This window comes from Oncorhynchus gorbuscha, linkage group LG02, assembly GCF_021184085.1.
Source record: "Oncorhynchus gorbuscha isolate QuinsamMale2020 ecotype Even-year linkage group LG02, OgorEven_v1.0, whole genome shotgun sequence".
In the NCBI taxonomy this organism is placed as follows: Eukaryota; Metazoa; Chordata; class Actinopteri; order Salmoniformes; family Salmonidae; genus Oncorhynchus; species Oncorhynchus gorbuscha.
This window is the reverse complement of record NC_060174.1, coordinates 44,678,068-44,792,220: the sequence shown is the minus strand read 5'-3', so window position 1 is coordinate 44,792,220 and position 114,153 is coordinate 44,678,068. Positions and strand designations below refer to the sequence as shown.

At 42.8% G+C, this 114,153-nt stretch overlaps 2 protein-coding genes across 14 annotated transcripts in view; both read right to left on the bottom strand.

Annotated features, from left to right (window-relative positions):
* Positions 1 to 12,752: 12,752 nt before the first annotated feature.
* Positions 12,753 to 87,338, bottom strand: LOC124002822 (UPF0606 protein KIAA1549-like). 4 transcript variants are annotated; one of them, XM_046310578.1, is made up of 21 exons: positions 87,158 to 87,338; positions 85,447 to 85,733; positions 52,176 to 54,476; positions 51,809 to 51,897; positions 49,409 to 49,568; positions 49,147 to 49,277; positions 43,347 to 43,527; positions 43,077 to 43,136; positions 42,587 to 42,732; positions 40,091 to 40,268; positions 37,354 to 37,577; positions 28,527 to 28,753; positions 25,815 to 25,957; positions 24,172 to 24,392; positions 23,582 to 23,817; positions 22,703 to 22,847; positions 22,005 to 22,325; positions 20,291 to 20,343; positions 17,897 to 18,042; positions 14,962 to 15,110; positions 12,753 to 14,447 (listed from the first exon to the last, which is right to left on the bottom strand). In XM_046310578.1, exons 2-21 carry the CDS (start codon positions 85,577 to 85,579, stop codon positions 14,205 to 14,207), a joined length of 5,487 nt encoding a protein of 1,828 aa, XP_046166534.1. In that variant the 5' UTR covers positions 85,580 to 85,733; positions 87,158 to 87,338; the 3' UTR covers positions 12,753 to 14,204. The 4 variants fall into 4 exon arrangements, with proteins under 4 accessions (XP_046166534.1, XP_046166542.1, XP_046166535.1 ...); XM_046310586.1 differs by having other exon boundaries at positions 12,753 to 14,402; XM_046310579.1 differs by having other exon boundaries at positions 23,582 to 23,811.
* A 7,548-nt stretch (positions 87,339 to 94,886) lies between these two features.
* LOC124002775 (homeodomain-interacting protein kinase 2-like) overlaps positions 94,887 to 114,153 on the bottom strand; it is a 98,665-nt gene continuing 79,398 nt past the window's right edge. For 2 of the 10 annotated variants that reach the window (XM_046310505.1, XM_046310521.1), the window contains exons 6-15: positions 111,577 to 111,755; positions 111,248 to 111,410; positions 107,927 to 108,149; positions 106,840 to 106,961; positions 103,317 to 103,447; positions 101,699 to 101,890; positions 100,023 to 100,361; positions 99,244 to 99,515; positions 98,762 to 98,937; positions 94,887 to 98,650 (exon numbers count right to left, since the gene is read on the bottom strand). In XM_046310505.1, the coding sequence (XP_046166461.1) occupies positions 98,147 to 98,650; positions 98,762 to 98,937; positions 99,244 to 99,515; positions 100,023 to 100,361; positions 101,699 to 101,890; positions 103,317 to 103,447; positions 106,840 to 106,961; positions 107,927 to 108,149; positions 111,248 to 111,410; positions 111,577 to 111,755 (2,301 nt within the window). In that variant the 3' untranslated portion in view covers positions 94,887 to 98,146. The remainder of the gene's footprint in view (positions 98,651 to 98,761; positions 98,938 to 99,243; positions 99,516 to 100,022; positions 100,362 to 101,698; positions 101,891 to 103,316; positions 103,448 to 106,839; positions 106,962 to 107,926; positions 108,150 to 111,247; positions 111,411 to 111,576; positions 111,756 to 114,153) is intronic. The other 8 variants (XM_046310544.1, XM_046310551.1, XM_046310560.1 and 5 more) reach the window with 6 other exon arrangements.

The window sequence follows — 114,153 nt, the reverse complement described above, 5'->3', positions numbered from 1 at the left end:
CCGTTCCAAACTGAGCAATCGGGGGAGAAGGGCCTTGTTCAGGGAGGTCACTCTGACAGAGCTCCAGGGTTCCTCATTGGAGATGGGAGAACCTTCCAGAATGACATTTATCTCTTCATCACTCCATCAACCAGGCCTTTATGGTAGAGCAGCCAGATAGAAGCTACTCCTCAGTAAAAGGCACATGACAGCCCGCTTGGAGTTTGCCAAAAGGAACCTGAAGGACTCTCGGACCATGAAAACAAGATTCTCTTGTCTGATGAAACCAAGGTTGAACTCTTTGATCTGAATGGCAAGCATCACATCTGGAGGAAACCTGGCACCATCCCTCAACATCATGCTGTGGGGATGTTTTTCAGCGGCAGAGACTGGGAAACTAGTTAGGATCGAGGGAAAGATGAATGGAGCAAAGTACAGAGAGAATATTTCAGGACTTGAACCCGATCGAACATCTCAGGAGAGACCTGAAAATAGCTGTGCAGCAATGCTCCCCATCAAACCTGGCAGAGCTTGAGAGGATCTGCAGAGAAGAATGGGAGAAACTTCCCAAATACAGGTGTGCCAAGCTTGTAGCGTCATACCCAAGAAGACTCAAGGCTGTAATCGCTGCCAAATGTGTTTCAACAGAGTACTGAGTAAAGGGTCTGAATACTTATGTTCATGTAATATTTCCATATTTTATTTCTAATAAATTTGTAAAAAATTCAAAATACATATTTTTGCTTTGTCATTATACATTTTAGAATGAGCCTGTCACGTAATTAAATGTGGAAAAAGTCAAGGGGTCTGTATATGCTACAGCATATTACTTACGACAAAAAACAGCTGTGTGCTCTCTTGGGTAAATACTGTAAATGAAACAAGCTCCAGTATGCTAATCTTTTTCTGTATGAACTATTTTACTGTACTGGGCTTAAACCCTACAAACCCAACCCGAGCGCTCTGTTCTGCCACCTCAGGTCTCTTGGCCCTCCTGCTCCGCCCAGTCCAGTCCAATCTCTTCTCTGTCCTGAAGCTAGGACAGCAGAATCCCTGCCCATCTTCTGAAAACATCTGAAACCCTACCTCTTCAAAGAGTATCTTAAATAATCATCCTCAAATCAAAATCAAAAATGCCTGTGATATGTGGTTGTCCCACCTAGCTATCTTTTATTATATATATATATATATACCATTTTTCTCCCCAGTTTCGTGGTATCCAATTGGTAGTTATAGTCCTGTCCCATCGCTGCAACTCCCATACGGACTCGGGAGAGGCGAAGGTCGAGAGCCGTGCGTCCTCCGAAACACAACCCAACCAAGCTGCACTGCTTCTTCACACAATGCTCGCTTAAGCCAGCCGCAACAATATGTTGGAGAAAACACTGTACACCTGGCGGCAGTGTCAGCGTGCACTGCGTCGCTAGTGCGCAATGGGACAAGAACATCCCTACCGGCCAAACCCTCCCCTAACTCAGACGACGCTTGGCCAATTGTGTGCCACCTCATAGGTCTCCCGGTCGCGGCAGGCTGCTACAGAGCCTGGACTCGAACCAGGCTCTCTAGTGGCACAGCTAGCACTGCGATGCAGTGCCTTAGACCACTGTGTCACTCGGGAGGCCTGTTACACACGCCTCTGTGAAGAGGGAACGCAACACCCTGCTACAACTCAACTCCCTGTGAAGTGAAAGAGGGACTGTAGGTGCGAGTAAGGAGGACAAAGGCAGAGAGAGTGGTACCGTTAACAAGGAATTTATTCCGTCACACAGTAATATGGGAAAAAGGGGCTGGATGGAACTAAAGCAAACCAAGTAAATTTCAAAGCCCCCCCCCCCTCTCCTACCTTACCTGCCTACCCACTACTTGCCTCATTTAACACCACCTGGTGCCCTGACCAAAATACAGGGGGGGGTCCGCCCAGGTCTTACCTAGTGTGCCTAGACAGTGAATATACTACGGGTATATGTATGCCTGTGGGCCTCTTGCCTAAGCACTCCCTAGGTGCCTTCCCCTTCCCCCCCGGGAACAAATGAAACACAATAATACAACCTACTTCACAACAAAACCGGAGAAAAAACTAACTCAGGACGTTACAGAAGCTCTATATCTGACTGCGCAACAAACTAACACAGAACATACCAAAGCTGCTCCCAGCAACAACTAACAGAGTACATACCAAATCTCTTAGCAAAAACCAACATGATATAACCCCCAGCCATCAACCTCCTCTCTCAGCAACCTCTTCTCTCAGCAACCTCCTCTCTCATCAACCTCCTCTCTCATCAACCTCCTCTCTCATCAACCTCCTCTCTCATCAACCTCCTCTCTCAGCAACCTCCTCTCTCAGCAACCTCCTCTCTCAGCAATGATCTCTCAGCAATGATCTCTCATCAACCTCCTCTCTCAGCAACCTCCTCTCTCAGCAACCTCCTCTCTCAGCAATGATCTCTCAGCAATGATCTCTCATCAACCTCCTCTCTCAGCAATGATCTCTCAGCAATGATCTCTCAGCAATGATCTCTCAGCAATTACCCCACAATCAATCTCTCCTCTGAGCAACAGAACACTGGCTTATATAGCTTCAGAAGGAATCTAATTAAAGACAGCAGGGTCCTGACGAGGGGGCGGGGTCAGCTCTCCAATCATCAATTCGGGGCTGACCAATCAGCTGCTTGGGGAGAATTTCAGGAAGCCATTTCCTGAAACACACACTCAAATACACAAACGACAACACAGAAACTGGGGAATGTAACAAGGCCACACCAAGCCATCTTAAGATGAATGCACTATCCAGAGCGTCTGCTAATTGACTCAAATTTAAATGTATTAAACTGTATGGACTGGAATTACGCAGCTCATTCAAACCATAGTAAAGCTGGGAGAGAACATACGATTCTGGTGCAGTGCATGCTAATTGATTGTACATTTTGAACTATAATTCACCTATTATAATTCACCTATTTATATCATTCGTAGGCTGATATATATATATATATATCTTTCATTATATTTCCCACAATGTTATTAGCCTACCTCCTCTTTCTCTCTCTATTGTTGCTTCATTCCTTTGTCACTTTCAACAGTTAAATGAAATAAGTTTTGTTGTCCTTATCATCAACATTCTAATGACATTGTCACGGATCCCTCTAGAACTTTCATTGCGCACACCTGGCCCCTATTCCCACTGATTGTGTTTGTATATATGTGCCCTTTGTTCACCATGGCGCTGTCCATTATTGTTACAATGTCCGTTGATGCGTGTGTTTTGGGCTTTCGTGCCCTTGTGGATTGCGCAGAGGATTACGGGTCTCGTCCCATGTGTTAATCATTGTGCGCTTGTGTTGTTTATTCAAGGTACACCTCGCTCTTTTGTTTGGGTTTCATCCCTGTGTTTTGTTACGTGTTTGTTTGGTCTTCGTCCCCGGATCCCTCTGGAATTTTCATGACCCAATGTTCAATCTTGGGAGCATGTCATGGCTTTAGAAGCTTCTGATAGGCCAACTGACATCATTTGAGTCAATTGGAGGTGTACCTGTGGATCTATTTCAAGTCTTACCTTCAAACTCAGTGCCTCTTTGCTTGACATCATGGGAAAATCAAAAGAAATCAGCCAAGACCTCCACAAGTCTGGTTCATCCTTGGGAGCAATTTCCAAATGCCTGAAGGTACCACGTTCATCTGTACAAACAATAGTACACAAGTATAAACACCATGGGACCACGCAGCCGTCATACCGCTCAGGAAAGAGACGCGTTCCGTCTCCTAGAGATGAACGCACTTTGGTGCGAAAAATGAAAATCAATCCCAGAACAACACCAAAGGAGCTTGGGAAGATGCTGGAGGAAACCGGTACAAAGGATCTATATCCACAGTAAAACAAGTCTTATATCGACATAACCTGAAAGGCCACTCAGCAAGGAAGAAGCCACTGCTCCAAAACCACCATAAAAAAGCCAGACTACGGTTTGCAACTGCACAAGGGGACAAAGATCATACTTTTTGGAGAAATGTCCTCTGGTCTGATGAAACAAAAATAGAACTGTTTGGCCATAATGACTATCGTTATGTTTGAAGGAAAAAGGGGGAGGCTTACAAGCCGAAGAACACCATCCCAACCGTGAAGCACTGGGCTGGCAGCATCATGTTGTGGGGGTGTTTTGCTGCAGGAGGGACTGGTGCACTTCACAAAATAGATGGGAAAATGATGTAGATATATTGAAGCAACATCTCAAGACATCAGTCAGGAAGTGAAAGCCTGGTCACAAGTGGGTCTTCCAAATGCACAATGACCCCAAGCATACTTCCTAAGTTGTGGCAAAATGTCTTAAGGACAACAAAGTCAAGGTATTGGAGTGGCCATCACAAAGCCCTGACCTCAATCTGATAGACATCTGTGGGCAGAACTGAAAAAGCGTGTGAGCAAAGAGGACAACAAACCTGACTCAGTTACACCAGCTCTGTCAGGAGGAATGGGCCAACATTCACCCAACTTATTGTGGGAAGCTTGTGGAAGGCTACCTGAAACGTTTGACCTAAGATAAACAATTTAAAGGCAATGCTACCTAATACTAATTGAGTGTATGTAAACTTCTGACCCACTGGCAATGTGATAAAATAAATACAAGCTGAAATAAATAATTATCTCTATTATTATTCTGATATTTCACATTCTTAAAATAAAGTGGTCATCCTAAATGACCTAATACAGGGAATTTTTATTCGGATTAAATGTCAGGAATTGTGAATAACTGAGTATTGTGAATAACTGTTTAAATGTATTTGGCTAAGGTATTTGGCTAAGGTGTATGCAATTTCTGAGGCTGGTAACCCTAAGGACCTTATCCTCTGCAGCAGAGTTAAATGGGTCTTCGTTTCCTGTAACGGTCCTCATGAGAGACATTTTTATCATAGCGCTTGATGGTTTTTGCAACTGCACTTGAAGAAACTTTCAAAGTTGAAATGTTCTGCATTGACTGATCTTCTTGTCTAAAGATGGACTGTTGTTTCTATTTGCTTATTTGAGCTGTTCTTTCCATAATATGGACTTGGTCTTTTACCAAATAGGGCTATCTTCCGTATACCTCCCTACCTTGTCACAACACAACTGATTGTCTCAAACACATTAAGATGGAAAGAAATTCCACAAATTAACTTTTAAGGCACACCTGTTAATTGAAATGCATTCCAGGTGGCTACCTCATGAAGCTGGTTGAAAGAATGCCAAGAGTGTGCAAAACTCTAATCAAGGCAACGGGTGGCTATTTGAAGAATCTCAAATATAAAATATATTTTGATTTGTTGAACACTTTTTTGGTTACTAATCAAATCAAATCACATTTTATTGGTCACATACACATGGCTAGCAGATGTTATTCCGAGTGTAGCGAAATGCTTGTGCTTCTAGATCTGACAGTGCAGCTATATCAACAAGTAATCTAACAATTCCACAACAACCTAATACACACAAATCTAAGTATAACGGGATGGAATAAGAATAAGTACAAAGAATTATATGGATGAGCAATGACAGAGCGACATAGGCAAGGTGCAATAGATGGTATAAAATACAGTATATACATATGGGATGAGTAATGCAAGATATGTAAACATCATTATTAAAGTGGCAATTATAAAGTGACTAGTGATCCATTTGTTAGAGTGGCCAATGATTGTCTCTATTTAGGCAGGAGCCTCTCTATGTTAGTGATGGCATTATTTCTAGATGGTTCCTTGTGTGTTATTTCATAGTTTTGATGACTTCACTATTATTCTACAATGTAGAAAAGAGTACAAATAAAGAAAATCCCTTGAAGGAATAGCTGTGTTCAAACTTTTCAAAAGTTTGGAGTCACTTAGAAATGTCCTTGTTTTTGAAAGAAAAGCTCATTTTTCGTCCATTAAAATAACATCAAATTGTTCAGAAATACAGTGAAGACATTGTTAATGTTGTAAATGATTATTGTAGTTGGAAACGTCAGATTTCTATTGGAATATCTACATAGGTGTACAGAGGCCCATTATCAGCAACCATCACTCCTGTGTTCCAATGGCACGTTGTGTTCGCTAATCCAAGTTTATCATTTTAAAAGGCTAACTGATCATTAGAAAACCCTTTTGGAATTATGTTACCAGAGCTAAAAACTGTTGTTCTGATTAAAGAAGCTATAAAACTGTCCTTCTTTAGACTAGTTGAGTTGAGTATCTGGGGCATCAGCATTTGTGGGTTCGATTACAGGCTCAAAATGGCCAGAAACAAATAACTTTCTTCTGAAACTCATCAGTCTATTCTTGTTCTGAGAAATGAAGGCTTTTCCATGTGAGAAATTGGCAAGAAACTGAAGATCTTGTACAACGCTGTGTACTACTCCCTTCACAGAACAGCGCAAACTGGCCCTAACAAGAATAGAAAGAGGAGTGGGAGGCCCGGTGCACAACTGAGCAAGAGGACAACTACATTAGAGTGTCTAGTTTGAGAAACAGACGCCTCACAAGTCCTCAACTGGCAGCTTCATTGAATAGTACCCGCAAAACACCAGTCTCAAAGTAAACAGTAAAGAGGCGAGTCTGGGATGCTGGCCTTCTAGGCAGAGTTCCTCAGTCCAGTGTCTCTGTTCTTTTGCCCACCTTAATCTTTTATTTTTGTTGGCCAGTCTGAGATATGGCTTTTTCTTTGCAACTCTGCCTAGAAGGCCAGCATCCCAGAGTCGCCTCTTCACTGTTGACGTTGAGACTGGTGTTTTGCCCGAAAGAGAGATGGAGATGTGTACATTTAGACGTGCATTCGGTCCTTATGTTACTGTATCATTGGCTATGCTGCATCAAATGTAGGCCTACCTGTCACAAGAAAATAACTTACTATCATGAGATGATATGTCTACATGCATTGTGAACTGCACTCCATACTGAGATGGGATGTCTGTCCCCACCCTGAGCATTGATGACTGATCACACAGAGAGCAGAGAGAAGGCCCTAGAGAAGCCAGATTTAGGCATCATATATCATTTAACAGTTCCATTTCACGTGATGGTGTTCATATAAATCATTTATTATAATTTGCCTGTTTCTTGCAGTTATTTACCAGGAAAGGTGAGCGGTTTTGGGCGGTAAATCTCGGTAACCGGGTTCCCCGCCATTCAACTGTAATGCAGACAGACAGCTGGGATCCAGTAATACAACCTTCTCCTGTCTGAGCAGCAGAAATGGTTTCTGGCCTGCTACCTCCAGGAGGCGCATCGCTAAGTTCTACAAGAGACTCAGAGAGGCTGAGGGGGAGGACACTGATGAAGAGTAGGAGGATGAAGAAGATGTGGAGCCTCTAGGGTGTCCAATCAAAGCGCAGAGTCTTTATTTTTGATAAATAAAGGCCTACATACATTTTTCAACCTTTTCCATCTTAAAAATGAGGCATAAGTAAAGATTTGATATCTGGATAAACAGATGGAAAAGGGGTCTTAGAAAACATTGACCAGAAAAGTCTTAAAAGGTATTAAAAATACATCAAAACATAATACTTTTGAAGTAAAGACCCCTGCCAACTAATATCAACATTTATACTTATTATTTGCCTTCTGCTTTTTTATTTGTATGAATCATTAAGCGATAAAACAAATCAGTAACTGAATTACCACAAATAAATCAGTAATGGAATTCCTACAATTGAATTGGCTACAATTGGACATCATAGTAGTCACGAACCACAGTTATGTCACCAGTCCTTCCAATGGTATACTGTTATGTTCAGCTCATAACTGTTTTCTTTCCCTTTCTGTCTGGTGGTCAACGCACGGGTCACTCTCTACCTCTCTCTTCAGTTAATGCTACCTCTCCTGGCTCTTACCATAGTTCTGTTACAAGGTGGAAATCCACTTCACTTCACTCAGCAAGTGAAGCAGATTCACACCCAGGAAAGGTAGCATTAGTTCAATAACCAAAATCGAATCTTCTAATCTTAATTAGTAGCAGATATTTAATCATTTTTTTTTGCATTAGTTAGTCACACAGATGGTTGTTCATATGTCTCTGAGGTTACATTTTTTAAAAGTATATTTGTAGCGGGGGAAAAAAGATAAACTAGCAAGTTCTATCTGCCTAAACCCATTTGAACTGCAATACAATCACAAGCCTGAACAAATACAGACTGACCAATCAAAACACGTCCCACTGGGCACACTGCTTGAATCAACGTTGTTTCCGCATTATTTCAATGAAATTACATTGAGCCAACGTGGAATAGACGTTGAATTGATGTCTGTGCCCAGTGATTCGTTGCTGTCCCATCGTTGTTCAGTAATGACAATTATTCGTTTTATGATAATACATTTCTTAATGTATTTGATGATCTGTTTTGACCGTTTCTTGGTAAAATAGTGTTATTTATAATTGATGTATTCAAATAGCTACAGTTTTCTTCAAAACTGAACATGTCTAATTCAGAAGTGTCAGATAGAACCTATCTGCAATTACACCCCCCCTAAAAAACAGATTAACAAATGTCTCAGGATTTTGATACTCTTTAGGTACCTTCAAGGTCAGGACCTTAATGATTCATGAAATAACAATTCACTAGAGAACAGTTCTGAGATCTGGGATGTGAAAACCTTGATGCTCAATATCTCAGCTATGATTTGCGCAGATAGAACCTTATAGCCCCAAATTCATGCTGTGTAGATTATTCACAGCAGTCTTAGTGTATGGTTTGGTATACTTTGAAATCAATGGTTTTTGTTTGGAATACATTTTAAAGTGAAACATCTTAGTCTCAGCTAATTACATTAATTCACGACTGAAGTAAAAATGTCACTGTTATTCTACACCTGTTGTTTATGAAGCAGGGGGAATTGCCCTACAGTAAACCAACTTCTGGTAGGCTTGGGTTGACTTAGCGGTGAGTGGAAAGGATTTACATTGGTAACAATGCATACAGTCTTACATTTTAAACAGTCATCAATTGACACCGTTGCTTGTTCCACAAGTCTCTTATGACAATTCTATTCATTGCAACACAACCACCATTTTGTTTATAATTCAACTCAGCACTTTTCCACCTACATTGTTTATCACTACGGTTGTAAATGACATTATGATGCCTGGAGGTTACAGTTCCTTATGCTCTTTCAACCATTCATACATAACCCATTCTCATCACTTCCTCATTGTTGCCATTGTCTAAAATATTTAATGGTCTACTCATCCTCTATTGTTCCGGTAAGCAAGGGTGGAGGCCGATGACATCACTAATTCCCATCAGACCAACTCCTTGAATGCCCTAGTCCTTGAAGTTTGCAGTGTGTACTTTGCTGTATTTAAACAGGGGGATATTGCTTTTCAACAGTGAAACTTCAAAAACTGCAGGATGAGAACATTGTATACATTCTCAAGTTTCGGTGGTAAATGATGCCACACAGTCACCTGTCTCGCAAGAGCGATGACATCATCTGCAACAGAGGAGCATTCTCTTTGATTAGAACTGAACAAAGCTCACCACATGGTCTTTTGTTATAAGATGGCACCACCCTGTGGTTGAATCGGGTACTTCTCATCTTCAGACTATTGCAGTAGCCTATGAAAAACACAATTTGATGGACCTCCCCTAGGAGGAAACAGCACCGCTAAGAAAATGGTAATAACAAATCAACTGCATACACAGAGAAATGGTGTGCTCGGCAAAATAAATCATGATAATTTTACAAAACTACTTCAAGAGGACAAAAAATGTCAACAATAAGCAGATATGTGAGGATGCAATATGTTTGGCTCCCTAATCATTGTTGCATGCAAGACGCATGGCGTTAGAATACAGTATGAAATAACTTAGGACACTTGCAACTTAGGTTTCATCGGTTTTTAAAAGCTATCATTTTTTCTTCGGAACAGCGTGGGCAACACAAATGGAAAACAAACCACACACAGCCTTACATGAATGACACATGCAACTCTACAAATAAACACGTAAAACATAGTTGGGCCAGCCAACATAAAGTATGACCGTCACAATACAACAAGACACAACAGCCAAACATAAAGGGGGGAAAAAACACATGAACGACATGAGGTGCAGTGGGGTTACAATACCAGCAGGTGGAGGCATAGAGTACAGGACAGTACAGTATAGTACAGTGCTGTGATCGAAGCTAATCACACCAACCAGAGGTGAAATCACTTCAGGTAATTCCGTTTACAATCCATCTGCATGGGAGTAGATCTTCGACTACATCCAGAAATACTGTTTAAATAAGCACTGGGCTTAATTAACGACGACATACTGTAGCATCACCTGCTAAGACCAATAGAACCATTGTTGAGAAAAAATCCTTTTAACAGCCTTCCAACTACAGTAGACGCAAAATGCCATACATTACTGTGCTACAATCCCATACAGCCAGTGCTTGTTGGAGTGAACAGAGCCTGGTTAAGACTCAATCTGACAGGCAGACAGGCAGTGTGAGACGGGATGGTAGACATTAGTGGGAGACCATCAAAGGGAGGGCGGATCCATAAGGCACATGTTGGAAACGTTCATTCAACATCTATTCCATGTTGGTTCAACCTAATTTCATTGTAATGACGTGGAAACCATGTTGATTCAACCAGTATGTGCTCCGTGGGATAGTAAGTAGTGTGTGTCTGCTGTACATGACAGTAGCTGGTGCAGTTTGGTTCCATATTTTCTCCGTTTGTTTTTGTGTTATGGCGGTAACCTTTGGGTCAATGTTCAACACTGGTATATTATTACTTTGTCCAAGTCAGTGAATAAATGTCATTTTTTTCCTCAACCCTGCAACCAAAATCAATACTTTCTCTTTTATTTCATTTAAATAAAATATCGCTTCAATCCCCACAGCAAAATTAAATTAAAAAAATATTGAACAAAGACACATCGAGGAGGAACAAAAAAACACGAGGCAAGGTCATCCAATAATTAAAAAAACAAACATGAAAACACACAACACATCTGATGCTGACAGGTTAACTGTGAACAGTAAACGTTGAATAATTACAATACAGTACATGAGTTCCAGATTCCTTTCAAACTCTGAAAACGCGGTGGGAAAAGAACAGCGGTAAACATTTCAATACTGCATTGAAAAAGGAGGAAATGAAAGAAGAATAACCCTATACTGACAGTGTGTGACCACTGGCCCTGTTTCTCAGCAGGGAAAAGACAGCATTTCCTTGAGCAATACAATGCTTCATTGACCTGACCTTATGAATCTTTCATTGAATGACCTATGAATCTTTCAACTACATTTGAGTTGGTGTGGCCTGCAGGATATTCACTGGGAAAAGCCAAGGTGCACCCAGTAATCTGTATACAGTGCATTGAGTGGATAAGAATGCGTGGTCAAATCTATCCACTTCATAAAATAGAGAAGACACTGCAATTCCCTAGTACAGTCCTGTCAATCATTTTGATTTAGGCCTGCCGGTCAGAAAACATTATAAAATGCTACAAATGAATTCATAAATGAATGATTATACATATTTGGTCCTGTGCGCTCAATAAATGACCTTAGTATAATATATAGAGAAAAACTATAATACTGTGGTCCTACTGTCTATACTGAACAAAAATATAAACGCAACATGTAAAGTGTTGGTCCCATGTTTCATGAGCTGAAATGAAATATTTCCATACACACAAAAAGCTAATTTCTCTAAAATGTTGTGCACAAATTAATTTACATCCCTGTTCGTGAGCATTTCTCCTTTGCCAAGATAATCCATCCACCTGACAGGTGTGGCATATCAAGAAGCTGATTACACCGCACCTTGTGCTGAGGACAGTAAAAGGCCACTCTAAAATGTGCAGTTTTGTCACACAACAAAATGCCACAGGTGTCTGAAGTTTTGAGGAAGTGTGTAATTGGCATGCTGACTGCAGGAATGTCCACCAGAGCTGTTGTCAGAGAATTGAATGTTCATTGCTCTAACATAAGCTGCCTCCACTGTTGTTTAAGAGAATTTGGCATCTCAATCATCTGTGACCAGCCACCCGGACAGCTGATGAAACTTTGGGTTTGCAAAACCGAAGAATTTACACACAAACTGTCAAACGTCTCAGGGAAGCTCAACAGCCTGCTTGTCGTCCTCACCAGGGTCTTGACCTGACTGCAGGTCGGGGTCGTTACCGACTTCAGTGAGCAAATGCTCACCTTCGATGACCACTGGCACGCTGGAGAAGTGTGCGCTTTTTGTGGCTGAATCACGCTTTCAACTGTACCAGGCAGATGGCAGACAGCGTGTATGGCATCAAGTGTTAGTGGTTTGTTGAGTGCCCCATGGTGCTGGTGGGGTTATGGTATGGGCAGGCATAAACTACGGACAACGAACACAATTACATTGTATCGATGGCTATTTGAATGCATAGAGATCCTGAGGCCCATTGTCGTGCCATTCATCCGCCGTCATCGCCTCGTTTCAGCACGATAATGCATGGCCCCATGTCGTAAGGATCTGTATATAATTCATGGAAGCTGAAAATGTCCCAGTTCTTCCATGGCCTGCATACTCACCAGACATGTCACCCATTGAGCATGTTTGGGATGCTCTGGATTGATGTGTACAACAGCGTGTTCCAGTTCCCACCAATATCCAGCAACTTCGCACAGCCATTGAAGAGGAGTGGGACAACATTCCACAATCAACAGCCTGATCAACTCTATGTGAAGGAGATGTGGTGGCAAATGATGGTCACACCAGATACTGACTGGTTTCTGATCCACGCCCCTACCTTTTTATTAAGGTATCTGTGACCAACAGATGCATATCTGTATTCCCAGTCATGTGAAATCCATAGATGAGGGCCTAATGAATTTATTTCAATTGACTGTTTTCCTTATATGAACTGTAACTCAGTAAAATCTTTGAAATTGTTGCATGTTGCGTTCATATTTTTGTTTAGCGTAGTTTACCATACATGGGTATTTAAAGAGTCTTAATATTAATATGGTAGCATCATCAGTAACCTGGATATATAAGTACAAACGTGGACATTGTGCTGAAGCAACACAAAATCTAAACAAGGCTCACGTAGAGTGGGGCGAGTGACAAACTAAACCTAGCAGTGCTCAGTCATTAAATATCTCTGGTTCCACGACTGCATCGGTAAAGTTCTGCATGGGAGTTGCTGCAGTCTGTTTATTGCAGGTCTCTGTCTGTCTGTATCCAGTGTTGTCTGCTCTGAACTCTGATTTGAGCTGTACAGTAGATGGAGACTGTTGAACTCCCTCAAGCTGTCATAACACAAGGCATTGTGTGGCTCGTGGCGGAAAACAATGTAATCCTGCACCGGGGGCGTGTTTTGACAGAGTTGCGCATATCAATATCATGACGGAAAACACAAAGCGTAGAAAGAAGCACCAAAGGAAGATGGAGGAGAAGTAAGAAGCTCTTCAAAAAACTAAAATATACCTCATGGTAATGGTAAGATGCCTCATTGTTAAAGGTAACATAGGTATCAATGTTTGAGCCGAAATGACAGATGTCCTACTGGTAGAGAAATTCCACTGTAGGGTAAAATGTTGTTAGGATGTCAAGGCAGGATGAGAGAATCAAACCACATTGCTTATTATCGTCACACAGAGAGTCTAGAATGCGGTTTCAAAAGAAAGCAACAACACCTAGGATCAGCGGTCATGGCCAGGCTTTGGCAGAGATACCTTGGCCAACGCTGGAGAGCAAAGGGACCATCCACCTTCTCCTTCTAACCACTAGGGTCATTTGGTCCAGTGTACTGTATGCCATAGGACAGTCTGGGTTAAGAAAGCCAGAGGCTAAGATCCAGAGCCTAGAGAACAGTTCATTCATATAATGATATTAGCCATGCTTACGCTACCAGCTGGCATATGAAACAACCTCCTCATTCGACCCAGCCCAGCAGATAGGTGCAATAAAATGTGTTGTTTTCCAGGGTCAGCCATTTTAGTATGGCGCCCTTGGAGCAAATGAGGGTCAAATACCTTGCTCAAGGGCACATCGGCAGATTTTTTTACCTTGTTGGCTCGGGTATTCGAACCAGCAACCTTTCGGTTACTGGTCCAATGCTCTAGCCGCTAGGCTACCTGCCGCCCCAAGACAGTACGGTCTTGTCTTTCTCCTCCTGTACAACGGAACTTCCATGGGAAGCATTGCTAGGTTGGAGCAGGCAGGCAGGGGCAGTGGTATGACTGGTGGATGTAGACTTAGAGGTTAAGGTTCAGTGAGGACCAGAGGAGGCCATCTGTGATCAGCTGTGGTAGCTGGGCACGGCTTGCTGTTTCTGGGAGAGGCGCAGCAGCTCCTCCCTGATGGCCTTGATGAGGGAAGCAGAGGAGTGATTGGGGGGAGAGCAGGACTCCTCTGGAGGGTAGCCGAATCCAGTTGTGTGTGTGTCCAGGTGAGCCAGGGGTGATGAGGGCTCCCTTAGTGCACTTCTACTAGGCATCTGGAACATAGAGGAGGAGGAGTAGTCAGGGTAGCCCAGAAGAACCTGACGCAAACAGGGAAGGAGGGACAGAAGAAGAGGGAAAAGAGAAGAGAAAGAAGTTTTAGGAGAAAAGAGGAAAGTGTGTGTTTTTACATTGCTTATTTCACTACAGTTCTCAATAGATCATGGGAACGTACATCTCTACAGATTGACAGCTAGGAGGCTGCGACAGAGCTTGGACTCGAACCCAGAATCTCTGGTGGCACAGCTAGCCACCCGGGAGGACCCAGAAGCCTTTTTAAACCTCAAATACATCACACGTTTTCCATTTCCTGGGTTCCAGGCAAGTTCTCTTGCAACAGGGTGATCAAATTAAGAACCTACATCTGTACAGTGAACCAACATCCATAACTACAGAACTCAAATTGATATGCAGCAACATAGAGTCCAGAAGAACAAGAGCATGCCATTGTACAGTATATTTGGAGATCTAGAGAGGCTAGCTGGACGAGGAAAGGATTAAAAACGGAGGTATAGTAAGTCTCATAAGGAGGTGTGAAGTCAGATCAGGACTCACAGGGTCTCTGGTGGGTCTGAAGTCATCGTCAGTGTACGGCCCCCACCCTGAACCTCCAGTCTGACCTGGAGGGGCCCTGCTCCCCGCCGGGTACCCCCCGTTGATCCGGCTCCCAAGACCCATCTGGGTCAGGTGATGGAGCTGGGCACCTACAAACAGATGCACGCACAAATCAATTCACATTTTATTTGTCACATACACATGGTTAGCAGATGTTAGTGCGAGTGTAGCGAAATGCTTGTGCTTGTAGTTCCGACAATGAGGTAAAAACTAACAAGTAATCTAACCTAACAATTTCACAACAACTACCTTATACAGACAAGTGTAAAGGAATGAAGAATATGTACATACAAATATATGAATGAGTGATGGTACAGAACGGCATAGGCAACATGCAGTAGATGGATTCGAGTACAGTATATACATATGAGATGAGTAATGTAGGGTATGTAAACATTATATGAAGTGGCATTGTTTATGTAGCTAGTGAATAGTGGCTAGTGATACATTTATTACATCAATTTTTACATTGTTAAAGTGGCTGGAGTTGAGTCAGTATGTTGGCAGCAGCCACTCAATGTTAGTGATGGCTGTGTAACAGTCTGATGGCCTTGAGATAGAAGCTGTTTTTCCAGTCTCTCGGTCCCTGCTTTGATGCACCTGTACTGACCACACCTTCTGGATGATAGCGGGGTGAACAGGCATTGGCTCGGGTGGTTGATGTCCTTGATGATCTTTATGGCCTTCCTGTGACATCGGGTGGTGTAGGTGTCCTGGAGGGCAGGTAGTTTGCCCCCGGTGATGCGTTGTGCAGACCTCACTACCCTCTGGAGAGCCTTGCGGTTGTGGGCGGAGTAGTTGCCGTACTAGGCGGTGATACAGCCCGACAGGATGCTCTCGATTGTGCATCTGTAAAAGTTTGAGTGCTTTTGGTGACAATTTCTTCAGCCTCCTGAGGTTGAAGAGGCGCTGCTGCACCTTCTTCGCCACGCTGTCTGTGTGGGTGTACCAATTCAGTTGTCCGTGATGTGTACACCGAGGAACTTAAAACTTACTACCCTCTCCACTACTGTCCCGTCGATGTGGATAGGGGGGTGCTCTGCTGTTTCCTGAAGTCCACGATCATCTCCTTTGTTTTGTTGACGTTGAGTGTGAGGTTATTTTCCTGACACCAAACTCCGAGGGCCCTCACCTCCTCCGTGTAGGCCGTCTAGTCGTTGTTGGCAATCAAGCCTACCACTGTAGTGTCGTCTGCAAACTTGATGATTGAGTTGGAGGCGTGTATGGCCACGCAGTCGTGGGTGAACAGGGAGTACAGGAGAGGGCTCAGAACGCACCCATGTTGTGCCCCAGTGTTGAGGATCAGCGGAGTGGAGATGTTACCTACCCTCACCACCTGGGGGCGGCCCCGTCAGGAAGTCCAGTACCCAGTTGCACAGGGCGGGGTCGAGACCCGGGGTCGATGACGAGTTTGGTGACGAGTTTGGAGGGTACTATGGTGTTAAATGCTGAGCTGTAGTCGGTGAACAGCATTCTCACATAGGTATTCCTCTTGTCCAGATGGGTTAGGGTAGTGTGCAGTGTGGTTGCGATTGCGTCGTCTGTGGACCTATAGGGGCGGTAAGCAAATTGGAGTGGGTCTAGGGTGTCAGGTAGGGTGGAGGTGACATGGTCCTTGACTAGTCTCTCAAAGCACTTCATGATGACTGAAGTCATTTAGCTCAGTTACCTTAGCTTTCTTGAGAACAGGAACAATGGTGGCACTCTTGAAGCATGTGGGAACAGCAGACTGGGATAAGGATTGATTGAATATGTCCGTAAACACACCAGCCAGCTGGTCTGCGCATGCTCTGAGGACGAGGCTGGGGATGCCGTCTGGGCCTGCAGCCTTGCGAGGGTTAACATGTTTAAATGTTTTACTCACGGTGGCTGCAGTGAAGGAGAGTCTGCAGGTTTTGGTAGCGGGCCGTGTCAGTGGCAATGTATTGTCCTCAAAGCGGGCAAAGAAGTTGTTTAGTCTGTCTTGGAGCAAGATATCCTGGTCCGCGACGGGGCTGGTTTTCTTTTTGTAATCCGTGATTGACTGTAGACCCTGCCACATACCTCTTGTGTCTGAGCCGTTGAATTGCGACTCTACTCTGTCTCTATACTGACGCTTATCTTGTTTGATTGCCTTGCGGAGGGAATAGCTACACTGTTTGTATTTGGTCATGTTACCGGTCACTTTGCCCTGATTAAAAGCAGTGGTTCACACTTTCAGTTTCGCGCGAATGCTGCCATCAGTCCACAGTTTCTGTTTTGGGAATGTTTCAATAGTTGCTGTGGGTACGACATCGCCGATGCACTTGCTAATAAACTCGCTCACCGAATCAGCGTATTCGTCAATGTTGTTGTTTGACGCAATGCGGAACATATCCCAGTCCACGTGATCGAAGTAATCTTGAAACGTGGAATCAGATTGGGCGCGGGAGCTTCCTGTTTTAGTTTCTGTCTATAGGCTGGAAGCAACAAAATGCAGTCGTGGTCAGCTTTTCTGACAAACACGCGCACACACAAAAACATACATATCAACCCTCAGGCATATCTGATATTTAATCCTCACTGGCCTGTAATACACTTTGAGGCAGTTCCTTCAATTAACATGCACTCTCTGTGCAGCAGCAGCACTTCACAAGGCAGAGTCCATTTATATTAGTGTATCTCTCACAGCACACCAAGACCCAGACTATTTAATAATTCAATAGAGACTCGGCTGTTTGAGGCTGACAGGCTCATGGGAGAGAGGTGAGTGGTCTGGGTTAGACACACATACATCCATTGACTGTTGAGCTGTGTGTGTGTGTGTGTGTGTGTGTGTGTGTGTGTGTGTGTGTGTGTGTGTGTGTGTGTGTGTGTGTGTGTGTGTGTGTGTGTGTGTGTGTGTGTGTGTGCGTACCTGTGGTGCCCCCTACTGGTCGTGGCCTGGCTGAGAAGGGGAGGTCTTCAGTGTACAGGCCCCTGGTGGAATAGTGGCTGTCTGGGGGGAGCTGGTCAACATGTCCTGGGTCACCTGGTGGCAGGTAGCTGGAGCCCTGGCCCTGTCTGAAGTACAGTACAAATGTCAAATAGAGGTCCTATTGTATAACATCATAGCTTCTATGATGTGCATCAGCTGCAGACGTCGGTCATTGTTTCAGTGTGTGTGTGTGTGTGTGTGTGTAAATCAAAAGAAGATCAACCAAAGCAAATCGCCACCATCTCTGTCTTTTATTAGGCAGTTAGGAGACTGGATCAATTAAACCAGTGGTTCCCAACAGTACATATCTTTGTTGTGGCCCTGGACAAGCACAGCTGATTCTACTTGTCAACTAATCATCAAGCCCTTGACAAGTTGAATCAGGTGTTTTTGTCCAAGGCTACAAAACAAATGTGTTCTGTTGGGGTTACTCGAGGACTGGAGTTGGGACACACTGCATTAAACTACTAAAATAAAGATGAAAAAAATCATGTATGAGGACAAGTCCCTGCCCTCCGCATGGACACACGCAAAGGAAAACATCCCCACACGAAAGACCATAGATTGAATGTATGGCTCAATGTAGCCTACAGTATGTATGGCTCAAAGTAGCCTACAGTTGTGGGGGTAAACGTAAGAAAAATTCAAATGCTCTTCCTATCCTCTCAGAGTTAGTTAGCTACACATACTATTACATTATATAACAAACAGTTGAAGTCGGAAGTTTACATACACTTAGGTTGGAGTCATTAAAACTTAATGTTCAACCACTCCACAAAATCCTTGTTAACAAACTATAGTTTTGGCAAGTTTGTTAGGACATCTATGTGCATGACAAGTCATTTTTCTAAAATTGTTTACAGACAGATTATTTCACTTATAATTCACTGTATCACAACTCCAGTGGGTCAGAAGTTTACATACACTAAGTTGACTGTGCCAGAAAATGATGTCATGGCTTTAGAAGCTTCTGATAGGCTGATTGACATCATTTGAGTCAATTGGAGGTGTACCTGTGGATGTATTTCAAGGCCTACCTTCAAACTCAGTGCCTCTTTGCTTGACATCATGCGAAAATCAAAATAAATCAGCCAAGACCTCAGATTTTTTTTTAGACCTGCACAAGTGTGGTTCATCCTTGGGAGCAATTTCCAAACGCCTGAAGGTACAACGTTCATCTGTACAAACAATAGTACGCAAGTATAAACACCATGGAACCACGCAGCTGTCATACCACTCAGGATAGAGATGCGTTCTGTCTCCTAGAGATGAACGCACTTTGGTGTGAAAAGTGCAAATCAATCCCAGAACAACAAAGGACATTGTGAAGATGCTGGAGGAAACAGGTACAAAAGTATCTATATCCACAGTAAAAAGAATCCTATATCGACATAACCTGAAAGGCCACTCAGCAAGGAAGAAGCCACTGCTCCAAAACAGCCATAAAAAAGCCAGACTACAGTTTGCAACTGCACATGGGGACAAAGATCATACTTTTTGGAGAAATGTCCTCTGGTCTGATGAAACAAAAATAGAACTGTTTGGCCATAATGACCGTTGTTATGTTTGGAGGAAAAAGGTGGGCTTGCAAGCCAAAGAACTCTATCCCAACCGTGAAGCATGGGAGTGGCAGCATCATGTTGTGGGGGTGCTTTGCTGCAGGAGGGAATGGTGCAATTCACAAAATAGATGGCATCATGAGGAAAATGATGTGGATATATTGCAGCAACATCTCAAGACATCAGTCAGGAAGTTAAAGCTTGGTCACAAATGGGTCTTCCAAATGGACAACGACCCCAAGCATACTTCCAAAGTTGTGGCAAAATGGCTAAAGGACAACAAAGTCAAGGCATTGGAGTGGCCATCACAAAGCCCCAACCTCATGCTGTAGAAAATTTGTGGGCAGAACTGAAAAAGCGTGTGCGAGCAAGGATGCCTACAAACCTGACTCAGTTACACCAGCTCTGTCAGGAGGAATGGGCCAAAATTCACCCAACTTATTGTGGGAAGCTTGTGGAAGGCTACCTAAAACGTTTGACCCAAGATAAACAATTTAAAGTCAATGCTACCAAATACTAATTGAGTGTATGTAAACTTCTGACCCACTGGGAATGTGATGAAAGAAATAAAAGCTGAAATAAATCCTTCTCTCTACTATTATTCTGACATATCACATTCTTTCTTAAAATAAAGTGGTGATCCAAACTGACCTAATTTTTACTTGGATTAAACTTCAGGAATTGTGAAAAACTGAGTTTAAATGTATTTGGTTAAAGTGTATGTAAACTTCCAACTTCAGATATAGGTATTATACCTCTATGGTAAGCTACTCACCGCTGTAGTAAGCCTTGGACTGAAGGAGGGGACATTCCTAACTCAGCATATCTCTGAGGAGAGAGACATTTTATCAGGACAAAGACACACAGACACTGGGATGGACAAGTAAAGATTACAGGGACCTCACTGAAGCGTGCAGATCATGTACACTCAAAACCGATATCACCCACTAACACAGTATAAATCCAGATAAAGCACTTTACACACAAAAGGCTGGAGCATAATATTGCTATTTATGTTGATTGAATTGTACATTACGCCATGATAGATTTTGGCTGAGAGTCTAACATCGTACAGCACACTAAGCGTTGGTGTTTTGCTGGGAGACATGGAGAAATAGCCTATGGGATTCTCTTGTTTCAGCTGGATGTTGTTTTCCTGCTCTAAAAGTGACCTTTCAGAGCACATTAATGCACTGAACCAGAACAAGCACTGAGAATGGCTTTTATGAGAGCACAGATGAATTTAGAGCTCTCTCTACACCTGAGGTAGCCAACTGTCTTTATCGGGCTGGTTTTAGACAACAGAGCTATTACTCTGCTAAGACGTCTGTATGAATTTAAAATGACTGGGAGTGAACTTTATAAAACTAAATAGGAAAGGTCAAAGAAAATGTTCATAAAGAAAGCTGAAGAGACTAACCTTTATTTGCTCTTATCAAATGTATTAAGGTCTGCTCTTGCCTCACATGCCCTAAAATCAACTTTGAACAGCAGAAGGATATATATTTAGGAAAGGAATGCAGTGTACATTTAAAGCACTGGCATATCCACTACTATTGTATTATACATATAGTGCTGGTATTTGTTTGAAGAGGTTGAATCTGGACTGGAAACTCCCTAATATATATAATTCATCATAAACAGCCCCTTTCTCACATTTGAATGTATATTATATTGTAAATCTTCCTAATATGATCAGTGTAATCGGGAACACACGCTATAGCAGTAATCTCATATAACCACACGTAACACAATGCAGTATCTTATCATTTAATTCATTAGCATGGTACCGCCTTGAGGGCAATTACGAACTGGTCATTTTCTTTTTTCAAGCACAGTCAACGGGTTGTTGCATTGCACGTTAAACAGAGGACTGTGCTGTAGTGTTTTGTTGCGCCTTATGGTAAATAACCATACCAAACCTCCAGCAGCCTTACGTCTCATATGGTTGGGCTGTGCAGCTCACATGTCCTAAGATTTAGGAGTTTGTTAGGAACATATGTACAGTATTACTGTAGACTTAAGGCTCGCGCAATGTACTGTAGTAGTGTGCAGCTGCATGAAGGTGTGCTGTAGTAATGTAGAGTTGAGTGGGGTCAGGGTGGGCGAGACAGATGGAGACTTCCTTCACTGATTAGTAACTAAGAAGATCGAATTCAACCGGAACATGTTGTAAATGCAGTGTGTCTGTGCGGAGAGTCAAACTGACAGTGAAAACCTGAGAGTGGTGAGGTAAAGGAGGGAGAATAGTCAATCGTGACGTATGTAACAGTTATCCATATTACATTAGGAAAACGCTGCACTGCTGCACCTCATGCTTACGAAAGCCCGTGAAATCCCCCCCAAAAACCTCGAACTTATGAGACACCCTTCGGTGTCAATTGCACTCGTCTGTAGCAGGACAAGGACCAAGCAGTAGAGCTGTCAGTAGTCCCCAGAGGTGTTAGTGAATCAATAGAGCTGTGGAGGGGGAGGCCATACAGACTCACCGAGGAGAAGGGGCTGAGTGCTGGGTAAGACGAGCCCCAGGGGCGGGTTCCACCGCGAGGTGGGGGGCTAGAGCTGGGGAGGTTGGAGTTGACACCAGTTTGGGTGAGGCCGGCCGTGCTGCCCTGGGAGTTGGGGGAGACCAGGGCAAAGGCATCGTCCAGCAGAGAGTGCATCTGCTGCCGGGCCTCCTCGATGGAGGGCTGGGGGGGCATGTAGGGGGGCGGAGGAGGGGCATGCCCCGGAGGGGGCGAGTTGGGGCCCAGGAAGACGTCATCGTTGGGGGAGGGGGTCCCGGACTCTGGGGCCTGGTCAGGGTCCGACTGGGAACAATAAGAGACTAGATTTGACTAATGTATTACTAATGTAAAGAAGGGAGGAGAAAGATGGTCATTAGCCAAAGCCATTATACACATCATGACTCTAATATTCATTCAGATCAGTTTGGAAAAAATATATATACATAAAATGAAAAATTATTATTGTTAATTTAACTTTTTTTAAATCACAAAAATGTGATTCTGTTATATTTTTGGAACAACGCCAAAAGTAACAGAAATGTTTTATGTACGTTACATCTGAACCCGACCAAGAAGACATTCCTCTCCGTTGACAACATAAAAGCACCTTTTACTCTCCGACTGAGATTTCTGTGTGTGTGTGTGTGTGTATATACAATATGCTCCACAGGAAAACCCACCACATAGGCCACGTTGTTGACCCCAGGGTATTTCCTGTAGGTGCCGTCGCTGTCGTTGGAGATGAGGCGGTCCTTGTCTGCGTCCGTCAGGCTGCCGTTCAGCTGGTGCTTCTTCTTCTGCTTGGGAGAACGCCTCCCCCTGCCACTGAGAGAGAGAGAGATGTCAACACAGAGTAGCAGCACATACAGTATTATGAAAGGACAACCAAACACCCGCAAACACACTGAAATGGCACCCTATTCCCTACAGTTTACTCTTTTTGACCAGTTGGTCTAAAAATGGCACTAATCTTTATATAGTGCACTACTGTTAAGCTGCACTCAAAAGTAGTGCACTATATAGGAAATAGGGAGCCATTCCCGACGCAGGGACAGAATCAAAGGGTTTAGGCCTGGACTCTTATCTACTGGTCGTTTGGAATGGAATGGAGGCCCGGCAATCGGGTAGACATCAAACGTGAGGGTTTTTTATTCAATGGGAGACATCTTTATCTTTCTCCCTAAAATGTTAGCAAACTGAAGGTGCATTTTTAAAAACTCCCTTCTACTTTTCCACTGTCTCAACTACTCTCCTACGGGTAGGAGACTTCTCCTCATTGTGACTGCAAAAAACACCGGAAGTTTCTCCCAAGTTGAAAGTGATCAAAGCAAATTAGTCTAGATGTTTCTGGGGGTCGTACAGCTCCAAAAATGTATTTTCTCTGTCAGTCATCAGTGAAGAACAGCTGGATGACATTCTCTTGAGAAAAAGTTCAGAATCATGGTATCTTTTATAATGAGAAACATACAGCAGCTCCCTCAGGTACATTTACTGCACAACCACGCATGCACACCCCTCACTGTGTGCACCCTACCCCTCCCAAACCCCAAATAACTGACCTCTTTTTAGGCTCCATGAACTGCGAGGCCATGTGGATGTCGGGGTCCAGGATCTTGTCGATCTGCATCTGGGCCTTGTGGTAGATGCGGTCCTGGTCCTTGGGGTCAGTGGTCAGACCGTTGTCCACCAGGTCGTCCATGGCAGGGAAGTCATAGTGACCCTTCCTCTTGGCCCGCAGGCGGATCTTGTTCCGGTGGTGCTCGATCTCAGACTTGTGCCTCAATGCCACCTGGGTCTTAATAACAACAGCCAGACATGACTGCAGTGACTCACTTGGCCAGATGCAGCTTTACTATACGTACTGCACACTTCATTTGACCTTGATTTATACAGGTGAGTCTGACTGAGGATGACATCTCCTTTGTCTGTACACTCTTCAGAGAAAAAGGTGCTATCTGGAAGCTTAAAGGGTTCTTCGGCTGTCCCCGTAAGACACGGGGACAGCCGAAGAACCCTTGTGGATGTCCAGACAGTGGGGAGACTAGAGAGGATCAAGAAACTCATATTAGAATCTACTGTTCATTACTGTAACCTGCCTTTATGTGTCTGAGGAAGAGTGTTAGTGGTTCCTAGAGGTTCAGCGTCTCACCTCCTTGTTGAAGATGTTGTGTGTTTCTTGCCCACTACCATTGATACCGTTGACAGTGGCACCGTGGTGCCGGGCTGGGAAGGCCATGGGCTGCATGGCGATCAGCTGGATCTTATTGGACAAGCGGCGGCTGTCGTCGGCCGAGCGGGACATGCGGTCCACATGCTCGAAGATGGAGGCCGACGACAGCTGCTCATCATGGCCGTTCATGGGTGGAGGACCTGAGGGGGACCAGGGAGGAAGACTAAGGTCAACAGCCAGGCAAGTTTGTGATAGAACTTACAGGTGTCATGCAACTATTTTCACCACCAGGGGGCAGATCCTTTGAAATAGATTCACTGAACAGTGTACTTACTACACAGGCATGAAACTGCATTCAATCGGATAACTACTTTTAACATGATCAAGATATGTTTATATATGTATTCCAATGTAAGCTAATGTTTTTTTTTTGGGGGGGGGGGGGGGGGGCTACAACAAGAGAAAGGCAAGTTCATGGCAAAGCTAACGTTAAAACTACTGTTGTTCAAGAACATTAATTGCTCCCCATCTCTGGGACGACACATCTGACTTCTGAATAGTGGTGATTGATGAGAAGCACGACACAAAGCAACCACGACACAACGGACGCACAGACAGCAGCTACAGGTCCCAAAAGCCTCATGTCTACTTCAATACAGAGAGAAGTTGAACTGACAGAAAGCAAAACTCTTACCAATTCTATTCTTCCCTGAAAGCCAAAACAGACAAGACAGAAAGTGAAGTCACGGGAAAACAACGGACAGAAAGAGTCAAGTTAAACAGATGACAAGGTAATTCTGTTTAAAACATATCCATATAGGCTAAAGTTTCTCCCTACCATTTCTACGGGACTAAGTCAGCGGCAGACCCAGAGCAAATACTGGAGGAGTCGGACATCGCTCTGCACTACATCATCACTGGTGTGTATACACTACACTGAGTGCTATGTCAGGTCTTTGACCATCCACAGCAGAGGGTCATTTAGAAAGAAATTCCAGTGCTGATAACGTCCTGTCTCATGGCCTCAGCCAAGCCTATTTAGACTGTGGAGAGAAACGAAGGAGCCTCTGTTTAGCATGTTGAGTAGCAGCCCTGAGAGGTAGTGTGTGTGTGTGTGTGTGTGTGTGTGTGTGTGTGTGTGTGTGTGTGTGTGTGTGTGTGTGTGTGTGTGTGTGTGTGTGTGTGTGTGTGTGTGTGTGTGTGTGTGTGTGTGTGTGTGTGTGTGTGTGTGTGTGTGTAAGTACTGTAGCGTGCAAGAGGAAGGGCTTTGAGGTCTTACTGCTGGAGCCATTCCTCTGTGGTGAGTCAGGTTCAGTCTGTGCCTGGCTGGCGTTGTCTCGGTCTCTGTCTGCACAGTGTACACACCCAACAACCAGGCCAGAGTGGTACTACACAGATCTTTCAACAGACTGTCAGACATACTACCTGCTTCGCTTTCACGCTAACTCAGTCTCTCCCCCTTCTCTTGCTCTCTGTCCCTCTCTGTTCCTCCTTCACTCCGGGTCTGTCTATCAGTTGCTTGTTTCTCTTCCTCCAAGTCTCTATTTCCCTTGTTTTTCCTCTCTCCCTCACTGCTCCCCTGCCCCGCCTCCTCTTCTCTCTATGTTGCCATGGACACTTGCCATTTAAAACATTGATTGGGATCTTGCGGGCCTGTTTGCTGTCGTTTGGCGTGGCGATAGCTCTCAGGTTCTCCTCGGCTGACTCCCTCTCACGATCACTGGACCCAGCACTCACCATGGAGTCCCCGTCCGATGGAGAGATCCTGTCCCCGGAAAGACACACACAAACTTGTCATGTTCGTACAAACACGCACACACACAAACATGCTTACACACGTATACACAATTCCAAAGCTCTATATACTATATAGAATGAAAACAACAGTGCTTTTCAACAGTGCTTATCGTTTGTAATGGCTTTTTCTCAAAAGAAAAAAGCTTTTTGTCATAATCTATCACTAGGATTATTCCCATTTACAGCATAATTAAGCTCCTAACTTGGTAGAGCAGCTCTCCAGAGTCAAGGACATGTCAATATCAATCTTCTCTTTCAATCATTACCACTCTAATCCCCTACATTAGTGACAATGTGACAGCAAACTATCACACACATCACTGGATTCAGAATGCTGACTGCCACTCCTGCATTCAAGCCTAAATGACCTGCTATTAGCTGAAGCAATTAGCGAGGAGAAATGATCTTTCAGTCAGAGCGTCTCCCGTCTCACGAAAATAGACCATCACGTATTGACACCATTGATTTAGCTGTTTGGCAGTGGGGAGGCCAGCGATAGGCTACTCTACACAAACTGCTAACCCTGCTGTGTGGGTCATGGGACAGAACATGAACTGAGCTGTCCACAGTAGGTCAGAAAGGAAGTACAGTGGGGAGAACAAGTATTTGATAACCTGCAAAATCGGCAGTGTTTCCTACTTACAAAGCATGTAGAGGTCTGGAATTTTTTATCATTGGTACATTTCAACTGTGAGAGACGGAATCTAAAACAAAAATCCAGAAAATCACATTGTATGATTTTTAAGTAATTAATTTGTATTTTATTTCATGACATAAGTATTTGATACATCAGAAAAGCAGAACTTAATATTTGGTAATGAAACCCTTGTTTCAGACTCCAACCTCTCCACAATGGCCAAGACCAGACAGCTGTGTAAGGACATCAGGGTGAAATTGTAGACCTGCGCAAAGCTGGGATGGGCTACAGGACAATAGGCAAGCAGCTTGGTGCGAAGGCAACAACTGTTGGCGCAATTATTAGAAGATGGAAGAAGTTCAAGATGACGGTCAATCACCCTCGGTCTGGGGCTCCATGCAAGATCTCACCTCGTGGGGCATCAATGATCATGAGGAAGGTGAGGGATCAGCCCAGAACTACACGGCAGGACCTGGTCAATGACCTGAAGAGAGCTGGGACCACAGTCTCAAAGAAAACCATTAGTAACACACTACGCCGTCATGGATTAAAATCCTGCAGCGCACGCAAGATCCCCCTGCTCAAGCCAGCGCATGTCCAGGCCCATCTGAAGTTTGCCAATGACCATCTGGATGATCCAGAAGAGGAATGGGAGAAGTTCATGTGGTCTGATGAGACAAAAATAGAGCTTTTTGGTCTCAACTCCACCCGAAGCATGTAGGTGGAAACATCATTCTTTGGGGATGCTTTTCTGCAAAGGGGACAGGACGACTGCACCGTATTGAGGGGAGGATGGATGGGGCCATGTATCGCGAGATCTTGGCCAACAACATCCTTCCCTCAGTAAGAGTATTGAAGATGGGTCGTGGCTGGGTCTTCCAGCATGACAACAACCCGAAACACACAGCCAGGGAAACTAAGGAGTGGCTCCGTAAGAAGCATCTCAATGTCCTGGAGTGGCCGAGCCAGTCTCCAGACCTGAACCCAATAGGAAATCTTTGGAGGGAGCTTAAAGTCTGTATTTTCCAGCGACAGCCCCGAAACCTGAAGGATCTGGAGAAGGTCTGTATGGAGGATTGGGCCAAAATCCCTGCTGCAGTGTGTGCAAACCTGGTCAAGAATTACAGGAAATGTATGATCTCTGTAATTGCAAACAAAGGTTTCTACCAAATATTAAGTTCTGCTTTTCTGATGTATCAAATACTTATGTCATGCAATAAAATGCAAATGAATTACTTAAAAATCATACAATGTGATTTTCTGGATTCTTGTTTTAGATTCCTTCCGTCTCTCACAGTTGAAGTGTACCTATGATAAAACAATTACAGACCTCTACATGCTTTGTAAGTGGGGAAACCTGCAGAATCGGCAGTGTATCAAATACTTCTTCTCCCCACTGTATATGTCACTGCTTTTACATTTTCTACCAGGATTATGTATCATAATATTTCATTTGTAAAGCGCATTTCCCACGCTCAATGTGCACAAGGTAGAAACCAAAACACAAAACAAAGCTCAGCAACAATACATCAAAACAATTACCTACTAAAATATAGACTATATGGCATTTCTATAGAAGGCAACCCCTTTAACAAAATACATCAAATGTCTAGTGTACTGCATTAATAATTGATTAAGATGGGCTTTTGTGAATGGAACATCTTTCAAAACCTGTCTACTGGAATCTCCCTGCTGAGGTGAATGAGGCAGAGCTGCACAGCCAGCCAGCGACACACACACACACACACACACACACACACACACACACACACACACACACACACACACACACACACACACACACACACACACACACACACACACACACACACACACACACACACACACACACACACACACACACACACACACACACACACACACAGGGGGGGCTACTGACCTTCCTCGTCTGCGTGCGCTGCGGGAGGCCTTGGTGGAGGAGACGGAGGTCCCCTTTGACTTAGGGGTCGGGACCTCGCCATACTCCGATGCGGCTTCCTTGGAGCTGAGGTTGGGCAGGGGAGGGCCGGGGGCGCCGGCCTCCTGGATTACCATGATGTCATCCTTACTGTGCTGGCCCAGGTGCAGCTTGGCAAAGTCAAAGCCCTTCACACTGGGAGCCTGGAGCTGGCAAAGAGGAGGATAGAGGACACACAGAGGAGGAATGGCGAGACAGAGGAAGGAGGGAGATAGAGATAGAGAAACAGAGGGCGGAGGGAGAGAGGAGGGGTATAAGAGAGAGAAGAGAGGAACAGGAGCAGGAGGATATATAACAAGGAAAATGGAGAGATTGAGAGGGAGAATAAAAACAATCAGTCATCGATTTGCCAGCAGCTTTCAGAGTCGAAGGACGATGTCATCAGACAGATATACGACCGCAGCGGGAGGGAGGACAGACAGACAGAAGTAGGCCAGGCAGGCTGCCTTTCCCCCCAGGAGAGAGAGAAGTGAGCGAGCGAAGCGACAGAGAGATGGAGGGGTAGTGAATTGTGAGTGACTGGGGCTGACTGAGTGATGGGGAGAGCGCAGGGAGAGTACAACAGGCATGAATGAATTAAAAGCAGAGGGATAGTAAAGTGGGGTAAACACAGGACTGTCTCTCTGTCTGCTATCAAGGGGGTTCGTGCACTGGAGTCTAAAGCCTCACGGGCTGTCTCACAACACAGGAGTAGACAGAGAGAGCTGAGCTGTGTTAAGTTAGTGCAGTAAGTGGGTTTCTGGTGCCTACGGAGCTGTGAGGGGAACGGCACCTCAGTACCTCCAGGCTCTGATCAGGCCCTACACCCAAACAAGGGCACTGCGTTCATCCACCTCTGGCCTGCTCGCCTCCCTACCACTGAGGAAGTACAGCTCCCGCTCAGCCCAGTCAAAACTGTTCGCTGCCCTGGCCCCCCAATGGTGGAACAAACTCCCTCACGACGCCAGGACAGCGGAGTCAATCACCACCTTCCGGAGACACCTGAAACCCCACCTCTTTAAGGAATACCTAGGATAGGTTAAGTAATCCCTCTCACCCCACCCCCCCTAAGTTTTAGATGCACTATTGTTAAGTGACTGTCCCACTGGATGTCATAAGGTGAATGCACCAATTTGTAAGTCGCTCTGGATAAGAGCGTCTGCTAAATGACTTAAATGTAATGTAAATGTAAATCAGTCAAGTCACAGGGATTCCTTATAGAATATTGAATGAAAAAGAGGAGACTGGTTGACACTGCCACTGTCCCACACTATAACCCTCGACAGCATACATTAAATCAACATATGGGAATTGATTCTTCTGGTAGATCACACCACTTTCACTAAAATGTCCTGCTCTGATGGAGTGAAACATGGATGGTTTCATGAGAGGCTTGCTCGATGTGCTTTTACCACTGGGTCCACTGGGAAGCTGTGTGCTGCTCTGCCTCTCTCCTTCCTATCACTCTCTATTCTGCATGTTAATTGCTAATATCCCCTCAACATCGGACACGTTCTAATTTCAGACACTCTCTAGTTGTTGGAGAATGCGTGTGTGTATATATATAAATATATATATATATATACAGTTGAAGTCGGAAGTTTACATACACTTAGGTTGGAGTCATTAAAATGTCACAAATTTCTTGTTAAAAAACTATAGTTTTGGCAAGTCGGTTAGGACATCTACTTTGTGCATGACACATGTAATTTTTCCAACAATTGTTTACAGACAGATTATTTCACTTATAATTCACAGTATCACAATTCCAGTGGGTCAGAAGTTTACATACACTAAGTTGACTGTACCTTAAAACAGCTTGGAAAATTCCAGAAAATTATGTCATGGCTTTATAAGCTTCTGATAGGCTAATTGACATAATTTGAGTCAATTGGAGGTGTACATGTGGATGTATTTCAAGCCTTTACCTTCAAACTCAGTGCCTCTTTGCTTGACATCATGGGAAAATCAAAAGAAATCAGCCAAGACCTCAGAAAAAAAATTGTAGACATCCACAAGTCTGGTTCATCCTTGGGAGCAATTTCCAAATGCCTGAAGGTACCACGTTCGTCTGTACAAACAATAGTATGCAAGCATAAACACCATGGGACCACGCAGCCGTCATACAGCTCAGGAAGGAGACGCGTTCTGTCTCCTAGAGATGAACGCACTTTGGTGTGAAAAGAGCAAATCAATCCCAGAACAGCAAAGGAAAGGACATTGTGAAGATGCTGGAGGAAACAGGTACAAAAGTATCTATATTCACAGTAAAACGAGTCCTATATCGACATAACCTGAAAGGCTGCTCAGCAAGGAAGAAGCCACTGCCCCAAAACTGCCATGAAAAAGCCAGACTACGGTTTGCGACTGCACATGGGGACAAAGATAGTACTTTTTGGAGAAATGTCCTCTGGTCTGATGAAACAAAAATAGAACTGTTTGGTCATAATGTCCATCGTTATGTTTGGAGGAAAAAGGGGGAGGCTTGCAAGCCGAAGAACGGCAGCAGGTAGCCTAGTGGTTAGAGCGTTGGACTAGTAACCGAAAGGTTACGTGATCGAATCCCCAAGCTGACGGTAAAAATCTGTCGTTCTTCCCCTGAACAAGGCAGTTAACTCACTGTTCCTAGGCTGTCATTGAAAATAAGAATTTGTTCTTAACTAACTTGCCTAGTTAAATAAAGGTACACCATCATGTTGTCGTGGTGTTTTGCTGCAGGAGGGACTGGTGCACTTCACAAAATAGATGGCATCATGAGGAAAATGATGTGGATATATTGCAGCAACATCTCAAGACATCAGTCAGGAAGTTAAAGCTTGGTCACAAATGGGTCTTCCAAATGGACAATGACCCCAAGCATAATTCCAAAGTTGTGGCAAAATGGCTAAAGGACAACAAAGTCAGGGTATTGGAGTGGCCATCACAAAGCCCTGACCTCAATCCTATAGAAATTTTGTGGGCAGAACTGAAAAAGTGTGTGCAAGCAAGGAGGCCTAAAAACCTGACTCAGTTACACCAGCTCTGTCAGGAGGAATGAGCCAAAATTCACCCAACTTATTGTGGGAAGCTTGTGGAAGGCTACCTGAAACGTTTGACCCAAGTTAAACAATTTAAAGGCAATGCTACCAAATACTAATTGAGTGTATGTAAACTTCTGATCCGCTGGGAATGTGATGAAAGAAATACAAGCTGAAATATATCCTTCTCGCTACTATTATTCTGACATTTCACATTCTTAAAATAAAGTGGTGATCCTAACTGACCTAAGACAGGGAATGTTTACTAGGATTAAATGTCAGGAATTGTGAAAAACTGAGTGTAAATGTATTTGGCTAAGGTGTATGTAAACTTCCGAATTCAACTGTATATATGTATATATATATACATATATACATATATATACACATATACATATATATATACATATATATATACATATATATATACATATATATATATATATATATATATATACATATACATACATATATATATATATATATATATATATATATATACATATATATATACATACATACATACATACATACATACACACACACATTGTGGGACACGCTGTATATTGTACAATTCGAATGTGCAGCAGACCACACCATTTAATATACAACTTTTTTTAAACCTAAATGATTAATACTAATTCATATGTTAGTATTAAACTGCTATCTACTTTCTCAAAACATAAGATTCATCTGTAAAACAAATAATGAGACATTATTTGGTTACAACACTAAAGAAGGTGTGGGTGAAGAACCATTTGTAAGAGTCTACAGGAGGGCGCAGCGGGCTGCGCAATGAAAAGTTGACAGGCAAGTCTTTTTTTACTGGAAGGTTAGCTTAGGATCTAGTTAAACACTTCGGATACGAGGTTGGTGTCTCTTTTTTGAACACAATGAAATGGATATATCTTGTAATAGAACAAAATAGTAAGGTGGCCAATAACTGGGGACTGTATGCCAATAATACGGGGCCGTATTTTGCTAAACCTCTTATCAAAAAACTGATAGTAGTAGTACTTCAACTGAAATGTCAAACATGCTAATTGCTAACACGTTAGCGAACATTTTTTGCGACACGAATATAATCACTAGACATTGATGGCTTGATCAACAGATAACCCTGCTGAAGGTTATATATTTCTTAAACGCTGTTGAATATGCATATAATACAGGGTGCTACGCTAAGCTTTTGTCTTTGAGAGGGAAATCTCTCCAGTATGATAAACCGGGAATGCTAAGCAGTCTTAGTCACCAACTGAATATCTTGGTAAAAACATCACTACCCCACCCAGATCTAGGCTATGCTACTGATTCTACTCGCACACTATTCACTAAGAAGGGAGATAACAAAAGAGAGAAAAAAAATATTGAAACCTTGGCCTAGTCTAATGGGAACTACAGTACTTACTAAAGACTGATACAGTACATTATAGTATGGTATCCATCCAATATATGGCCTGAGACTACAAAAACTATGATAAGCATCAAAAACATTGAAGCCAAGTATTCAAAAAATACTTTGTTTTATTATATGTAAACATGAGTACTGCGCCAAACTAGCTACCATCTCTGTGTGTCTGACCAAACGCTCTCTAAGGCCTGGAAACAGGCCAACACGTCTAATAAGGAGAGGACTACTTCCTTTATACAGTACATTGTACCTTCTGCTTTGCCTTCTTCCCTTTCAACACGGTTTTCACTTTCTCCTTTTTCTCTTCCTCCTCATAGCTCTCACTTTTCTGCGTGGGCTTTGGTTTTGGCTTGGGAGGAGGAAGCTTTGGCCCCTGAGCAGATGGAGATCGATACATGTGATGAGTTGACAAGGTCTCTGGGTGTTCACTACCATGGGACTTCATTGCCCCTTCAATACAGGGACAATATGCTACCATCCTCTGCTCACAACAACCAATGGATCCAAGTCCACTACACACTACACAACCCATTTTCTTCAGGGTCTTCTACAAACTACTTGCTACTTTGTACCTTCCCCTTTTTCTCATCTTCCTCCTCCTCCTCCTCCTCCTCCTCCTCTTCTTCTTCCTCCTCTTCTTCTTCCTCATCCTCTTCCTCCTCACTCTCACTAAAGGTTATTTGCCTCTTGATTGAAAGAGGAGACCTTGATTCCCTGAATGGTGATTCCCTTAACGATGAGCCCCTGAACGGTGATTGAGTGGACTGAACAGAAACAGGAAAGAGAAATAGAAGTGGAAAGAGGGGATGTGTTATGTGATGATGGATGATAGAGGTGTTGGGCAGAGGTAGGGAACGATAGATGTGTCTGATCATCAATGTGTGTGTGTGTGTGTGTGTGTGTGTGTGTGTGTGTGTGTGTGTGTGTGTGTGTGTGTGTGTGTGTGTGTGTGTGTGTGTGTGTGTGTGTGTGTGTGTGTGTGTGTGTGTGTGTGTGTGTAGAGATTAGACAGCCCCCAGCAGCAGCAGCAATAGGCAGAGCAGATCCTAACTGTCTGGATAGCAATGAGTGTGTATTATGCAGGGTGTCTGTGTGAGCGCATGCATGCGTATATGTGAGTGTGCGCATGTGTGTGTGTGTTACTGTCAGCCAGGGGGATCTTGTAGAGCTCCAGTACAGCAGGGGCAGCCATGGGCAAGAACACAGCCGCTGTGCCTTACAGCAGTGAGAGCCAATTACTGTTGGGCTTGCCTGCCACATAGGGAGCTTGTGATCCTCTCTAATGCATGGGATGCTGCCACATAGGGAGCCTGTGATCCTTTCCATGAATACACTGGATCACTGGACAACAGGGGAGGGAGATGGGCTAAACTATATTGGAGTATAGAGTAGTAGTACTATCAGCACAAGGGCAAAACTCCCACTTAAGTCACATTTTCATTTAGTCTCCAATTGACACCAAAACAATTCTACTTAAGTTGTAGGATTCACCCCAGAGACCCAGCCTGAGACTACCACAACCACCCTATATGGCGAGGACTACAGCCTTCCAATCATAACAGAGGAGTGTCTCATACAGACATGGAGAAACAGAAGTGGTTTAGAGGAGTGCACTGCCAGGGAGATAGAGACCTAGATATGGATATGTCCTTTAGAGGGGCGATAACCGTATAACACAAGCAGTGGAGACAGAGGAGTCGACTGGCTGATAACACATCACTCTATGCTGTGTGTGAAGGTGGAGGAGGAAAAATAGCTGTCAGTATCAGAGATAATTAAAAGTACAATGTACTACGCACAGAGATGCTGCAGATGGATATATATACAGTGGGGAGAAGAAGTATTTGATAACCTGCAAAATCGGCAGTGTTTCCTACTTACAAAGCATGTAGAGGTCTGGAATTTCTATCATAGGTACACTTCAACTGTGAGAGACGGAATCTAAAACAAAAATCCAGAAAATCACATTGTATGATTTTTAAGTAATTAATTTGTATTTTATTTCATGACATAAGTATTTGATACATCAGAAAAGCAGAACTTAATATTTGGTACAGAAACCCTTGTTTGCAATTACAGAGATCATACGTTTCCTGTAGTTCTTGACCAGGTTTGCACACACTGCAGCAGGGATTTTGGCCCACTCCTCCATACAGACCTTCTCCAGATCCTTCAGGTTTCGGGGCTGTCGCTGTGCAATACGGACTTTCAGCTCCCTCCAAAGATTTTCTATTGGGTTCAGGTCTGGAGACTGGCTCGGCCACTCCAGGACCTTGAGATGCTTCTTACGGAGCCACTCCTTAGTTGCCCTGGCTGTGTGTTTCGGGTTGTTGTCATGCTGGAAGACCCAGCCACGACCCATCTTCAATGCTCTTACTGAGGGAAGGAGGTTGTTGGCCAAGATCTTGCGATATATGGCCCCATCCATCCTCCCCTCAATATGGTGCAGTCGTCCTGTCCCCTTTGCAGAAAAGCATCCCCAAAGAACGATGTTTCCACCTCCATGCTTCACGGTTGGGATGGTGTTCTTGAGGTTGTACTCATCCTTCTTCTTCCTCCAAACAAGTTTAGAACAAAAAGCTCTATTTTTGTCTCATCAGACCACATGACCTTCTTCCATTCCTCCTCTGGATCATCCAGATGGTCATTGGCAAACTTCAGACGGGCCTGGACATGTGCTGGCTTGAGCAGGGGGACATTGCGTGCGCTGCAGGATTTCAATCCATGACGGCGTAGTGTGTTACTAATGGTTTTCTTTGAGACTGTGGTCCCAGCTCTCTTCAGAGCTTTGAGACTGTGGTCCCAGCTCTCTTCATTAACCAGGTCCTGCCGTGTAGTTTTGGGCTGATCCCTCACCTTCCTCATGATCATTGATGCCCCACGATCTTGCATGGAGCCCCAGACCGAGGGTGATTGACCGTCATCTTGAACTTCTTCCATTTTCTAATAATTGCGCCAACAGTTGCCTTCTCACCAAGCTACTTGCCTATTGTCCTGTAGCCCATCCCAGCCTTATGCAGGTCTACAATTTGATCCCTGATGTCCTTAAACAGCTGTCTGGTCTTGGCCATTGTGCAGAGGTTGGGGTCTGTTTGATTGAGTGTGTGGACAGGTGTCTTTTATACAGGTAACGAGTTCGAACAGGTGCAGTTAATATAGGTAATGAGTGGAGAACAGGAGGGCTTCTTAAAGAAAAACTAACAGGTCTGTGAGAGCCGGAATACTTACTGCTTGGTAGGTGATCAAATACTTATGTCATGCAATAAAATGCTAATTAATTACTTAAAAGTCATACAATGTGATTTTCTCGATTTTTGTTTTAGATTCCGTCTCTCACAGTTGAAGTGTACCTATAATACAAAATTCCAGGCCTTTACATGCTCTGTAAGTAGGAAAACCTGCAAAATCGGCAGTGTATCAAATACTTGTTCTCCCCACTGTATATGACATTTAGTCTGCTAAATGACTTAAATGTAAATATATCCATCCCCACTGTATATATCCATCTGCAGAATCTCTGTGCGTAGTAAATTGTACTTTTAGTTATCTCTGATACCGACAGCTTTTTGTCCCCCTCTACCTTCACACACAGCATAGAGTGATGTGTTATCAGCCAGTCGACTCCTTTGTGTCTCCACTGCTTGTGTTATACTGCTTGTGTTATACTGCTTGTGTTATACTGCTTGTGTTATATCTAAAAGACATATCTCTGTTCATATATCTAATAACTACACAGACAGACCAGACAGACTGATACATCAGAGAGACAGGATAACCCCTAATAACTACACAGACAGACCAGACAGACTGATGCATCAGAGAGACAGGATAACCCCTAATAACTACACAGACAGACCAGACAGACTGATGCATCAGAGAGACAGGATAACCCCTAATAACTACACAGACAGACCAGACAGACTGATCCATCAGAGAGACAGGATAACCCCTAATAACTACACAGACAGACCAGACAGACTGATCCATCAGAGAGACAGGATAACCCCTAATAACTACACAGACAGACCAGACAGACTGATCCATCAGAGAGACAGGATAACCCCTAATAACTACACAGACAGACCAGACAGACTGATCCATCAGAGAGACAGGATAACCCCTAATAACTACACAGACAGACCAGACAGACTCATCCATCAGAGACAGGATAGCCGTGTAGAGTAGGGCCATTTAAGACCGTGGTTATGGACAAAGAGACAGGCAACATAAACATGTAGGACCCAACACACCCAGACATGACAGCAGGTTAAAAGAGGTGAATAAACTCTAGGATCATGCTCCTTGGCACATCGTCCCTCCTCCTCCCCTCCTCCCCCCTCACCTTCAGTCTCTTTATTTCTATCAGGTTTTTGATCACCTTCTGTCTCTGCTGGACAGTGGTCATGGCGTCGGGCTGGAACTCCAGCTTGTCGGTGCGACACAGCTTCCAGTACAGGATGGAGATGATGACGACGGCCACACCTAGCGGCACCACCACTCCTACAATGATCCACACGCTGGTGTTCTCCGTGTCCGTGGGAGGGTAGCCCGTCACCTTCTCCACAGCTACAGGGACATAGAGACATACTTAACACGTAACATGATATAGAATATTATAGAGTGTGTGTACATCATGTATGTGCAATTATATGCATATGCATATGTCTGTCTGCCTGCCTGTCTGCCTGCCTGCCTGCCTGCCTGCCTGCCTGCCTGCGTGCGTGCGTGCATCTGTCTGTGTTTATATATCCCCATCAGAAATCCAAACTAGCACTCCAAGTTAATTTCTAAACAGCTAGAGTAGATGCACTGCATGGTACACACTGTGTTCCACGCACAACATCTTTAGGCTGTCGGTTCCCCTGCTGTAACCAAGGGACTTCATTAGGATTAATTAAGGCTTGTCGTACCCCTTGGGAGAACCCTTGCCTGCCGTGAGTCTTACAGCAGGGACAGAAGTCCCCTGAGGTGCTCTGACCGTGTGTTAGGCTTTCATCCCGAACATGGGTATATAATGAGGTTGATAGACATTTGACACAGTCTATAGGATAAAGTAATTAGTTGAGACGCTGCTATAAATACATGTCAACATATACTGAGAAAGCAATTCATTAGTATTCTCTTTTTAACTGTGCAGATTCACTTTACTATGATCAGGATCTCCAAAAGCTTAATGAACACGTTCTGTGTCAATGAATGCACTGGTGCATTGATATATGCCTGAATAAAGACAGGATGGATAAAATAGATAAAATAGATAGGATAGATAAAATAGATAGATAGGATAGATAAAATAGATAGATAGGATAGATAAAATAGATAAAATAGATAGATAGGATAGATAAAATAGATAGGATAGATAAAATAGATAGATAGGATAGATAAAATAGATAGATAGGATAGATAAAATAGATAAAATAGATAAAATAGATAGATAGGATAGATAGATAAAATAGATAAAATAGATAGGATAGATAAAATAGATAGATAGGATAGATAAAATAGATAAAATAGATAGGATAGATAAAAAGATAGATAAAATAGATAGATAGGATAGATAAAATAGATAAAATAGATAGATAGGATAGATAAAATAGATAAAATAGATAAAATAGATAGGATAGATAAAATAGATAGGATAGATAAAATAGATAGATAGGATAGATAAAATAGATAGGATAGATAAAATAGATAAAATAGATAGATAGGATAGATAAAATAGATAGGATAGATAGATACAATAGATATGATAGATCAAATAGATAGGATATATAAAATAGATAGATCAAATAGATAGGATAGATAAAATAGATAAGGTAGATAGATAAAATAGATAGGATAGATAAAATAGGATAGGATAGATAAAATAGATAAAATAGATAGATAGATAAAAAATAGATAGGATAGATAAAATAGATAGATAGGATAGATAAAATAGATAAAATAGATAGATAGATAGATAAAATAGATAGATAAAATAGGATAGATAAAATAGATAGGATAGATAAAATAGATAAAATAGATAAAATAGATAAAATAGGATAGATAAAATAGATAGGATAGATAAAATAGATAGATAGGATAGATAAAATAGATAGGATAGATAAAATAGATAGATAGGATAGATAAAATAGATAGGATAGATAAAATAGATAAAATAGATAGATAGGATAGATAAAATAGATAGGATAGATAGATACAATAGATAAAAAATAGATAGATAGATAAAATAGATAGATAAAGGATAGATAAAATAGATAGATAGATAGATAAAATAGATAAAATAGATAGGATAGATAGATAAAGGATAGATAGATAGGATAGATAAAATAGATAGATAGGATAGATAAAATAGATAGGATAGATAGATACAATAGATATGATAGATCAAATAGATAGGATATATAAAATAGATAGATCAAATAGATAGGATAGATAAAATAGATAAGGTATATAAGGTAGATAGATAAAATAGATAGGATAGATAAAATAGATAGGATAGATAAAATAGATAAAATAGATAGGATAGATAAAATAGATAGATAGGATAGATAAAATAGATAGGATAGATAAAATAGATAAAATAGATAAAATAGATAAAATAGATAGATAGGATAGATAGGATAGATAAAATAGATAAAATAGATAGGATAGATAAAATAGATAGATAGGATAGATAAAATATAGGATAGATAAAATAGATAGATAAAATAGATAAAAAAATAGATAAAATAGATAAAATAGATAGATAAAGGATAGATAAAATAGATAAAATAGATTAGATAGATAGATAGGATAGATAAAATAGATTAGATAGATAAAATAGATAGATTAGATGAAATAGATAAAATAGATAAATAGATAGATATATAGGATAGATTAGATAGATAGATAAGATATATAGATAGATTAGATAGATGAAAGAGATAGATAAAATAGATAGATTAGATCAAATAGATTAGATTAGATATATTAGATAGATAGATTAGATTAGATAGATACTCTATAGTCAAGACCATAGGAGTTGGCAAGACAGCATAAAGCGATCTGGGACCAGGCTGTGGCAGATCGGAACTTACGTGTAGCCAGGATGCCCTCCACTCTGTATCCCAGTATGATGGCTGCCCTCTGCACGTCAAGACGGTTCAGCAGGTTGGCTGTAGTGATTGCAGGCTGCCGCTCCCCGCTGGGACCCTCCACAAAGTACACCATCTCCAGGGGGTGTTCCGCTCCCACCAGTCTGGTCGTACTCACAATCTGAAGGGAGGAAGATGTGTGATTTTTGAATGACTAAACCCATACATGTAACATCTGTATGGTCCCTCCGTCAACTATTGAATTTTAAAGACAGATTCAAATAACAAAAGATCAGTGAGCTTTTCGAAAGCCTCATAAGAAAAGGGCAGTGATTGGTAGATGGGTTACAATAACAAATCAGACAATGAATACATCTTTAAGCATGGTGAAGTTATTCATTCTGCTGTGGATGATGCAATAAACCATCCAGAGGCATCAAAGATACAGTCATCCTTGAACTGAGCTGCAGGACAGGAATGAGACTGCGTCAGGGATGTCACCATGAGGCCATCGGTGATGATAAAACAGTTACAGAGTTCAATGGCTGTGATGGGAGAAAACTGGGGACGGATCAACATTGTAGTGACTCCGCAATAATGAAAAGAAGAACACAAATACAGAATGAAAATATTCCAAAACATGCAGATTTGTATGCAACAAGCACTAAAGTAATACTGCAATAAAAACACAGCAAAGGAATACACTTTTTGGCCTGAATGCAAAGCCTTGTGTTTGGCTGACCTTTTTTCCCCAGAAGAATAATGGGCAAATATGGCACAATCCAGGTGTGCACAGCTCTTATAGACTTCCCCATGAAGACCACAGCTGTAACCGATGCCAAAAGGTGTTTCTAAAATGTATTGACTCAGGGAGCTGAATACTTTTTCTAAACTACTATATTTGCATTTTTCTTCCTCTTCGACATTATAGAGTATTGTTTGTAAATTGTCAACCAAAAAAGTACAATTAAATACATTTTAATCCCACTTAGTAACACAATAAATTGTAACGTAATAAAACATGTAGTTCTGCAGCGACAATGCCTGGTACTAGCTTCCAGTGGTTTAAATGTGCTTTCTATTCTGCCTCTACTTTTCTTTCCCCATTACCCAATAATAACATAACAATACTCTGTAGAAGGGTGGTTGCAAAAAGAGTGGACTATACGGTGTTAGTCACATCAACTGGTAAAAGCTTCCTTCCTACTAATTCAGTGGATATTATTCCTTGTGGTGAGCTCTCTATGAATCGGAACAGTGAGACTCATTATCAAGGGCTTGTAGTCTTTTCTACCCAGAGCACCACTGCTTTACTAATCAAGCTCGGCCTTTTGTGGAGCTCCACAGCACCTGCTCTACTCTACTCCCCTCTCTCTTAACAACATTCAGGGGACAGGATAGGCCAGAGTATCCATGGCAACTCCACCTACAGTATTCATCACAGCGCCAGCCACTCAAAGACCAACCACCAAGTCAAATTGTCTTTCTTTCAAGACCCGTTACTCGACTGCTGTGTGCACCAGTCGCTAATAGCAGATCAATTATTAATTCTCTCTCTGCCTGGCAGCTGGAGTTATTATAAACCCAGGAGGTGCGTGTGTGTGTGTGTGTGTGTGTGTGTGTGTGTGTGTGTGTGTGTGTGTGTGTGTGTGTGTGTGTGTGTGTGTGTGTGTGTGTGTGTGTGTGTGTGTGTGTGTGTGTGTGTGTGTGTGTGTGTTTTGGAAGGGGGTGGTTCAGGTGGGGCCACACACTGTTCATCATTCCACTCTAATAAACTTGGGGACTGGATGTGGATTAGAGCTTGGCTGAGGGAACACAGGTTGTTTTTCTGTGTCAGATCACACACGACCCAGACTTACTCTCTTCAGTAACACAGTACCTAGGGCAGCCTAGACTAGGGGCTATTACCACAGGGGGAGAGCTGTACTTGCTGTACTTAGAGTTATGGTAAAGCACAACACGAGATAACTGTAATTTGAGTTCTCAAATGTAATGCATCGTGTGTGTGGTGTGTGTGTGTGTTCATGACTTATTCTGTATAAATGTCTCTGAGTAGCAGTACACTTTTAGAAAAAAAGGTGTTACCTAAAACCTAAAAGGGTTCTTCGGCTGTCCCCATAGGAGAACCCTTTCCGATTCCATGTAGAACCCTTTCCACAGGGGGTTCTAACTGAAACCAAAAAGGGTTCTACCTGAAACCAAAAACGGTTATCCTATGGGAACAGCTGAAGAACCCTTTTTTCTAAGAGTGTAGTACACACTCAGTCACCCTTACCTCAGATAAACTGTACACACACATCTACCTGTGTATAGTATAGTGCAGGGGTATTCAAAACTTACCCTATGAGGTCCGGAGTACTGCTGGTTATCTGTTCTACCTGATAATGAATTGCACTTACCTGGTGTCCCAGGTGTAAAGGGAACATTGAAAAAAGCAGTGGAACTGTCTTCAAGGTCCAAATTAGAATTTGGTGGGTATAGTCGCTCCGATGCGGTTACCTGAACACTGTGGTTAGCCACGCTGGTGGCCCTCTTGGTGCGCCTGGCCGCCCCCAGCACTTCTCCTAGCAGCAGGGCCACACGACGTTCCATCTTGGCCTGGAAGGTCCGCTCGTCCACCCCCTGATCCAGCACACCCAGCAACACTGGGACAGGAACCAGAGAGTTATGATATCACTCACAGGACAGAAAATACAGAACCAACAAATAGCCTCATCACACAGCCAGAACATAGGCCCTACATGTGTATGTCTTTCAATCCATCCTCCTGCTGCAGTTGAGATTTAGATTGGATGGAATGTTTAAAGGAGCGTTTCCCAAAGTCAGTCCTTGGGACCACAAGAGGTGCACGTTTTGGTTTTTGCCCACAGCAGATTCAAATAATGAACAAATAATTCCAACAACCAAAACATGCACCCCTTGAGGTCCCCAGGACTGAGTTTGGGAAACGCTGACCTAATGTCAGAGTTGTTGACAAGGGGAAGCATACCTGTTCTAACCCAAGACGAGCGAAGCAACTGGGTGGTGTTCAACTCCGGGTAGTGGAAAGCTATTGGGAAAGAACAGAGGGAAACCAGACAAGTACAGACAACCTGAAAATACTCTCTATTGAGGTTAAAATAGGTGTATAGAAGGTGAAGCAGATTGGCTAATAGAATACATTTGATTAGAATATATTTATTTTTCCCCAAGTGTACTTCCCTCAGGAGTGGCGTTTGGCATAAAATCCCAATCCATTAGACAATGATAATAGACTCACGCTCGGCGATCTGCAGCACGGGGAAGCCCAGGTAGTAGCTGAATTCCACCATGTTGAGCAGCCTCAGGTGGTTGCTGACCTCTGACCCCTTCAGGTAGCCTATGGCCCCACGCACCGCAAAGGTCACGTCCACCGGCTCCCTTTGCTGACTACTTGGCTGGTTCATGGTGATGTTCAGAATCTAGGAAAATATGACATATCCATCCTTAGCTCAAAGATGTGTGGATATCAAAGGTTCAGTAAATGGTAAAAAGAGACTCTGTCACCAATAAACCATGTGAGCATACACTGCAGTGTGATGTTCGCAATTTGCCACACATTTACTTATTTATTTACACTGGGCAAAGATGTAAATTTAACATTGGTTTAATGATTTTTAAAAAAAACAAAAAACAGATGTTTTAAGCTTAGTTATAGTGAAACACGTCAAAACACGTCAACAGTTCGTTGCAAAAGTGATATATGTTGGTCTTTTAGTAGTAAATCTAGCTCTTTTTCCCACTAGCGGTTCAACTCTACCATTTCAATTGTGATGTAGAGGCACCTTGAGAAAGTGCCTCTACATCATCTTAAGGGAGGGTACTTCTAGATGTGCTGGGAGGTACAGTACCACATCAAGGCTTACTATAAAAGCAGGTGACAGCGTGCCTTATTTGGCATTGGTCTTGGTAAGGGGATAGTGACAATATATATTGCATGATGCTTCCTTGACTGACGTTACACAAAATGCAAGGTTTTTGCTTATGGTTTCAAACACATCTACAGTGCATTTGGAAAGTATTCAGACCCCTTGACTTTTTCCACATTTTGTTACATAACAACCTTTTTTATCTCATCAATCTACACACAATACCCCATAATGACAAAGTGAAATGCTTAATTTATTAAAAATAAAAAACAGAAATACCTTATTTACATACAGTCAGGTTCATAAGTATCTGGACAGTGAGGCAATTTGCATAATTTTGTCTCTGTACGCCACCACAATGGACTTGAAAGGAATCAAGATGTGCTTTAAGTGTAGACGTTCATCTTTAATTTAAAGGTTTTGTCAAAATGATTGTATGAACAGTGTAGGAATTACAACCATTTTTATACATAGCCCCCCAAATTTCAGGGGCTCATTAGTAATTGGACAAACTAATATAATTATAAATTAAAGGACCAAAAGTAATTGGACAATTGGCTGCACAACTGTTCCATGGTCAGGTTTGTGTTATTTCCTCATTAGTGAATTTACAAGTAAGCAGATAAAAGGTCAAGAGTTGATTTCAAGTGACATTTGTAATTGGAATCTGTTGCTGTTAACCCTCAATATGAATTCCCAAGAGCTGTCACCGCCAGTGAAGAAAGCCATCATTAGGCTGACAAATCAAAACAAACCCATCAGAGAGATAGCAAAAACATTAGGTGTGGCCAAATCAACTATTTCATACATTCTTAAAAAGAAAAGTGGTGAGCTCAGGAACACCAAAAGGCCTGGAAGACCACGGATAACAACTGTGGTGGATGACAGAAGAATTATTTCCTTGGTGAAGAAAAACCCCCTTCACAACAGTTGGACAGATCAAGAACACCCTCCAGGAGGCAGGCGTATCTGTGTCATAGTCAACAGTAAAGAGAAGACTTCACCAGAGTAAATACTGATGGTTTACCACAAGATGTAAACCGTCGGTAAGCATCAAAAACAGGAAGAGCAGATTCGAGTTAGCCAAACAACATCTAGAAAAGCCTGTACAGTTCTGGAACAACAGCCTATGGACAGATGAGACAAAGATCAACTTGTACCAGAATGACAGGAAGAGAAGAGTATGGAGAAGAACTGCTCATGATCAGAGCATACCACCTCATCTGTGAAGCATGGGGAGGTAGTGTTATGGCATGGGCATGTATGGCTGCCAATGGAGCTGATTCCCTTGTATATATTGATGATGGGACTGCTGACAAAAGCAGCATGATGAATTTTGAAGTGTTTAGGGTTATACTATCAGTGCAAATTGAGCCAAATGCTTAAAAACTCATTGGACGGTGCTTCAAAGTGCAGATGGACAACGACCCGAAGCATATTGCGAAAGCAACCCAACACTTTTTTAAAGGCAAATAAGTATAATGTTCTGCAATGGCCAAGTCAATCACTTGACCTGAATCCAATTGAGCATGCATTTCACTTGCTGAAGGCAAAACTGAAAGCAAAACACCACAAGAGCAAGTAGGAACAGAAGACAGCTGCAGTAAAGCCCTGGCATCTTTTACCAGATCTAATGTGTTATATTCTCCAACATTCATTTCACATTTCCACAAACGTCAAAGTGTTTCCATACAAATGGCATCAATAATATGCATATCCTTGCTTCAGGTCCTGTGCTACAGGCAGTTACATTTGGGTATGTCATTTTAGGCGAAATTAAAGCTGAAAGTCTACACTTTATTGAATTAATTCAACTCTAATATGCTGTGGTAGACATCTAAAATAAGAATAACTTGGTCAATGTCCAAATATTTATGGAACTGACTAAGTATTCAGAGCCTTTGCTATGAGACTGAAATTAGAGACTTGATTGGATTCCACCTGTGGTAAATTCAATTGATTGGACATGATTTGGAAAGGCACACACCTGTCTATATAAGGCCCCACAGTTGACAGTGCATGTCAGAGCAAAAACCAAGCCATGAGGTCGAGGGAACTGTCTGCAGAGCTCAGAGACAGGATTGTGTCGAGGCACAGCTCTGGGGAAGGGTAGCAAAACATTTCTACAGCATTGAAGGTCCCCAAGAACACAGTGGCCTCCATCAGTCTTAAGTGGAAGAAGGTTGGAACCACCAAGACCTGGCCGCCCGGCCAAACTGAGCAATTGGGGGAACAGGGCCTTGGTCAGGGAGGTGACCAAGAACCCGATGGTCACTCTGACAGAGCTCCAGCGTTCATCTGTGGAGCTGGAAGAACCTTCCAGAAAGACAACCATCCTTGAAGCACTCCACCAATCAGGCCTTTATGGTAGACTGGTCTGACGGAAGCCACTCATCAGTAAAATGCACATGACAGTCCTCTTGGAGTTTGCCATAAGGCACCTAAAGGACTCTACAGATGGGCAATTCCCCCCACCCACAACTTCTCATTTGGCATTTGAAGAGGTTGGACAAAGGCTGAAATTGGGGTTGAGAGTTACCCTTTAACGTAATTTCAGTGAAATGATGTGGAAACAACGTAGATTCAACCAGTGTGAATATACAGCAGAAGAGCTTGGGTCAGATTGATCTCATTTCATTTGCGGAATTGAAATTGAAAGGGAATTGAAAATTAAAAAACCAGGCATAATTAAAATGGTGTTCTCCAGATATGAATTTATTATCCAGTCTAATCCGTTAATTTACTGAGTATGAAACCTACAGTTGAAGTCGGAAGTTTACATACACTTCGGTTGGAGTCATTAAAACTCATTTTTCAACCACTCCACAAATTTCTTGTTCACAAACTATAGTTTTGAAGTCAGTTAGGACATCTACTTTGTGCATGACACAAGTAATTTTTTTCCAACAATTGTTTACAGACAGATTATTTCACTTATAATTCACTGTATCACAATTCCAGTGGGTCAGAAATGAATATACACTAAGTTGACTGTGCCATTAAACAGCTTGGAAAATTCCAGAAAATTCTGTCATGGCTTTAGAAGCTTCTGAGGCCACTCAGCAAGGAAGAAGCCACTGCTCCAAAACAGCCATAAAAAAGCCAGACTACGGTTTGCAACTGCACATGGGGACAAATATCATACTTTTTGGAGAAATGTCCTCTGGTCTGATGAAACAAAAATAGAACTGTTTGGCCATAATGACCATCAATTATGTTTGGAGGGAAAAGGGGGAGGCTTGCAAGCTGAAGAACACCATCCCAACCGTGAAACACAGGGGTGGGCAGCATCTTGCTGCAGGAGGGACTGGTGCACTTCACAAAATAGATGGCATCATGAGGCAGGAAACTTATGTGGGTATATTGAAGCAACATCTCAAGACATCTTGGTCACAAATGGGTCACAAATGGGTCTTCCAAATTAACAATAACCCCAAGCACACTTCCAAAGTTGTGGAAAATGGCATAAGGACAGCAAAGTCAAGGTATTGGAGTAGCAATCACAAAGCCCTGACCTCAATCCTATAGAAAATATGTGGGCAGAACTGAAAAAGTGTGTGCAAGCAAGGAGGCCTAAAAACCTGACTCAGTTACACCAGTTCTGTCAGGAGGAATGGGCCAAATTTCACCCAACTTATTGTGGGAAGCTTGTGGAAGGCTACCTGAAACGTTTGACCCAAGTTAAACAATTTAAAGGCAATGCTGCCAAATACTTATTGAGTGTATGTAAACTTCTGACCCACTGGGAATGTGATGAAAGAAATAAAAGCTGAAATAAATAATAATAATAATATAATAATATAATAATAATAATAAATAATAATAATATAATAATAATATAATAATAATAATAATAAATAATAATAATAAATGCCATTTAGCGGACGCTTTTATCCAAAGCGACTTACAGTCATGTGTGCATACATTCTACGTATGGGTGGTCCCGGGAATCGAACCCACTACCCTGGCGTTACAAGCGCCATGCTCTACCAACTGAGCTACAGAAGGACCAAATCATTCTCTCTACTATTATTCTGACATTTCACATTCTTAAAATAAAGTGGCGATCCTAACTGACCTAACACAGAGCATTTTTACGAGGATTAAATGTCAGGAATTGTGAAAAACTGAGTTTAAATGTAGTTGGCTAAGGTGTATGTAAACTTCCGACTTCAACTGTATGTGTCTGAAAACTAATACCCTTATGGTTTGCTACATTCAAGAACAGCAAACCCGAACAGCGAAATAAGCACTTCTCAAGCATCTGAATACTTTTAATAGTGGAATCAAACCTGATTCAATAAACCAAAGCTGGTCATTTTGGTCTTGAATGAGTGACCACTGATCTAAAGACTTGTGTGCTGGCTGAGATGGAGACCAACACTTAGGTTGTATTATTGCAGCACACACAGTCACGCAACCATACATTTCAACCATTATTCCCTGTCGCTCCACAAGCTTTAACAATTGTAATATAAAAGTCGAGCAGCTCCTGCCTCTCTTTCTCTCTCCAATCCGAAGCAAGCCCCTGCAGCTGCAATCGGAGTACTGCTGGTGCAATCGTTAGAGGCAGTCCCAGTCTATGTTTGTCGAAGTCAGCAAACAAGCACCACCAATTAAGACTGCAGTCTAGGCCAGGGGTATTCAACTCTTACCCTACATGGTACAGAGCCAGCTGGTTTTCTAAATCAGTCCTTGATTAGAGGAGAAAAATTAAAACAAGCAGCGGAACTGGCTTCAGGGTCCAGAGTTGAGTTTGCAGGGCCTAGGTACTGCATTTGCACACAGTAACCCAATTAGTTTCTAACTTTCTAATTTCTTGGCCTCAGCCAACTGACTCTCTTGGAAAATCAGAGCTTTTCTCTCTTTTCCTTTCCACTTCCAGACTTATTTCAGCAGACGCTGCTCTTATCGAGCTCTCGCAGTAAGAGCATAGCTAAAGTACACGGCCAGTGGTCTTTAGAAATAACAAATGTGTGAGCTAAGGGTTCCTGACAGAAAAAGGTTGCGATTAGGGGTGATTCCAGACAATCAGTACCAAGGCGTTGGACTCGAGGGTTGAAAACCTTGGAAGGAGTAAATGACTGCTAATGATAACAGAACATTAGAAGAAGCTCTACTCTGTTCTCGTTGACTGGAGAGCTAAACTGTATTCAGTCAGTCTCCACTTACATCCACAGTGAAGTTTGTGGACTCCTGCGAGCGCCGGCGCACTTCGGCATACGCCATGGTCAGGCCTTTCTCAATGCGCTCGCTGAAGTTGCAGAAGCGCACGTCAATGTGCCTGGGCACAAACTGCAGCACTGGATGGGAAACAGAAGTGGAGAGTTACGTTCAGACACACACTAACAACATAGTACGTACTGGGAATGCACTATTCAAATCTCCATTTCAAAAGGAGTTTGTATAGTTCGATACCAAACAGTGCTCTTACCTGAGTGGACCTGGTACTGGTGGTCTGGTACCTTCCAGTAGTGTGAGATGGACAGGAAGCCTCGACTTGATTGGCGCAGGGCGTTGATGACTGATATGGCCGTGTACACCACAGGACCCGACACTGCCCGGAACACAAAGTCTGGAGGATTCTTAGCAACCTTTATCAAGACACAGAAAAAAAAACACAATTATAATTTCTCTTCCTAGCAAGAGTTATTTTAATGTTTAGATTGTTTCAATTCAACTCGGTCTTTCTTTTTGTCTTACTTTCAACTCCTATCGTCCTCCAAGTGCAGCTGAATATCTCTTATTCAGTTCTGGCACCATGAACTACGAGGTACTGTATGTGTATGCACACTACCGTCTCCTTTTGCACTGTACAGCATATAAACCATTAAAAGGTAGGCAGTTTCTTGAGGTCACTGCCTCTCTGCTGGGCCATGAAGTGTTGGGTGTGCAGTTAGTCATTAGTGTGGTTTGTTTATCAAAGAGCCTGGAGATTAAGAGTCCACAGGAAGTGGGCTGTCCTTCCTGGTGCGTCCCATCCCTATACCCCCACACACATGGCCTGGGCCATTACACAACAGCCTTATACCCACTGCTGCAGCTCCCTATCGCTTGATTAAACTCAGATCATGTTGCAGCTGTTAGGCGGTTTCTTAGGGAGCCTGCGTTTTCTAATGTAAAGCTAACAACAGTGCCAGCACTGAGGTTAGCCCTAGTTGTCATGTCAGACCACGATTATGGACTCATTTATATACAGTGCCTTCGGAAAGAATTAAGACCCCTTGACATTTTCCACATTTTGTTACATTACAGCCTTATTCTAAAATGGATTGATTAAATACAACTATTTCCTCAGCAAACTACACATAATACCCCATAACGACAAAGTGAAAACAGGTTTTTTAACATTTTTACAAATGTATTAAAAATGAAAAAACAGATACCTTATTTACATAAGTATTCAGACCCTTTGCTATGAGACTCAAAATTGAGCTCAGGTGACCTGTTTCCATTGAGCATCCTTGAGATGTTTCTACAACTTGATTGGAGACCACCTTTGGTAAATTCAATTGATTGGACATGATTTGGAAAGGCACACACCTGTCTATATAATGTCCCACAGTTGACAGTGCATGTCAGTGCAAAAACCAAGCTATGAGGTTGAAGGAACTGTCCGTAGAGTTCCGAGACACAGATCTGGGGAAGGGTACCAAAAAAATAATGCAGCATTGAAAGTTCCTCAAAACAAAGTGGCCTCCATCATTCTTAAATGAAAAAAGTTTGGCCACCTGGTCAGGGAGGTGACCAAGAACCCGATGGTCACTCTGACAGAGCTCCAGAGTTCCTTCGTGGAGATGGGAGAACCTTCCAGAAGGACAACCATCTCTGCTGCACTCCACCATTTAGGCTTTTATGGTAGAGTGGCCAGACGGAAGCCACTCCTCAGTAAAAGGCACATGACAGCCTGCTTGGAGTTTGCCAAAAGGGACCTAAAGACTCTCAGACCATGGGAAACAGGATTCTCTGGTCTGATGAAACCAATTCAATCCTCTTTGGATTGAATGCCAAGCGGTGAAGCATGGTGGTGGCAGCATCATGCTGTGGGGAGGTTTTTGAGTGACAGGGACTAGTCAGGATCGAGGCAAAGATGAACGGAGAAAAGTACAGAGAGAACTTTGACGAAAACATGCTCCAGGGCGCTCAGGACCTCAGACTGGGGCAAAGGGTCACCTCCCAACAGGACAAAGACCCTAAGCACACAGCCAAGACAAGGCAGGAGTGGCTTCGGGACACGTCTCTGAATGTCCTTGAGTGGCCCAGACAGATCCCGAACTTGAACCCGATCGAACATCTCTGGAGAGACCTGAAAATAGCTGTGCAGCAACGCTCCCCATCGAACCTGGCAGAGCTTGAGAAGATCTGCAGAGAGGAATGGGAGAAACTCCCCAAATACAGGTGTGCCAAGCTTGTAGAGTCATACCCAAGAAGACTTGATGCTGTAATCGCTGCCAAAGGTGCTTTAACAAAGCAATGAGGTAATGGGCTGAATTCCTATTACAAATGTGATATTTCAGTAGTTTTTTTTGTAATACATTTGCAAAAATGTTAAATGTAACTTTTTGCTTTGTCATTATGGGGTATTGTGTGTAGATTGATGAGGAAAAAAAAACATTTACATCAATTTTAGAATAAGGCTGTAACGTAACAAAATGTGGAAAAAGTCAAGGGGCCTGAATACTTTCCAGATGCACTGCATAACATAACTCTATCTATGTAAAGACTGAAGAAAAAGTCTGCTTTTTCAGCTCACTCTTATTTCGACCCATTTCATGAGGTATTGAAGTGAAGAATAAACCCCAATAAAAATGCCCCATGCTGCATAATAATGTACCTGCAGTTCAACTGACTTATTGAATTCAGTCTTCAGGACATCTCGGACTTGTGATTTGGCATATCCAACAGTGGCCCCAGCCGGAAAACCTGCATAGGAAGATGGAAGCACACATAGGTAGTAAATCTCATTATCAGATCATTATCTCATCTCACATTAGCTCATCTCTCATTGATAAATGATGTTATAGATTCATTTAGTGGACAATATTATCAAAACATTACATCACAAACCATGACTTTCATACTAAAATGGATAAGACATAGTTTTTGATTATATCTTAGTAACATTGATTAGGATGACATTCCACATAATGTTGCTGCATTAAAAAAGTATATTAATACGACAAAGAGGTAATACAACTTACCGACTTCAACAAAGTACACAGGCTTGGTGACGTTACAGAGGTACTGGCGGCCTATGGTTGTAGGTGGGCTCTTAGTAGTAGTTAGGAGGGTAGTGGTGGTGGCCAGAGTGGTGGTTGTAGAGGCCTCAGTAGTGATGCTGGTAGTAGTAGTGGTGGTGGTGGTGGCAGGATCAGTTGTGGAAATGTCTACACCGCTAACTGTAGTCTGGCTGTCGTTGGTCACTGCTGTGACAGGACTATCAGTAACAACGCCTTGGTCAGCCATGACTGACACCAGGGGGATGGTGGTGGCATTGGTGGCTGGTTCTGTCGGGCCTGAGGTGACATTGGGGGGTAATTCTGTCTGGCCGGGAAATGGGGAGAAGGCGATAGAGGTGGTCACCACAGGAGTTACGAGAGAGGTGCTGAGGAGGGCCGTCTCTGTGGCGGAGGGAGAGACGTACCACAGGATGTCTGTCTCCGAGGCAGTAGCACTAGGCTGCACTGACACTAAGACAGAGCTGTTGTCCAGTCCGACACTGGAGGTGGCCACGGGGCTCGTCCATTCACCGGATACCTGACCAGTGACACCCCACAGGGAGGACGAGAGGTCCATGGAGGGAGTTGGCACTACTGAAGCCTCCAAGAATGGCACTGAGACATTCAGCGGAGTCATCTCCATTGTGTTTGCTGTGGTCGTATTCAGAGGCTCGGAACTGGAGATATCAGTGGAGGACTCTTCGATCCAGGAAGTGTTGTCAGAAGGCTGGACCTCCACTCCATCTACTCCATAGAAGGCTGTAAGCATGTGGCTGAGGTCCACAGTGAAGGTGCTGGTGGCCACGATGTGCGTGGTGCTGATGGACATCAGGGAGAAATGCCTGGAGGTGGTGGTCACGTTAGTGCCCCTATGTTCTTCTGAGTCATCCTTGGTCAGCTGGATGGTGTAGTACTCCAGGCTATTCATGTCTGGTAAGAGGAGGTCTGTTGGTTCAACCATAAAGGTATCTGTCCAGTCAACATCTGAAACTCCTGGTAAATCCCCTTGAGGTGTTGGTATTTGTGTTGAGGCTAGCGTGGGGTGACTGGGAGAGGGATGGATGGGGAGAGGAACGGACGTGGGGGCCACACTTCCGACGCTAGAGCTGTAAGCCGCTGTTGTGAGACTAGGTGAAGACGTCATGTGACGCATCGAGGAGAAGGACACGCCGACCCTGGAGGGGAAGGAGGTGTCGTAGCTTTCCGCATTGGAGTCCTCCAGGTCGTACATGTCCGTGGGCAGATTGGTGACCAGGGAGAAGTCGTCCCTTTCCAAGCCCATGTAGGATGCAGTCTCTGGGTAGTCTCCGGAGCCCCAATCCACCACCATGGTGTTGGTGGGGAAGAAGTCCTCAGGAGGGACCATGGTGGGCTCGGACGAGAAGGACGTGGTGTGAGGGTTCAGAAAAGGCACGTAGCTGGGAGCCAGCTGCATCTCAGGTGATGGTTTCGGGAGCATGTGGATATCCTGAGCAGCATCGCCCTTCTGCATGAGCTCACTGCTGGGATGAAGGTGATCCAGATAGATTAACCTACTTGAGGGATCAAGGGGCAGTTTGGGAACCAGCAAGAGATCACCTAAACTCTGGGACATGTCTGGATTAGGTTTAGACTTTGGTCTGGCTTGGTCTGACTGGGCTTCTACATCTACCAGATCGTCAACAGGCAGTCCAACAGGAAGTGATGTCATAAATGCAGGGGTTGTCTGTTTTGATGCGTCTTGCTGGTTGCTGGGGGATAATAATGGAGGTTCATCTGGAGCTCTCTCATTAGAGTTTGGGACAATGAACTGTACCAATGTAGTCCAACTGGTGGCTGTAGAGAAGTTCAAGGGTGTTGTGGATTTGTTGGACTGTGGTCCGAGAGGTTTCTGGTGTGGTACTGTAACAAGGGTTGGAGAGAAAATTGCCATGGTTGAGTCAGGACGATAGAGCTTCAGCTCCCTTGAGAGTCTGGTAGGGCCTTTAGGTTGTTGCTGAAGGCCAACCACAGGCTCTGAGGAGCTTAAAGTGGGAGTGGTGAGAGGGTCTGGACCAATGGGGAGGGGATCTCTAGAAGTCAATGATTTGGAGTTTTGAGAAGCTGAAATACCCCATTGAGTAAGTGTTAGTGTAGATTCAGGTGGTAGGTGACCAGGTGAAGGGAGAGCTGTAGTTGTAGTGTCATCTGGGTGCTCAGAGGCCTCAGTGTGTGAAACAAATAAGGCTGAGGGTGATTCAGTCCAGCTTGATGCTTCTTCCCGAAACTCATCCAACACGGTGGGATCCAACGAAGAACAGTCTACTGAAAAATAAACAACATCAAACATGAACATGAATGGCAAATTATAGATCAGATAAGTTATCTGTGAGTAGCCTAACTAAGACTGCACTGAAATAAAGTACTGTGGAAAATAGCGTGCTCTTCAAATAGACTAAGAGATCAATATGATCTCATTCGAATTGAAGACTTGTTGTTGATATACAGTGAAGCTGTTTCATTTCATTTTCTTGCTCAGTGAGTTTTGGCAACAACAACCTTTGGAAATGACCAGGAAGGAAGCCGTCCATCACTCTTCAGAGAACAAAGTAGGCTATAAATGTTCAACAAAATTGCAGGATCAAATCAAACACTGGATAAAGTCAACCGATTTAGCCTAGTGACTCAAAGGGGAAAAGCTGTGGGGGTATTTCCACACAGGCATATAATTATAGACATTTCCTACATCACATCAATAGGACTCAAATATGTTCTGCCAGGCTCTTTAGCCTTAATTAGTAGGCTACTTTTCTCCATAGAATAAACATTGATCTGTGACTGTCAATAAATAACATACAAATTAATGAGAAGAATCATGAATGGTCCCAAGGACATAATATAGGATTACCATTTATCATCGGAGGGCTCCATATGGGCCTAATCTGATCCTCACCTCTGGAGCAAAGGTTATGGGATGATTATTGGATGCTAAAGGTACAAAATTGAGGCCTATTCTTCATCTGTCGTGGTCAGGGATGGGGAGTAGGCCTACTCAATTACATATAATCTGATTACAAAAAAACGGTGACTGTAATCAGTTACTTTACCAGCAAAAATATTGTAATCAGATTACAGATACTTAAAAAAAAAAGAAATGATTACTTCTTGGATTACTTTTAAATTCAGAAAGGATGTGTGCTGAGAAAAAAATACATTATGACACCTTTCTGTTTTCTCAATGACATTCAATTCAGCAACAGAAAAAAGGTGGAAGTTTAAGTTTGTTCCACCTGAACGAGTCTGACCACAAGCCAGAGACCACTATGATGACATACCAAATGTGTTTGATGGATCCTTTTTGTCTTCTTCTAATGCCCCTTAAGGGGAAAGTAATCCAAAAGTAATCAGATTATGTTACTGAGTTTTAGTAATCGAAAAGTTACATTACTGATTAGGACTATGCTACAATTTTAGACAGGTAACTAACTAGCAACTGCAACGTAATAAAAGTAATGAAATCCACACTAAAACGTCAACTTAAGTCTGATAGCCTAATTTGAGTAGGCCAGTTTATGTGCAAAAAGACTCCAACCAACAACGTTACATAAAATGTACAATACCACTTATAGGCTGCGACATTGTGTTTGTGCTCTTCTACAAAATCACTACAGTGCCTTAGGCATCAGGCTAATCACTAGTCTAACTAATGCAGTACCATTTGCCAAAGTGGCTGTAAAATGGAAAAATCTATTCAGAACCACAAAACACTGTTACAGCCCAGTGTGACAGGATGCACACAACAATGACAGATAAAGTTATCCACAGAACCCTCATGGAACAGCTTTAGCGTGATCGACAGCAGTAAATAAACAGGTCAGGCTATCTCACAGTGCACATTTTGTGACGGTGTACTATCATTTAATTTGTGTGTATGATAATACATGTTGTTTGTATAGCCTAATTAATGTTATGTGTGGATGAGGATATATGGAGACCATATGTTCCAGGCTGAAAACCTCAGGTCATTCTAGTTTAAGGGTCCAAAGTGAGCTACGTACCAAAGCACACAAGTAGGAACAACTAGCTTGTTACCATAACATTTTCTGGTGCTTGACCTTCGTATGTCCCTATTCTCCCTCATCACAAGTAATTGTATATTATATTCAAAAGCAATCACAAACCTAACAGGACTAATTCTAGTCATTTTGCAGAGTGGGGTTTTGTTGGAGACTGAAGTGCTGTAATGGACCATACGTCTTCGATGATGCAGTGAGTATGTTTCTGACTAACTTGCCAGACTAGAGAGTGCTAGAGAGTGCCAACGGCCTTTATTCAGTAATTTGCTTCTTGCGTAACTTAAGCATCATGCATGATTTAATTGGGAACTGCCATGATTACACAAGTCACAGTCTAATACACGTGTGTGTGTGTGACCTGTGTTTTGTGTGTATATGTGCGTGGGTGCGTGTGCTTGTGTTTCTGGGGCAGGGTCTGTGTGTGAGCTGCCGTGAAGCCATGGGTGCCACGCTACAACACTTTGAATAATTCATAGTAGTGGGCCTTCAAATCGGGTTCCAAAGAGCTGTATCAGTTTGCCTAGTTTATATTCTAAACCGTGTTCTATAAATGTTCCATTAGAATCGCGCTTAAAGTCCAAACAGAGGCTTGTGATGTTGAATCAGGGAACTTTGAGAACCAGAAAGCTGTATTACCCTGCCATCAGACGAGAGGTGTACTGTATGTCATCCCAGTTAGATTACTAGGCAGATCAGACAGCTGTATTACCCTGCCATCAGACGAGAGGTGTACTGTATGTCATCCCAGTTAGATTACTAGGCAGATCAGACAGCTGTATTACCCTGCCATCAGACGAGAGGTGTACTGTATGTCATCCCAGTTAGATTACTAGGCAGATCAGACAGCTGTATTACCCTGCCATCAGACGAGAGGTGTACTGTATGTCATCCCAGTTAGATTACTAGGCAGATCAGACAGCTGTATTACCCTGCCATCAGACGAGAGGTGTACTGTATGTCATCCCAGTTAGATTACTAGGCAGATCAGACAGCTGAGTTGAGGTGGTCTCCTAATGGTAACTGAGATGGTATCTGGAAGAAAGTAGATTGTTAACATGAACCTTCTGGAGGAATACTGTGAGTGTGTGAGTATCAGGTTTTGTTTACACTGAGGTGAACTCATGGCAGGTAACCAACAGGAAGCTGCTGAGGGGAGAACGGCTCATAATAATATCCGTAACGGAGCGGAATGGAACGGCATCAAACACCTGGAAACCTTGCCCTTTCAGAAAGTGTAGCCATAGCTTATTCGCAAGAGATCTTATTGATTTTATGGGCGAGATAGAGAAACGTTGAGTTGTCCACAGTTTCATTTGAGAGGACGCAATAGAGAAAGCAAAATACGTTAGAAAAGGGGTCCGACTTTCTGTAATTCTTCTGTAACGTAGGCGTATCTAATGTAAACTTAACAGGGATCTTCATCTATTCTGTTGGGTGTTAAAGCAGTGAAGTGAGCTTGATCGGGCTATGGGCTTCAGTATGCCATGCTACTGTAAATGTTTTAGACTGTCTGTGTGACTCATGCTTGAGAGAACATTAGAGGGACTTCAGAGTTCAGACCCTGACTAGGCATCACTAGCAGCACAAGCCACAAACAGACTCATCATATGGAGTGACTCAGCAACTGCCTGCCATGTCTCTGCTCTCTGTACGAGCTCTCTACACATCAAAACAACCACAGTACCAGATGACATCTATTTATACAAAAGAAAGATAGAGGAAAACTCTTAAAACACACACATCATCATCATACAACCCAAACTACCAAGAACCAGTGAGAGATCCAGCCAAATAACCACAGCTGCTCAGACATCTAGACTGGCTATGATGCATCTGAACTTTGTTTGTGGAGATGAACTTGAACTCAATCAAGGTGCTCTTTTCGATCTTTGGTTTCCTTCATTGCTCACATTCAGTCAATAGGTTAGATCTAGACAGTGGCTGGCTCCCCTAAGAGGAAAACATGCTAAATGCTATCCTATGGTTCTGTAACATGTACGCTGGGAGATGTACGCTGGAAAGATAATCAGGCAGGTGATTGAGTCCAGGTGAGTCTGATGAGGTGCTGATGCACGTGACGACCACCAAGACCAGGGAGGTATTACAATGCCTCACAAAGAAGGGCACCTATTGGTAGATCTTTTTTTTTCCATTCTAAAGCAGACGTTGAATATCCCTTTGAGCGTGGTGAAGTTCTTAATTACACTTTAAATGGTGAATCAATACAACCAGTCGCTACAAAGACACAGGAGTCGTTCCTAACTAAGTTACCGGATTTCACCATGGTGACTTTAAAACAGTCACATAGTTTAACGGCTGTGATAGGAGAAAACTGAGGATGGATCAACAACATTGTAGTTACTCCACAATACTAACCTAAATGACAGAGTGAAAAGAAGGATGCCTGTACAGAATACAAATATTCCAAAACATGCATCCTATTTGTAATAAAACACAAAAAAATGTGTCAAAGAAAATTACTTTATGTTTGTTATAAAAATAAATGGAATACAGCTAAGCACAAGAAACATCTTTGAGGAAAACCTGGTTCAGTCTGCTTTCCAACAGACACAGGGAGACAAATTCACCTTTCAGAAGGACATAAACCTAAAACAAGGCCAAATATACACTGGAGTTGTTTACCGATAAGACATTGAATGTTCCCGAGTGTCCGAGTTACAGTTTTGACTTAAATCTGCTTGAATATCTAAAATCTTTCGAGCAATGTTCAACAACCAACTTCACAGAGCTTGAAGAATTAAAAAAAGCATAATCTGATAATATTGTACAATCCAGGTGTGCAAAACTCTTCGAGATTTACCCAGACAAACTCACAGCTGTAATCACTGCCAAAGGTGATTCTAACATTGACTTATGTAATCAAAATGAGTATATATATTTTTTTATTGAAAAAAAATATTTTTTACAAATTTTAGACTTGACTAAAAGACAACACTCTAGTATTTTGTCTAGCTTGTTGACAGAAAAAGACAATTAAATTGATTTTAATCCCACCTTGTAACAATTGTGGGGGGGGGTTTAAGTCAAAAGGGTGAATACTTTCTGAAGGCACTGCACATGTTTTTCTATAGTTTCATTTCCCATCTTCAAATAGACTACAGGGTAGTAAGAGTATAGAAACTAACAGAAAAAGACTAAATCAATAACCGAAATAGCCTAGCAAACAACTGAATTATGATGCCCAATTTTTCTGTTAATAATTAACAGGTAAGGTTTTACCCACTGAGCAAAAACTGGTTGAATCAATGTTGTTTCCATGTCATTTAAACCCCCAAAAATCTATGTGATGACGTTGAATCAACTACGAAAAGTAATTGTATTTGCAGAAATGTACCAACGTAAAATTAATCAACATTGAGTATTTTCTTCACCCAACTTTTAACCCAAATCCAATCACATGGCGATGTTTTGGTTGTTGAATTCACATTAGTTGACAACTCAACCAAATGTAAATCAAAACTAGACGTTGAACTGACATCTGTGCCCAGTGTGTAATTTGACCGAGGACAACGCAACAGCCAGCAGACGGACAGGTGACTTGGGTTGATATTACAGTAGGCACGGCTGGACAAAGGGTTACAGGACAGAGTACCGCTGCCACCTGCTTGCTGAAACACGAGCGTTTTGCGCACCACTGGGTTTCATCAATTTAACAGGCATGGAACGCAGGCATGGAGACACCTTCAAATATCCCATCATTGTAGCACAAATGTCAAGTGCGTGAACTGGCAAGAGAAGTGTGCCATAGGACAGGCTTGATGAAGTACACCTCTTTTGTGAAATAGGCCTAGTCATGCTCTCAAAAGTAACATTTGATATAGAAATGTCCTGTTTTTATCAAAATATGACAAATTATGCCAATGTTTCTTTGTGTAACTTGAGGTTAAATTAGCATAACATTCAAACGGAAGGTCAACAAGGAATGTGGACTATTATACTGTACAATTTTATGGTTACTGTTTGGCTAAATTATATTTTTTATTCCTTCATTAAAACAAAATAACACTGAAATAAGCCCTGGTTTCATTAAAGGCTGACAGCATTCTCGAATTAATGTGGTGGGAGGTTAATTCATTCCTTACATGAATAATCCCCTAATAATGAGATTCCAGCTGCACGTGATGGGGCCTTGAGGTGTCTCATTGCATCAACACACCACATCTACATACTGACACAAATTGTCTTCATAACAAATATTGGTCTGCCTCCTCACTCCTTCTAAAGACTTTGTGGATGAAAGAGTAGCTGAGATGATCATAACGTCTACTAGCAACACAGGCCCATTCATATGACATAATTATTATTCATATGACATAATTATTGTCATATCAGTTTGAGCATCGGAGTAGCTGGCAGGTGGCCTGCACAACAGGAGGATTATCAGTGCTGCCAATGGCTGATCCTACTATTTCTTGTCATCCTAATAACATAACAAGAGATACACATAGCCAGAGAGAGAGAGAGTGAGAGCGAAAGAAAAGTGGGACACAAAATGGGACAAACACCCAATTGAGAATGCATGCAGAATTCAGCTAAAATATACTTTATTTACAACGCAAAACCCCAAACGATGCTTTAGAACTATACCCGCTAGTTATCAGCATCGAAAAAAGGGCTGTTCAATTCTACAACCACCTAAAAGGAAGTGATGCCCACACATTCCACCACAAAGCCCTCACCCTGCACAGAGATGAACCTTTCTGCCGCAGGACAGAAACACATTTAGACGCAACCCAATTATGAGAAATCAAAAAGATAACTAATTGACACACTGGAAAGAATCAACCAAAAAACAGAGCACATTGGAATGTTCTCTGGCCCTAAACAGAGAGTATACAATATCAGAATACATGACCACTGTGACTGACCCTAAATGTATAAAGTCATTGACTATGTACAGACTAGAGTCGACTGAGTACTCATCATGGGCGATTAATTAGGGCCGATTTCAAGTTCATAACAAACGGTAATTGGCTTTTTTGGACGCCGATTATGGCCGATTATATTGCAATCAATGAGGAGACTGCGTGTTACACGAGTGCAGCGTCAAAAAGAGCCAAGGTAAGTTGCTAGCTTGGATTAAACTTATCTTATAAAATACAATCAATCTTCACATAATCACTAGTTAACTACACATGGTTTATGATATTGCTAGGTTAACTAGCTTGTCCTGCATTGCAAATAATCAATGTGGTGCCTGTTCATTTATCGTCGAATCACAGCCTACTTCGCCAAACGGGTGATGATTTAACAAAAGCGCATTTGCAAAACATCAATGCCTTTCTTAAAATCAATACACAGAAGTATATATTTTTTAAACCTGCATATTTAGTTCAAATAAATGCATGTTAGCAGGTAATATTAACTAGGGAAATTGTGTCACTTCTCTTGCGTTCAGTGCAAGCAGAGTCAGGGTATAAGCAACAGTTTGGGCCGCCAGGCTCGTAGCCAACTGTTTCTTCCTAACAAAGACCGGAATTCATTTGCCAGAATTTTACATCATTATGACATAACATTGAAGGTTGTGCAATGTAACAGCAATATTTAGACTTAGGGTGGCCACCGTTTGATAAAATACGGAATGGTTCCGTATTTCACTGAAATAATAAACGTTTTGTTTTCGAAAAGATAGTTTCCGGATTTGACCATTATTAATTTCTACGATTGGTATTTATGTGTGTTTATTATAATGAAGTCTATGATTTGATATTTGACAGAGCAGTCTGACTGACCGGTGGTAGGCAGCAGCAGGCTCTTAAGTTTGCCAGTAGCTCTTAGCAATGCTTGATGCACTGCGCTGCTTATGACTTCAAGCCTATCAACTCCCGAGATTAGGCTGGCAATACTGAAATAAAAGTGCCTATAAGAACATCCAATAGTCAAAGGTATATGAAATACAAATGGTATAGAGAGAAATAGTCGACGCGTCATAATTCCTATAACTACAACCTAAAGCTTCTTAATTGGGAATATTGAAGAACTGGGAATATTGAACCACCAGCTTTTTTTTTTTTCAGTTCTTTTTTACATGACACATATTGCACTTTTACTTTCTTCTCCAACACTTTGTTTTTGCATTATTTAAACCAAACATGTTTCATTATTTATTTGAGACTAAATAGATTTTATTTCTGTATTATATTAAGTTAAAATAAAAGGGTTGATTGTTCATTCAGTATTGTTGTAATTTTCATTATTACAAAAAATATATATATATAAATAAATAGATAAATAATCGGCCAATTAAACTGGTATCAGCTTTTTTTTGGTCTTCCAATAATCAGTATCGGTATTGAAAAATCATAATCGGTCAAGCTCTACTACAGACTCAGTGAGCATAGCCTTTCTATTGAGAGAGGCCGCCATTGGCAGACCTGGCTCTCGAGAGATGACAGGCAATGTGCCCACTGCCCTCAAAAAGGTGGAAACTGAGCTACACTTCCTAACCTCCTGCCAAATGTATGACCACATTAGAGACACATAATTCCCACAGATCACACAGACCCACAAAGAATTTGAAAACAAATCAGACATTGATAAACCCATATCTGTTAGGCTAAATACCGCAGTGTGCCATCACAGCAGCAAGATTTGTGGCCTGTTGTCAAGAGAAAGGGGCAACCAGTGGAGCACAAACTGCATTGTAAATACAACCTACATTTATCTGTTTATTTACTTTACCTTTTATACTTAATTTAACATCTGAAATGTCTATATTCTTTGAAAACTTTTGCGAGTGTAATGTTTACTAATGTTTCCCCTTTTGTTTATTGTCTATTCCATTTGCTTTGGCAAGGTAAACATATTTTTCCAATGCCAATAAAGTCCTTTGAATCAAAAGAGAGAGTGAGAGAGATAAATAAAGAAAGGGAGAGAGAAATAGAGAGAGAAACAGGGAGAGAGGAGAGAGAGATGGGTGCATCATCGAAAGATCTGAGGTGAGCCTTGTACACACATTTCACTTGCACATTTTGTGTTAAAAAAAAAAAACATTCTGTGGAAAAACTCTATGGATCCTGGCCTGATACGTAAGGATCCTAATCTAGACCCATTGCAGAGGTATGCTACCACCAGAGTTCTACAGGAAATGGAGTCATAAGCTCTGTAGTTTCCCTCATCCTGACCTAAATGACTGGCGATAAAGACTAAAAGCTACATTATCTTCCTAATGCCAGGGCGCTGTGGCTATAGTAGACTGCATAGTGATTAGACGATGGAAACAAAGATCAACTTTGTGTAGACATTTCCAGATTTAGGAAATGTATTTTAAAAGGGGAAATTTAAAATCTAGTTTTAGGCTAGGCTACAGACAACAATGTATCACACAAAATTTCACATGACATGATTGGACACAAATTGCTTGATTCAACATTGTTTCAATGTAATTTGTCAATGTATTCTGACATGGAATGTGGATTTGAAAGAGTCATCAAAGTAAACTGTTGCTTTAAGGATGTAATTTCAACCACAGGATTATGGTAACCACATTTCAACATGGACAAATCTTGTAAGATGTTGAATTACTTACTTTTAAAACAGGGGATGTCAAACTCATTCATATGTCATATTGAAAAAACACAAGGAATTTGCAGGCCAGACATAACCTAATATGTTTGTTTTAACACCAGATGAGCTGACAGCCGTTATGCACTGTTTCGCTATGGCTTTAGTCATCAATCTAGCAAGAGGACAATATTTTATTCATGTAGTAGTGTCAGCGGGAAAGCAATAAAATAGGCCAATGTAAACATACACATATTTTAAGTAATTCTAGCTCCCGATGTCGGGGACTATCAATTAAAAATAAATAAAAAATGTGCATAGGCCTACAACTTTCGACCCAAACTGGCCATTGTTTAATCCAGAAAAATATAGCTCTTTATAATGTCCACTCATCTACAGTTGAAGTCAGAAGTTTACACCTTAGCCAAATACATTTAAACTCAGTTTTTCACAATTCCTGACATTTAATCCTAGTAAAAATTCCCTGCCTTAGGTCAGTTAGGATCACCAATTTATTTTAAGAATGTGAAATGTCAGAATAATATTAGAGAGAATGATTTATTTCAGCTTTTATTTCTTTCATCACATTCCCAGTGGGTCAAAAGTTTACATACACTCAATTAGTATTTGGTAGCATTGCCTTTAAATTGTTTGGGTCAAACATTTTGGGTAGCCTTCCACAAGCTTCCCACAATAAGTTGGGTGAATTTTAGCCCATTCCTCTTGACAGAGATGGTGTAACGGAGTCAGGTTCTCTTTAGGTTTGAGGTTAGGGCTTTGTGATGGCCACTCCAATACCTCGACTTTGTTGTCCTTAAGCCATTTTGCCACAACTTTGGAAGTATGCTTGGGGTCATTGTCCATTTGGAAGACCCATTTGCGACCAAGCTTCAACTTCCTGACTAATGTCTTGAGATGTTGCATCAATTTATCTACATAATTTTCCTCCCTCATGTTGCCATCTATTTTTTGAAGTGCACCAGTCCCTCCTGCAGCAATGCACCCTCACAACATGATGCTGCCACCCCCGTGCTTCATGGTTGGGATGGTGTTCTTCTGCTTGTAAGCCTCCCCCTTTTTCCTCCAAACATAATGATGGTCATTATGGCCAAACAGTTCTATTTTTGTTTCACCAGACCAGAGGACATTTCTCCAAAAAGCATGATCTGTGTCCCCATGTGCAGTTGCAAACCGTAGTCTGGCTTTTTTTAATGGTGGTTTTAGAACAGTGGCTTCTTCCTTGCTGAGTGGCCTTTCAGGTTATGTCGATATAGGATTTGTTTTACTGTGGATATAGATACTTTTATACCTGTTTCCTCCAGCATCTTTACATGGTCCTTTGCTGTTGTTCTGGGATTGATTTGCACTTTTCGCACCAAAGTACGTTCATCTCTAGGAAACAGAACGCGTCTCCTTCCTGAGCGGTATGACGGCTGCGTGGTCCCATGGTGTTTATACTTGCGTACTATTGTTTGTACAGATGAACGTGGTACCTTCAGGCATTTGGAAATTGGTCCCAAGGATGAACCAGACTTGTGGAGGTCTACAATGTTTTTTTCTGAGGTCTTGGCCGATTTATTTTGATTTCCCCATGATGTGAAGCAAATAGGCACTGAGTTTGAAGGTAGGCCTTGAAATACATCCACAGATACACCTCCAAATGACTCAAATTATGTCAATTAGCCTATCAGAAGCTTCAAAAGCCATTACATAATTTTCTGGAATTTTCCAAGCTGTTTAAAGGCACAGTCATCTTAGTGTATGTAAACTTCTGATCCACTGGAATTGTGATATAGTGAATTATTAGTGAAATAATCTGTCTGTAAACAATTGTTGGAAAAATGACTTGTTCAATGCACAGAGTAGATATCCTAACCGACTTACCAAAACTATAGTTTGTGAACAAGAAATTTGTGGAGTGGTTTAAAAACGAGTTTTAATGACTCCAACCTAAGTGTACGTAAACTTCCGACTTCAACTGTACATAGAATGCTGTATATAGCATTTTAACATATTAAAACAAAAGAAGAGTATTATAGTATTTGTCCAGCCTTTGCTGCAGTGCTTGCAGATGTGCATAATATGCTGTGACCCTAATCAAAAAGTGTTTAATAACTCCAAACAACAACAACGCAACTTGTAACATTTAAACTTAGAACATGTCATGGTGGGGATGAAGGCAGCATTGCTGTATGGTGCAATGTCTCGTAGTTGAGTAGCCAGCCGAGGCTACTGCTCAAATGTTGCTGTAATAAGCCTACATGTATTCATTGTCACGCTTTAACAAACCAAAGCTCCTCTGCGCTGTAAACAGGACACATGAAAGCAGCGCTATTTGTCTTTGAATTCACCGATGCGAGCACATCAGGCTACACTTTCAGAAAGTAAATGACTCAACTGTTGACTCATTTATACTCGCTTGTGTGTCCTATTGTCCTTTGGTAGTAATTTATACCCGCATGTGAATCTTTTATAGGGCTGTCCACGAATAAAACAAATATTGGTCGACCACACAATATACAGACATACCCTATGTGTTTTAATAAAATTAACTATATATCCATTGAGTTTGTCTGATGCTATAAGCTCACTGTTTGATGAAATATGACACACATTACTCAAGTGGGAGCCAGAGATCAAGATAACCTCCAGAAAAAAACTTTACCTGTCCCGACCATCCTCCTCCCGCTCCTACTCGACCATCCTCCTCCCGCTCCTACTGGCATTCGCAGATTCTGCCGTTACTCTCCTGAAGTAGCCAGTAATAGGCTACACGAGGAATGTGCAAACTTTCTCATGTGGAATGACCATTTATCTTCCCATTTCTACCGATCTGTGTTGCGTGCCAGTTATGGTTTTCACATGCACATTTTCGTGGAACATTTTCATTTCATTTATAATAAACGTCTTCGTATCTCGAAATCATTATCATGTGGTTAATCAAAACTCTATCCAAATCTACACTGACCAAAAATATAAACAGAACATGTAAAAAAAGCTTATTTCTTATAGATTTCATTCACAAATTTGTGTATGCAAATGTTAGTGAGTACTTCTCATTTGCCAAGATAATCCATCTACCTGACAGGTGTGGCATATCATGAAGCTGATTCAACAGCATGATCATTACACAGGTGCACCTTGTGCTGGGAACAATAAAAGGCCACTCTAAAATGTGCAGTTTTGTCACAACACAATGCCACAGACATCTCAAGTTTTGAGGGAGCGTGCATGCTGACTGCAGGACTGTCCACCAGAGCTGTTGCCAGATAATTGAATGTTATTTCTCTACCATAAGCCATCTCCAATGTCGTTTAAAATAATTTAGCAGTACATCCAACAGGCCTTACAACCGCAGGCCATGTGTAACCATGCCAGCCCAGGACCTCCACATCCGGCTTCTTCGCGGTTTGCGCGAAGGTCGTCGTTGTGAACAAAGTGCTCCATGGTGGCGGTGAGGTTATGGTACGGGCAGGCATAAACTACGGACAACGAACACAATTGCATTTTATCAATGGCAATTTGAATGCAGAGATGTTGTGCCATTCATCCGCCATCATCACCTCATGTATCCGCATGATAACGCAAGGCCCCATGTCGCAAGGATCTGTACATAATTCCTGGAAGTTGAAAATGTCCCAGTTCTTCCATGGCCTGCATACTCACCAGCGACATTGATCACGTTTGGGATGCTCTGGATCAACGTGTACGACAGCGTGTTCCAGTTCCCGCCAATGTCCAGCAACTTTGCACAGCCATTGAAGAGGTTTGGGACAACATTCCACAGGCCAAAATCAACAGACTGATCAACTCTATGCGAAGGAGACGTGTGACGATGAATGGTAGTGTCACCAAATACTGACTGGTTCTCTGATCCATGCCCCTTTCTTATTTTAAAATGATCTGAGACCAACAAATGCATATCTGTATTAATGTGAAATCCATAGATTAGGGCCTCATTTATTTATTTCAATTGACTGATTTCCTTATATGAACTGGAACTCAGTAACATCTTAGAAATGGTTGCATGTTGCGTTTATAATTTTGTTCAGTGTATTTTAGTATATAGCATTTGTAAAGTCATCAACAGCAGTTGTTTTAATTCATCCCAGAATTAAACTAAAAATAGACAATTCAATAGGCCTAGGGTTTTAAGCTCTGGTTGTTATCAAATGTTATGATATTTAGTGATATTGACTTGTCAACACAACCAAATACAAACATTTTAATGAGATAGAACTATCTATGCCACTAATTATTCTGGCTTTAATTCCAGTATTTACTCAAATGAATAATTGATATGTTGAATTCATGTCTCCATCTCAACCTAAAATCAAAGTTAAAGAATAGGATCAAATCAAACTTTATTTAAAGTTAATTTAAAGTTGGATTTTTCATTGAGATGAAAATGTGAATCCAGCATATCAATGATTCATTTGTAGACAAACTGGAATTAAAGCCAGAATAAGTCAGTGGCAGAGACGGAACTATCCAAGCAGAAGATAAATCTTGTTCAAATGTTGCTATTTGGTTGCGTTGACAACCAAACACAATTCAATATCACTTTTGACAAAGAATAAATAGCATATTAACTTGTTTAGAAGTTAACAAATTATATGTTGGAGTCATGTCTCCAACTCAACCAAAAATAAAAGTTAAAGAATGGGATTTAGCTACTGGCTCAGATGGAACTATCCAAGCAGTAAACACATCTCCTTTAAAATGTTGATATTTGGTTGCGTTATCAACTAAACACAATTCAAAATGACTTTTGTAACACAGTAAACAGCCTTACAAACTAATGTAACGTTCAAACTTGGCCACATTTTGAGGTTGCTGTAACTATACATTTCTTCTGACGTAATCATATAAAGTGTGGAGATCTTCACAATTGCTGTAATAATCTGTGCAGAATCTCGAACAGCATTGATCACTTTCCCCATGTACTTTTATACTCAACTGCAATCCAGGACACTTGGTTCTGCTATTAGATGAAGCACGGTGATATCACAATAACATGTTGTATAAATAAACAAAAGATCTTATATGATGTAGTGTGCCCAGTGGGCGGGCTATACTTTTCACACGGATGGATTCTCATACAGTGCTCCCATTTACTAGTTTCTGTCTTGGGCACAAACCGAGATGCTGTGTTGAGCTCAAATCAATATGAATCATTCGAGCGAAACAAAATGTAATTTACCCCTCCAACTGATCCCAGCTCCGAAATATAACTAACCTGATAAGGCCTGTCTGCAGAATCTCTTGATGTCTGTGACGTTCAGTGATTCAATCACAACCCATCCTGTTCTCTCTACACATCCATACCCACCGCTGTAGGTTTGATTGAAAAAGCAACAGTATTGTCAGCTATGCAGAGTTTTTCTGTTCTGCCATTTGCAGGACAATATAAAAAAAAGTTTTAAAAAACACATCTCAATATTTGTGAAACGCAAAGGAAGATAAATGGTACCTTTTAGATCAAGGCCCATTTTCCTGAAAAATATAACTGCATTCATGACTCTAAATAGGTCTTCGTCGGGCTTCCCTATGCTGAGAACATTTAGCAGAGATTGTGTTGGTGTCTGCGAAAGCTGGTATGTTATAGCTACAGTCTGAGTGGAAACATATGTATTTAGATGAGACTAATAATCTATTTTCACAAAATCTGTGAAGCATTCACAACTCTGAATTGTCTTCATCGGGCTTCCCTGATGAGAACATGATGTAGCTCGGAGAGAAATACTGGTACTGCGGAGCCAAAGGCAACCCGTGTGAGTCTGGGTTTGAGGCAATGACAAAACTCACTAACTAAACACACACACACACACACACACACACACACACACACACACACACACACACACACACACACACACACACACACACACACACACACACACACACACACACACACACACACACACACACACACACACACACACACACACAGCTCCGAGCAGAATACCACTGAACCATCCAGTACACTCATATGGGTCATTTTACGAGAACCCACCCCACCTTTCATGATCAGAGTCACATTACAAATTATGTTTTAGCCAAGCAGCTATGAAACACACACAGACATAGACAGGGCCCTAGCTTATATGAGCTGCTGAGAAAGCTGAGATACGAATTACAGCCCCCCCCCCAATGATATCATATCCTTTGTTTGACAGGCTCCTTAGAGAAAAATAATACGTAATTTAATGGGTTGTGCAATTTGAAAAAAGGAAAGGGTGGGAGAAGAAAGAAGTATTTTGGTATTAACGCTAACTACAAACCCACACATGGTTCTGTTTTGAGCAGAGCCCCTCGCGTGACTGGCTCTTCTGAGTCTGGCAGTCGGCTGTGAACCCAGAGTGCAATAGAACAATCAAGACATGTCTGTGTTCACGTTTGCTTTATCTGAGGAGCTTTTGAGGTGGGAAAGATTCCATTGTTTTTATTAGTTGACTTTCATTAGATCTAGCTAGATCCCAGGGAGAAACAGCCGAGCTCTGAGCAGACCCCACTAAAAGTCAATAGTTTCGTGTTATAGGATTAGCGTTATCGTTGATCAATTGCTTTCCCACATGCTCACTCACCGCTCACATTTGCTTAGCTTATGGATGTAACGATAAAATCAAGATCGTATGGTGATTCAAGTCCTCATGACAAGGGAGAAATTAGAATAGAGAACCGTTTGAAGTCTTTCCCTAAGGAGCTAAGAGAGTGAACAAGTGAGATAAAATAGTACTGCTGGTTATTCTACTTTAAGAAAATAACATGAACAAAATGTGGGTCCATGTTGTAAAAAAACATCACTTAAAGACATCCCTTTTTAGAAGCAACAAAAGAGTAGTAGAAATAAGTGATGTCCTTCACAGACAAAAAGGACATTTCTATCCTTACAGAACCTCTGGCAGTAGAACGTCTATAATCAAACACTATCAATGACAATTAGCTTGGCACTATCAACAGTTTAACAGGCCCTGGTGAATTACATCACCGAAAATGACAGCTAGCTAGGGTCCGTGACAGATGACCACATACTGTAGCTTAGCAGTTACAGAGTGGTTTTAGTACAACCTAGGGTTGCAAAGCTACCAGTAATTTACCAAAGTTAACGGAATCTTCAGTCATTGTGGTAATTAACAGAAAATCTTGGTAATTTATACTTGAATAACTTTGATAAAATGTATTCATATATAGTATTCTTTTTTACATCTGTGACCATATTGTCCATGATGTTTGGTGGATAGGCCAGATGGTACAAGAGAAAATAGCATCTAATCAACAATGGCATTATTTTCAATTACCTTTGTGAAGTCTTATCACACGAATATACAATATGAAATAATGACATAAGATGATAATAAAAAAATAGGACAAAGTTGTAAAACATTATTCTAAATATAAACCATTAACTTAGTGAAAAACATTGGTGTTTCGGCATGAAATATCCTGTGTATTGTATTTATTTGACTGTGTCAGTATGTACTTGTTGTCAATGTTGTTGCATCAAACTGGTGGCAGTTGTGAAATAAGCCTGTTTCACCACTTACATAATTATTTCATATTGTGCATGTATGTGATAAGGCCTCACAGTGGACCAGAGATAGTTACAGACACTTGTGATAATCTGACGTACCCAACAGGGCTACTAGATGTCTTGTGATAGATTACATCAAATCCTTGAAAGATACCACAATTCTGGTAGTTTACTGGTAAACTTCAAAAGTTTGCCCTTTGCAACCCTAGTCTAGCCAAGTGCTCTCCTCTGGGCTGCCCAGCCAGATGGAGCATGAGTGTAGACCTGACTGAGGTCATGCCTGCATTTCATCAAATATTCATGGAGCCCTTGTGTTTAATCCTCTGGGAATCCATTTTAAGATAAGACATAGAGAGGAAGAGGGGGAGGGGGAGGGGAGTCTGTGTGAGAGGGAGACCAGGAGAGAGGAAGAGAGATACAGACAGAGAGAGAGAGTTAGTTTAGTTAGCAACCACATTATTTTCCAGTGGTTTTCTCCAGAGAAGCAGACTTTTCCATTGCTGGAATATCGTGTAATTCATTGGAGAAGACTGAACTTCCCCATGCGTCTTCTCCCACTCCCCACCCTCCTCCACTCCCCACCCCCTCCACTCCCCACCCTCCTCCACTCCCCACCCCCTCCACTCCCCACCCCCTCCACTCCACTCCCCACCCCACCCCCTCCACTCCCCACTCAACCCGGCCCAGATTTTCTTCGAAAGACAGGAAAGCAAAGGGAGGCTTGTAACTAGAGAAGCCCTGAGGACTGTGTCATTGGGACCATGGGTGCAAATGAGCTTTTGGCTAACCCCGGCACATTTACATGGACGTGGCATTATTGTAATATTGATGTTGATTTATGTGCATTGTCACCTAAATCGTTTATTTGTATTTATTTAAAAAAGAATTGCACTCCTCTAATCTGCCTCAGTCTGGCCCTGGATACAACTGGGGATTCTCAGGCCTGCTCCTAAGAAAGCAAACACTGTTACTGGGACAGAAAAACACATGACCTCATAAAGGAAATCATTCTTAATCAATGAAGTCGGCTATATAAGCCTGAGAGGGTGGTTTATTGCTATGTTGGGTGGCTGGGTGAGTCTGGCTACTTAAGGGTGCAGGCCAGGGTGGATGAGGAACCAAAACAACAATCCACAATTTACCCCACAGTACCTCAAAAGAGGCCGGACCGAGCGGTACCATCTGCTGAGAGAAACATATAAATAATTTGTGGCCGTTCGTTGAAGTGTAGAGTGATTTGCACCCAGAGCAATATGGCCTTAGTGTTGCCTTCTGCCAAATTTGGAACTTTGCCTCCGACAAAGTTCACAACAGTGATGTTTTTCTTTTCACACCCCATTGAATGCACCCACATTTATTTGGAGTATTTCTCCATGCCTGTGTGATAACAGGAGCGTAAAACTAGGATTGTGGTAATGGAAAACTAAAGACCCTCTATTCATTTCTATTCAAGTCTAAGTTCAACTGATTTGAAAGGCTCAAGTTAGAGTCCCCAAATGCTGTTCTTTACCCTACTGACACTAATGACATCACAATCTCTCTGTTATCCAACTGACACAGCCAGGCTTCCATTTGGAGTAGTCAGTTTGTTATCAGGTTTGATTACAAACTGAGACATAATGGTCTTACCTGCAGAGAGAGAGAGAAAGAGCTATTGAGAAAGGCCGCCGTCGGCAGACCTGGCTCTCAAGAGAAGAAAGGCTATATGCACACTGCCCACAAAATGAGGTGGAAACTGAGCTGCAATTCCTAACCTCCTGACAAATGTATGACCATATTAGAGACACATACTTCCCTCAGATGACACAGATCGAAAGAATTTGAAAACAAATCCAATTTTGATGAACTCCCACATCTACTGGGTGAAATACAACGGCAAGATGTGTGACCTGTGACCACAAGAAAAGGGCACCCAGTGAAGAACAAACAGTAAGTATACAGTAGGTCTACTGATATTACCCACCAACGTCTATAGAAACAAGTCCCCCAGATAAACATCCCTCTCGTTTGTTACATGACATTTAAAACATTGTAACCTACTACACGCCCACGCCCAGCCAAAGACCACCCACATGGGACTCCTTGATTGCCCTGGATCACTGTCAACCATCGTAAGTACAATAAACAAAATTTAGAGGTGAACATTTTGTGGGACTGAAAAACTGCAGAGGAAGACAGCCTTGTTACAAAAAGAGCCAAATGGTGCTCACCTTCACACACCAGCTTCATACGGTGACCTATGCTATATTACTGGTAGTTATATTGCAGCTAATATGGCTGAAAATGTCCTGGTAATAAGCAGCCAGGAGAAGAACAATATTTAATGCTCTTACTGTAGCTTGCAGGGCAGTGTTATTACCGTCCATAACACAACTAAAAGGCACCCGCATACTAGGTTCGGTTTGCTCCTAGCAGAACTGGGCTAGGCGAGGCGAACGTCTGTACCTCACACTCCCTTAAAACGCCTTCGCTTGAAAAGGAGACAAAAGTGGCAATATTTCTGTTGAGATGCTGTAGAAACAACATAGCCAGTTCCTCAAAATACAAATCTGCAATTAATTTAGACGCTTTTGCAGAGGAGGTTTTAGTCACACAATTTTACATCTAATTAAGACGTTAGGTGCAGTACTTCACAAGTGAAAAAATATGCATGAAAACTAGTCGTCTCCCGTTGAATGACAAACACTTTATTGAAGAATCCTGTCCACTCCTACTAAGAGTAGTACTGTTGACCAATCACCGATGAATGGGTGTAGACGTCGGCCAACAAACTTTGACTTGCCTCAAGAACATTTTTTGTGTGCGCGAACAGCTGAAAAAAACCCTTGCTGGACACCAAAACTAATAAAAAACGTCACAAAATGTCATAAAATAAGACGGACTGTTTCAACTAGGAAGCTAGGAAACAGAAATTTCCAAAGATGCCTACCTACTTACAGTATTCACATTCATATTCATAACAAATACATGCCATTTGTTTATAGATGATTGTAATATGATCTTGTAAATCGTAGCATACTTCTAAACCCCATTCCATTGCATTGACCTGTCCTTGACCAAACAAAAGCAGACTACCGCTCTCCTCAAAAGCGATCCCTAAGCCAAAGAATGCAGCTTCAAAGGGCAGAAAAAGATAGCAATACTGGGGTTGTGGTTCAATAAAACTGTTTGGTTGTGCTACGGGGCCTGGCGACAGCATCAGCACCCCAGTGTTTGGCTTTTGATGGCTGCTGCCCATTGATCTGTCTCTGGCTCCCTGCTCTAATGAATAATGAATGGCTCCATTGTCATCCGGCATGCATCACATTACACATGGCAATGGACGCTACTCATAATTAGCCAGAGCTTAGGCTAGTTTGGACTTAGAGCGTTGCCTAGAGTCCATTTTTTATTTTTCCGCCTGGGTAGCCTATAGTGCGATGCTGCTGGAAAACGCACCAGCCCCGATTTCATTCACAGCGACAGGGAAAGAAGCAGAACTAGGACCTATAAGGAAGTCAAGTAGAACAATTACTCTGCTGTGTCTGGGGGAACAATTATGCCAGAGTCATCATGGTCAATTTGACCTAGAAACTTTTTCTCTGAGCCAGAAGGAGGAAAAGCTGATAGCTGACTGCAGAAACAAAGCATGGAACTGTTGTCATCACTTTTCACTGTGCTGACGTGAACTGTATGGTGATAAGTAAGGATTATGTGCAGCTCTCCACACAAAGGGAGGCCAGACCCACAGATAGCTGAAATAGATCACTGTAGCCAATATTCCTCCCTTTACTGATACTGGTCTTGGGATGGCTAAAGTAAAGAAATTGAAAATACTGATTCAGAGATAGCCTAAAGATTGTCCAGTTCAAGGTCAGTTCACTGTCACTTTAACTGTCTGTTTGGGGGGGAGGGGGAGACAATGTTTCCAGTGGGCAGAAAACTGATATGAAGAAGTCTGAGGGAGCTGACCTACACTGTGTGGCTGTAAAATGATAACACCAGAGGGAAAATGAATCTGGAGTAGACTACTCAGTATGGTGATTTCATCATCAAAGCCACTTCATTAATGCCTAATTGAAAGAGGCACTGCTGCTGCTGAATCTACGGAGTCTTTCAGCGGCGACGGTACACAATGAGTCCGCTGAATACGATGGCGATCTGAATACGATGGCGATCTGAATGCGATGGCGATCTGAATGCGATGGCGATCTGAATGCGATGGCGATCTGAATGCGATGGCGATCTGAATACGATGGCGATCTGAATACGATGGCGATCTGAATACGATGGCGATCTGATTACGATGGCGATCTGAATACGATGGCGATCTGAATACGATGGCGATCTGAATGCGATGGCGATCTGAATACGGTGTCGATCTGAATACGGTGTCGATCTGAATACGGTGTCGATCTGAATACGGTGTCGATCTGAATACGGTGTCGATCTGAATACGATGTCGATATGAATACGGTGTCGATCTGAATACGATGTCGATATGAATACGCTGGTGATCTGATTACGATGACGATGTGAATATAATGGTGATCTGAATACAATGGTGATGTACATCTGTGGTCCCCATCAGCCGCTGGGGAGAAGGCAGAAGATTCCAGGGGCTCCTTCGCTCACTACTGCTTCTACTTCCAAGTGCCAGACTCTTGGACGATATGATTCAAGTTGTCACTGTTACCACTGCTTCTCAATTAAGGTCCCACCTACAGCCAAGCAGGAGCCAGTCAAGTGGAAAGCAAAGCAGCGGGCATGATAAGAAAGACTTATTTATAGGAGTGCTGCTCTGCCAATCCCAGAGGGCCTAGCCCCTGACGGAAGAAGAGTTTAAATATTCTTCCTCCCTACCAAGAACACAGATTACAGTAACGTCAAATATGTCAGAGGCACGGTAAACTGAAACAACTAGCCTAGCTAAGTACTGGCTGAGGCAAGCTCGTTTAGGAGTTAGGGTAATAGCAATGCTGCATGTTGCTGTCTTGAAGGATCATTCAACCATGTCTTTACTTTATGATAATAGTGATGGGTGAGTAAATAGCCTATGCATATGATATTACTGTGGGCCACCATAAAGCTAATAGTTCTACCATTGTGGATATAGCCCTCTTAGGGCCCTATAGAATCTGCATCGCGGAATCCAGATATTAAAACTGAATTCAACTATGTTAACAAATGTATTGAACTTAGTAGGAAAGCAACTACATGTGTTGAACTTAGAAATCCCTTCATTTAATATATACTTTTTTTAATCATTAATTTGCACAAGATTATCAAATCAAATACATTTTTATTGGTCACATACACATATGTAGCAGATTTAGCTCCAACACTACAAAAAAATGATTCACGACAATACACATAAATCTAAAAGTAAAAGAATGGAATTAAGAAACATATAAATATTAGGACGAGCAATGTCGGAGTGACATTGACTAAAACACAGTAGAATAGAATACAGTATATAATATGAAATGAGTAAAGCTGTATGTAAACATAAAACATAAACAAAATGATTCGTATTGTCCTTCAGCTTTCTGACGAGGTAACGGCACAGGAATGGTCCTGTCTGTGTATGCACGTTTGTTTACCACTTTGTGTAGCCGTTAGCGATGATGCTAATGTAAAGACTGGTAAATGGAAAGGCTTCCCCAAAAACAATCTCAATTCAATTCTACCTACAAAGTAATCTATGCCTACCCGGAAGAATGATATCACGAATATATGCATCAATCCAGTGGCCATATGTTTTTGCAAACTACACGAGCGCTAAAGAAACATTGCTAACCAAACAATGGTCTCTGGCTGGTGAACAGTTGACTTAAAGGGAAACGACACCCAAAATATTTAATGTATTTGATGTGTAGTCCTGATGTGGTTAAAGCATTGTTGTGGACTTACAACATCCAATTTAGTTGTTTTTCTATGGAAAAACTGAATTTGGGAGAAAACTAAACGGAACAGATTTGATAGGGCCCTACCTTCTACATCAGACTCAAAGACCAAGGCCCCCTCTTACAATGTTCATTTTCAGAAGGCCACGCAAAGAGAGTTCCATTCAGAACACAGGCAAAGAAACGCAGACCAGAGCTTTCCTTTGTCTGAAGGCAGTCCAAGCCATTGGTGATAAATATGCACATGCAGTGGTTCTCTGGTCTCCCTGCCAAGGGGAATCATCCCAGCCCTAGCGAAGCCTTGCTCCAGCCAAGCCTTGCAGATCCTAAGTGTAAAGTGGTGGGCTTGCTGAAATCATCAAACGAACGAGGATAGACACACATATTCATTTCCCTCCACGGGCCTAGATTATAAAACCAGCCTCTCTCATCCTACAACTCACTTCCAGCAGGAGAGGAAGCCACTTTGATGAATCTCTCTCTGCACAGCACAATCCCTTCTTCCGCCGATGTAATTTCAACCCCTCGTGGGAATAAGCCTGGGCCTGCATCATCTGCAGAGATCCAGAGGGCCAGAGTCAGTTATCAGAGTTATCAGCTAGAGTCGGGGTCCTCTTATCTGCAGGCAGGAACTAGCTATATATGGGCTATATCTGGGCTATGGGACACGTCTACAGACACTGAGGCACATCTGGATTCTAAAGACCTCCCATCTCTTCACACCTCTGATAACCTCTTTAGAGCAGCTGGGAATGTTTCTGAGGGCCTCGTGGACGTCAAGCAGGCGAGACAAACACTGTAGCATTGCCTCTACTGTAGTTCTAACACAGCTTGGTCGGCACCTACATACTTTGGTAGCGTGGAACAATTTCATGCCTACAAAGCAATCAAAACGAGGCACGGGTGAACGCTTGTCGATTGTTAGGGAGGTATTATAAAAGGATTGTCTTTTGGTAATCTGATTGAGCTGCTTGCAAAATGTTTGGCGATGTAACAACCATTCCGGTTTCCCAGACGTGTGCACAGCAGTGCACGTAGGCTACTGTGGATGCGGCTCATCTCTACAGGGGGGCATGAGCTGCCCCTGCCATGCCTGCTTGCTGCCTACTGACTGTACTGAACTTTTCACAGCCATTCAAATGCCTGATTGTGCAGAACAAGAGTAGGCAGCACTAATAGGAGATCATAACCAGCACTGGGCAAAGCTCACGTGAACATGGGCCCTACTGACTAGGCTATGTTGGGAATCTTTTGGATTCATCCAATTCTTAGCCCTTTCCCCAACAGCTCTTTCTCTTTGTCCCGGGATAACTTTTTTCGGCTAAAAATTGTCGTCGGACCATCCTCAACACTCTCACTACAGTCTCTCTCTCATCCCAGTCCAACACTACTACAATGGGAGGCAGGGGGAATAGGACACCCCTCTGTCTGCCAGTGAACAGTTATGTTTAACAGGTGTTTAATGGTTCAAAGTGCTATTAGTTAAACAGTTGAAAAATAAGTTAGTTGTTGTGACTGGCCAATGGCCGGGGAAGTGTGGCCATGATTAGAGCTCAATGAAAAGGAATACAATTTTATAATTCCTGATTTCCTGGGGAGGCTTCCCTCAGGCATTCCAAATTAAATCCTATTACCATAGTTTCATTAGTTTTTGACAGCTCTTTAAAAAGCCTTTTTCATGGCACATGATAGATGGAGAGGAGGGGAGCTCAGGACATGATCTATAAAGTAGCCCAGAGTAAACAGCCATTTAAATGGAAGGATTGGGTCCTTTCTCTCTTTGTCCTCACGACAGGAAATTGGTTTAAAAGTCAAGCTTTTACTAAGGGACCATGCCAACCCTCGTCTCTGAATCCTCTCTTTATTAGGAGTACCAGCATCAAACAAACCCTCTGTCCACACTATGTAAATCACACCACCATGCAGGCGGTGCCCCTGGATCCACTAAATCCACTGTGGTGGAGTCACATCACTCATCAGAAGACAATGGTTTGCCAAAGGTTTGTCATTCAGTGAAATACAGAGGAACTGTGTTCAAATCTGCTAAATTAATTTCCTAAATAGGCAGGTAGGCCTACTCAGCAAAGACCGTCTGAGCCCCAACATTGATCAAGGACTGACAAGTTACAAAAATAGTAGCCTATCTATTCTTGGTTCGGTCTTCATGTTGCTGCTGATATTGTGAGCGCACAAGCAAAATAGGACAAAATAACGATGATTCTGTTCTTTTCGGTAAGTGACCCCAATCCAACCCTCTGAGTTATGCCACGGGCCAACTTTAACAAACCCACGTAACTACGAATGAGAAGCTCCAGCAACTCCAGGGTAGTGGTTCTCAATTAGCTTTTTGTTAGCACGAAAAGCTGTGCAAACACTCAACAAAAAAAGACTTGTCATACAGTCCACTAAATAAAGTAAAAGACTATTCGCATCATAGCATCAAGGCAAGACCAAGAACAAGCTACTAAGAGTAGGTCTAAATGGAATATCAATAATGCATTGTAGACATTTCATGGCACAGTAGGTATAATAATAGAACCATTCAACAAAGCCAGAGCAACCCTAAAATAGGATCAGAGAATTCAGAAGAGCTGTCATTGTTGAAGCCTGGGGGGAAAACTAATCCATTACGATTTTGATCTTGAAATGACATCGATTTAACATCAAATAAACTGCAAGTTAGCATGAATGATGCCAAATCAAGTCATTGTGGATAGGATAACCTCATTGCTTTGAAATCAGAAGTTATGAGCAGTGATATGACAACCATATAAGCTACCGAAATCAGTCTTCTTAAAGCGCACTTCTGATTCTTGTGTGCTAGCTGCAGTCTTCTCCATCATTGCGTCTTCAAAACCCCTCGTTCCTGCTAGGCTATAGCCTAACTCATGTAGGCTATTAGTCTAGCCTGGGGCTGTTGCGGTGACCGTATTACCGCCACACCTGCGGTCATGAAGGCAGTCAAATTCAACCTGACCATTTAGTCCCGGTAATTATGCTTCTCCTAGCGCTGATGCGCGGATGATGCGCGGATGGTCATTGGTAGCCTACCAAACTTGCTAACTGCCTGGTACTCAGCACTCTATTGTCCATTTAATCACTCAGATATCGATGCAAATGAAATTGGCTATGCAATTGCGCGGGAAAACAAGAGTGATGGCTTTCTTAATAAGAGGAGGATCCCATCAGCTTTCTATGTTTACTATATTTATTTCTCAACCTTCCTAATATTAAGCCCATTGCTTCTCTTTACAACAGGAGTATAGTCTAGTTGGGAAAAGCGTCCTCCATTCTCTATTTAAGTGCATAGATGACATGTCATTTTTTCCCCGTGCCCCTGTTCCCGACAGGTGCATGATAACGGTCCATTCTAAATCAAAACTCATTTCACACATATATTATTTAGTATATGTAAAGACAAGATTAAATCAAGAATAGTCTTATGGGTGACAATTAGCCTATCACTTGTGAATGATATATTATCACTTGTGAATGATGCCCAGAGTAAGGCAAGAAACAATGCCTTTTCCCCTGCTTTAAAAAAAACATAGTCCCACACACATCATGTAGCCTATCCGTTCTGATAAGGTTTGTATTACAACTAAAGTGGCCACATAACTTCTTAAAATGAAGCACATGAATCCGCTTTACAAGGGGTGTAGAGCCTAACTGCTATACATACATAAAAGCATTACATGCATAATCACATTTGTGGTCACTTTTGATAATGGTGTTTTCCACTAATGCAACATTCACGCTTATAGCCTACTGCTGCGTGTGCATTGCTGCGCTTATAATATGAAGACATTTTAAGCTAAACGTTCTCATCTGTTGCGTCAGCCACATTGCGTAAAACAGGTTTTTTTTATGCTGGTGGTTGTATTCATTTGGGATCTATCGCATCCCACAACTGTCCCAGACTATAGAATAGGTCAACTTTTACACTATGGGGGATGTAGATTGCCATAGGCTAGTGCTTTCGCTGTTTGTTAGGCCTACTCATCTAGTTGGCTGACGAAAAGTGGACAGTTCTTCCAATATCTTCAATATGCACCATGCAGTTGCGTCCCTGAGAGCTGCTTCCATGCACGCAGCACTCAGGTAGAAGGGCACAACGCAGCACTCAGGGCCAAGGGCACAATGGCCACTGGGTGCAAAAGACATGTATTTTAGGGTGCATTACGGCCACACAAAGGGGATGCCACCAGGAGATTAGAGGCATTATCAAGTGCTTGTCAAATTGTGAATGAGAGACTGATGAAGTGTGTACAGACTGCGCAAAAAACAAAGCAGAGGTCATGCCTTTCAAGCAACTTTTTTCAAAGCATCATTAGAGTCGCAAAATGCAGCCTTACAATGTATTAAAAAATATAAGCATATAGCCCAATATTGGTACAATGACTAAAGTTACATTAATAACTCTAAATGAAGCATATAGGAATACCTATTTATTTGTTAATTAACCGCTCAACACAGAAAAGCCGCATGTGTGCACTCCCTCAAATTGTTTGGGGAAAATATCCTTTCTATTTTATTTTGTGTTCAATTGTTTTCTTCATACTATAAAATAATGTAAAATAATGCAACAGAATTCTAAGCAAATCTTGTCTGCTAAATGAACTAGTGTAGCCCACAGCCATATGGCATAGCCAGATCAGGACCTAACATAAGGACAACTCAGAGGATGTTCTCCTGAAATAGACTACATTCTCTTCATATCATGTTTCTTTAGACCTGTCTAAAATAAATAATGGATTTATTGTGAAGATGTGGGCTATATTACATAGATTTATTAGACTTTTAAAAATGTAGATGTTCCAAAGGTCTGCATCAGTGGCTTGTAGGCTGTGTGTGGAAGCCAGGATATGCTAAATCTGTTTGTTAATTAATGGTCAATTACAATGAGACCAACAGTTATTTGCTTGACATTCACCAGATGACAAAATTTTGTGAGCGCCACAGCCCTAGTCTAGCCTAGGCTACACTCTTAGAAAAAAGGGTTCCCTCGGCTGTCCCCATAGGATAACCTTTTTTGGTTCCGGGTGGAACCTTTTTTGGACCATTTTTTGGAAAGGGTTCTACATGGAACCCAAAAAGGTTCTACTAGAACCAAAAGGGTTCTACCTGGAACCAAAAAGGGTTCTCCTATGGGGACAGCCAAAGAACCCTTATAGGTTCTAGATAGACCCTTTTATTCTAAGAGTGTACACAAAGAGAAGGCAGCCTAAGCAACAACTGTAGGCATCATTACCATCAGAGCATAAGATGTAATACATTAGTGTTAATAACCTAGCAATCAACATCCAACAAGCCACAACAAGGTGCAGATAAGGATAAGCTTAGGGTAGCCTAGTGGTTAGAGCGTTGGACTAGTAAGGTTGCAAGTTCAAATCCCCGAGCTGACAAGGTACGAACCCACTGTTCCTAGGCCGTCATTGAAAATAAGAATTTGTTCTTAACTGACTTGCCTAGTTAAATAAAGGTAAAATAAAAAATAAAACTTACCCATTCACATCCAGGCTACGTAGCATATTGTCTTGAGTGTCTTCTTCAAAACTATAGCAGCAAAACTAATAGCACACATGGCTGTAAAACCCTGTGTGGGTATTGAGTACAGTGGTGGGGAATAGCAACACCTAGTCGATTTCATATTCGTCTAATTCCCTATTAGTGGTTACAAAAACTGCCACTCATACAAAAGGCAAGCCTGCCATTAGTCACCTGAGTAAAAGCTAGCGTGATATGCCGTAGACTACAGTACATTGTGCATAAATCCAGTTAACCGAAGTGCAGATTAAAATATGAGAAATCTTTCAGGAGGAGTTGGCTGGACTTCATTTGAGTGCTATAGATATTCCTGATTTATGGACTGACACTTTCAACAGAACAAATAGAACAAAGTCCTGAGCGTAAGCCTTTAAAGCTCAGTTACGAGCCAATAGCTTAGACCTACTCCCTATTTTTCACATTAGGGATGCAATTATTCTTCATTTCAAAGAAAATGCTAGGAATTCTGTTATATTTACATCTGACAGAATTAGCCAAGAATAACAGCTACTTGCCTAGGTCCATTAGATAAACACAAAGACAGGCATTTCAATGTGCACCTTCAGCCGACAGACAAATAATTCCCCATGGCCCAATTTCTGTTTGCACCAATTCAGGTTTAAGGATGCACTATGAAGAAATGTCTTCGCCATTTCCTGGTTGCTAGAATTCTAAAAGTTTGCTTAATTTTCAGCTGGTGTACAAAATCGAAAGTAAAAGACACAAAAATGTAACTTAGGAACGAGAAGCATAGAAATGGCGTACATAGAACATATCTACCCCTTCTTAGACTTGCTTTCAATGAGAATGACAGATCTATAACACACATTTTTATGTGCATTTGGTTGGGCCGCCCAAAAAGTTATATTGCAGCTTTAAGATCAGGCAATAGGCTACTTTGCCAAGGACATTATTCAATGTTCTCATACCTGTATAGTAATACTGTAATTACAAATAGTGACAATATTGTATTAGACTACATATAGATAAATTATGAAAAAGGGGCAATATAGAAGAGTGAGTCAAGCCAAACAGGCCAGTAAAATGCCTGTCACTCTTTTTGTTAGGCATTGACAATAGCGCCATTAAAATATGAGTGTGCACTATCTATCTCTGAATGACTCTTGTGTGTGACACCCACTTAAGAATGCAACTGCCTGATTCAGACCATAATGTGACTCCAAACAGAAGTGGCCGTGTCCTACTCCTCTTGTTACTCAGCACAATCAGAACAATGTCCCCATGTTCACAATTGCTTTTCTGTTTCAGTGCTTTCAGAAAGTATTCAGACCCATTTACTTTTTCCACATTTTGTTACGTTACAGCCTTATTCTAAAATGGATGACATTATTTTTGTCCCTCATGAATCTACTGTGTGTAGCCCATGGCAATTAAAAAATATATATAATTCCTATTTATACAAGTATTTACTATGAAATTGAGCTCAGGTGCATCCTGTTTCCATTGATCATCCTTGATGTTTCTACAACTTGATTGGAGTCCACCTGTGGTAAATTAAATTGATTGGACATGATTTGGAAAGACACATACCTGTCTATATATGGTCCCACAGTTGACAAGAGCATGTCATAACAAAAACCAAACAATGAGGTTGAAGGAATTGTCCGTAGAGCTCTGAGACAGGATTGTGCCGAGGCACAGATCTGCGGAAGGGTACCGAAACAATTATGCAGCATTGAAAGTCCCCAAAAACACAGTGGCCGCCATCATTCTTAAATGGAAGAAGTTTGGAACTACCAAGACTCTTCCTAGAGCTGGCTGCCTAGACAAACTGGGCAATTGGGGGAGAAGGGCCTTGGTCGGGGAGGTGACCAACAGGACAATGACCCTAAGCACACAGCCAAGACAACGCAGTAGCTTCTGGACAAGTCTCTCAATGTTCTCGAGTGAACCAGCGAGATCCCAGACTTGAACCCAATCGAACATTTCTGGAGGGACCTGAAAAGAGCTGTGCAGCGACACTCCCCAATCAACCTCACAGAGCTTGAGAGGACCTGCAGAGAAGAATACAGGTGTGCCATGCTTGTAGCGCCATACCCAAGAAGACACGAGGCTGTAATCGCTGCTAAAGGTGCCTCCACAAAGTATTGAGTAAAGGGTCCGTGTTTATTTGTAATAAATTTGCAAATATTTCTAAAAACCTATTTTTTGCTTTGTCATTTTTGCTTTGGTATTGTGTGTAGATTGATAAGGGGAAAAAAATGATTTAATACATTTTAGAATAAGGCTGTAACGTAACAACATTTTGAAAAAGTCAAGGGGTCTGAATAATTTCTGAATGCAATGTAATGTGATATTTCACCAACTGTGAATAGGCTATTATCAATATGGCAAATACAATTAAAGGTTATTCAACTAAGGGTTAATACACTGACATTTTCACTTAGGATTCCGTAGCATTTCCCGCCTGTTGATTTGCCATCTGTCTGTTACCAGGCATAGGCTACTTGCCCATACTATGTGAAGTTATCAAACATGAATATAACTTTGCATACTAATGGAAAGTAACATGCTATGTGTGTAATAACACACAGTAGATGGCTCCCTATAGTTAAGATTGACTTGCCATCCTCATATGACCTTCAAAACCCATTGAAATGTCTTATTGGTCCATGGTTGTTACATCATGACTGTATAGGTTTGTTACATGACATCAACGCAGTACAAATTGGTGGTAAATGCTGTCTGTGAGAGGTGTGCCTGCTTACCTGCTGCAGGTGAAGCTGCTGTGGTCATCGTAACCAACACGATCAGCCCAAGGACCGCTGCACCAAAGCCTTGAATGCGCAGCAAGGTCTTGGGAATCACCACTGAACCCATAGAGAAGCTTAAACCCTCCATTGCATGGAAGTCAGGGCATTTTATCCAGTTATGAAGAGAATAATCATCCCAGTATATACAGCAAACTTGAGAATGCAGGTCTTGCTTGTGTGAGCTCCCTCAATGTGCCCCTTCTTCCATATTATCTGCTTTTGGTAACAGAAGGGTGATTAAGCTGTGTGCAAAAAGACACGACTATGTCAGAGAAATGCAGTACGTTATGTGAGCATAACAAAGCAAAGAATATAGGCAATAAATATGCAGGCCAAAAAATATGAACACACACAATACGGAAAGACAACACACATTGGGCTAAAACGTTCTGTTTATCTAAAAATCACTCAATCTTAATGACCCTGACCTGACGGTGTGCTAGGCTGGACGCAGGCATGCTAGGGGGGGGGTTCAGCTGCCTGGTTATGTCCTTTGTTCTCTCCTGGGTTAAGTTTTTATATTGGGGACTTGCACTTGCAACTTATTAAGAAGACACTCATCTGCAATAACAGGCCAGGCACTTGGCAAAGATGATGTAAATGCAAAATAGGGATTAGCTACAGTAAATTGCAAAGTGCTGGGAATTTACCTGCAAGTGCCAAAACCAGTTACAATGTAACATAACAATCGTGAATATGTGTGTCTGACTGGCAGCACTAGGAAATACTAATATTCTTCTTATTTACTATTTCAGTTGCTTGGATTCAACAGCTGGAATTGTAATTGGGCTAAAACGTTCTGTTTATCTAAAAATCACTCAATCTTAATGACCCTGACCTGACGGTGTGCTAGGCTGACGCAGGCATGCTAGGGGGGTTCAGCTGCCTGGAGTTGTTGCCCTTGTCCCTTTCTCTGCTATTGTCATTCTAATGGAATACAGAAAGAACAAAACCCTGTCCATCAAAATGTGCAAATTTATGGGCAAAGACACAAAACATCCACATCGAATGAAATATTTTTCTTGACCAAATAACATGGAAAACCACTTTTGTTTTGTGCAGTACTAATTCACCATTCTTACAAACCACTTAATGTCAATGTACTTTTGTGTACATAGGCTGGTCATCTAGGGTACCTGTTGACTTTCCATTACCATGAAGAAAAATGTCACAAAAGTAGTGCACTGGGCCTTTACTAGTCCTGTATTAGCAGACTGATATAGACTACATGATTTTTCCCCTCCTGCTCTCCCAGTCAAAAATCGCTGCACCCCCACCCACAAACTACTTCCCTCGGCTATGCCTAACGGGTCTCAATGGGATATTATTCTCGTTCACTACTAACGTTAGCTAGCTAGCCTGCTGCCTGGCTGGCTGTCTCGTCATGAGGTTGTCTCCTTATCCTCCGTCATATCCAGACCCGTTTCCTAAATACCACTTGAAATATCTTATGATTAAATAAAACAAGTTATACTTAGTTTTTATCATTAACAATCGTGAGTCAATATTCAACAACTGAAACAAACAATGGACATGTTTTAAACAGTTTAGCTAGCTAGCTTGGTAGGGCTCGGTGTTAAAATAGATAACCGGAATCCTGTGCCCATCTATCCCATGCATTTACTACGTCCCAATCACTGACATAGCAGAGCACACAACCTCTTACCAAAACGGAGCTTCACGTTCTGTTTCTCTTTGTCTGGACGTTTTCATACCCATAAAAACAATAACATGAAACCGGAATAGCTATCTAAATACCACTTGAAATAGCTAGCAAGTTAGTTAAAGATCAAGGACAAATATAATTTCCCTTCCCGTTTTCTTCAGACAACTCTAGCTCTCACAGTGACCACTCGTCATGGGGATTTCAATAACTCCTCCCCCTGAACCCATATTCAATGTCTATTTTGTCAAGTCCCACGGCCATTGGCTGCAGGGGCAGTCCTTCAAATAGGTCATTCGGTTGTCCAATTCAGTGGTCCTGTTGGGTTGTCCATCTCTGTCGGCGTCTGTGGTTTCACAGCAACGTCGCGACGCACCCAAGCCCTTGAGCGATCTGCATGGGATCAAATGAAATGGGTAGACAGACAGACTGAAGGATTCAATTCTGAACTACATCATACAGAAAATGTTGACCTTTTATTTTCCTTAAAGCATTGTCAGGGAAGGTAAGGGCGTCTGCTAAATTGCTCAAATGTAAATGTATACAATACATTATTTTCCCTACCTCGAATATTTGTTAGCAAAATCAATAGACAGACCACTTATAGGCTGGGATATTGTGATTTTATAAGAAACAGCGCATGTCAACAAATATAGACAAGACTATTAAACACTTTGAGTTAAATATGCAAATAGAGGAAAAAACTGATTTGACCATAATGAAGTAGCACAACAATAAAATATGGTTAATCGTTGCCATCTAGTGGCATAAAATGTTCAGTAGAACATTTACATCAAGGGTTGATTTGCAACTGAGCTCAGTCCGGTTGACTGTACCTGATACTGAATCAATCTACAGAGCTAGTTAAATATTTTCTAGGGCTATAGAGTTTATAGGGTAAAGTTGATTGTACCCACAACAAAAAAATACAAGAGTAATTTGGCATAAAACAGATCAACAGATGAAATGAGTGATTCATTCATGTATTTGACTCCAAGTGCAGTGAAACATCAACCATCAACTAACTGAACTTCACCTTCAGTGTGGCGTCTTTCAGGTTTCTTCAGGTGCACATCCTTTTGTCTGTCAAAACCATCCATCAATTTGCCACGTTGATAAACTGTATTTCTATCTGCTATTGCATTACATTTGATCACAACCCCCCCCCCCCCCCCCCCCCCCCCCCCACACACACACACACCAGATTAAAAAAGAATGATACTGCTATGACACAGGAGACTGGTGCCGTGACTTAACAGTTTAATGTAAATCCAAGACAAAGTGTGATTACATTTCTACACATATACAATATGCATATGTGAGCATACAAATTCTCATGAATAACTCGATTCACCTCGGAGACCGAAGAAATGATCAAAAGTGACAGTGAATAACAAGCTAGAACATAGTTCACCACAACGCCAGCCCCTTTTCACCCTACAGTTAGTAAAGAGGACAATTTAAATCACTTTTTTTTTTTCTATGACAAAGTTGTCGGTTAAAATCCTCCTGTAAATGTACAATGCTATCATTAGTTTTTCGAAGCCTATTATAAATTCACTCAATTTTTCTACAACGAAAATGATTAAGAGAAGCACACAACATCTTAAATGGTAACACAAGCGCTTAGTAGCCAATTACTCAACTTGTTAGGAGTTTAATGAATCATTCTTCTTATTCTCATTATTATATTTAAACATTCTATAAAGCCAGTAAAATATCCATTCTCATAACATACTCAGTAATATTAGTCTAAGGAACAGGGTAGATAGAACGATACATGAACAGATTGAAACAAGGAGTCAACAAACACTTCTCAAAAAATCCCTGATAAACGTAAATGAGAGACAATTAACAAAAGAAGTATACTAGGAAATACTGCAGCACACAATAGCCTGAACGACAACTTATGAGATTTGAACATCATTAACAAACCATATAGCAATGGACACACAACGGGGGTCAGGGTTTGATGCTTTTTAGGTCTTGAGACTTTGTAGAAAAATGTCGATTTTTACCCATTTCATTGGGAATGCTGTTGTGCAAGTACAAAATCGAAATCATGATCAAGATGACTGCAAAATGGCTACAGTATGACAGTTACAGCGCTTTACTGCTACGTCTCATCTCTTGTACCGCTGTCAACTGTGGAGAAATAAGGTTTGTGTTGGGCTTTATCTATGGGAATTCATTAGGCAAGAACCCATCCTCTGAAGGACTTGTTTATTACAATCTACAATGTTTATTTACAATTTGAGCTGGAAAGAACTAGCTAAAGAATAAACGTTCTAAACCAAATTGTTTCAAACTGTTAGTCCATAATCAAAAAAGAGACCTCTAACATGTCTTTAGCAAGAGTTGAGAAAAAAAAATCATAAAATACATTTTGGTCCTCAAGTACATGTGTACAAAAACTGGCCAAATGATAACACTTGATCTATTCCATTACAGACAGCATCAAACCCTTAACCAATTCAGCCTGAATCACCAAAGAAAAAAACAATGAAGAAGGTGATTCCCTTGACAAACACACAAACACACACAGACCAACTCTCATACAGAAAGGCTTTAAGAATGTGTTGTTACTGGTTTATGGAGTTTCTATCATGTATATAACCTAAATCATCCTAAAATAAGTACTTCTCCCACCTCCCTGCTTCTTTGGGAGAATGTGCTATGCAAAGCTCCAATGAAATGATTGCAAAACGTTTCAAAGGAGTGTAGTGGGTGTAAGATTATTATTCTTGTCTAGTAAGGTGTTAAAATGATTCCAGTCACTTCAGATGGGTTTGGCCTGAGAGGACTAACTGGAAATGTGTGCCATGTCTTCAGGAATGTTTCGCACTAACTTCAAACAAAACTCCAGGAAGAGTACTCGCAAACACACTGTGGGAAAAGTTGGAAGCTGAGCGCTTCTTGTGTAGCGAGAGTATTTCAAGAACAAAGCTGTACAAATACCAGGCTTCACAAAGAGGCCGCTTTACACAGCTCTCTTTCATTGAAACCACATCTTAAAGCTCTGATGATATCGTTCAGTTATTTGGAAGGCAGTATTCTAACATTGAAATGGCTACAGTAGCAGGGGAGAGACAATGTTTCAAAGTAAAGCAACTTCATTACCACAATAATTTCTTGACACTCTAAAGAAGCACATTTTGGTAATTGTAAGGTCACTGGATCTATGTTGATGCTCGCATTTCTGATTAATATTTTCATTAATAAAAACACATAACGCATGTTAAACAAAGTAGTACGATACTAACATATTTTACACATTTAAATACATGTTCTCATTCAAAATATAGCAAGTACGTTGAAAGAAAATTGAGCGTAAGATTCAAAGGGCTTCTCGTAATTTGCTAAATTTAGATTATACATGGAGAAAAAAAAATAGAATGAAATCGAATATATCATATTTGAAAACCCCATATCGGAATAAAAATGTTGACTTTTTCAAATGAATTTATGCTAACTCAAGTTGTTTTTGCTGGAATCACAGACTTATTGCATCTTGCATGGCAACAAATAATGTAGAAATCAAATCTTTACTTTAACTAATGGTCACTCAAGCAGAAATATTTAAAGCATTTCATTTACATTTACATTTACATTTAAGTCATTTAGCAGACGCTCTTATCCAGAGCGACTTACAAATTGGTGCATTCACCTTATGACATCCAGTGGGACAGTCACTTAACAATAGTGCATCTAAAACTTAGGGGGGGTGGGGTGAGAGGGATTACTTAACCTATCCTAGGTATTCCTTAAAGAGGTGGGGTTTCAGGTGTCTCCGGAAGGTGGTGATTGACTCCGCTGTCCTGGCGTCGTGAGGGAGTTTGTTCCACCATTGGGGGGCCAGGGCAGCGAACAGTTTTGACTGGGCTGAGCGGGAGCTGTACTTCCTCAGTGGTAGGGAGGCGAGCAGGCCAGAGGTGGATGAACGCAGTGCCCTTGTTTGGGTGTAGGGCCTGATCAGAGCCTGGAGGTACTGAGGTGCCGTTCCCCTCACAGCTCCGTAGGCAAGCACCATGGTCTTGTAGCGGATGCGAGCTTCAACTGGAAGCCAGTGGAGAGAACGGAGGAGCGGGGTGACGTGAGAGAACTTGGGAAGGTTGAACACCAGACGGGCTGCGGCGTTCTGGATGAGTTGAAGGGGTTTAATGGCACAGGCAGGGAGCCCAGCCAACAGCGAGTTGCAGTAATCCAGACGGGAGATGACAAGTGCCTGGATTAGGACCTGCGCCGCTTCCTGTGTGAGGCAGGGTCGTACTCTGCGGATGTTGTAGAGCATGAACCTACAGGAACGGGCCACCGCCTTGATGTTAGTTGAGAACGACAGGGTGTTGTCCAGGATCACGCCAAGGTTCTTGGCGCTCTGGGAGGAGGACACAATGGAGTTGTCGACCGTGATGGCGAGATCATGGAACGGGCAGTCCTTCCCCGGGAGGAAGAGCAGCTCCGTCTTGCCGAGGTTCAGCTTGAGGTGGTGATCCGTCATCCACACTGATATGTCTGCCAGACATGCAGAGATGCGATTCGCCACCTGGTCATCAGAAGGGGGAAAGGAGAAGATTAATTGTGTGTCGTCTGCATAGCAATGATAAGAGAGACCATGTGAGGTTATGACAGAGCCAAGTGACTTGGTGTATAGCGAGAATAGGAGAGGGCCAAGAACAGAGCCCTGGGGGACACCAGTGGTGAGAGCGCGTGGTGAGGAGACAGATTCTCGCCACGCCACCTGGTAGGAGCGACCTGTCAGGTAGGACGCAATCCAAGCGTGGGCCGCGCCGGAGATGCCCAACTCGGAGAGGGTGGAGAGGAGGATCTGATGGTTCACAGTATCGAAGGCAGCCGATAGATCTAGAAGGATGAGAGCAGAGGAGAGAGAGTTAGCTTTAGCAGTGCGGAGCGCCTCCGTGATACAGAGGAGAGCAGTCTCAGTTGAATGACTAGTCTTGAAACCTGACTGATTTGGATCAAGAAGGTCATTCAGAGAGAGATAGCGGGAGAGCTGGCCAAGGACGGCACGTTCAAGAGTTTTGGAGAGAAAAGAAAGAAGGGATACTGGTCTGTAATTGTTGACATCGGAGGGATCGAGTGTAGGTTTTTTCAGAAGGGGTGCAACTCTCGCTCTCTTGAAGACGGAAGGGACGTAGCCAACGGTCAGGGATGAGTTGATGAGCGAGGTGAGGTAAGGGAGAAGGTCTCCGGAAATGGTCTGGAGAAGAGAGGAGGGGATAGGGTCAAGCGGGCAGGTTGTTGGGCGGCCGGCCGTCACAAGACGCGAGATTTCATCTGGAGAGAGAGGGGAGAAAGAGGTCAGAGCACAGGGTAGGGCAGTGTGAGCAGAACCAGCGGTGTCGTTTGACTTAGCAAACGAGGATCGGATGTCGTCGACCTTCTTTTCAAAATGGTTGACGAAGTCATCTGCAGAGAGGGAGGAGGGGGGGCGGAGGATTCAGGAGGGAGGAGAAGGTGGCAAAGAGCTTCCTAGGGTTAGAGGCAGATGCTTGGAATTTAGCGTGGTAGAAAGTGGCTTTAGCAGCAGAGACAGAGGAGGAAAATGTAGAGAGGAGGGAGTGAAAGGATGCCAGGTCCGCAGGGAGGCGAGTTTTCCTCCATTTCCGCTCGGCTGCCCGGAGCCCTGTTCTGTGAGCTCGCAATGAGTCATCGAGCCACGGAGCGGGAGGGGAGGACCGAGCCGGCCTGGAGGATAGGGGACATAGAGAGTCAAGGGATGCAGAGAGGGAGGAGAGGAGGGTTGAGGAGGCAGAATCAGGAGATAGGTGGGAGAAGGTTTGAGCGGAGGGAAGAGATGATAGGATGGAAGAGGAGAGAGTAGCGGGGGAGAGAGAGCGAAGGTTGGGACGGCGCGATACCATCCGAGTAGGGGCAGTGTGGGAGGTGTTGGATGAGAGCGAGAGGGAAAAGGATACAAGGCAGTGGTCGGAGACTTGGAGGGGAGTTGCAGTGAGGTTAGTGGAAGAACAGCATCTAGTAAAGATGAGGTCGAGCGTATTGCCTGCCTTGTGAGTAGGGGGGAAGGTGAGAGGGTGAGGTCAAAAGAGGAGAGGAGTGGAAAGAAGGAGGCAGAGAGGAAAGAGTCAAAGGTAGACGTGGGGAGGTTAAAGTCGCCCAGAACTGTGAGAGGTGAGCCGTCCTCAGGAAAGGAGCTTATCAAGGCATCAAGCTCATTGATGAACTCTCCGAGGGAACCTGGAGGGCGATAAATGATAAGGATGTTAAGCTTGAAAGGGCTAGTAACTGTGACAGCATGGAATTCAAAGGAGGCGATAGACAGATGGGTAAGGGGAGAAAGAGAGAATGACCACTTGGGAGAGATGAGGATCCCGGTGCCACCACCCCGCTGACCAGATGCTCTCGGGGTGTGCGAGAACACGTGGGCGGACGAAGAGAGAGCAGTAGGAGTAGCAGTGTTGTCTGTGGTGATCCATGTTTCCGTCAGTGCCAAGAAGTCGAGGGACTGGAGGGAGGCATAGGCTGAGATGAACTCTGCCTTGTTGACCGCAGATTGGCAGTTCCAGAGGCTACCGGAGACCTGGAACTCCACGTGGGTCGTGCGCGCTGGGACCACCAGAGTAGGGTGGCCGCGGCCACGCGGTGAGGAGCGTTTGTATGGTCTGTGCAGAGAGGAGAGAACAGGGATAAACAGACACATAGTTGACAGGCTACAGAAGAGGCTACGCTAATGCAAAGGAGATTGGAATGACAAGTGGACTACACGTCTCGAATGTTCAGAAAGTTAAGCTACGTAGCAAGAATCTTATTGACTAAAATGATTAAAATGATACAGTACTGCTGAAGTAGGCCAGCTGGCAGTGGGTGCGTTGTTGACACTACACTAATCAAGTCATTCCGTTGAGTGTAATAGTTTCTGCAGTGTTGCTATTCGGGGGCTAGCAGGCTAGCTAGCAGTGTTGTTTACGTTACGTTGCGTTAAAAGAACGACAATAGATGGCTAGCGAACCTAGAAAATCGCTCTAGACTACACAATTATCTTTGATACAAAGACGGCTATGTAGCTAGCTAATTTCAGCTTCATTTCAGATGAAGCAGGTCACATATTACATTCATGTTGTGCTCGTGACCATTATTTTAAAGGTATTATTGATATATATTTTTTTATTCATTTCACTCTATAGGTCATTCCATGGCACACTAACTTATAACATGTTTTTGTTTAAAAAAAAATTCATTTGCTTACAACATTAATAAAGCTAAAATACAACTTTAACAACGTAAAAAAAACACTTATATAAAACAATTCGAAGAATTCCATTTTTACATTTAGGGGGAAACAAGTGACAGATATCAAATAATACATATTTCAAATCATAGATGTTTGAGAATGGTGGACTGCAATTGACAGTAAACTAATTCAAAATAGCTCAACCAAAAGCAGATATTGTGGCAACTCTAATCACTCATATGTGTGTGTTGTGCACATACTGTATGTATTTCTACAGTACTATATGTGCGCACATCTCACTTGTCATTTGTGGACTTTTGTTTTTCCCACCAAAGAAATTTGACACGTTGATGATGTACAGCACAAACACAAACAATCCCCAATGTGGTCTGGCAATAACTTCTGGTCTAAACATGTACCTTTAATGCAGACGCTATTGCCAGACCACATTGGGCATTGTTTGTGTTTGTACTGTACATCATCAACGTGTCGAATTTCTTTGGTGGGAAAAAAAGAAACGTCCCCAAATGACAAGTGAACAGAGAGCTATAGGGGCTGTTGGGTGTGCAGTATGGATGCCGGATTCTCTCTGCAGTGGAATGTTTCAGTAGTCTACCCCTTTATGGAGGCGCCAAACTCTCGCGTGGAAAAGCATCTCTCTTATGTGTGTGCTTAGGCCCACAGGCCTTATGGAACGGAACAAAAATGTACAAACAAAGGTACGACACAGAACAGAAAGAAAATGATGCAACCAGCAATGTATACCTACGGCACGGTATCTCTACACGGTATCTCTACACGGTATCTCTACACGGTATCTCTACACGGTATCTCTACACGGTATCTCTACACCACATCTTTGACTGCCAGGACCCCAAGGCTTGCATGGTGGAGCCGGTTGGAGGGAGCGCGGTGGCATATTGGTGAAGTACCAAGATGCTGTTGTTTTAGGTTTGGTTTGAGGAGCAAACCTGGGTCTGACCCACTCAAGCCTAAATGACCTACAGTACCTATAAGGGCCCCAATGGATCATCATCAACTTCACAACCTTATTATTGTCAACGGTGCCTGAACACGTTACACAGGTACACACACCCTCCTAGGAATACTTAACATCAACGTACAGCAACTCCCAGTTACAAATCAAAGTAGAAATGAGCCTAATAACAAATCATCAAAACACTCGATTGCAACTATCTGTAAAATAACACAATATATACTGTACCTACAGCCATTTCAAAAGTTCAATGGTAACATAAAAATAAAACAATCACTTCAAATGCAAGTACTATGGCATGATATGAAGGGATAAGGGGGAAGGCTCTTCCTAAAACCACAAGCAGTTCTGATGTGCCCACTTAATGAGGACAGTATAACATATAACAGAGAGATTATTCATATATCATTGGCTAAGACAAAATGAAACGGATGTTAAATTGAGTAGCAAACACATAGAAGCAATAGGCCAATCAGTTCTCTTACTACATATCTGGTATCCCTTTCTGGTGGTGAGGTGTCTGTGAACACATTCCAAAGACAAAACAGAGATAGTGTTAACAAATGAAGCCCATTTCATAGGAAGACCTTCCAGGTGTACACTGTAGCATTTCTGTTCCGTTCCAGGCTCTCGCTCTCTGCTGAGAGGTGCTACACAACCCTCAGAGCAGAAAAGACTAAATCACTTCCATTTATCTTTGCAAGACAACAACAACACAACAACTTGTATCATAGTTAGGTGTGCATCCATGTAGCCAATGTAACTCCTACCCACTGTTCCTACCAACCTGCTCAGTGCCAACATGCTAATTCTTTTAGTCCAATTAACATGAGGAATGCCACACTACCACTCTGCCATCCTCAGTTCCTACCCATACCAACCCAAATCTTTCTAGTAGCCCTTCACTTACTCAGATCTGGGTTTAAATACTATTAGAAATCATTTCAAACACTTTAGCTGGGCTTGCCTGAGTTTGCCTGGCGCAATGGAAGTAATACTTGCTAAACTGCAAACATAGCCCATCTGGCAATCCAGGCAGGCTAAAACAAATGTTCAAAGTATTTGTAAGATTTGAAATATTATTTGAGTCCAGGTCTGACTCCTACCCAGCAACCCCTCTCACCAGCCCTCAATACTCTGCTTCCCCAATGCAACCAACCAGACTCTCTCTCACTGGCCTTCTCGGGATCTCAGCCATAGCAACCACAACTTCCCATCGGGCCTTTGCTATTCTGTTGTCGAACCCTGGACTCTGTCACCCTCGCCCTGTGTTGAACTCATCACATACATGTTTTTGACATTCACATTCTTGTATTTCTGCATTTTCCATTGCCCCAAAATGGATCCTTGTGCTAATACTTCTCTGTTCTATCATTCCTCTGAACCAATTCCTCGTGTGATGTAAAAACAAAGTAAGACATCTCAAACCTAAGCCATCGTATGTATGGATATCACGGTGAGAAAGGCTAGTACTGTACACATATTAACATTAATACCCAGCACACAACGTGACGAGGATTGATCTAACAACTTTGGTTCAGTACCCTAAGCAAGTTAAACTCATGCACACTTAACAAAAAAGCCAAAGGTCAGGCAAATATGAACTCTGACCTCTGACCTCTGTAGTATACTGTCATAAGGATAGGAAACAGAGCTAGGGGCTAAGCCTACACCTGGAAGAGAAATCAAAAACTGCCCCGACAATAACATGTCAAACCAAGGAACCAGTTCCAGCTAGTCTGTTGGTTCTCAAGGTTCCAGCGACATAAACTGTGTCGTTATATCTGTAAGGCACTACAAGGGAACAATGGTCAAACCTAAGACTGCGGAGGATTCAGAGAATTATAGCACAAAGGTGCAAGAGGAGGTGGACTACACACACATGGCTGACAGTAGCACACGCACACACAGATAATCACGTTGTACATGCCTATGTTATTATAACCACTTTGTGCAATCACATTGGAAAAAAGAGAAACAAATAAATTCTATTGGTATCAGAAAAAGCTCTTGATAAAAGAATCTGGGTGCAGACTGCTACATTCTAAAAACAGGGCCCGGCTAAGACTCCTATACCTATAACATAAGTCTCCTCAAAAAGGTGAGAACGAAAAATCGAAGGGAAAATAGCTATAAATACATTTAATGTTTTTTTTGTCTTTCGTTGGTTATATTTCCAGAAGATTCCTGACTCCGGTTGTCTGTTGGAGAAGGAGGTTGCTTCGTTCTCTCTCCCACACCTTGAATGATTTGGAAATGTTTAAGACAGTTCAAGGCCATCGTTATTTTTTAAAATTCTTTGAAGAGCAGCAGGTTTCCGTATTTCACCTTCATTCCCAAATCCTCATGGGAATTCTCACAGTGGGAATTCCAACATCCAGAGAGGGACCCCCAATTCAAGAGGAGAAGACAAAACAAAAAGCCGTGTTAGAAGAACAGAAACCCTCCATCTCTCTCAAACGCCTGTCACGAAGACCTTGCTTTAAAAGAATGAGAAAAATAAAATAAAACCAAGAGAGAAAACAAAGCAAAACTGGCCCTTTTGGAGAAAAAAATGCACACCTCCTTACCCTTAGAGGGGCTGTGTATTTCCCTTTTCCTCTCTGTCGTTATATCTTCAAGTTAAACGTGACAGTTTCATAAAGAATGCATGTCTCTCTATCTCTCTGTCCGTGGAGTAGGGATAGGGAGGAAGGAAATGGGGTGAGCAGCATCAGTAGTGCTGGGGTTGGGGTTGGGGTTGGGGTTGGGGGGGGTTCTGGGTCTCCAGTGTGTTGGCTTGGCTCTAGAGGTAAGGGTACTGGTTCACCTTGGTGGGGCTCAGTGGGTATCCAGTGTAGACAGTGGAGGCAGGCGAGGCGCTGATGTACGTCTGGTGGGTAAACTGGGCCTGGTACTGGCTGTGGTGGAGGGTGGGCGAGGGCAGCACACCGTGCCCCATGCTGACAGGCACCTGGTGGACGATGCCCGGTGTGTGGTATGTGGCGTGTTGGACCGTGTGGCGGGCCGAGCCCTGAGTTGCCACCAGGTGGGCCACGGTGCCCGTGGAGCCCAGGGCGACGGGTGCGGCGGTGTAGGTGTAGAGGTGAGGCTGGCCGGGCAGGTGGGTGGCAGACAGGTGGGTGGCAGACAGGTGGGTGGCAGCCAGGTGGGTGTGCACGTTGGCAGTGTGAGAGGGGCTGTTGTGGTGCTGGAAGGAGTAGGGGGCCTGGGCTGCGATGGTCGGGGTGATGTAAGCCTGCTGGCGCCGGTGGCCTCCGTTCCTCTCAGCTACCATGTGCTGCTGGGCCTTGAGAGGGAGAGACACAAGGATGGAGTCAGTGCAATCCAAATTCTAGTCTGTCAGAGACAAACTTTCCTTCACGGTAAATGATACAAGGTCATTTGGATGGGTTCTTACTTGGCTCTCTCTCCATACCTGGCTGAGATTGAGAGGCTGCTGCTGCTGGAAGGGGTGTGGCCCCGAGCGCTGCTGTCGGTAAGCCATACCCCCCGAAAGGTGGTTGTTGCCAGACATCATGCCCACGCCGTTGGAGGTTTTGAACTTATACGCCGAATTCTGATGATTCATTGCATCTGAAGTGTGTAAATGGGACAAGGTAAAGAGGTCAATCCAGGTCAAGAAAATAATACAAGTACAGTATACAAACACAAAACACCCAATTGTTGACCAAGGTAGCAACAGTAACCAATGGGGCGGGACTTAGTGAATGGGTAAACTGGAGTACCGACAATGATAATAATGACCATATTCAACTCAAATAAAAAAATAAAATCTCTACAGTATATAGTATATAGTACAGTATATAGTATTTCCTATACTCTAGATGAGTATCGACCATCCCTCCTTGTCTACATGGGTGTGCGGATCTGTGTAGGTACCTGTGTAGATATCTGTGTAGATACCTGGCATCAGGCGCTCACACTCGCTCAGCACCTCGCTGGACTGGCTCTTCAGAGGGGGGATGATGATGGTGCGGGGGTTGTTGCCGTTGCTGTAGTTGTCCAGCAAGGTGGTCTTGGAGTCATGGTAGCCGTTGTTGTTGGCCAGCCTGGACTCTACGGCATAGGGACTGTTGTTACTGGACAGGTCCGAGTCGGGGGAGTCGTGTACCGTCACACAGCTGATGACGTTCTTCCTATGCTTGGACAAGCTGCAAGGAGGAGGATGCACTCTATTTAATGCTACATATAGTACTCATCAGCCTACTAACCTACTGACCAATGTTTGTGTCGATACCATAATAACTTGTGAATTCAGATCAATTCACTGATAAATGCCCTTATGCCAATCACGTCCAATCTTATTACAGAATTCAATCAATCAAACATATTTATAAAGCCCTTTTTACATCAGCAGATGTCACAAAGTGCTAAAACAGAATCCACAAATAGCGAGAAACGCAGATGTAGAAGCACGGTGGCTTGGAAAAACTCTCTAGAAAGACCAGAACCTAGGAAGAAACCTAGAGAGGAACCAGGCTCTGATGGGTGGCCAGTCAACTTCTGGCTGTGCCGGGTGGAATTGTCTGGAACTGAAACGAAATCAAACCCAACTCTGTCAGTAATGACACTAAACATGGCCTCCTGTTTTGTATTAAACCCTGGCTCCCAGATCTCTGCACATGTGTAATGTCTGACCCAAAATAGCTGACTTGTACCTGGTATGGTTGGTGTTGCTCTGCTTGTGATCATCCTCCTCGTCTGTGTCACTGCTGATGGTGATTATACTGACAGCGGGGCTGGGTGTATCAGGGATGATGATGGTCTGACGCGGCCTGTTGTGGTGCTGGTGGTGGTCCTGGGTGGTGCTGGAAGCCTGCTCTGCTTCACCCACTCCCCACCCTCCGCAACCCTGTGGGGGTCCACAGCCAGAACTGGAGGAGGGGGCGTGGTTCTGGAGCACAGCACAGCGTGGAGGGGTGTTTTCCTTCACCCGTTTGGAGCGCTGTGGGGACAGTACCGCCTGGGAGGAGGACACCTCGTATGCAGACACGTTCCTGCCAGGAGAGAGAGGAGAGAAGGATGAACCATTATTAGGTTAACAACTACTACATACTACATACTTCTTACACATGTAAAAGGTCCTGTGTATGGACATAATAACAATACTTGAGACACTGGCCAGGTAAGGGTCAGCAGAATATTATAATTTCTTAAGTTTCAGTTTCGTCTTCGCGTGGGGAAAGCGTCCTTGTGTTCTGATTGGTTGATGGTTGAAAGTCAGCAGCACCGGTCAACTGCGGGTGATGGCCAGTCACTGACTGTTTTGTGTTCAGACCTAAAGAGACCCTAGTTGAGAAAACGAGTTGTGTAGGAGATCCTAGTTGTGTTAGAGATCCTAGTTGTGTAGAAGATCCTAGTTGTGTAGGAGGTCCTAGTTGAGAAAACGAGTTGTGTAGGAGATCCTAGTTGTGTTGGAGATCCTAGTTGTGTAAGAGATCCTAGATGTGTAGGAGATCCTAGTTGTGTAGGAGGTCCTAGTTGTGTAGGAGATCCTAGTTGAGAAAACGAGTTGTGTAGGAGATCCTAGTTGTGTAGGCGGTCCTAGTTGTGTAGGAGATCCTAGTTGTGTAAGAGATCCTAGTTGTGTAAGAGATCCTAGTTGTGTAGGAGATACTAGTTGTGTAGGAGATCCTAGTTGAGAAAACGAGTTGTGTAGGAGATCCTAGTTGTGTAGGAGATCCTAGTTGTGTAGGAGGTCCTAGTTGTGTAGGAGGTCCTAGTTGTGTTGGAGGTCCTAGTTGTGTTGGAGGTCCTAGTTGTGTTGGAGGTCCTAGTTGTGTTGGAGGTCCTAGTTGTGTTGGAGGTCCTAGTTGTGTAGGAGATCCTAGTTGTGTAGGAGGTCCTAGTTGTGTAGGAGATCCTAGTTGAGAAAACGAGTTGTGTAGAGATCCTAGTTGTGTAGGAGATCCTAGTTGTGTTGGAGATCCTAGTTGTGTTGGAGGTCCTAGTTGTGTTGGAGGTCCTAGTTGTGTTGGAGGTCCTAGTTGTGTTGGAGGTCCTAGTTGTGTAGGAGATCCTAGTTGTGTAGGAGGTCCTAGTTGTGTAGGAGATCCTAGTTGAGAAAACGAGTTGTGTAGGAGATCCTAGTTGTGTAGGAGATCCTAGTTGTGTTGGAGATCCTAGTTGTGTTGGAGGTCCTAGTTGTGTTGGAGGTCCTAGTTGTGTTGGAGGTCCTAGTTGTGTTGGAGGTCCTAGTTGTGTTGGAGGTCCTAGTTGTGTTGGAGGTCCTAGTTGTGTAGGAGATCCTAGTTGTGTAGGAGATCCTAGTTGTGTAGGAGATCCTAGTTGTGTAGGAGGTCCTAGTTGTGTAGGAGGTCCTAGTTGTTCTTACCTGGCAGTCATCTGATGCTGCTTGGTCTTTTTGGAAGAAGAGTTGTTGTTATTGGTCAACGGTTGCCTCATCACATGGGCCACGCCCACATTGAGAGGCTGGTTCTGGTTGGATGGTAGGGTGACGTGGCCAGTCAGCAGCGCCGGCTGTTGCATGATGGGATTGTAATGGCCACTGTGCTGGTGAGAATTCCTGAAACACAACATATGTCTCATCACTACTCTGAACCTGTGTTTTATGTGTATGTGTTTAAGTTTAAACACTGTCATGGAGAACTTGCCGATTTTAATCTCTAAGCACATATCTATAACAGCACATACGCACATACTGCTTCATTTGAGGGACTAGAGTTTAAACAAAGCATGTGTATTTCCCAGAGGAGCCTGTGGGTGGCAGCAGTCACCGCATGAGACAGAGGGGAGAAAAGAGAGCGGAAGAGGGGAGAGCATGCGGAGCTGACACCAGAAGCTATAGAGGGATAGCGCTACAGAGACGTGTGACACTTTCACAATCATCTTTGTGAGGATAATGGAGCTGTGGGTGGCGAGAGAGAGAGAGAGAGAGAGAGAGAGAGAGAGAGAGAGAGAGAGAGAGAGAGAGAGAGAGAGAGAGAGAGAGAGAGAGAGAGGAAGAGAGAAAGAGAGAGAGAGGAGAGAGAAAGTGAGAGAGGGGGAAAGGGAGAGAGAGGGGGGAGAGAGAGCGAGAGTGAGGGAAAGGGAGAGGGAGAGGGGGAGAGAGAGAGGGGGAGAGAGAGGGGGTGAGAGGGTGGGAAAGGGAGAGATTGGGGAGAGAGGGAGAGAGAGAGAGGGGGAGAGAGGGATAGAGAGAGGGGGAGAGAGAAAGAGAGAAAGAGAGAGAAAGAGAGAATATATATTAGAGAAAGAGAGAGGGGGGGGGGTAGAGAGGGGGGGGGGGTAGAGAGAGACGTGTCTGGCCAACACCCTGTCCTTAGATGGCACTGCTAAATTACACACACACACAAACACACTCATATACCTGCATCCTGCTTATCTTCCTGCAGGCACCATCCATCTAACATGTGATCCATGTGACATGCCATGCCTGGGATGATGTCCTTTTATGTGCATACATCTCATCTCCCTGAGGTAAATGTGCTCTTATAAAAGCCTCGCTGTTCACTTATAGACTGTGATTCATAGCAGCCCTCTGAGTGCCTGTCACAAGGCCATGCTCCTCTGTCAATCAGGACACTGCTGTGCTGATCCTCTCTGCACTTTGTAAACATCCGAACTGTCGCTGTTGACCAGGCTTTAATACACAGTTGGTCAATGAAACTAGCCTGGAATCCAAAGCGATACGCTCTGTCTCATAATGGTGAAATGGAGGATATAAAATTGGATTGCAGGCTACAATGAAACTGCTCTACCTTTGTCATTTGGCCTCACTTACAGATATGCCAGGCTTATACTGTTGGTATGTGAGACCAAGTCTAATGTTTCATGACTATTCTGGTCTTATAGGTTTTGATCAATTGATTTGTTATGGTAGTGTCTTGCATCTTTTCAGATGCCCAGCCCACATGTGCTTATAAGACACTGGATTGACAAAAAGTATACCACTTACAGTGTGCAACATAAAGAGGAGGCATGTTCTTTACCTCCAGTTAGCCAGGGGCTGTGAGGCCATCATGGAGTCTGGGATGACGGTGGCGTGCTGGACCGAGGTGTGGGTAAGCTGCTGCCAGGCCGGGGGTAGGAGTATCTGCTGGGTGCCACTGGGCCAGGCCTGCTAGGGGGAGAGATGGGGAAGACAGGGGAGATAGGAAGTGTCAAGCCCTGGTCAAAGTATTTTGTGTTTATCTTCATGTTTGGGTCAGGCCAGGGTGTGGCATGGGGTTTTTGTATTGTGGTGTGTTTTGTCTTGGGGTTTTGGTGTGTATATATTGGGATTGTAGCTAGTGGGGTGATCTAGCAAAGTCTATGGCTGTCTGGAGTGGTTCTCAATCAGTGGCAGGTGTTTATCGTTGTCTCTGATTGGGAACCATATTTAGGCAGCCATATTCTTTGAGTTTGTCGTGGGTGATTGTCCTTAGTGTCCTTGTAACTGTCTAGTGTTAGTTTGCACCAGTTTAGGCTGTTTCGGTTTTCATTACATTTCTTTTTTTGTATTGATTCGTGTTTACTTCGTTGTTTATTAAACATGGATTGCAATCTACACGCTGCAGTTTGGTCCGACTCTCCTTCACCACACCTAGAAAACCGTTACAGGAAGGAAGAGAACAAGAAGAATTCTGGACAGCCTCAGAATGAAATAGAACACTATTTCCATTCTATATTGTATTCTATCATATCTCTAATTAACCCTGCGCTTCAACCATGTGAGGTATACTTAAGCAATAAGGCCAGAGGGGGTGTGGTATATGGCCAATATACCATGGCTAAAGGCTGTTTTTATGCACACCGCAACGTGGAGTGCCTGGACACAGCCCTTAGCTGTGGTATATTGGCCATATATCACAAACCCCGAGGTGCCTTATTGCTATTATAAACTGGTTACCAACGTAATTAGAGCAGTTTTGTCCACCAAGTTTAAACACTCAGTTTATAATCAGTCTTAGGTAGGATGAACACATCCTAAACAAATGTGTTGTTATATCTCCCATTGTTTTAATTCCAGAGATTAAAGCAACAGGGAAAACAAGAGAAAATAATTGAATGCGCTAAAGTGTAACAAAAGATAAGGACTCCCTGTAAAAACACAAAACAGCCAATAGGTTTGCAGATACAAGCAGAACAACTGGCCAGCGTCAGGCTGTTTAAACAAAACCAGTTGAATTCTCTGGCCTTGCAGACAGCACACATCAACAGAGCATAGATAGGACTTTGGATGTTTGATAAAGATGTGTTGCCTCTCCCCTCCTGGTTCCTGTGTGTGTGCTGAAGTGTTTGGCATTATCCAAATCAGTTCCGCTTTTAATTAAATCCACATTGTTGCTGTGAAAGGACCTGCTTTTGTATTACGCAGAGAGTTTCCAGGCATAATATGCCACGAGTCGAGTATGTGTGTGTGTGTGTGTCTGCAGCCCTAATAGTTTAATGCAGCTCTATTGATTAGCACTTTAATGTGGGGTTCTAATGAATTGTTCCTTTATTAGCATTTGCACATTCTATTTACCTTGGCAGCATCGGTACGTGTTGCAGCACACAGCACAGCACAGAGGACAAAGCACTCAATACTTCAGCCTACATCTGGGCCGGGCTCATACGGAGTGCCAAGCATATACATCTCCAGGTCTGTTCTTTGAGTGGCGTCCGCATTTCTTGGCACAATGTAACTGTTCAACTCTACTGTTAAAAAATGATTGTGAGGTTGAACAGCGTACGACCGCTAGCTTGTGGGAGTGGAATTGTTTTGTCTGAGGTACGTTGGGAGAGATGATTAACTTCAAACAAAAACAGTCCATGGGTGAAGGGGGAGAGAGGCATCTTTAGGTCAATAAAACATGACCGGGCTGTGGTTGGATAAAGGACACAGGCACAGCCAATGGAGACAACCTAAGCCACTTGCAGACCCCCTTTACATATCCCATGGTTAAATTCACATCTCAAGTCCTTTTATCAACATGCCAGAACCCATTAAGAGCCACTAATACTTCCATCGCCTTCTCTCCACCCCTCTATCTCTTCATCCATCCTGCTCACTCCATTCCTGGCAGTATGCATTCCTCTCTTGCCGGGCGTCTGTGTTGTGTAATCGGCCTGTCTGCCCCTAACCCGGTTAAGAGGCCCTTTTCTTTTCTTCCCAGGCCCATCGCCCCAGTAGCAGCGGTGCTAGCTAGTTCCCCGCCTCCCAACAACAACCTCTTCTCCCCGAGGAAAAAACCCTTTGTCACCTCAGGGCCCTGAAAGCCCTGGCTCTCACTCCCCAATTGTTTCCAAATTTTCTGCATTCCTGATCCAGATAAAGGTCCTGCCTGGCTGCCTGCGTGGGGGCCCTCCTTCACAGCTCCACCACCTAGCCTCAGCTCTGCTCTACAGACACCCAGAGAGATTGAGCCCGACCTGGGCCGAGGGTGGGCTGTGGCTGCAGAAAGGCCTGAAGGCTAAACCCACCCACACCCACTAGAGACCTCCCAGAGCAAAGGCAATGAGGGATTTAGATCCAGTACTTCCACGTATTGGATGTGCTACTTATCTGTACAAACGGAATGCTTTGTACTGTAGAATTGAATATACTGTAGAAATATTGTATGAAAGCTTCTTTTGAGGCAGTCTTTCTGAATGAATGCTATAAATGAAGTTAATGCTATAGGGTATAGGGTGACCTTTGAAGCCTTTTGGAGTTGAGCGAACCCCTCAAAACCCTCAAGCGTTTCCTAATCTGTCCCTCTCTTCTGAGGCCTATAATTCCAGAGTGCCTGACATGGAAGCAGCCCTAAAGCTAATCATCATTTGGAATCTGACAGATTAGTCTTCTACACAGCACAGAGAGCCTCGCTAGTTGGCTACTGCATGATTAACAAGAGATAAGGGAACCCTTCTTACTCCTAGGACTTTAAAGCGCTTATGGAAATTTCCAGAAACCAGAGTGGGAGGTGGCCTACTGCTCCACTTTACGACTTTATAGTCTATTGTAGGAATAATGCATGGGTATGTATGTTCTTTCAAATGACTGTACATTAGCTGGTAAACCTACTACAGCTCCACAAGGATTTTAGTGAGAACTTTGAACGCGAATAAACAAATTCTCCCTCTTGTTCATCAAACCATGGCAGCCTCTTCCTCCAGGAGAAAGGGTGGGTGGGAGGACACTAGAAACAGGGTTTAACTCACTCAGGCAAAGCAGCTACCAGCAGGGGCAGAAGGATCACAAGAACACACAGACTTACTCCCTGCCTTGATCAAAGGCTAGCCTGTTACACTGATGTAGGTAAAGGACACAGAGGTACAGCCTGACATTTCCAAAGTAGCTTTCATCAACAAAAGCATACAAAAGACCCTTTTAGCCATATGTGTGTTTAGGGAGACATTCATGTCTCCCAGTAAATAGAATAGGTTCAGTGTATTGTGCACCGCAGGGGAACAAAGATGAGCTATCATTATGAGTTCCTGAGATGCAATTAAGGGACTATATGTGGGCCCCCTGATCACCACGACGACGGCCACGTCACTACTCCCTACCTGTGTCAACAGGCCTGTCTGGATCTGCAGCGGCTGAGCGCCGGGGGCCTGCGTCACTATAGGAACGGCATTCTCCATCCGCACAGAGTAGCCTGTGTGCTTGGACGGGGAAGCCTGCAGCCCTGAGGACACACAACAACATAGATGAGGTCAACAACAACAACAATGATGGCAAAATTGTTCAAGAAAAAATATTCATTTCAAAACAGTTTTTTAGTGATACTGTACTCAATTACGGATTCATCTTGAAAACATTAAGTGAGTAATGACAACATAAATGATATCTATATAACCCTTGGTTGAGTGGAGCAAACAGGAAATGGAAATTCTTATCCGCCGTTCCACAGGAACCCCTCCCCCCAAAAAAAGAATGTTTCTTTCAGTATTAACCTCATAAACAGAAGTTAGACCAGAGCGGTGGTTCAAAAGCATCAATCATAGATAAATGCATTTTTAAATGACTAATTAGCTCATAAATGTATCACAGCATATCTCTTCAACATGAAGACTGCCGTGGCCTTGGGGGGGTCAGTGGAAGTTACAGAACAAAAAATCTACACAGCCAGTGGTGTGCAGTGCCTGCTCACAGCTTGATAAGCCCTTCTCTCTTCAGGAGAAAAACAAAACTCCCCGGTGCTGATCTAGTCTACTGAAACTGACTGAGCCTTTGACAGGCAGTGTTTGAAATAGGTGCCGTTACTCATTTTGGGTGCCGGTACTGTTTATATTTCCTTTTGAGCTAATATTCTATAAGACGAATAGGAGCTCAAGCAGTAGAAGCCGGTACTCAGCACCAGTGAGCTCCTTCCCAAGTCCAGCACTGTTTGCTATATAAAGGCTTATAGATGCTATTTTAATTCACTCATTCAGCATTTATGTATACAGGTAATCTTGTTGCGATCTTTTATCTTTCTGATGCTTTTTCAAAGTAAACCTGTTCCAAGATGGCGGCAAACAATCCATCGTTACATACACCTAACCACTGATATGGGACCAATGCTTAAGGTTAAGCTCAGGGATAGAGGAAGCTGATCCTAGACCTGTGGCCTTTTTACACAGCATACACTGTGTTGGTTTAATCTCTTACCTTGGAAGCCTGGTGGACAGACGATGAGGGCCTGCTGGAAGGGGTCAGGCCGGGCAGGACAGAGTTGAGGGGCCCCGGGCTGCAGGGGCATGCTCCTTTGGGCCACGGCAGCCATGGAGGCTGCGGACGGCTGGTAGAGTGCAGATGGGTAGTTTAGTATGGAGACTTCGGGGTTGGCAAGGGAAAGGGTGGCACTGGTGGTGGAGGGAGCCAGGTTGGTGGCCTAAAGTAAGAATGGGATGGGAAACAAAAAGCCATGAGGAAATGCTGGGTGGTGGTGGTAAGCTCAAAAGGTTCTGAAGGTTGGTGGGTTGCTGGGGGGGGATACTATCATAACTCATCGCGACATAAAATATCATTGTCATTTATTTATTATGCGTTAGATGTCTTAATGGTACATTAGTGATACATTCAAACAGAGGGCAAAATTAGGGCATTGTAATATCTCTCTGAATATTATAAATATCAGTGTGATATTTCTCAGCCTGTGTCCATCAGCTTTAATGTACTGTACATGTTGCATTTCAGTGAAAAGAGTGAAAGAACCTAGAGAAAGAGAGAAATAGAGTATGTGATGGAAAGAGACAATCAATGTGACAAATCACTTCCATCACCAACCTAGTATCTGATAGTGCTATAATTACTGTACATAAACAATACATTGAGCCACAGAGGATTATTTGTCCATACTGTACATGTACATACACACATACTGTTAGAGCTGCCACAAGTATGCACGTCAATGGAGAATCTCTCAATGTATTGTGTACACAACTAAATATCCACATACATGTACACACTCAGAGGCTTCAATGAACCAAACAGAAACACTGATCTGGGTTATATTCATAAGGCACCAAACAGATGAAACTGGATTGAAACAAAGAGGGACTACCTGAGCTGGTCCAATAAGAAGCACTTGTTTTTGTTTTCCGTTGCAAAACGTTTTGCTACATTTTGCTACAGTGAGCCTAATGAATAAAACCCAGGTTAGTGGAGACTGTGATATAGAGACGAGACAAAAAGACAAATCCTTTCTCCTCCCAGTGTCTTTGTCCTCCCTCTGGCTACACAACAATATGTCTCAACGGACCCAAATAATCCTGGACCCAGTACTCAAGACACGCAATTATCTCTGTGAAGGGTCAACATTGAAAGAGCCAACTGGATTCCTGAGTGACAGAATCGAGTCTTATGCAATGCTCTTAAAATGCAAATGTTGCCAAAGTCTAATAATGAGCAGAGTAGTTGCTGGGCAAACTGACATTTTGTCTCTCGGCTTCACTATCTTGACTCCACATCTTTATCCTTGAGCAGACATATTTCAAAAGATGTCAGGCACTTGCTAATTGCGTGAACTGCTGTAAACCTGGGTCGTATTCATTAGGGCATACCGTAACAAAACGGTTTGCGACGGACAACAAAAAAAGCGGATTCTTAATAGACAAGTTCAGGTAGTCCCTCCCTGTTTTAAGTCTGTTTTCTTCTGTTTGGTGCCTAATCAATACGACCTTGGACATGGGGAGATCATCGATGAAGCCTAAGTAAGGCTTAAAGATAGCTTTGATAGGAACAAATGTTTTTAAAGACACCCAGTGCGCTCAGATCTTAACTCAAATACTATTTGTTCGACAACACCCGGATTAATTAGCGTCTTTTCATTAAGCCTGAGTGGTTGAAAATTCAGAGACGGCACATTCATTTTTCATTTGGCACATTTTAGCTCGATGAGCACCGGGGGAGAGGAGTTAATCAATATGCAAGTGTGGCATTCATCATACACAACACAGAGAGAGTGCCTGCAAATAAAAAACTCAAAGACATTTCAATGTTTTCCGGCTAAATAAATCGCTTACTTAGGGCTGCTCATACCACACAGAACCAAGTTGCTCTGATGGCGAAGTAGAAAAATGAGCGTTAAGCTATTTATTACAGTGCAGTCTAGGTTTTACCTCGACCTGCACAGAGTGGGTTCTGTGCCTGTCAATATGTTTAGTGATAAAGAACACTGTTTGCCAGAAAAAAACGAGAGCTGCAAATCTAATTCAGCACAATCTGAAAAATGTAAGTATGCAGCCATTTCATGATTCCAGCAGAAGCAAAAAGTCAGCAGTATAGAGTCACATACACACCACAAAGCCCTACATGCTGAAGCTCAAAAGGCAAAAGGAAGAGAAACAGGAGGAGAGGAGGAAGCCCGCTGGTGGGATTTTGAAGGCCTGAAAAGCGCTAAACTGCAAGCCAAGCAGGAAGTGTAAGTTTGTCATGTATCTCTTCAGCAGTTTGTGACAGTCCCCAATGAGCCTGAGGCACAGACAGACACCTAGCTTGGCTGTCTTGGCCTTAATATGCTCCTTGAGCGTTCTACTATAGGGAGTGTTTTCTTGTAAATGGTCGATGCATTGCCTTCAAATAAAGAGATGTGAGCTGATTGTGCGTAATGTGCTGTGTAAAGTGTTAGCCTAAAAAAAACACACGAACCAGCTAATGGTTTCCCAACAAACGGGACGGGACGTCCTGCGGTTATTAGGTGACATTCCCATTAGGTCCCTTAAGGGTTTTGACGCAACGTTCTAAGAACACTGTGTGATAGTCCCAAGGGAAAGTTCTCTGGGGGACCTTTGTCTACTTCCCTGTAAGCTCCCAGGACGTCACTGAGGACCATGTGAGGACCTTATTAGGACGTTCTCAGGACCATTCCACCTGCGTTTTTTATTGAAAGTCAACCGTGTTCTTTTTTGCTTCAGTAGAGACCAGCGGCGTGAAACTAGTTTTCCTTCACTCAAAATAAAACATTTTAATCAGAAAAGTGTAACGCTATTTGGCTAGCAGCCACACATAATTAAATTAGCGCTACAAGGTCTTTTTTTGCAAAAATAATGCATGGCCATCAAATTTCTAATGTTTATCGTAGAAAGAATTTCGCCAGCTACATTTCCTAATGTTTTGATAAAGTCAATCTTGCAGGGACAAACTGGGGACTAGACAAAACCTCCAGGGGGCCACGACAGAACGTTTCAAAGAATGTCTTCTGGGACGTCCCCGGGACCAGCAGGGAACTAGACGAAACCCCCAGGGGACCATGACACAATGTCCTGACAACTTTAACAGATCATTTCGTTACATCCCGGGGACGTCCTAATGACACATTGTTTGGAGCGTGTATTGCACACGGGAAGTAGTGCATACGCTTCATTACTGCATTAGCTTGCTACATGTCCTGGTTATGGATAGTGCTGGTCACCACCGACAGTAGCTGAGGTTGTATGAATTGTGAGGAGTATGTGAAGTAAAATCATCCACACTGTGCACAGTAGGTACCTGGCTGTGCACAGTGTTGAGCTGGTTGTTGAAGGTCATGGTGAGGTTGGTAGAGGTGTTGGGGGCCACGTGGGTGATGAAAGGGGTCTTGCTCTGGTTGACCGTGTCGTACATGCCCACACGACGCTTACAGATATCCATGTTCTGGAAGCAGGACTTGACACTGGAGTGAGAGGGGGGGAGGGGGAGAGAGAGAGGGCGGAAGAGGTGAGTATGAGCCTGCCTCATTTCGATTTAGTTCAGTTACTAGGCTACTTTTTGCCCAGTTATCTATTCACTATCTAACTATGTCCATGAGATACGGGGTGGATTCTCTAGAATAGACGTACTGTGTGCTGTGGGGGAGGAGGTGGGTCATGGTTATGAAGGGATGATTGAGGGTCTCGATGGGGGTGATCCTTTTGTCCGCGTCGATTGTCAGCATCTTGGTCAACAAGTCGATGAACTCTCTCCTGTCTGCCTTCTCCGCGAGCATGTCACTACCCTCCAGATCTGCCGTCATATTCACCTGCAGACAGACAACATACAGAATAAGCATTAGCGATTAGCATTTCGGAGGGACATTTTCAGACCTTAAAGGGGCAATCTGCAGTTGAAACAACAACAAAGCCTGACCCAAACACTGATATGGTAAACAGCTGAAGGATGGGGTTGGAGAAATGTAACCGCTCTTAAATTTATGAGTTATGGATGCAATGACTGACCATAAAAATTACATTTTTAAACCATATTTTGAGGCTATAGAGTGTTTGTTTACAATAATTTTGTTGATAAACAAAGGAGTAAAACAAGCTCATATTTGGGTAAGATGGGGTAAGATAATTTAACTAAGATCATACGTTTAACTAAGCTTATAAGCTTATATTATAGTCTTCAAGAATCAATGGGTATATATCATACATTTAAAAGTCAAAAAATGGATGTAGCAATCACAGATTTCCCCTGACCTTAAAGTGTTTACTGAGGCTGTGTCTGAAATGGCACCCTATTCTGTATATAGTGCATTACTTTCGGCACCCTATTCTGTATATAGTGCATTACTTTTGGCACCCTATTCTGTATATAGTGCATTACTTTCGGCACCCTATTCTGTATATAGTGCATTACTTTCGGCACCCTATTCTGTATATAGTGCATTACTTTCAGCACCCTATTCTGTATATAGTGCATTACTTTCGGCACCCTATTCTGAATATAATGCATTACTTTCGGCACCCTATTCTGTATATAGTGCATTACTTTCGGCACCCTATTCTGTATATAGTGCATTACTTTCGGCACCCTATTCTGTATATAGTGCATTACTTTCGGCACCCTATTCTGTATATAGTGCATTACTTTCGGCACCCTATTCTGTATATAGTGCATTACTTTCGGCACCCTATTCTGTATATAGTGCATTACTTTCGGCACCCTATTCTGTATATAGTGCATTACTTTCGGCACCCTATTCTGTATATAGTGCATTACTTTCTGTATATAGTGCACCCTATTCTGAATATAGTGCATTACTTTCGGCACCCTATTCTGTATATAGTGCATTACTTTATTCTGTATATAGTGCACCCTATTCTGTATATAGTGCATTACTTTCGGCACCCTATTCTGTATATAGTGCATTACTTTCGGCACCCTATTCTGTATATAGTGCATTACTTTCGGCACCCTATTCTGTATATAGTGCATTACTTTCGGCACCCTATTCTGTATATAGGGCATTACTTTCGGCACCCTATTCTGTATATAGTGCATTACTTTCGGCACCCTATTCTGTATATGTAGTGCGCTACTTTTGACTAGAGCCCTATGGGAATACTGTGCCATTTCAGAGGCAGCCTGTACTATTGCTGCGAAGGACAGGAAAAACACTGCTGCCTTTCCCATGGATAGAACTATTTATAAACACACATACGACCTTCATAAGGCTTCATCAGTTAGGGTGTCAACACCAGTGTCACAGCACATAGTGATACCCTTGCACCTTACTGACATTACAAACATTTACACTGGTATTCATAGAAAAGAGCAGAGCCGCTTCAAAACTCCACTGGCGCCGTCGCTGAGATTTTTATCTACTGCTGAGAAGCAAAATAAACGAAGAATTAACCCGATATGTGTTGCTGTTTGCTTATTAAAATAAGGTAAGGGGGGAGGTAGAGGCAGGTAAAGGCTAAGGCAGAGGGGGAGGTAAAGACTGAGGCAGAGGGGGAGAGGGGGGTAGAGACTGAGTCAGAGGGGGAGGTAGAGGATGAGGCAGAGGGGGAGGTAGAGGCTGAAGCAGACGTAGAGGTGGAGGTAGAGACTGAGGCAGAGGAGGAGGGGGAGGTAGAGGCTGAGGCATAGGGGGAGGTATAGGCTGAAGCAGAGGGGGAGGTAGAGGGGGAAAGGAGGAGAGGGAGGTAGAGACTGAGGCAGAGGGGGAGGTAGCGGCTGGGGCAGAGGGGGAGAGGCTGAGGCAGAGGGGGAGGTAGAGGCTGAGGCAGAGGGGGAGAGGAGGAGGGGGAGGTAGAGGCTGAGGCAGAGGGGGAGGTAGAGGGAGGAGGGGAGGTAGAGGTTGAGGCAGAGGAGGAGAGGGAGGTAGAGACTGAGGCAGAGGGGGAGGTAGAGGCTGGGGCAGAGGGGGAGAGGAGGAGGTAGAGGCTGAGGCAGAGGGGGAGGTAGAGGCTGAGGCAGAGGGGGAGAGGAGGAAGGGGAGGTAGAGGCTGAGGCAGAGGGGGAGGTAGAGGAGGAGGGGGAGGTAGATGCTGAGGCAAAGCGGGAGATAGAGGTAGAGGGATATGTAGAGGCAGAGGGGAGGTAGAAGTAGAAGTAGAGGCAGAGGGGGAGGTAGAGGTATAAACTGAGGCAGAGCCGCTCTGGAGCAGCCCACAGCCTTCAGTGGCATGTCTGAGTTGGGGGACAGCGAC

Bases quoted from the DNA above. Each gene is read 5' to 3' on its own strand.
- LOC124002822 (XM_046310578.1), bottom strand. From the start codon at position 85,579: ATGGAGGGTTTAAGCTTCTCTATGGGTTCAGTGGTGATTCCCAAGACC. The intron at 43,528-49,146 runs GTAAGTGGAGAC...ATATTTTCCTAG, and splicing joins CCACAAACTTCACTGTGGAT to ATTCTGAACATCACCATGAA. The intron at 23,818-24,171 runs GTGAGACGCTGA...GTTGTTATTAAG, and splicing joins ACAACATCTTCAACAAGGAG to ACCCAGGTGGCATTGAGGCA.